General features: G+C 43.4%; 3 protein-coding genes across 7 annotated transcripts; 2 read left to right on the top strand and 1 right to left on the bottom strand.

Annotated features, from left to right (window-relative positions):
• Positions 1 to 21692: 21692 nt before the first annotated feature.
• On the bottom strand, positions 21693 to 40692 carry IAPP (islet amyloid polypeptide). The gene is made up of 6 exons (XM_087722531.1): positions 40448 to 40692; positions 35836 to 35898; positions 35494 to 35634; positions 35022 to 35116; positions 34299 to 34343; positions 21693 to 22517 (listed from the first exon to the last, which is right to left on the bottom strand). The coding sequence occupies exons 4-6, from the start codon at positions 35099 to 35101 to the stop codon at positions 22346 to 22348; spliced, it is 297 nt and encodes a 98-aa protein (XP_087578657.1). The 5' UTR covers positions 35102 to 35116; positions 35494 to 35634; positions 35836 to 35898; positions 40448 to 40692; the 3' UTR covers positions 21693 to 22345.
• Positions 40693 to 47435: 6743 nt separating this feature from the next.
• SLCO1A2 (solute carrier organic anion transporter family member 1A2) lies at positions 47436 to 84301 on the top strand. Its single transcript, XM_087722787.1, has 15 exons — positions 47436 to 47452; positions 56108 to 56221; positions 62274 to 62415; positions 63625 to 63757; positions 68130 to 68239; positions 70471 to 70617; positions 72325 to 72423; positions 74387 to 74620; positions 74806 to 74970; positions 75960 to 76155; positions 77570 to 77735; positions 78647 to 78831; positions 80883 to 80947; positions 81485 to 81602; positions 84017 to 84301. The coding sequence occupies exons 2-15, from the start codon at positions 56171 to 56173 to the stop codon at positions 84261 to 84263; spliced, it is 2058 nt and encodes a 685-aa protein (XP_087578913.1). The 5' UTR covers positions 47436 to 47452; positions 56108 to 56170; the 3' UTR covers positions 84264 to 84301.
• A 20518-nt stretch (positions 84302 to 104819) lies between these two features.
• Positions 104820 to 142121, top strand: LOC148044036 (solute carrier organic anion transporter family member 1C1-like). Of its 5 annotated transcripts, none has more exons than XM_087722791.1 (15): positions 104820 to 104938; positions 108454 to 108578; positions 111385 to 111526; positions 112781 to 112913; positions 116484 to 116605; positions 118991 to 119137; positions 122566 to 122664; positions 125948 to 126190; positions 127580 to 127744; positions 132706 to 132901; positions 134099 to 134264; positions 135209 to 135384; positions 136768 to 136832; positions 138841 to 138958; positions 140877 to 142121. In XM_087722791.1, the coding sequence occupies exons 2-15, from the start codon at positions 108468 to 108470 to the stop codon at positions 141094 to 141096; spliced, it is 2103 nt and encodes a 700-aa protein (XP_087578917.1). In that variant the 5' UTR covers positions 104820 to 104938; positions 108454 to 108467; the 3' UTR covers positions 141097 to 142121. The 5 variants fall into 5 exon arrangements, with proteins under 5 accessions (XP_087578917.1, XP_087578915.1, XP_087578919.1 ...); XM_087722789.1 differs by lacking the exon at positions 104820 to 104938 and adding an exon at positions 106449 to 106644; XM_087722793.1 differs by lacking the exon at positions 104820 to 104938 and adding an exon at positions 106449 to 106644 and having other exon boundaries at positions 122584 to 122664.
• The last annotated feature ends 2058 nt before the right edge of the window (positions 142122 to 144179 follow it).

A 144179-nucleotide genomic window follows, 5' to 3' on the forward strand; every position in this document is an offset into this window, starting at 1 on the left:
CCTGATCTCTCGGGATTTCTTTCCAGGAGCTTCTTAAATTGATCTACCATAATTTTTTTTCTTTATGCATTAAAAACAGAACCCACTGCAGTGCAGCCTTTATAATCCATCCTTCCTTCCTTCCTTCCTTCCTTCCTTCCTTCCTTCCTTCCTTCCTTCCTTCCTTCCTTCCTTCCTTTTTTTCTTTCTTTCTTTCATTCCTTTCTTTCTTTTCCTTCCTTTCTTCCTTTCCCTTTTCTTTCTTTGTTTTCCTTCCCTTCTTTCTTTTTTCTTTCTTCTTTCTTTCTTTCCTTTCTTCCTCTTTTCTTTTCTTTCCTTATCTTTCCTTTTCTTTCTTTCTTTTCCTTTCTTTCTTCCTTCCTTTCCTAACTTCCTTTCTTTCCTTTCTTTTTCTTTCTTTTTCTTTCTTCCTTTCCTTCTTTTCCTTTCCTTTTTTCTTTTACTTCCTTCCTTTCCTCTTTCTTTCTTTCTTTCTTTCTTTCTTTCTTTCTTTCTTTTCCTTTCTTCCTCTTTCCTTCCTTCCTTCCTTTCCTTTCTTTTCTTTTTCTTTTTTCTTTTTTCTTTTTTCTTTTTTCTTTTTTCTTTTTTCTTTTTTCTTTTTTCTTTTTTCTTTTTTCTTTTTTCTTTCTTTCTTTCTTTTCTTTTTCTTTCTTTTTCTTTCTTTTTCTTTCTTTCTTTCTTTCCTTCCTTCCTTCCTTCCTTCCTTCCTTCCTTCCTTCCTTCCTTCCTTCCTTCCTTCCTTCCTTCCTTCCTCCCCCCCTCTGCTTTATCTTCCCTGTGTTTTGTCAGGAATGAAAAGAATTTCTGAGAGTACTTTGCAGTGCTCACAGAACACGTCTTTCAAAACAAAAGGTGCAAATGGATTTAAATCCTTTGAAAAATAGGAATCTGGAGTGTTGATGCTAAAGAACCGGAAATTGGAAATTGCCTAAAATGAAAAGAAATGTGAGAACATAAGCAAGGAAAACACACACACACACACACACACACACCACACGCACACACACACACTCTTAATTATGGCAAGAAAACAGTTTTCAGTCAGAAGACATGAACAGACAGTTTAAAATCAAATATATTTATGTTAGGATCTAAGTAGTTTCTGCAGTTATTACACATTTACAAGAGGGAAAGATGGGACTTTTCTCATGAATTACCTCTGGACTTGCTCAATGGTGTTAATGTCCGATATACAGTGTGGATTTCAGGCAGACGAGCTGTATTCGAGAATTGGTCTGGCAAAGGTTTTGTATGCCCTAGTTCGCAGTACAGTTACCGGAGAAGAAGCTTCGCAAAATTACTCACCTTATTTGGTCTCCTTACATAGGAGTTTTGATTTGAAACATTTATTTGGAACCACAAGGTTTTAGCAAACTGTCACAGGACTTAGTTTTCTAGTCTCCTGGTCATTTTCCTCTTAGAGCACCGTTTCAATTGTCGGATATAAATCAGTTTTTCCCTTCCCACTGTGAATTATTATTATTTTTTACTCTTTCGTGGGAGGCATTTGAAAGCAAGAAGCGTCATTTGTCATGCCACCCTGAGCCAATTTGCACACTTCCCTCTGCAATTCATGATCAAATAACTCCAGGTTTGCCTGGCCCCATTTCTGGGTATTTCTGGAAGCCCAAATTAGTTCTCCAGGCAGAATCTGCAAGAGATGGTCTTGAAAATGTCCTTTGCCAGGTGCTCATTTCTAATTCCTGCGCAGGTGGTATGTAGGCTGCCTGGGACACAGCTTGTCAACAGGTAAGGCCAACTGATAAATGAACCAGGGTAATTTCAGCCGTGAAAGGTGAATCAAGTTTTTTAAAAAAACCACCTGTCATTATAATATTCCACATACAATAGTCTTGGAGTAGTTAGTCTGTGGCAAGATGGGCAGCTAGTACATAAGGTAAGGTAGGATAGGATAAGATAAAATAAGATAAGGTAAGTGTTCTGACCTAGGCTTCCCCATCAGCACAAAGCCGAGTCCTCGTCCCGATAAACCCCTTTTATTTAATTTACAGTGAATTCCTCTCCAGAAAAGTCTTTCCTCTTCCACAGTCTTTCAAGATACACTATATTGCCAAAAGTATTCGCTCACCCATCCAAATAATCAGAATCAGGTGTTCCCATCACTCCCATGGCCACAGGTGTATAAAATCAAGTACCTAGGCATGCTGACTCTTTTTACAAACATTTGTGAAAGAATGGGTCGCTCTTGGGAGCTCAGTGAATTCCAGCATGGAACTGTGATAGGATGCCACCTGTGCAACAAATCCAGTCGTGAAATTTTCTTGCTCCCAAATATTCCACAGTCAACTGTCAGCTGTATTATAAGAACGTGGAAGTGTTTGGGAACGACAGCAACTCAGCCACGAAGTGGTAGGCCACGTAAACTCATCCAACATCAGTGTGTGACCTCACAAATGCGCTTCTGGAAGAATGGTCACAAATCCCCATAAACACACTCCTGAACCTTGTGGACAGCCTTCCCGGAAGAGTTGAAGCTGTTATAGCTGCAAAGGGTGGATCGACGTCATATTGAACCCTATGGATTAGGAATGGGATGTTACTTACAGTAAGTTCATATGCGAGTAAAGGCAGGTGAGCGAATACTTTTGGCAATATTGTAGTTCACAATTACCAACCTTTATCAGTCTTGGAGAGTCGCCAGGACGATATCTTTCAGACGCCACAATACTTGGCAGGAATGCAGGAATAAACTAATTGTCTCCTGCAAACTCCACTCCCCTTTCGCTCCTCTTTTATTTCCTCTGGGAGGGGCCATTCACCGTCCCCCTGTGGCCTTACTCTCTGTCAGGGCATGGGAGGAGAGATGGACTTTCCTATTTTCAAGATTCTGTTAATGTAATCATACAATAAAGCTAGAACTATCCCTTACGGCTGTGCTTCTTACCTTGATCATCTTCTAAGGCTGACCTCAATCTTACAGACAGAAAGAGAGAGAGAGAGTTACTGGCCTAAAGACTCCTAGCTGGCCTTCATGACAAAGGTGAGACTAGAACTTACAATCTCCTAGTGATTGGACCAAAGACATCTAGGTGGCTTCATGCCTAATGCAAGACTAGAAGTCACAGTCTCCAGGTGACCGGCCCAAAGTCACCCCTCAACTTTCATGCCTGAGGCGAGCTAAAGCTCACAGTCCCCTTTTTCTAGGTTGGTGCTCTAACCACTAGACTAGATGAAACTGGCTCCCTTTCTTAAGTCTAGATAGTGAGCAGTGATCTATTAACTTAGCTGCTTCCTTTCCTTGTACCTCCTTCATTAGTGGCCATTCCAACTTCATTAAGAGCCAAGGTGGCGCAGTGGTTAAATGCAGCACTGCAGACTACTGCTAGATCAGCAGGTCAGCGGTTCAAATCTCACCGGCTCAGGGTTGACTCAGCCCTCCATCCTTCCGAGGTGGGTAAAATGAGGACCCAGATTGTTGGGGGCAATATGCTGACTCTCTGTAAATCGCTTAGAGAGGCCTGAAAGGCCTATGAAGCGGTATATAAGTCTACTGCTATTGCTATTGCTATACAGAATACATAGATAGCAGGGACGCATCCTTCAGTTTCTTGCCACTGTGGGCCACTCATGTGTGTGTGTGTGTGTGTGTGTGTGTGTGTGTGTGCCTGCCTGCCTGCCTGCCTGCCCGACTCCCTCCCTCCCTCCCTCCCTCCCTATATACCTACCTACCTACCAGTGGTGGGTTGCTAATCCCGTTCCAACCAGTACGGTTGGAACGGGGGCGTCGCCGTCCTCATGCACGCACGCAGTTCACGCATGTGACTTAGCACTTGCGCGATGCTCCAGCTGCTCGCGGAGAATCACGCAGGCGCTGTATGTGCTATGCTCCTGCGTGGAAGCGCAGAAGCCTTTAAAGACCGGTAAGGAGCGAGGGCGGGCGGGTGAGCCGTTCCCTGAAGTTACTTCTGGGTTCACCGACCAACCTGTCTGTGCGGACCACCGTGGACTGGTTGAAACCCACCCCTGCTACCTACCTACTTACCTATATCTTTATATCATCTATATCTATCATCTATTTCTCTATCATCTACTGTCTATCATTACATCTGTCTGTCTGTCTGTCTGCCTGCCTGCCTGCCTGCCTGCCTACCTATCTCTTTATATCATCTATATCATCTATTTCTATCTTCTACTATCATTAACTCTGTCTGTCTATCTATCTGTCTATCACAGTGGTGGGTTTCTAACTAGTTTACTACTGGTTTGCTCATGCTTGCGTGCACGTAATGCTTCTGCGCATGTGCAGAAGTGTCCGGGCAGGTGGGCAGAGCCTCCCACCGCCACCACTACTGGTTCGGCTGAACCGGGCCAAATCGGGAGCAACCCACCTCTGATCTATCATCTATATCATCTATTTCTCTCTATCCTTTCTCTCTCTCTCTCCCCCTCCCCCTCCCTCCCTTCCTTCCTTCCTTCCTTCCTTCCTTCCTTCCTTCCTTCCTTCCTTCCTTCCTTCCTTCCTTCCTTCCTTCCTTCCTTTCTTTCTTTCTTTCTTTCTTTCTTTCTTTCTTTCCTGTCTGTATCTGACATTCCCAGCAAATGTTTTGGGAAAGAAAATGGAAGTGAACAAATCACTTTGCTAACAGAATACGGCAGTTTGAGCCTTAAAAAAAAAAAGAGATTAAACTTTTTAGTTTGGTTAAGTATTCCATCTCCAAATCCATTTTTTCTTTTTGGCCATAGCCCAAACTCTTCCAGATCAAGTTGTCCTTCCTAGAATAGGAAACTAACGCCAATTAATCTTTTTCGTTTTCTTTATAGCTCAGTATGTTCTCCATTAAAACATCCCATGAATACTAAAGTTCAAAGTCTGATAATTGTAATTGGGTTGTTGTTGGTTTTTTTTTTTAAAGAAATGCCATAGTAGCCTGGTTTCGTATTATTAGATATGAGATGACAATTTTCCCCTGAGCTATGGGTCACAGTGACCACAGTCCATTATCTTCTGTTCTTTTAAATCCGGTGGTGCATTAAAAAAAAACACAACGCGGCATCCAATCCACAAAGTAACGTTAAGCCTTACCAGAAATGTGTGAAGTTTCAACTCATTGAAAAGATCACAAGCTCCATTAAAGTCTCCCAAGCCAAGATCTTGAGAAAAAAGCCTCATTAATGAGTAATGGATTATGATATATGACAAGGGGATGAGGCATGAAAAAAAAAAAAAACCAAATAGTTTAATGGAACATTATAAATCAAAGTGAGATCCCTGCCTTTAAACTCATTTTGGCTTTGCGTTGCTCACTAGCTGCATTGCTCACGAGCTCTCCATACTGTCGAGCATTTCTAAGCATGCTGGATATTGCACAGAGTGCAAAATCCCCATTCCCTCCTCATTCCTGGGGGAAGGTTACTGCAAAATCCCCATTCCCTCCTCATTCCTGGGGGAAGGTTACTGCAAAATCCCTATTCCCTCCTCATTCCTGGGGGAAGGTTACTGCAAAATTCCCATTCCCTCCCCACCCCACTAACCTGCTTTCCAGCTCCCTTCTCCTGTTCAGGGCAACAAAAGAAGATCAGCTGGGAGGCAGCAGGGGCGTGGCCAGCCTATTTGCCGGTTCTCCGAACTACTCAAAAATTTTCACTGCCGGTTCTCCAGAACCTGTCAGAACTGGCTGAATCCCACCTCTGGGGTGTGTGTTTGTGTGTGTTAAAAAGTCCGGAGGGTCACAAATGGCACAGTACAAAGCTACTTTACTTAACTTGGGTTGGAGATACAACCCAGCTTTGAAAAACACTGCTCTAAATCATGGTTTATGGCTGGGCATTGTGTGTGGACCAGATTACTGTGTTCGTGTATTACGTGAGCAAGTCATTTCTTTTTCTTTTCTTTTTTTTGGTACTAGTGTTTGAATTTTTGTAGAAGGATAAAAAACAGTGTTGTAGTGCATGGTGTGGCATTGTGATACACGTAGAAAAGGCCTGAAGCTTGCATAACAATCCTGCCTTCCTCAATCTGAATGTCTGCTGTCCTACAATTAAAGATTAGGGTTAAAAGATTTCATACACAGAAAATCACATTGCAGACCACAGCAGTGGCTATAACAATAAACTGACACAGTTGGAATGGACCTTGGAGGTCTTCTAGTCCAATCCCCTGTTGAAGCAGGAGATCCTATATCATTTCAAACATGTGGCTGTCCAATCTCTTTTCTTCATCCAGTGGTGGAGTCCATGCAATTTGTCCACTCATTAATTTCTTAATTTATTTCCAGGTTGATTCTCTCCTTGATTAGCTTCCATCCGTTGTTTCTTGTTCTGCCATCATGTGCTTTGGAGAATAGGTTGTGACAGCCTCTTAGATGTCCAAATGTGCTTTTTTTTCAAGAGGCAACTGGACTTTCTTGGTTTTTTTTGGAAGATCTTTCACTTTTCATCCAAGAAGCTTCTACAGCTTCTTCAGAGTGCTTTCTGAGCTTGGTTGTTTTCTTGCGTGGCACGCCAAAACCGCGGTAGACTACAGCGCGCCCGACGAAAGCGCGTACGTGACGTCATCAGCAGCGCGACAAATAAAATTAAAAATAAATTAAATTAAAATTAAAATAAAATTAAAGCAAGCCGATTCACATAAAGGTAAGGGTTAGGTTTAGGGTTAGGTTTAGGGTTAGGTTTAGGGTTATGTTAAGCATTAGGGTTAGGTTTAGGGTTAGGTTAAGGGTTAGCGTTAGGTTTAGCGTTAGGTTAAGGGTTAGGTTTAGGGTTAGGTTTAGGGTTAGGTTTAGGGTTAGGTTAAGGGTTAGGCTTAGGGTTAGGTTTAGGGTTAGGTTTGGGGGGATAGGTTTAGATTTACGCATTAATTTTAAGTTTACCGCTCACAGCGTGCTGTTTTCGTCGCGCTGTGATGACGTCACGTACGCGCTTTTGTCGAACGTGCTTTAGTCTACCGCGGTTTTGTGGTGGAACCGTTTTCTTGCAGATGTTTCATTACCCAGCTAGGTAACATCATCAATGCACTGTTCATGTTACCTAGTTGGGTGACTGATGATCAAGCACAGAGAATACCAAGGACCTGACAGAATACACTGTCATAAAACCAATATAAAAATTGCTGTTAATTGCCTCTGGAATATTTTTTTCAGAGTTTCTACTTTAGGGAAATTTTTTGCCAAACTACGAGATCTCCCTTTTATGTATAAAGGTTGCCTCTCCTGCCATTTGCTTGTAAAAGGAGTGTTTATGGAAATTTTCAGGGACATGGTGGCTCAGTGGATAAGACGCTGAGCTTGTCAATCAGAAAGGTCGGCAGTTCAGCGGTTCGAATCCCTAGCACCGTGTAACGGAGGGAGCTCCCGTTACTTGTCCCAACTTCAGCCAACCTTGAAAGTATGTAAAAAATGCAAGTAGATAAATAGGTGGGAAGGGAACAGCGTTCCGTGCGCTTTTAGCATTTAGTCATGCCGGCCACATGACCATGGAGACGTCTTCGGACAGCGCTGGCTCTTTGGCTTTGAAATGTAGATGAGCACCGCCCCCTAGAGTTGGGAATGACTAGCATGTATGTGCGAGGGGAACCTTTACCTTTATGGAAATTCTCAGTCATCTAGGACAAAAAGCACCCCAAAGGTGCTTTTTTCTCGAGGCAACTGGACTTTCTGGTTTTCCTTTGAAGATGCTTTGCTTCTCATCCAAGAAGCTTCTTCAGCTCTGAGCTTCAAAGAAAAAGTACACAAAATTTTGTGCTACAACGTCTTACCTGTCAACAACTATTTCAGCTTCAACCGCAATAACACAGGGGCAAACAATAGATACACACTCCAGGTAAATGGCACCAAACTCGATTGCAGAAAATACGACTTCAGCAACAGAGTGGTCAACGCCTGGAATGCTCTACCTGACTCCGTTGTTGCATCCTCAAACCCTCGAACAGCTTCAACCTTAAACTGTCTACTGTGGATGTCACCCCATTCCTAAGAGGTCCGTACAGGGGGTGTATATAAGTGCACCAGTGTGCCTGTTGTCCCTATCCTACTGTCCCCATTTATTTGTACTCATTTCTAATGTTTATACTTATACCTGCTTATATGTTTCTATGTTATATTCATACTTATACTTCAGTGGTGGGTTTCACATTTTTTTTGAACCTACTCTGTGGGTGTGGCCTCCTTTGTGGGAGTGGCTTTCTGGCCATGTGACCTGGTGGGAGTGGCTTGCCAGCCATGTGTTCCCTCTCTCTCTCTCTCTCTCCCTCCCTCCCTCCCTTCCCCCCCCTCTCTCTCTTTCCTTCCTTTTGTCTCTCTGTCCCTTTTCCCCTTTTTTCTTTCATCTCTCTCACTTTTTCTTTCTTTTTTTCTTTTTTTATTTCTTTCTTTCTTTCTTCCTTTCTCTCTCTCTCTCTCTCTCTCTCTCTCTCTCTCTCTCTCTCTCTCTCTCTCTCTCTCTCTCTGTGTGTGTGTGTGTGTGTGTGTGTGTGTGTGTGTGTCAGTGATGGGTTTCAAAATTTTTTGGAACCTCTTCTGTAGGTGTGGCCTGCTTTCCGGGTCCACTGGTGGAAACTCTTCTAACCGGTTCGGTAGATTTGACGAACTGGTTCTACCGAACTGGTGCGAACTGGTAGGAACCCACCTCTGTTATACTTGTTTTCTCATACATGCTTGATAAACCAAAATAAATAAAATAAATAAAAACCAGAAAGTCCAGTTGCCTCTTGGGAAAAAAAGTATCTTTGGGACTTGTAAAAGGGGGTAACTGAAATAATCCGAGAGGAGACAAACATTTCAGCTCTCCCCATTTTTTTCAGAACCAAGTTTAAATACAAAGTTAGCCAGAGATGACATAAAAGCTTATGGCAGCTCACAGTGCAGATGCTAAAAACTCATCCTGCTCTTCTTGGATATCAAATCATATTGGTCAACCACTTTTGGGAGTAATGACAGGGTGAAGGAAGAAAGTGTCCTTGTGATATATATCCGCACATCCATCTTCCCACCTGAAGAACGTAATTCTGATGATGGCAAAGAAGGCCAGGGTGCATATGAATGCTTGAATCTGACAGAAAACTGATTTCATCCCTTAGTAATCCACAAACATCGCATTTGTTAAAACTATCCAATCTTGCTGCCTTTTAAAGCAAGGAAGCTCCCACGGAAATCAATCTTATTTATGCCCAATATTGACAGAACCTTTATGGGCCTTTTTTAATCCAACTGGAATCACCTTGGGTGACGTTTAGTAGAATCAAACCGGCACAACTTAATTGGGTATTGAAAAATGGAATCCCCCCCCCTCCCTAACTGAACACGGAGCAGAAATTTCAGGGGGTGGAAGAGGAAAGGGGGGGTGCAGAGAAGACTGTCTTTATTAGAAGTTCTGTAATTCCTCCTTTTCTTGCCCAGAGATCTTCTCCTCATCCTAGTGACCTCATATGGCTCTTTCTGCAAACTTCAGCAAGTGGGTTTCTGCTCTGACTGGCCTTTTTATGATTTCTTTTGGGGGGAGGGAGGGAGGAGAGAGAGGGTGGGAGAGCTGAAATTAATTATTATGAGATGCTTACTGTGATCCTTAAAGAGAGTTTTACATTTTTAAAGGGGCCTCTAAGCGCATTAGTCTTTATTATCAGTAGCAAAAGCAACAGCATTTAGATTTATATACCTCCCCATAGTGCTTGACAGGTTCACAATGTAGAAGCATTATTTGCGTGTGGTGTCCTACAAAATGGGTCCTCGTTTTACCAATCTCGGAAGGACAGACGGCTGAGTCAACCTTGGGCCCCATCTGGATCAAACTCCAGTCTGTCGGTAGAGTTTGTCCACTTATACTTCAGTTTAAGCACTAGGCTACTAGGTCTCCTCCATTATTGCCATGTTTCCCCCGAAAATAAGACAGGGTCTTATTTTCTTTTGACCCCATAAAATAAACACTTGGGCTTATTTTGGGTGGAGGTCTTATTACTTTTGAGGTGCAGGAAGTGGTGAGCGTGGTCACCTCATGGATGCTGCTGTGTTGCGATATTTTTGGAGAGGGCTTATTTTTAGGGGAGGGCTTATTTTAGCACATGTGCTCAAAAGCCCGATTGGGGCTTATTATCCAGAGATAATCTCTCGAAGCTCTCCGGTTGCCCTGACTCCCATGCCTCCTCCTCCTCTGATGGAGGGGCTGGTGGCCAATAGGCCACAACAGCTAACAAATTGCAACACATCTCATTCCTGAATCCATATCCCTCAAAGGGGAAGAGGATGACTATTACTGGAATTCTAGAAAAAGAAATTAAACCTCCAAAGAAGTCTGTGCAAGGAAGCTTGTAGTTGGAACCAGTGGTGGGTTTCAAAAATTGTTCGAACCTACTCTGTGGGTGTGGCCTCCTTTGTGGGAGTGGTTTGCCACCCATGTGACTGGATGGGAGTGGCTTGCCGTTCATGTGACCGGATATGAAGATGTCGACGACGCTTGTCAGAACCACCTTAAATTACCTCGCACACAGCACTGGCATGCATAAGAATATGATGTAAACTTGTTTTTTAAAAGGCATCTTTGGTTTGCGTTAAAACAACTTCAACACACGCAATGTTCTGATTGCACCACAAATGCAGTAGTCATCCTTACCTTTCACAGAGGCACTGAGTTTTATAAATATGAGCATGATGGTGTAGAATAATCCTATCCAAGGACCAGTGGTGGGTTTCAAAAAATTTTGGAACCTCTTCTGTAGGTGTGGCCTGCTTTCTGGGTCCACTGGTGGAACCTCTTCTAACCGGTTCGGTAGATTTGACGAACCGGTTCTACCGAATAGGTGCGAACTGGTAGGAACCCACCTCTGGTTGGAACCTAAGTCTTTCACCTGTCCCCACCACTTCCTGCTATACAATATGTCTCCCATCACCCAAAGCAGAGGTGGGTTCCTACCAGTTCGCACCTATTCGGTAGAACCGGTTCGTCAAATCTACCGAACCGGTTAGAAGAGATTCCACCAGTGGACCCGGAAAGCAGGCCATACCTACAGAAGTGGTTCCCAAAAAATTTGAAACCCACCACTGACCCAAAGGCAAGTTTTGGAGGCACACCAAGTTATCCAGAAACGTGAGAATGGAACTCTGGAAGATACGTACCACAAAAGTAGCTTGTTTCTTTTTTTAAACGCCCATTAGCATACAATTAGGCAGCCTCAAAAGGTGGGTTGGGGGGGAAATGAAATTCTTATTTATAATTCAAGAATTTCAGCAGGATACAAGAACGCCACATAGTTCAGTGCTACCCCACAAAGGTGTCACAAACCAGCACCCCTGAGCCGCGTGATTTCAATCTCTGCTATTGTTAGGCAGCCCTTTTGCATTTCAAAAAAAGGGAATAAAAGTTGCGCATCAATTAGCATTTAAAACGATTTATCACACCCTGAGATTTGAGTTCCCCTTTGTTGGCTTTTGAGATCGAGGCAGGAGGTAATGACTTTCGAGACGTAGATTGCTCAGATGTGAGGGGTGCATGAAATAGAATATTTTTTTTTGAGTTTTCTGGCCTCGAAGATCCGGTTTGCCATTCTCTTTGGGCTAAAAGAGATCCGATCAGCTTAGATGGGTATGACGGAGACTACTATTGTCCTGGCAAATCTATACAGATGATCTGAGAGGGCTTTGACTAGAGGCCATAAAGAAATATTTCTCCACCTTGGCAACTTTAAGGTGTATGGACTTCAACTCCCAGAATTTCCCAGTCAGCTATGCTTGAATTCCTCACCCAGCCAGCCATGGGGAATTCTGGGAGTTGAAGTCCATACATCTTAAAGGTGCCACGATTGAGAAAACACTGCCCTAAAATATACTATTCGATAATCTCATTTTACAAGGATTCAGTCTTTCAGAAATTACACTGTCTTTGACCAGAATCCCATCAGAGAACTGAGCAAAACAGAGAGGTTGGCTAAGAATAAAAAAAAAAGCATGAAAAGTTTTTCTGGTGCTTTTATTTTCAAGGCCTTGAAGAGCATCCGGCGACTTCAGCTAGTCCAGAATGCAGCCGCGTGAGTGATTGTGGGTGCACCTCGGTTCACCCACATAACACCTATCCTCCGTGAGCTGCACTGGCTACCTGTTGATCTCCGGGTGCGCTTCAAGGTGCTACTTGTCACTCATAAAGCCCTTCATGGTAGTGGGTCTGCGTACTTGAGAGACCGCCTCCTGCCAATTACCTCCCTGCGACCAATTAGATCACATAGATTAGGCCTCCTCCGAGTTCCATCTGCCAGTCAGTGCCGACTGGCAACTACACGGAGGAGAGCCTTTTCAGTAGTAGCTCCGACCCTTTGGAACGATCTCCCTCACCACCATCCAGACCTTCCGCACAGCCCTTAAGACCTGGCTAGCCCATCAGGCCGGGGGACAAAGATAACTGTCCCCACCCGAATGATGAATGAATGTTGCTTACTATTTTACTTCTATGTATTGTTTGTGTCTAGTGTCTGTATACCCCCCCCCCTCATTTTATGTAAGCCGCCCTGAGTCCCCTCAGGGAAAAGGGCGGCCTATAAGTATTAATAAATACTCAAAATACTCAATACTCAAGGATCCCCCCCCCCCTCCCTGGTTTTCTGTGAGCCGCCCTGAGTCCCCTCAGGGAAAAGGGCGGCCTACAAATAAAATCAATTCTAATCTGAGCGAATGGGGGCAATGGATATTTTTCATTGCATTCTTCACAGGCAATGAGAGAGCACCAGCCTTGATAATCCAATACAGATCACCTTGTGTATATTCCATTCTATCCTTGCTAGTGCAGGGCATCGCGATGGCTCAGCGGTTAAAATGCTGGGCTTGTCGGTTGGAAAGCCGGCAGCCCGGGTTCAACACCTGAGAGCCATGCGATGGAGTGAGTTCCTGTCCTCACCCCAACTTCCACCAAGCAGTTTGAAAGGATGCAAATGCAAGTAGATGAATAGGTACCACTAAGATGGGAAGGTAACAGCACTCTGTGATGTCATGCGAGCCACATAACCATGGAAACGTCTTGGGACACTGGTGGCTCAATGGCCTTGAAATGGAGTCAGAAACAAGTAGTGGAGTACAAACCACCTCCCTCTAGAGTCAGAAACAAATAGTGGAGTAAGGTTTTTTTTTTTTTTAACCTTCCTACCGGTAGTACACCCATTTGTAGTATTAGAAGAAAATGCTGTTTCTTTATGAGCTGAGTCAATACGTTTAATTTACTTTACTTTATTGTCATTGCACCTCATACAATGAAATTAAATGCCATCTTCAGTGTACATTTTACATAAAAATAAAATGAAACAAAACCACACCTCCTTCACAATCTGCACAATTAAACTGAAAACCCCTGATATTGCATTAATATTCTTCAGATACGCTTCAAGGCGCTAGTCGTCACTTATAAAGCCCTTCATGGTATTGGACCTGGGTACTTGAGAGACTGCCTGCTGCCAATTACCTCCAATAGTCCGATTAGATCCCACAGATTAGGCGTCCTCCGAATTCCATCCACCGGCCAATGCCGGCTGGCGACTACCCGGAGGAGAGCCTTCTCTGTGGCTGCTCCGACCCTCTGGAACGAGCTCCCCGTGGAGATTTGAACCCTCACCACCCTCCAGGCCTTCTGCAAAGCCTTTAAAACCTGGCTGTTCCGACAGGCTTGGGGCTAAAGAGCTTTTGCCCCCCCCTCGAATGGTATGGTTGTTGTGTGCTTTTAAATTGTGTATTGTTTTGTTCGTCTTTTTATCCCTTATCTGTATCCCCTTCCCTGACTTGGATTGTGAGCCACCCTGAGTCCCCTTCGGGGAAAAGGGCGGCATATAAGTGCAATAAATTCAATTCAATTCAATTAATATTGCACTATAGAGTAGAATTCAATATAGTTACTGCTCTGGGATAGAAGTCACTTTTCAGCCTATTTGTCTTCGTTTTTATTGTCCTGTACCGTCTTCCAGATGGTAACAGTTCAAAAAAAAAAAAAGGTGGCCGAGAATGAGATGGATCTTTAGGAATGTTTTGAACTTTCTTAAGGCAGAGGGAGCTATAAAACTCTTCCAAAGAGGGGAGAGGGCAACCAATGATCCTCTGGGCAATAACGTTGACCCTCTGGAGCGCTGTCCTATCTGCCACTGTACAATTGGCAAACCATACACAGGTGCAGTAAGTTAAAATATTCTCCATGATGCAGCGGTAGAAGGTCCCCAGCAGTTTTTCATTCAGTTGTTGTTTCCCGAAAAGTCTTGTGGTTTCCCGAAAATAAGACAGGGTCTTAATTTCTTTTGAACCCCCCCCCCCCAAAATAAGCAGTTGGTCTTATTTTCTGGGAGATCTTATTATTTTTGAGGTGCAGGAGGTGGCAAGTGGGGTCAACTCATGGCTGCTGCCGTGTTGCAATATTTTTGGGGAGGGCTTATTTTCAGGGGAGGACTTATTTTAGCACATGCACTCAAAAGCCCGATTGGCTTTATTATCTGGGGAGGTCTTATTTTTGGGGAAATAGAGTATAATCTCTGCTGGGTCCTTTTGACCAGTGCTGCAATGTGAGTGCCCCGGGGAAGGTCCTCTTTTGGGATAATACCCAGAAATTTAAAACTGGCTACTTGCTCCATTCGGTGTCCATTGATAAGCGAGGAATGGATGTCTGATCTATTCCTTCTATAGTCCCCTATAAGTTCCTTGGTCTTATTGGTGTTAAGGGCCAAATTATTGTCTCCACACAGAGAATTTCCTTGAAACGGAGGTAGAATTTATTAAGCAGCAAAAATGAACAACATAACAGTCAGATCGGGCCACATTTTATAAGGAAAGGTTGGAAATATTTATAGGAAAGTTTAGGCTTTGTTAGTAAAGCCTCTCTATGAATTTATCCAAGCTCATTGTCTGTCACAAAGCTGATATTTCAATTCCAGAGATTCTAAGCTGCTTTTCTCTACATCTGTAGTTATTTACTTATTTGATGATGTCCAAGCAAGATTTGGATTCTGTCTTAAGAGCAAAAAAGTTTTTTTAAAAAAATAATAATTTCCTTCGCTCGTCATGCAAAGAACTTTCCTTTCCCCAAATTTTATTATCCCTTTTACCTCTATTGCTTCGCTTTCTGAATTTGGCACCTACTTTCTCATTTTAATTTGAGCCATTTTAAAGGGAAGTCATTTTTGTAGGAGGCCTGTTCACTGCAAAGTGGCCCAAATTCTACCTTTTATGAATACGTCTCAGTTCAGGGGTTATAAATCTGGCTTTGGAATTTTCAGCCACATTAAATGGATCCTCACCTCCGCCCCCGTTCTCATTTCATGAATTTCTAAATTGTGTTCTCCAGTTATTGTACATATCCTGTAGCCTGTCTGCTTTATAGCCAGGAGGAATATAACTGATTACTAAAAAATGATGAATCATAGAATCCCCGGGCTGAATGGATTAACAGAAATAACAGAATAACAGAGTTGGAAGGGATCTTGGAGGTCTTCTAGTCCAACCCCCTGCTCAAGCAGGAAACCCTAGAGCCGAGGTGGTGCAGTGGTTAAATGCAGCACTGCAGGCTACTTCAGCTGACTGCAGTTCTGCAGTTCGGCTGTTCAAATCTCACCGGCTCAGGGTTGACTCAGCCTTCCATCCTTCCGAGGTGGGCAAAATGAGGACCCGGATTGTTGTTGGGGGCAATATGCTGACTCTGTAAACCGCTTAGAGAGGGCTGAAAGCCCTATGAAGCGGTATATAAGTCTAACTGCTATTGCTATTGCTATTACTATCCCATAGCATTCCTGACAAGTGGCTGTCCAGCCTCTTCTTAAAAGTCTCCAGTGATGGAGCTTTTTGCTTACAAAAAGCTCTGTGGCTAATTTCCAACTTAAAAAGCTTCCTTTTTAATTCCCTCCAGTGGAAGGTTGCTCTAAATCCTTTGCCTATACTAAATTGCACTTCAGAGAAAACTGGTTTCATAGGAGGGTAAAGTTAAAGGTAAAGGCCCCCTCGCACATATGTGCTAGTCATTCCCAACTCTAGGGAGTGATACTCATCTCCGTTTCAAAGGCGAAGAGCCAGCGCTGTCCGAAGACATCTCTGTGGTCATGTGGCCGGCATGACTAAACACCGAAGGCACATGGAGTGCTGTTACCTTCCCACCAAAAGTGGCTCCTATTTTTCTACTTGCATTTTCACCTGCTTTCGAACTGCTAGGTTGGCAGAAGCTGGGACAGGTAATGGGAGCTCACTCCATTATGGGGCGATAGGGATTCGGACTGTTGAACTGCCAACTTTTTTGATCAACAAGCTCAGCATCATAGCCACTGAGGCACCGCGTCCCTTCATAAGAGGGTGGGAAACTCTAAATTATAGGTAATCTGTTGTGGCCCAGCAGGAGCCGTTGGAGCTGCCACCAGACTCCGACAGCAAGGGACCTTATGAGTCAGCTCTGGAGGATGTGGAGGACCCTGGACAGGGTTCCGACTCCAAGCAGGGCTCAGAGAGGCTGGTTGGCCACCAGGAGGCACCTGAGCCTTGGACCAGTGGGGAGGAGACAAGGGAAGTGAGCCGGAGTAGTGAGTTGTTCCTGGATGCATGCCATCGAAGAGCTACTAGGCATCAGGAACAATTACGCAATTACAGGAGGTAATTGCACTCAGCTGGTGGTCATTAGGCTCCTCTCCAGACTATAAAAAGGCTATTTGTGCACACGCCCCTCTTTGCAGAAGTCAACACAGAATCGAATGTCGGAGAACTTTGTATGAGCTTGGCAGGCTGGATTGCTGCCAAGCCTTATCTGTGTTTATTGCTGCCCAAGCTTGTCTGTGCTGGGTTGCTGCCAAGGACCTGTTTGTCTGTTAATTAAATGCCATAATTTATCTCTGGCTCGGAGTGTGCTTTGTTGTGGAACGAAGGGTATCAGAAGAGTAATCCATGACGGATAACTACAATTGAGATTGGGACTTTCGTTGCTAAGTGAGGTGGTCTTTCAGTGAGCCGCACCCAATTTTACCCCCCTTTTTGCCATGGTTGTTAAGCAGATCACCACGGTCATTAAGTGAACCTATTTGCATCTCATAATGTGTAGAAAATGTCATTGGTTCTGCAAGATAATGATTTTTGGAAGCTTCCATGTTTGTGAACCCAGAAATTAAAGGCTATCCTTTGTCCTATATCCCATAATGGGTTAATTTTTGGAAACTCCTACTGTAAGACATGTCCATTACTTTAGATGATTAGCAGGAAATTAGTATCAGCATTTATTGAAGCCTGCTGAGTTCTTGATTGCTGATTAGGAGGGCTGTAGCTCCAATTGTTGCATTTAATTTAAAATGGAAAATGAGGATCATCACAATATTGAGTTCATTCAACACAATGTATTGTTCAGCTTCCCTCCCATGTGACACTTCTCTAAGCTGATGCCTTCTTGAAATTTGGACTACAACCTCCATTGTCCTTAGCCATGTGCAGTGTTCTTTTAGCAGAATAGCGGAGTTGGAAGAGACTTTAGAGGTCTTCTAGTCCAACCTTCTGATCGAGCAGGATGTTCTGACTGAGGCTTCCCAAGAGCATGAAGCAAACTCCTTGTCCCGAAAAACAATCCCTTTTATTAATTTACTGTGAATTCTGCTCATTCACATCCAGCAAAGACTTTCAAGGGAGAATTTATAGTCACAGACCTTATCTGGCTTGGAGAGCTGACAGGCCGATATCTGCAGAACTTGGCAAGGAGTCTCGGAGAGTCACAAACCAACTAATTGTTTCCTGCAAACTCCCCTCCTCTTTCACTCCTCTTTTATTTCCTTGGGGAGGGACCATTCATTCTTTGCCTGTGGCCTTACTCCCAAGTCGACCCCTGTTCTTTAGCTGTTCCCTTCATCTGGCAACTCTGCGCACACTCTGAACAGGCTCCAGCTGTTCATCTTCCTCACTGATGTCTGACTCTGAAGGCAGCTGATAACTGGCATACGGCTCTGGCCCCCTCTCTGCCTCCGACACAGAGCCCTCATCAGAGCCTTCCCCAGACTCCAGGACTGGCCCATGTTCCTCCCCAACCTCCTCATCGTCCAAGTTTGCCGTCAGCTTCGCTGGCAGCCGGCGGGCCACAACATCTTAACTTTCTAAGAGTTGAAATTTGCACATCTAGAAATTGCTCGGGTTAGGAAATACAGTCGTAGCTATTTCTGGAGAACATGTTACCTACTATGTGGAGTAGTGGTTGAGATTCTGGACTAGGATCAGGGGGAACCCAGGTTCTAGTCCACCTGAAATCCCAGAGGCAGTGGTGTGTGTGTATCTGTGTGTTAGAGGTGAAAGTGCTGGACTAGGATAGGGAAAACTTAGATTCTCATCCTTTCTCAGCCATAAGGGATTCTGGGGCAGTCATTCTCGTTCAGCCAATAAGCCACTGTGATGTTGTGGTATTACATTAGACTAGGAATAGGGACCAATATTCAAGTCGTCTCAGAGCCACAAACCCTCATTGGGTGGCTCATTGTCTCCTAGCAGACCACCCAACCTACCACCTAAAGTTTGTTATTATGAGAAAACCTGGAAAAATAGCAATAGCAATAGCAGTTAGACTTATATACCGCTTCATAGGGCTTTCAGCCCTCTCTAAGCGGTTTACAGAGTCAGCATATTGCCCCCAACAACAATCCGGGTCCTCATTTTACCCACCTCGGAAGGATGGAAGGCTGAGTCAACCCTGAGCCGGTGAGATTTGAACCGCCGAACTGCAGAACTGCAGTCAGTTGAAGTAGCCTGCAGTGCTGCATTTAACCACTGCGCCACCTCGGCTCTGGCCCCAGAGTGGGGTGGGAATGGAGCAGGGGTGGGATTCTACAGGTTCAAACTGGTTCGGGCGAGCCGGTAGCTCCAAAGATCAGCTGGGAGTGAACCAGGGGTGAAATTCAGCAGGTTCGGACAGGTTCTGGAGAACCAGTAGCGGAAATTTTGAGTAGTTTGGAGAACCGGCAAATGTCACCTCTGGCTGGCCTCGGAGTGGGGTGGGAATGGAGATTTTGCAGTATCCTTCCCCTGCCACGCCCATCAAGCCACATCGACGGAACCGGTAGTAAAAAAAAAATGAATTTCACCCCTGGAATGAACCGGATCTCTCCCATTAGCAAGTGGGCCCACCTGCCTGCCCCTGCTCCTTACCTACCTTTATCTTCCTTTATCTTCCAAGCTAAGTCACGCAGCAGAGTGGATGGGCGCGCCTCAGCTGTTTTGCTTCCCAAGCAGTAATCCGGAAGGTAAGTCTTCTCTAAACTGTGCATGCGCGTGGTTTAAAACGAAGTACGCGCTCAGCGAACCGGTTGTCAAAGCGATAGGATCCCACCCCTGGAAAGGAGTACTATATTCTACCAGCCAAAGAGAATGTTTGTAGCTCAGGGTGGAACTGTGAGGTCCTTGGTATCATTTTAGCTTGTTTGTTTTCTTGCAGACATTTCATTACCAAACTAGGCAGCAGTATCAATGCTAGTGAGTGAGGGGTTTGCTCTCTGTTTAAATGCTACTGATTTGCCCTGTCAGTGTTGTCTGAAGCCAAACAGGGTAGCATAAACAACAAGGAAACCACCAAGAACATCCCCATTACAGGGAAATCCCAAACTGGTACTCAACCCGGACAAGACCGAGTGGCTGTTGTGCTTCCCTCCCAACAATTTGGCTAATGTTCCAACACTTAGGCTGGGGGGTCAAATTTTATACCCCTCAGATAGGGTCCGCAACTTAGGAGTCCTCCTGGACCCACAGCTGACTTTTGACCACCAGCTGTCAGCTGTGACCAGGGGGGCATTTGCCCAGGTTCGCCTGGTCCGCCAGTTGCGGCCCTACCTAGACCGGGAGGCTCTCGCAACAGTCACTCGAGCCCTTGTGATCTCTAGGCTGGAATACTGCAATGGGCTCTACATGGGGTTGCCCTTGAAGTGCATCCGGCGACTACAGTTAGTCCAGAATGCAGCCGCGCGAGTGATAGTGGGCGCACCGCGGTTCGCCCACGTTACACCCGTCCTCCGCGAGCTGCACTGGCTACCTGTCGGTCTCCGGGTGTGCTTCAGGGTACTGATGACCACCTTTAAAGCACTCCATGGTAGTGGATCTGGGTACTTGAGAGACCGCCTTCTGCCGATTACCTCCCTTCGACCAATTAGATCGCACAGACTGGGCCTCCTCCGAATTCCATCTGCCAGTCAATGCCGACTGGCGACTACACGGAGGAGAGCCTTTTCTGTTGCAGCTCCGACCCTGTGGAACGATCTCCCCGTTGAGATCTGTACCCTCACCACCATCCAGACCTTCCGCGCAGCCCTCAAGATCTGGCTCTCCCAGCAGGCCTGGGGATAGGTTCCCAATTCACCCGCCCGAGTGTTGATTGCTGAATGAAAGTTGTGTTTTATTATTTTTCTTTGTTCACATTTTGTTTTGTTTTTTTTGATACTGCACCCCCCTCCCTTGTGATTGTAAGCCGCCCTGAGTCCCCTCAGGGAAAAGGGCGGCCTATAAATCTTAATAAATGACTTAAATGACTTAAATGAAATCCACTTGTATATAAACAGAGACCAAATCCTACTCCTTTCTAGTACTGATGATATTACCTAGTTAGGTAAAGAGATGTCTACAAGAAGACAACGAAGCTCAGAGAGCACCAAAGACTCCACAGAGAATATATACCACAGTATATTCTGTATATCACCTGGTTGAAATGCAAGATGTCGATCTATCCTGGGGTGTTTGGGAGAACATCCAGCTAAGATTCTGTGCACTTTGAAGAACCCCCAAATCCCACCCTGCCCCTCCCAGGAGTCCCCATGCGGCCCGTTTTGGATGCTGGTATGTGCAGGGGAGGCTTGGGGAGGGCAAAAAATGGGCCTACCGCAAGTTCAGGAAGGCGGAAAATGGGCCCATTTCTGGCCTTCAGAGGGTCTTCTGAGCCTAGGGAGGCCATTTTCACCCTCCCAGAGAGTCGAGGAAAGCTTCCAGAGCCTAGGGAGGGCACCCCCCCCCCCCAGTCATGGTGAAGGACGCCTACCCAGCAACAGGGCAGGGAACCCCTTGCTAAAAATTTTGAAGCCCACCCATGGATCTATCAATAAATACCGTATTATTCAGAGTATAAGATGCACCTGTTTCCCCCCCAAAAGAGGGTGGAAATCTGGGTGCGTCTTATACACTGAATACAGCATTTTTGGCCTCCTGAAACCGTGCCCCCTTCACCAAAATGGGCATGCATAGCCTTTAGGGTGCTCCTGGGGACTGGAAGAGGAAAAGACAAGCAAAAAATGGGGCATTTTTTGCTCATTTTTGCCCTCCCCCCAGCTCCCAGGAGCACTCTACAAGCCTCCTAAAGGCTATGCCTGGCCCTTTTAAGCAAAAAACGGGCCATTTTCAACAAAAATGGGCCATTTTTTCTCGGTTTTGCCCCCCTCCAGTCCCCAGGAGCACTTTGCAGGCCTCTCAAACTTTCTGCATGGGCCATTTTTCACAATAAAATGAGGCATGCAGAGGGTTTGAGAGGCCTGCAGGGTGGAAAACTTTTTTTTTTAAAAAAAAAACCTCTTCAAAATCTTGATGCGTCTTGTACTCCGAAAAATATGGTACATCATTATTTATTTATTAGCTGGCATGAGTCAGGCTGACTCCTTCCCCATTAAGATGATATTCCCAAGACATATATCTCTCACACTTTGTCTTTTTAAACATTTTAATTAAAAAGAAAGAAAAAGAAAAAAGAACATACTTGCAGCCCACTCACATGTTCAGATTTCATGTGTTTTTTGTGAGAATTATTAATCTTTTCCCCACACCCCTTTATTTTATTTTTTTTAACAGAGGGATTTTCACAAGGATGTTGACAACAGAGCAGCAGCCCAGGGACCCCCCTTGGCAGATCATTTTCCCAGCAAAGCAGTGTGATAAATCCACGAAAGTCACATCCATCAAAGACACACAGGGGGAAACAAGGCACTGTGAGATATAAGCAGGTAGCCAGTGATCAAAAGCAGTGACCCAGACAACCCAATTTTCAAGCCTCTGGCCGAAACGTCGGCAGGGGTGGGTTCCTACCGGTACGGTATGGTACGGCCGAATAGGTAATAATTCTGGCGGACATGTGACCGTACCGGTTGTATCCTCGGCGGCGCCATCTTGATTTTCTGTTCTGCACATGTGCAGAACAATCTTCATTGCAAAAATGTAATTCTCCCCCCCCCCTTTTAATGTTGTGCACATGCGCAGACTATTTTAAGTGCAAATGCGCATGCGCGCAGAGCAAAAATTTTCGGGCGCCGAACTGGTAGTAATGGCGGCAGGAACCTACCCCTGAATGTCGGCCTTGCTGAAACGAAACGAATGGAAAACCGAGAGGACCGGGACTTTATAGCATGAGACCCAGAGGCAGGAAGAGCAATTCCTAGCGAGAGCCGCCACCGTTGTGCCATCCTGCCTTCTTAAAGCTGTAGGTAGTTGGGAAGGTCTCTGCCTCTCTTCCCGTAAGTGTTGGACCCTACATTGGTAGGCGAGTAGATGGTCCCGATGGTGTGGCTGGACCGGACCAGGAAATCTGCCAAGCGTTGTGTCACACATGTGGCGGTGTTGCACCTCCGCTTGTCCAGGTGGTGGCTGTTGGTCGTTAAAAGCAAATAAGTGGAATAAATAAACCGATAAATAATAAATAAAAGCAAACAGACAGACAGACAGACAGACACACACACACACCAAGATGATCATCTTCCATAGTCATTTTACAACGTACAACAGGTTAGTGTACGCTTTGAATAAATGCTTTGCATTTATTCTTATCAATATCTTGGGATGACTTTTGCAGGTAGCATGTAAACTCCATGGATGAAAGTCACATCACCTTCTAATTCTCCTTGAAGGCATTTAGCATCAGCAATGGCCATAACAGACTGCTTTGCAGTGCTTTCAAGCCCTCTCTAAGAGGTTTACAGAGTCAACACCTTGCCCCCAACAATCTGGGTCCTCATTTTACCAACCTCGTAAGGATGGACGGCTGAGTCAGCCTTGAACCCATCAAGATCGAACTACTCGTAGTCAGCAGAATTAGCTTGCAATGCTACATTCTAACCACCGTTGCGACTGTGGCTCAGTGGCTAAGACACTGAGCTTGTCAATCAGAAAGGTCGGCAGTTCGGCGGTTCGAATCCCTTGCACCACGTAATGGAGTGAGCTCCCGTTACTTGTCACAGTTTCTGCCAACCTCGCAGTTCGAAAGCATGTAAAAATGCAAGTAGAAAAATAGGAACCATCTTTGATGGGAAGGTAACAGCGTTCCGTGCGCCTTTGGCATTTAATCATGCTGGCCACATGACCACGGAGACATCTTTGGACAGCGCTGGTTCCTTGGCTTTGAAACAGAGATGAGCACTGCTCCCTAGAGTCGGGAACAACTAGCATATATGTGCGAGGGGAATCGTTACCTTTTACCTTACCGCCATGAGAGGTCCTTGGTGCTCTCTGAGCTTGGTTTTTTTTTCTTGTAGATGTTTCATTTCCCAAACTAGGTAACATCATCAAGAAACGAATTATTCTCCATTATTGTTACAGCTGTATTTGTAGCTGTTCCATTCCTAAAGCTGGGAAGACAACTGATGGAGAATTGGGACTTTGAAAAAAACCCGGGTGATTTTGTCTGCAACAGACCCTTAGGTCTAATATTCTCCAGCTATGAAGAAACCCTAACACTGAATTTAATAGCCATGGGATGCTTGCAGAATTTGAGAAGGTATTTTTGGAAGGGGTGGGCAGGAGATCAGAATGGAATATTTCGAATGGACATATCTAGTTAGCTATAGAGAGTGAACCTCTTTGTTCTAGGTTTACTTCTAAAATAGTAATTACTATTCAATAGAAAATGAGCAGCCTACTACAAGGCTGAGTTTCTGCATTTCAGAATTGAATAACAGAATAGAATAACAGAATTGGAAGGGAGTTTGGAGGTCTTCTAGTCCATCCCCCTGTTTAGGCAGGAAATCCTACACTACTTCAGACAAATGGTTATCCAACATCTTCTTAAGAACTTCCAGTGTTGGAACTGGAAGTATGGAATCTAGACAATACGCCATTAAAAAGGGAGGGAAGAGGGGGGAAAATAGAAAAGAAAATAATAGTAATTAAATATATATTCAAAAGTAAGATACAAAGGGAGGGGGGAACATAATCAGGATAGATTTGAGAAGGAAAGGGAACAAGAAATGATATCCAGCTATTTTTGGGTTTGCGGAAATACTACCCTAAGAAAATAAAAATTAAGAGCTGGAAGAGACACCTACAATAGAAAAAGAAAGGAAGAGAGGAGGAGAGGAAATGAGAGGAAGAGGAGGGAAGAAAGATAGCGGTAAGGAGAGGAAGATGGAAGGGAGAGAGAGAGAGAAGGAGAGAGGGTAGGAAGATGGAGAGAGAAGTAGGGGAGAGATAAGGGAAGAAGGAACGGAAAGGAGAGGAGGAAGGAAGAAAGTAGAGAGGGGAGGGAGGGAGAGAAGAAAGGGAAAATAAGGTGGTGTCAAAACAGGTGAGGGATGGTAAACAAAGCAACCCAAATTGTATATTATAACCTTTTAAAGGGAATAACAAATGCACAAGAAGGCCGAATGTAAAAAAGAATAATAATTATGTGAATGTATACCTTTAATTGTATATAAGAGAACAAAAAATAATAAAAAAAAACTTCTGGGTAATAAATTACTTCCAGTGTTGGAGCATTCACAACTTCTGGAGTCCTGCAGGTACACCTTTTGAGGTACACAGATCCCAAACTTCCTTCTCGATCTGATTGATAAGAAAACTTCGCCAACGTGTCAAATGTTTTACCCATAAAGCGAATGCGTCTACATTGCGCAAATCTAGTCTGATTTTTTTCCCCTTTCAGGTACAAATTGGCCTGAAACCCAACAGACAAGAGCCAAATTAGCGAGTTCTCCATGCCACCAAAGTATAAGATTGCCTTATTTGTCTGGGAAGGTACTTGATAGACCAATCATCTCTTGGAAATTATCCGTGGGAACAATCTTCAAAAAGATGCTGTAGCCGAAGAGGCAACACAATGGACAAAAGGTGTGGAAAGGCCTCCGGAGTTTGATGGAATCCCATCAAGATGATAGAAGCTCTCGGAAGAACTGGCTGGTTTTCTTTGTGAAGGGGGGAAGAGGTGAGCAAATTATGAAACTCAATTTGTGAAACCAATATCACTGTTGTATCGAAGCTAAATGAAGGCTGCCTACCTTGTTCCAGACCGGGCCAATCTTATTGGTGTTGGTGGGTGATACGTTTTTATTTAAAAATTGGAGACACGTGAACATTCTTGAAATCAAAAGTGAGTTTCATCTTGAGCAGACTTGGTCTGAATTAAACCAAGTATTTTATTGAAGGAGTTTTGACAGCAGGCTAGGGGGAAAGATGTGCGTTTAATATTTAAAAATTAAATTAAATTAAAAAAAAATGAATGTAATATTATAATAACATAATAATTTAAGGTAAACCGCTCCAATCCTGATTGCAGAAAATACGACTTCAGCAACAGAGTGGTCAATGCCTCGAATGCACTACCTGACATTGTGGTTTCTTTCCCAACCCCCCCCAAAACTTTAACCTTAGACTGTCTACTGTTGACCTCACCCCATTCCTTAAGGGGTGTGCATAAGCGCACCAGTGTGCCTACCATCCCTGCCCTAATATTCCCTTGTATTCGTATTCATACATATACTTATATCTGTTATCTAATTCATGCTTGATGAAATAAATCAATAAAATAAATCAATAGTCGTACTTACCGTATTTTTCGGAGTATAAGATGCACCTCCCCCCCGAAAAAGAGAGTGAAAATCTGGGTGCATCTTATACACCGAATACAGCATTTTTGCCCTCCCGAAACCCCTTCCCCTTCACAAAAATGGCCGTGCAGAGGCTTTGGGAGGTCTGTAAAGTGCTCCTGGGGGCTGGGGAGGGCAAAAACGAGTGAAAAATGGGGCATTTTTTGCTCATTTGTGCCCCCCCAGCCCCCCCCCCCGGAGCACTTTGCAGGCCTCTCAAACTCTCTGTATGCCCCGTTTCTCACAAAAAAGAGGCTTGCAGAGGGTTTGGTAGGTCTGCAGAGTGCAAAAGCTTTTTTTAAAATTTACCTCTTCAAAATCATGGTGCGCCTTATACTCCGGTGCGTCTTATACTCCAAAAAATACGGTAATACAGAAAACAAACTCTTATAAACCCCTTGATGCATCTTTCTCCATGTATCAGAAAGAAAGGATTTCCTTTGTAGATTTTATTAAGGCGATCACAGTTTTATTCAGCCTCAAAAAACATGCATCTTTAACCTGAGGAGCGCTGAAAGGGTTGGGATTTTGATTTTCAGGATTCTCAATTAACAGAAGGCTCACAAAACAGAAAAATACAGTTTACACTATTTGATTTGCTGCTTGATCCCCTTTGACTCTCAGCAGAACGAGGGGAGTCGAAAAATTAGCATCCCTGAGTACATATAATCCTTGATTTACAACCATCTGTTTAGTGATCTTTCAAAGTTACAACAGTACTGAAAAAACTGACTTACGACCGTTATTCATACTTTACGGCCATTGCAGCATCCCCGTGGTCACGTGATCAAAATTCAAACACTTGGCAACTGGCATGTATTTATGACGGTGGCAGGGTCCCTGGGCCATGTGATCCCCTTTTGCGACCATCTGACAAACAAAGTCAGTGGGGAAGGCAGGCTCACTTAACAACCGTGTTACTAACTTAACCACTGTAGTGATTCACTTAGCAATGGTGGCAAGAGAGCTTGTACAACGGGGCAAAATTTGCTTAACTGTCTTGCTTAGCAATGGAAATTTGGGGCTCAATTCTGGTCATAAATCAAGGACTAAAGGTAAAGGTTCCCCTTGCACATATGTGCTAGTTGTTCCCGACTCCAGGGGGCGGTGCTCATCTCTGTTTCATAGCCGAAGAGCCAGCGCTGTCTGAAGATGTCTCCAGGGTTATGTGGCCGGCATGACTAAGCGCCAAAGGCTCACGGAACGCTGTTCCATTCCCACCAAAGATGGTCCCTATTTTTCTACTTGCATTTTTACGTGCTTTCGAACTGGTAGAAGCTGTGACACGTAACGGGAGCTCACTCCTTTATGTGGTGCAGGGATTTGAACTGCTGAACTACTGACCTTTCTGATCGACAAGCTCAGCGTCTTAGCCTCTCAGCCACCATGTCCCCTTAAAAAGCAAGGCTTTCGGTACACAAATCATTCTTTTTCATACTCGGCTGCAGTGCTAATTTTTATTCCCTTTCAGAATGTTAAAAAGTTTCCCATTTTAGAAGGTGTTCTGCAAGTTTAAATGGAAGAAGGCACTGGGCTTTGGATAAAGGACGCAGGCAGGCCAAGTTTCTACTACATGGCAATTTAAAAAGTTTCTTAAATATAAACCTTGGTTTGTTCACTACAGATTAGCCACTGTACTGTGGCTTAATGCATGGTGCCAATCAGTGGTGGGTTCCTATCTGTTCAGACCGGTTCGGTCGAATCTGTAGTGGTTTGGCTGCCATCTTATTTTTCAGTTCTGCGCATGCCCAGAACAATTTTAATTACACTGCGCATGTGTGCGAAGCGCACACACAAGCGAACTGGCAGTAGTGCCATCTGGAACCCACCCCTGGTACCAATCCACTAATCCCTAGTGCCTACGGAACTAGACAGCAGTGAGGCAGAGGAACAGCTGGAGCCTGTTCCCCGTGTGCGCATGCGCAGAGCTGCCAGAAGAAAAGAACAACTCAGAAATCGGGGTAGAGTTGGGAGTAGAGCAACAGGTGGATGGTGAATGGCCCCTCCCAGAGGAGATAAAAGAGGAGCGAAAGGGGAGTGGGCTTTTGCAGGAAACAATTCATTCGTTTGGTGGTTAGATTCATTTCAGGAGTGTGAAGATCTGTCCGTGAATCTCAGAGACTCTGTGCCAAGCCTTTCCTTGCGGACCTCATTTGCAAAATATTTACATGGCAGCTTTCCAAGATAGATAAGGTCTATAGTCCTAAATATTCCTTTGAAAGACTGTTTGCCAGGCCTTGCTGAATGGGAATAAGAAGAATTCACATTTGTTTAATAAAAGCCGTTTTCACGACTCTGCCTCGTGCTTTTTGGGGAAGCCTACATCAGAACAGTGTATTCCAGTTGTGTTAGGCGTGTAACGTTTTGAATTCCTGACTAAATTTCATGAGTGCTATAGACCTAATTGGCACAGAAACCCACAAGCGTGTGGAAGGTTGCTATGAACAAACAGATCTGTGTTAAACATGCAAGCAGGTGAATGTACCAAAGAGATTAGATGTGATTTTTCCCCCCCCAAAGCAGCACCTTCAGGATAGAGCCAAAAAGGTAAAATTATACTATCATTAAGTCATTAAGAGGCAACAGTGACTCAATGTTTAGCTTCAGATGAGGTTTTAAAGGCTATTTAGAGCACTTGCTGAGAGCATGGGAAGAATTAGAACAAAAGTCACCTGCTATTGTCTATTTTCCTGTGCTTGGTAAAAATCTATCTACAGATTTCTCAAGCTCTGTTCACACTCTTCCTTGCCCATCTACAGTTGAGGAGAGTTGTCCCAATAAAGGAGCATGGGAATTGCCAGTTGAATCACGACTTTCAATTAAAATAAATAAATAAACAAGAAAATCCAGTTGCCTTTTAGAAAATCGCTTTTGGGACAACCAGGGCCCGGATAATTGAGTATCTCCACAGAAATTTTCGATAAATCACAGTTGTCCTGGGTCATAAAGTTAGAGGACTTCTAATCCAACCTTCTGATCAAGCATGATGTTCTGACCTAGGCTTCCCAAGAGCATGAAGCAAACTCCTGGTCCCGACAAAAAAAACCCCTTTTATTAATTTACTGTGAATTCTGCTCATTCACATCCAGCAAAGTCTTTCAAGGGAGGATTTACAGTCACAGACCTTATCTGGCTTGGAGAGCTGCCAGGCCGATATCTGCAAAACCTGGCAAGGAATCTCGGAGAGTCACGAAACAATTAAGCGAACTAATCGTCTCCTGCAAACTCCACTCCCCTTTCGCTCCTCTTTTATTTCCTCTGGGAGGGGCCATTCATCCTCCGCATGTGGCCTTCCTCCCAAGTCGACCCCTGTTCTTTAGCTGTTCCTTTCGTCTGGCAACTCTGCGCATGTGCACACTGGGAACAGGCTCCAGCTGTTCATCTTCCTCACTGATGTCTGACTCTGAAGGCAGCTGATAACTGGCATACGGCTCTGGCCCCCTCACTGCCTCTGATACAGAGCCCTCATCAGAGCCTTCCCCAGACTCCAGGACTGGCTCATGTTCCTCCCCAACCTCCTCACTGTCCGAATCTGTTGTCAGCTCCACTGGCGGCCACAACAGTGTCCTGAGTATCATACAAGCCATTGGGCTATTAATAGAAAGCATATTCCATAGCGGGGTGACAGAATGATTTAATAAGTTGGGTCACTTACACTACACTAATAGTACATATTGTTGAATTCCAGTTGGCATCGAGGCGATATAAATGTCACTTCTGCATGCCAGAAGTCCACAATGCATGCCTTATTCCTTGTGCATGAAACTGTGACTGGAGGCATGATGTCAAACCTATTACAATTGTCCCAAAGCATTCTCAGGCCTCGTCATTCCTAAGAAGAACACAGCCTTGCTAGAACACTCTTAATTCAGTGTTTCTCAAGCTTGGCAACTTGAAGACGTCTGGACTTCAACTCCCAGAATTCCCCAGCCAGCATTCGCTGGCTGGGGAATTCTGGGAGTTGAAGTCCAGACGTCTTCAAGTTGCCAAGCTTGAGAAACACTGCTCTAATTCATTGGCTTTCTGCTTTCCATGATGACCCGCCATTATGTGTTCCTCAGAAGCTCTCAAGTAAGAGAAGGACGGACATACGTTGTTCCGTCTCTTGTTCTGAAGCCACTAATAATGACCAACGTCCTGTCTTTGATTTGGGGAAAAAAAAATCCATCACAGAATGAATGTTGGATTGGTTGTGCCATCAAGTCCAGGGCGCTGGACACTGCAGGATTCATCGAAATCCTGATTCAGCCTCTGTTTGAAAGGGAAGGAACCACTCTTAACCGTCAAGGCGCTCTTCCTAATATCTAAACTGCTTCTTCATCCTTGGAAGTTTCATCCCATTAGTTCTGGTCTTACCCTGTGGAGCAACTGAGAATGAACGCAAAGTGTTTCTTTACAGTGTGACAGCAGAGGACAGCTGTCAAGTCCCTTTTCAAACTTCTCTTCTGCAAGCTGAACATCTCTAGGTCTTTTAGGAGGACTTGGGTTTCCAGTCCTTTCAGTATCTCGGTAAATCTTCTTTGGACTCCCTCTAGAGTTTATCCATGCCGTCAAAATAAAAACCTAGGGTATTTTTTTACCGAATGCTCCTTCCTCCTGTTATTTTCCCCACAATCACAACCCTGTGAGGTGGGATTGGCTTGAAAGAGAATAACTAACTCAAATTCACCCAGCCAGCTTTCATGCCTAAGGGAGGACTAGAACTCACCGTCTCCTGGTTTCTAGCCTGATGCCTTAACCACTAGATCAAACTGGCTAATAGTATGTGCGTCAGAGGTGGCTTCCTACCGGTTCTCACCGGTTTGGTGGAACCAGTAGTAAAAATGGCAACTAGGTCGCCAAGCCGGTAGGGAAAGCATGCTTATCACGCCCCCGAACCGGTTCCCCGGTCACCACAAGATCTTTTTTTGATATTTTTAATGTTCTGTGCGTGCACAGGCCTATTTAGAGGTAACTGCATGTGCGCAAATCGCACGCATACAGAACTGGCAGTAATGCCAGCAGAAACCCACCCCTGGTGTGTGTGTGTGTGTGTGTGTATGATGTATATAGATATACATATCTATATGTAAATAGATATGAACATATCTATTAGATTTTTACAACCCCCGGTATGCCCAAATATGGGAGGAAGATCACTACTTCCATTCTCTGTCCTTCGGCTCGTCACAAGAGACCATCCAGGCAGAAACCCAATATTTTTATTGTTGCCTTTTTGTTACATTTTTGTTGTATTTGTGCTGATAAATAAATAAAGGGAGACTAGTATAGATCTATTTCAAGCTATTTAGCTCTCATCAGCTAGCCATACCCTTGCTGGGATTTGAACCTGGGCTATATTACATACTAGGCAGACATCTTAGCCATTAGGCCACAGGCTCTTATCCGTTATCAGCGAAGCCAGGGTGAAAGGTATCTATTAGATTTTTACAACATATGAACATATGAACATATGTATACACAGAGAGAGAGAGAAAAAGAGAGATTCTATTCTATTCCATTCCGTTCCGTTCCATTCCATTCCATTCCATTCCATTCCATTCTATTGTACTCTACTCTATTCTACTCTACCCTACTCTACTCTATTCTACTCTACCCTACTCTACTCTATTCCATTCCATATTTTCTATTCTATTCTATTCTATTCTATTCTATTCTATTCTATTCTATTCTATTCTATTCTATTCTATTCTATTCTATTCTATTCTATTCTATTCTATTCTATTCTATTCTATTCTATTCTACTCTACTCTACTCTACTCTACTCTACTCCATTCCACATATTCTATTCTATTCTATTCTATTCTATTCTATTCTATTCTATTCTATTCTATTCTATTCTATTCTATTCTATTCTATTCTATTCTATTCTATTGCTGAGAATTCTGGGAATCAGAGTTTCACCTCTTCAAAAGTCACCCAGTTTAAAGAACTTCCCAGTCATGTTTGCTGCAAAGGTAATAGCTCATTCCAAAAATGCATTAATTTCATTTAACTACTGAGCGGGAGGGATGATCTGTGGAAATTGTCAGTTTCCATTCTCCAGATGTAACAAAATGAAGTAATATCGAAATGTTGATGTATGCTGTGACATCAATCCTGTAAGTGCCACAATTATGTTCTTGCATTCTGATGGCTGGCATTAATACAGAGATGACAACATGTATCCTTATTAAAAAAAATAATCAGCATAAACTATTTTCCTTCTGTTTAAGTATATTTGGAGCCACCCTACCATGAAAATAGAAAGAGAGAGGGGGGGGGAGGGAGGGAGGAAAGAAAGAAGGAAGGGCGAGAGAGAGAGGAAGGAAGGAAGAATGAAAGGAAGGAAGAGAGAGAGAAAGGAAGACAGAAAGAGAAAGGGAAGAAAGGAAGGAAGGAAGGAAGGAAGAAAGAAAGAAAGAAAGAAAGAAAGAAAGAAAGAAGGGGTCTAAATGAAATAAATAATATGAAAAGCTAATAAAACAAGAAGTTGTTTTGCATATACTTTGAATAAGTAGCTAATTTGTACAGTTTAAGTCCACACACAGTATTAAAAACCTAGGAATCTGTTATGGAATTTATCTATCTATATAATATTTCAATCAGGATAGGAAATCAGGAACGTTTCAGATCAAATTCAACTCCCATCACATTTATCTAAGATTTAAGAGATCTATAATAATTAAGCAAAGATAGTCCTGCCTTGGTTTATACTGGCTGATGTTTTTCCCCCATGATCCAGAAAAAAGATTTGCTTAGTTTCGAGAGATTTTTCTGAAATCCAAAGGGGTTCACTATGAATAATCTTCCTTTATATTAGCTTCAACATTTATTTTATGCTACCATCTCCTAATACAGTCAGAACTATTTTATATCCACTATGATTAACTAAACCTAGCTAAAATAATCAAAATGAGTAGAGATCAAGAGTCTTTAAAGGTGATCTCTATTATATACCTATTGATCATTCCAAATGACTTTTTAAACTGAACTACAGGTGAGTAACAAAATGTGACTATTTTGACTTTTCTCAAAAAGGTAGGAATCTCACATGGGAATAAGTGTTGGGTCAAAATTTCCAAGCTTTTTACCACTTTTACTGAGATTAAAACCTCTGGGTGGGGAATGTTTTAGTATAAAGGAAACAAATGCTTTGTTTTAATCTTCTCACAGTAATGGGGGCTTGCTCCCCCCCCAAAAAAGCTGAATCAAAAATCTAAAGCCAGTATGGAGGAACTTTCTGACATTTTACCTGTCTACAAATATAATACCACCTCCCTCCTTTTTTATTATTATATTGAGTCCATCTCTAACAAATTCTCCTTTTTTTATTTGTTTAAAATGGCTGGGGGAAACAGATTCCAATTCAGATGAACGTAAAGGAGAAATGAGACATTGTGTGCCCAGGTTTTTATGGGTTTAAAGACATTCAAGTCTTTTTATTAAATGCAATAGCTTTTTTTATAGAGCAGACAGCAGTGAAGGCAGAAATACTGGTAAGCATTCAATATATAAAGTTAAAGGAAGAAATATTGCGGCCAGTAAAACTTCAAAAAGTATACATTGCCATTCCTTGTAGGATAGAATAATCTTTAAGAGATTGATTGATCTACCTATCTACCTTTCTACCTTTCTACCTTTCTACCTTTCTACCTTTCTACCTTTCTACCTTTCTACCTTTCTACCTTTCTACCTTTCTACCTATCTACCCATCTACCCATCTACCCATCTACCCATCTACCCATCTACCCATCTACCCATCTACCTACCTACCTACCTACCTACCTACCTACCTACCTACCTACCTACCTACCTACCTACCTACCTATCTATCTATCTATCTATCTATCTATCTATCTATCTATCTATCTCTTCCTATCTATCTATCTATCTATCTATCTATCTATCTATCTATCATCTATCTACCTACCTACCTATCTATTTATCCATCCATCCATCCATCCATCCATCCATCCATCCATCCATCCATCCCTACCTACTTACCTACCTCGATCTGTCTGTCTGTCTGTCTGTCTGTCTGTCTGTCTGTCTGTCTGTCTGTATCTATCTATCTATCTATCTATCTATCTATCTATCTATCTATCTATCTATCTTCTATCTATCATCTATTTATCTATCTATCTATCTATCTATCTATCTATCTATCTATCTATCGTCTATCTATCTATTTTTCTAGCTATTTTTCTAGCTATTTTTCTAGCTATCTATTTATCTAGCTAACTATCATGATATTTTAGAACTGTCCATCTCCATCAAGGATTTGGTTAAAGTAGAATCAACTTAAAAGGGTAATTCAATTTGTGGTGCACCTATTTGGTGCTGAAATTTTGCTTTACAGTTTTGCTTTTTTTTAAAAAAAACCTAATAATACATAGAAAAGGGTTAACATCTTAGAAAAAGGGAAGGATTTTGTTACCTGTCTATCTATAGCTGGGAAAGTGGGAAACCTGTCCATTAAAAATATTATGAAACAACTGTGTCAGTCCATGAGTTTGGGGGCACCCCTTCTGTCTAATAAATGTCATTAAAAAGCATGTTCTCATGAGTTGCATCTCACCATCAGAGGGACAATTGTCGGTTGGATGTCCCATAAGATAAAGCCAAAGAAAGTAGCCTTTAAATGAGAATCAACAGGAAATTTCCCATTCTGCATAGAACAGAATAGGATAGGATAGGATAAAAACAGAATAAAATAGAGATAGGAATAGAATGGAATAGAATCAGAATCAGGAATAGAATGGAATGGAATCAGAGTCAGAATCAGAAAGGAATAGAATAGAGTAGAGTAGAGTAGAGTAGAGTAGAGTAGAGTAGAGTAGAGTAGAGTAGAGTAGAATCAGAATCAGAATCAGAATCAGAATCAGAATCAGAATCAGAATCAGAATCAGAATCAGAATCAGAATCAGAATCAGAATCTATTATGGAACCTTGGAGGTCTTCTCCAAGCAGGGGACTCTCTACCATTCTGGACATATGTCTGTCCAGTCTCTTCTTGAAAACCTGCAGTGATAAAGAAGCACCCACAACTTCTGAAGGCAAGTCATTCTAATTGATAACATTGTTCTCACTGTGAGGACATTTCTCCTTATTTCTAGGTTGGATATCTCTCCTTCATAAGCCATAAGATAATCATAAGGTTTATCCACATCTTTATCCCCAAACTAACTGCTTTTGTGGTAAACAATGGTTTATGCAACACTACACAAAAGTGCGGTATCTTAAGGAAAGAGGAAGAGGAAGGAGGAGGAGGAGGAGGAAGAACAGGAAAGGAATAAGCTTTAAAGTTACTGACCTTTCGACTGGCGTTGCTTCCAGGGAGTTTAAAGTAAGAGACAAGATGATGAAAAGAAAAGGTCCCTTAAGACTGCACATTTCTCTTTTGGCTGCCTTTGGGTGAAAGACGGGAGAAAAAAAAGAATTTAAAAAGCCAAGTTAACAAATTACAAACACAAACACATGCACCCCGATATCGATTTTCCAGGATTCTTCTCCTGCTGAATGGCAAATCTAAAAGCTATGATGGGTATTCAGTCAGGTGGCTCACCTGAGCCCCAGTTTTTAACCTTCTCAATTTTCCTATCCGAGTTTTATGAATTTACTCAAAAGAAAATTACAAAACAGGAGGGCATCTCCTCTGTTCTCTGGCTGGAAAGAGTTTGCTTTTGTGCATCGGGTCCAAGTCCCTTTCCTCTCCTGTTTATCTTTGCGTTATCTCTCTCTGAAGAGTCACAAGAAAGACAAAACATTCCCCACCTGAGATTTACCTGGAAAGTCAAGCGAAGGTCCCTGCAACGGCAGAAAAAGACAGGTTGAATCCCACTCTTCTAATCCAATAGTCTTTGTCGCTATTTTTCTGGCTGGCAGACAATGCTGCTCTTATATACCCCCTCGTACTTTGTTCAGCTCTGACATCAAGCAGGAAAGAGAGAGAGAGAGAGAGAGAGAGAGAGAGAGAGAGAGAGAGAGAGAGAGAGAGAGAGAGAGAGAGAGAGAGAATGTGCATGAGAGAGAGAGAGAGATTTTTAGAGAAAGATTCTATCATTAACTTCTGTCCCCATAGAGGGAAATACCCTAGTAAAAAGCCAGAGATGGATGATTTTGCTCACCGCTAAACTTCAGTTGAGTCCATTTTGGGTGCCTTTGTAAAGTGATGCGTTAATCGATTATGCCTGAATAATAACAACAACAAAATGAGTTTGAATAAGATCCTTTTTTTTTTGGTCCTTTTATCATTTTTATTTTAAAATACAAAAAAAAGGAAAAAGGAAATTGAGAGCAGGAAAGGGGACGGGGGAGGGGGGAAGGGGGTGAGAGAGATACAAGGGGGAAGAGAAAAAGAAAGAAAAGGGGGCATTGACTTCTAACTCTTCCCAGGAGAAAAACACAATAAACACACTCCAGCCTCAACTTTTTTGCTTTTACATATTTATATGTAACTAGCCATTTCTGTAACACCAAATCTTTCTAATCAACAAAACCAAGATCATTTTTCTTCTTCACAAGCACAAATTCCAGAATCCAAATAAGAACATATTTTCCTCTCTAAATAAAGTAATCCATTTCAACCATTCCTGCTTTATCTCCCTTGCTATGGAAATGACGTGTATTTCTATTTGCACCTAGTCATCTTTATGAACTGTCACTATTTTTATTTACAAAATTTATTGTATTCTTTCAAAGTCTTTGGCCTAAAAAAAGAAAAAGAAAAAAGTAAGTTTGAATAAGATCTTGACGGAAGAATTCAGTGGGGTTTTTTTTTTTTTTTTTACTACTGATTCTTTGGGTGTGGCTTTGTGGCAGTGGTGGGATTCAAATAATTTAACAACCGGTTCTCTGCCCTAATGATTTCTTCCAACAACCAGTTCACCAAACTGCTCAGAAAGTTAACAACCGGTTCTCCCGAAGTGGTGCGAACTGGATGAATCCCACCACTGCTTTGTGGGCATGGAAGGGGAAGGGGAAGGATACTGTAAAATCCCCATTCCTTCCCCACCCCACTAACCTGCTTTTGAGCTCCATTCTTCTGTTCAGGGCAACAAAAGAAGGTCAATTGGGAGGAAGTGGGGGCGAGGCCAGCCTATTTGCCAGTTCTCTGAAATGATCAGGACTGGCCTCATTCTGTGGCCACCGTCATCACTGCAATAAACGTGTGCGTTTTTCTTTCTCAAATTGCAGACATTTTTAGGGGACACGTAGATATTAAAGGACTTGGAGTGGTGCAGGGACCTAGTGAGGGACCTCACCTCACAGTAAGGGGGCTATGAGTTCGATCCTAGGTAGAGAGGCAGATATTTCTCTCTCTGGGAACATTGAGAATATATCTGCTGAACAAATATCCGCATTGGCGACAAGAAGGGCATCCGGCCATTAAACACTGTCCTAGCTCCATTCAGTCGCGCAGACACCACTCGGCAAGGGATTATGGAGTCGTTAAAACGATGATGATAGATATTAAAGGACCTGACTAATGAGAAGCGTAAAGCAATGAGCCAGAAACAATGTATTCATGCTCATATCATCCACCACCTGCTTATCACTGCGCTATGGATAGGAAAGGAGCACAAATAGAAGGTAGAGAAATAAAGGTTGGGATTTTGCAGAGAACATGGCTGGTGGGTTAGATGCCATGGGCATCTCTTGGATACCATCTGTGAGGTCAGTTAACTCAACCGCATCTCCAATGTCTTTTTAGTCCTTTTCAGAGTGGATTTTACATTAGAACATGATATAAAGTTGTACACTTAGTTCTGCATGATGGGGGGGGGGGAAATTTAGAGCAGTGTTCTTCAATCTTGGCATCTTTTGTTTTTTTTAACAGTCCTGCTAATAAACTAGGGTGGCATTTTCTGGGTAAGAAAGGGCAAAATAAAAAAAAGCAAGCCTGGGGTTAATAGGAGTCGAGAGATGCCTACGAAAGATTGAGATTCAGAGGTGGGTTCCTCCCGGTTCAGCCCAGATTGGGCGGACCGGTAGTAGTGGTAGTGGGAGGCTCCGCCCACCCACCCGGATGCTTCTGCACATGTGCAGAGGCGTTGCGCACACGCACAGCGAAGCCCTCTTGAACCGGTGGTAAAAAAAAATTGGCAACCCACCACTGGAAAGATTTCTGTCAGCAGTAAAGATGAGCAAGAAGAATGAATGAAGAATGAATGAATGAATGAGCAGGTTGCTCACTTGGATGGATTTATGATGGCAGGGAAAACCATGCATACAGTATTTGTTTAGCATCCACATTTCCCCATACTAAGCTACATTTTTTTCAGTTGAACTACAGGAGGATATTCTCTCTCTCTCTCTCTCTCTCTCTCCCTCCCTCCCTCCCTCCCTCCCCCCCTCTCTCTCTCTCTCTCCCTCTCTCTCATCTATCTATCTATCTATCTATCTATCTATCTATCTATCTATCTATCTATCTATCTATCTATCTACAGTATCCATCCATCTATCCATCCATCCATCCATCCATCCATCCATCTATCTACAGTATCTATCTATCTACAGTATCTATCTATCTATCTATCTATCTATCTATCTATCTATCTATCTATCTATCTATCTATCTATCTCTATCTATCTATCTATCTATCTATCTATCTATCTATCTATCTATCTATCTATCTATCTATCTATCTATCTATCTACAGTATCTATCCATCCATCAATCCATCCATCCATCCATCCATCCATCCATCCATCCATCCATCCATCCATCCATCCATCTATCTATCTATCTATCTATCTATCTATCTATCTATCTATCTATCTATCTACAATATCTATCTACAGTATCTATCTATCTATCTATCTATCTATCTATCTATCTATCTATCTATCTATCTATCTATCTATCTATCTATCTATCTATCTATCTATCTATCTATCATCTATCTATCTACAGTATCTATCTATCTATCCATCCATCCATCCATCCATCCATCCATCCATCCATCCATCCATCCATCCATCCATCCATCCATCCATCCATCCATCCATCCATCCATCCATCCATCCAAGTGAATATTTGTCTACTTGGGGGAAGAATTTAGGAGCGGCGAAGGAAGAAATATGCTGGAATTCTCATAACATTCCTACTCCTTTAGACACCTTAGGTCTAACCAGATGCAATTGATGATTTCTGTCCATAGAGGGCACTGTTGCCCCACTTCCAGGAGAATGGGACCCAAAAGGTTAGCGATTGATGAATCATAGATAATTGCATTTTTGAAAACGGGGGGAAAAATGCATTGATGGCTCTGAGCTGTCAATCAACCTTTATTCTTGCACCCTTAAAACACATACAGGGCTCCTCAGAATAAAAAAAAACATAATACATAATATAAATACATTACAGATGCTGACTAATTTCAAATTTAATAAACTAAGATACGTTGTGTTAAAAATGGTTCCACACCTGTTTTGGATGGGTAGCAAGCAAAGCAGGAGAACTGTTTGGATGACAGAAATATTTGGTCTCTTGTGACAGTCAATAAAATAAGTTTTTGTAGTGGGGCGTTGTTGTTGTTGTTGTTGTTGTTGTTGTTGTTGTTGTTAAATTTTCAATTTGATTCACAGTCTGGAACTGGTAACAACTAACAGATCAGCTCCTAACCAAGGACCTAAGACCTACAATGATGACGATTGAAGGAAATTAGCACCCACCCCTCTCCTAGAAGAATGGAATATCCTGGGAAATATTAAAAAGGCAGAACATTATATTCCCCTGGATGAGAAAAGAGAGAAACATGTTTTAAAAGACAAAGTAACTCCCTGCAGCTTCCTTCCCCCACTACCTTTGTCAATGCGTCATTAGGGCCTGGGCCTGATGTGTATTCTACACAACAAAGGTAGGATTAGCCTTCCACCCATCTCACCACATCCCACCTTGGAGGATTGCATCAGCCAGTAGGGCAAACAGGCTTGGGTCTCAGGACAGCCTACGATGTTAGCTATGATCCCCCGACTCTGGGAGTCTGACAACCAATCAGAATACATTTCTTACCCAGGAACAGGAAACCCTTAAGGTGGGTCCCAACAGAGGGCATAAAACCAAGGCACTCCCAGCTTCCCTTCCCTTTTTCACCCAGGAACTTGAAGCAATCTCCATGTTTCCAGTGTCCTCCTTCCCACTTGGAACTGAACCCAGATGGGCATTTCTTCCAACAACGATAATGATTAAAATTTATTTGGCTGCCCAACTCACTCATCCCGATGGTTCCTGATGGCTTACAAATAGAGAATCCCAGTACAAAAACCAATTTCGCAACACATTTACCTCCAGATTCTTAAATTCAGTTTCTGGTTTCGGTAGTTTTATAAGAAATATCAACACTGATGTGAAAATCAATCCTGCAAGTCGAGTTGTATCTGTGGGTCTTTTAAAATTTAACCCATGTTTTGCCCAAAGGAACCCAACCACGTTAAAACATTGTCTGATGTCTCTGAATTCAACCCAATGAAAACAAGTAGCAAGGATGCTGCTGGTTGTTAATTTTAGGTTCCTTGTTTTGGCCGAAATCCTAATTTCCTGCCTCTTTGTGAACCAAGGAAAAAGTTGATCATTCCAGGCAGTCGTCACACAAAAACTGAACCCATTAAATCCAAGTTAACAAAACCTAATTGCACTGTTCATGTATTAGGCTGTCCTCCACTGAATAAACCGTGTTATGGCTTAATGTGACAATCAGCTTTACACAAAATGTTAAGAAAATGGCAACACCCTACCTGTTCTGACCCCCCTTCTCCGCTCGTTCAAAGACGACAGGCAGACAAACTTAAAAGGACATAACTTTATCAGTCCTCGGCTCAGACTGGCTGCGAGCCCAAAATGAACATAAATAAAGTCTCTGGCAAGAAGATAACAGAATGCAAAAACAAAGCTCTTACAGCACCAAGTTTTCAAGAAGCAAAATCCCTTCTCCAAGTGTCTCACAAACTCAAACAGGATTGGAACTGAATTCTCCATAAACGAACGACGAACGTTGACTCCTGCAACCAGGGTGTGGCACCATCCGTCCTTTTATCACCAGAAGACGACACTAACGAGCCCCAGCTGCATTGTTAATCTTGCATCCCGACTCAACACACAGCAAACTTCTGCTGAGTCACAACACCTACCTACCATGTGTTAAGTTAGTTTTGTTTAGTAGACTTTGCCTCCTCCTCCTCCTCCTCCTCCTCCTCCTCCTCCTCCTCCTCCTCCTCCTCCTCCTCCTCCTCCTCCTCCTCCTCCTCCTTCTTCTTCTGTGTCTAGATCAAACTTTAAACTGCCAAAATGAACACATTTTCCTGGCTTTGTCGTTGGCCAAAAACAAGTCATTATGGGTAGAGGTAATCCTCAACTTAACAACAGTTAATTTAGTGATTGTTCAAAGTTGCAATGTGTTGGGGCCCGCCAGTGGCCAGTGGAGCTGGCAGCAGATTCGGACAGTGAGGAGGTTAGGGAGGAATATGGGCCAGTCCTGGAATCTGGGGAAGGCTCTGATGTGGGCTCTGCGTCAGAGGCAGTGAGGGGGCAGAATGTGGAAACCAAAGTACTTATACTTTTTTCTTTAATAGTCAGTTTTGCCATTTCATCCATCAACTTCTGCAGCCATTCTTCCAAGGCAGTTCTTCCTAAGTGAGTTGCACCCCAGATTATGACCATTTTGGGGCACGGTTGTTCAGCCAAACACTGGAGTTAAGTGAGTCGTTTGGCTGTTAAGTAAATCTGGTTTCCCTCGTCGGTTCTGCTTCTCAGAAGCCAACTGGGAAAGTCACGATCACATAGCAATAGCAATAGCAGTTAGACTTATATACCGCTTCATAGGGCTTTCAGCCCTCTCTAAGCAGTTTACAGAGTCAGCATATTGCCCCCAACAACAATCCGGGTCCTTATTTTACCCACCTCGGAAGGATGGAAGGCTGAGTCAACCCTGAGCCGGTGAGATTTGAACAGCCGAACTGCAGAACTGCAGTCAGCTGAAGTAGCCTGCAGTGCTGCACTCTAACCACTGCGCCACCTCGGCTCTATATGACACCACGACAATGGAACCGTCATAAATACATGCCCGTTGCCAGGTTTCTGCATTTCGATCATGTGACCAGGGGGATGCTACGACAGTCATATGTGTGAGAACTGGTCATAAGTCCATTTTTGTAGGGCCATTGCAACTTCAGTCGCTAAATACGAATGGTTGCTAGCCAAGAACTCTCCGTCCTCTCTTTCAACCCAGCCTACCTCACAGGGTGGTTGTTGTGGGGTGACACGGGGAGAACAAGACCTGCTTTGACTCTTGAATGAAGGACAGGACACAGATCAAATCAAAAGAATAAATAAATAGTGAGAGTCCCATTTAAAGGTTGGGGAAGTTCAACACAAATGTTTTTTTCACGCAACACTTTAACAGGATTTAATCAATCATTGGCAGAGGGAGGCCTCATTCCCATAAGAGAGGTGCATTTTCCTAGGATGGGGCAGTGGGAATTAAAATGCAAGATTGCAGATACTTGATAGAACCATAAAAGCTGCATGGCAGTAAATTTTCAACCCCTGGTGAAATAAACACTTCAAAGGCAAAAAGGTTACTATTCCACATTTTTGTAACCATCACCTCAGTAAGTAAACTAATGCAACCACTTTTGCAATGCTTTCTACTTGACTTTTTCTGAATGTTTTGCTTGTTGAATTAATGTTTTTGTTTTACAAAATGAAAAACAAATTAAAAATCATCAAAAAATGCCAACGATAGCGATTTAAAATGTCTTATTTCCCCTGATGCACAACTGGTCAATATAATTTAAAAACTGAGTAACTATGAAATTAAAGGCAGTTATGTAATTTCAGTGTTCCTTCCTTCCTTCCTTCCTTCCTTCCTTCCTTCCTTCCTTCCTTCCTTCCTTCCTTCCTCCCTCCCTCCCACCCACCCACCCACCCATCCTTATTAATTAAATGCCTTAATTAGGCATTTCTTCAAGGTTTTTAAAAAGTTAGTTGCAATAAAGTTGTAATTTGTTTTTCATTTATTTTATTCCCGAGAGCTTTTAAAACCTAGGAGTTAGGGTTAGGATGTTGAGACTCTAGTCTAGAAAAATTACAGAGAAGAGCAACAAAGATGATTAGGGGACTGGAGGCTAAAACATATGAGGAACGGTTGCAGGAACTGGATATGTCTAGTTTAATGAAAAGAAGGACTAGGGGAGACATGATAACAGTGTTCCAATATCTCAGGGGCTGCCACAAAGAAGAGGGAGTCAAACTATTCTCCAAGGCACCTGAGGGTAGAACAAGAAGCAATGGGTGGAAACTAATCCACCCGGTAAGAGCCGAGGTGGCGCAGTGGTTAAATGCAGCACTGCAGGCTACTTCAGCTGACTGCAGTTCTGCAGTTCGGCTGTTCAAATCACACCGGCTCAGGGTTGACTCAGCCTTCCATCCTTCCGAGGTGGGTAAAATGAGGACCCGAATTGTTGTTGGGGGCAATATGCTGACTCTGTAAACCGCTTAGAGAGGGCTGAAAGCCCTATGAAGTGGTATATAAGTCTAACTGCTATTGCTACTGCTAATCAAGGAGAGAAGCAACTTAGAACTGCGGAGAAATTTCCTGACAGAACTATGAATCAGTGGAACAGAAGTTGCCTCCAGAAGTTGTGAATGCCCCAACACTGGAAGTCTTTAAAAAGATGTTGAATAGCCATTTGTCTGAAACTGTATAGGGTTTCCTGCCTAGGCAGGGGGTTAGACTAGAAGACCTCCAAAGTCCCTTCCAACTCTGCTATTGTATTGTATTATTGTATATTTTTTTCCTTTTCTCCTTACATAGAATCATGGGGGATTTTTTGCCTTTACTCTAATAGGCTAGGCATATTTATACAGTTATATATAGGTGTATGCCATGCTTCCCTGAAAATAAGACTGGGTCTTATATTAATTTGTGCTCCAAAAGATGCATTAGGGCTTATTTTTGGTTTAGGTCTTATTTTGGGGAAATACGGTACTAAATGCATACATCTGGTGGACAATCTTAACTGGGGTTTATTGGGGGGGGAGTAGGGCTTATATTATGAGTATCCTGAAAAATCATGCTATGTTTACTTTCTGGTTTAGTTACATAGCTGTTATATAATACTGCAAATTCATAAGCAACATCGTTTCAAAAGTATCGTCAATAAATACTTTTTGAAAGCTAGCTTCAGCATAAGGACTAATAGAAAGCTACATTATTTTAAGCTGACGCTCATATTCTGTCTTCCAACTTCTCCAAAATTCTCTCCTGCTGCAAAAAAAAAAAAGATTTCTGGTTTTCCACTTCAGTGGCCTTGATAATTTCTTTCAAATTTCTAATGACAATGTTTTTGAATTTCATTTATTGGTGGAAGTGCAGCTCCTGCTTCTGTCTGCTTTTCCAACAGACAAGTGGTCATTCTTGGTTTTTTTCCCCTTGAAAACATTTCACTTCTCATCCAAGAAGCTTCTTCAGAACATCCATTCTTCTTAGATGAGAAGTGAAATGTTTTCAAGGGGAAAAAACAACAAGAAAGTCCAGTTGCCTTTTAGAAAAGCACATTTGAGACAACTCCTGATATTCTTTTTCTGTTATAGATCTTTCCTTTACTTTGAAGCCTCTCCAGGCTGCTCAACATTTCCCAAGAAGCTTCATAGCAATAGCTCTTAGACTTATATACCGCTTCACAGTGCTTTACAGCCTTCTCTAAGCAGTTTACAGAGCCAACCTATTGCCCCCAACAATCTGGGTCCTCATTTTACCCACCTCGGAAGGCTGAGTCAACCTTGAGATTTGAACTGCCAAATTGCAGGCAGCCGGCAGTCAGCAAAAGTAGCCTGCAGTACTGCACTTTAACCACTACGCCACCATGGGAAATCTTCATGGGAAGTTTTTTCTCCTAATATTTGGTTTTGGGGTAGGGGAGATGTAGAAAGTTGTACCTTGAAACGCCTCTTCATGAAATAACAGGGCTGTACAAATCTTGAAAGGAGCCTCGCTCCAGTGGGCAATTGTGCCTTCGAATCTGATTTGCACAAGATTTCTAGAACTGAAACAATATCTCTGTGATGCTTGCTTTGAAGCCTTCCTTATAAATCCAACACAGGGGATCCTTGTTTAGCAACTGTCTCGTGCAGTGACTGTTCAGTTACAACAGTGATGAAAAAAGCAACTGCATAATCAGTCCTCACATTTATGACCTTTGCAGGTCTGGAAAGCAGAGGAAAGCTGAAGTAAAATCATAGGCACCGATGTGAATTCACTTAGCGGCCACCTCACTTAATAACCATTTCCCGGTCCTGATTGTAATTGCTAAATGAGAACTAGCTGCAAGTCAGAGAAGGCTTACTGTATTTTGGGGGGTATAAGACGCACCGGAGTATAAGATGCACCAAGATTTTGAAGAGGCAAATTTTTTAAAAAAGTTTTTGCACTCTGCAGACCTCCCACAAATGGCCCATTTTTTGTGAAAATGGGCCTGATTTTGTGAAAAAAAGGGCATGCATAGCCTTTAGGAGGTGTATAGAGTGCTCCTGGGGGCTGGGGGGGCAAAAAACAAGCAAAAAACACACCCAAATTTTCACCCTCTTTTTTTGGGGGGGGGAATTGTCTTGTATTCTGAACAATATGGTATTTGTCATCTATTTATCTATTTATTTCCTACATTTATTCTTTTTACAAAGGGCTCAAGGTGGCGAACATATCCAACACAGCTTTCTCCTATTTTCCCCAGGACAACAACCTTGTGAGGTGGGCTGGTTTAAAGAGAGAGGGACTGGACCAATGTCACCCAGCTGGCTTTCATGCCTAAAGCAGGGCTAGAACTCACAATCTCTTGGTCATCATCCAGTTGGCATTCATGCCTAAGGCGGGATTAGAACTCACAGTCTCCTGGTGATTGGCCCAAACACACCCAATCAGTTTTCATGCCTAAGGCGAAATTAGAACTCACAGTTTCCTGGTGATTGGCCCAAACGCACCCAATCAGTTTTCATGCCAAAAGCGGGACTAAAATTCACAGTCTCCTGATGATTGGCCCAAGATTTCCCAATCAACTTTCATGGCTGAAGCGGGACTTTCTTTCTTCCAAAAGATTCCAAAATATTACTCTTTGGTGTTTCTTGTGTCTTTGGAATCAAGGGGAAGCACTATTTAAACTCCAGAAGGAAGATAAGAGCTGATATTGGCAACTGTTCTGGCCTCTAATGAATCGACTGCTATTTCTTTATTTGTTAGATTAAAAAGATTATATCTAGCAGCAAATAACTCTGGCAAAGAACAAAGTCACCAAAGAGCCAATTCTAAAGACGTGTCACACCCTACTTTTCAAAGTTCTATTATATTTGTAAGTTGCTTACATTTTACTCTAAATGAAATCCTATCCATAATTAGAAATAGAATTAGAATAACAGGGTTGGAAGGGACCTTGGAGGTCTTCTAGTCCAACCCCCTGTTAGGCAGGAAACCACTTCAGACAAATGGTTATCCAAGCTCTTCTTAAAATCTTCCAGTGTCGGAGCATTCACAACTTCTGGAGGCAAGTTGTCCCACTGGTTAATTGTTATCAGTGTCAGGAAATTTCTCTTAAGTTGCTTCTCTCCTTGATTAGTTTCCACCCATTGCTTCTTGTCCTGACCTCAGGTGCTTTGGAGAATAGCTTGACTCCCTCTTCTTTGGGGCAACCCCTGAGATATTGGAACACTGATTAGATTGAAAGGTACATAAAAAGGTAAAGGTTCCCCTCACACATATGTGCTAGTCGTTCCCAACTCTAGGGAGCGGTGCTCATCTCTGTTTCAATACTGAAGAACCAGTGCTGTCCGAAGACATCTCCATTGTCATGTGGCCGAAGGCGCATGGAACGCTGTTACCTTCCCACCAAAGGTGATTCCTATTTTTTCTACTTGCATTTTTACGTGCTTTCGAACTGCTAGATTGGTAGAAGCTGCAGCAAGTAACAGGAGCTCACTCCGTTACGTGGCACTAGGGATTCAAACTGCTGAACTTCTGATTTTTCTGATCGACAAGCTCGGCATCTTAGCCACTGAGCCACTGCGTCCCTATAAAAGGTACATAGATGACCACTAAATATAGAAATAAAGACTGCAATCTTTTATCCGTACACCTAGCTGACCAGAGCCGATCTTGCCATTTTTAGTAGCTTTGGGGTTGGATATGAAACCATCTGTGGAATTCCAGGGTTATAGAGTAGGCTGGGAAGTTGGACGAACATTTCAGAAGGCAGAAAACTGGCAAGCCATTTCCATTTAATTGCCAAGAAAACTATCCACATGCATACATGAAATCACCAGGGACTGATTTCAATTCAATGGAGAACTTTACTTTTAATGTCGCTGGGGATCATCCTAAGAGATAGTATAAAACTGAGACCTGTACCTGAAGAAGCCCCTATGAGCAACACATAGTTTTTCCGGGATCCTTTTTTTTTTTTTTACCCTTAGTAACCAGAAGAGTATCTCTTCAGGGGTTAATGGCAATGTTCTTGCCAGGCGGGAAGGTAATAAAAGACCTGGCTGGATTAAAATTGTTTGGAGATTAGAGATACAGCCCTTTAACGGAGAAGGAGGAGAAGAAGAAAGAGAAGGAGGAGTGGAGGAGAAGGAGAAGAGAAAGGAGGAGAAACTGAAGGAGAAGAAAGCATACAGATTACATACTGCATAATCGACATATCATCTAATTTTGCTCTGACATGGAAACTGATATCAAGACAAATGATAGCACCAAGGTGGGTGATATTCCAGTTCATTGACGAAGTCCGGTTTGTTGTGTGAATGTGGCAAAAGGAAATGCCAACTCAGCTGTGCAGTATGTCCATCTCTTAGATCTGTTCCTTTTCTGGGTTATTCTCTTGGCTCAAGTCAAAGACCTACTGTAGAGCTAAAACAAAGGCTTCAAAGACTTTGACAAACAAATGTATTTTCCAAGGCTGTTCTCTTTGCTCTTATTTTCCTTACTGCTGCAAAGTTTTGGTTCGATACTCCAGTCTTGCTTTTTTCCGCAAGAAATTCCAAAGTGTACAGAATTTGGGAACGAGAGCCTTTGATCTGCCTCGAACAGGATCACCCAGGGTTATGGCTACGATGGAGGTAGGTAGCAATTCAAGAGAGGAAGAAGGAGGCCTTCTTATCATTTTGAGGGGAGTAAATCCATACGGTTACAAATATTAAAAATGAATCTTTCCTTAGGCATTTTAAAGGAGGAAGAGAAATGACGTTTGCCAACCGTAAGGCTTAGAAACTGAAATTTGTTTAATCTTTTTTAAAAAGAAGAAGCAAAAAATTAAGTCCCTTGATCGTAGGGTAACTTGCAAGCAGGAAAATATATGCTGTCAAATCTCAGATCATAGCATATTTGTTTTTTTTTCATGGGCTTTCTTTGAAGGAGTAGGTTAAGTACTTAGAAAAATATGTAGTAGGCAGCTAAGGCTGCCAAAGAGCAGCTTTGATTCGGACTGCCTCAGTTTCATAAACAGAAATTAAGAAGGGGGGGAAAAACTTGCTGCTTTTTATAAATGCACTAGGATCTGGGACGCGGTGGCTCAGTGGCTAAGATGCTGAGCTTGTCGTCCAGAAGGGTCGGCAGTTTGGCGGTTCAAATCCCTAGCATTGCATAACGGAGTGAGCCCCCGTTACTTGTCCCAGCTTCTGCCAACCTAGCAGTTCGAAAGCATGTAAAAATACAAGTAGAAAAATAGGGACCATCTTTGGTGGGAAGGTAATGGGGTTCCGTGCACCTTTGGCATTTATTCATGCCAGCCACATGACCACGGAGACGTCTTCGGACAGCGCTGGCTCTTCGGCTTTGAAACGGAGATGAGCACCGCCCCCTAGAGTTGGGAACTACTAGCACATATGTTACCTTATGATGTGGTTTTCGAATTGCTTAGTGGACAAGCAAGATTTATGTACAAATGAGCATGGGCTCACAGGTAGGTCTGGTGCCCCTTGACTCAAAAGTGGGCTGCCTCCCTTGTTTTTGACATTTCACAGGTACAGAAGGCATATAATGTTTAATCCTGGTTTGAAATGGGAACTGACATCACGATGAATTGATAACAATGATTTGATTTGACCCTGTAGGTCAAATTAGATGACGTCCAATTTGAGAAGCATTCTATCAAAGTTCCCCTATTATGTATTTTTTTGCAAGGGTTGTTTTTATTCAGTGCTGGTGGTAATTACCGTATTTTTCGGAGTATAAGATGCACCAGAGTATAAGACGCACCAAGATATTGAAGAGGTAAATTTAAAAAAAAGGGTTTTGCACTCTGCAGGCCTCCCAAACCCTCTGCACGCCTCATTTTTTGTGGGAAAAAAGTGCTCCTGGGGGGAGGGAGGCAAAAATAAGCAAAAAATGGGTCCTTTTTTTTTTTTTTTTTTTTTTGCAAAGAACAAGTTATGCATAGCCTTTAGGAGGCTTGGAGAGTGCTCCTGGGGACTGGGGGGGGGAGGGGTAAAAATGAGCAAAACCCAGCCCAGTTTTCACTTGTTTTTGCCCTCCCCAGTCCCCAGGAGCACTTTGGAGGACTCTCAAACCTTCTGCACATCCATTTTTGCCAAGGGGGTGGGGTTTCGGGAGGCCAAAATGTTGTATTCAGTGTATAAGACGCACCCAGATTTTCTCCCTCCCTCTGAAAATATGGTAACAGCTTGATTTTTGCTCTCTTTTTTTTTAACACTGCCCTGAAATCTGGTGCTAGGGACAGGGTAGATAAATCCTGTAAATAAATAAAATGCATAGGTTGATTCCCTGATTTGATGTCTGGATTTGTGCATTGGATCGTCTAGCTTCTTTTTTTGTTCCAGAAGTGCTCATGTCAATCTCTCTTCCTTCCTTCCCACCCATCCACCACCACCACCACAGCAGTCCTGGGAGATAGGCTGGGAAAACAGAACAAGCCTAAAGAGAATTATGTGGGCCGGTGGACTTGAACCCAGGTTCAAGCAGTGGAGGAGTGGGAGAAGGAGGGAGACAGAGCGTATAGTGCTGGAAAATTTCATTGAGAAACAGAGATGGGGGATAGATTCATTTGGATAGATTTCCAGGTGCAGCATCTGAGTTTTTCTCCGTAGGAGTAAATGGCTACTGCTTGTATATTATTTTGGTATTTTTTTGGTATTTATTAATACTTATTAGAAAGAAAGAAGACGTTGCTACTCCAAATAGGAACATTTACCTAGGTTTTTGCCAATAAATTTATCCGTTCAGTCCCACGTCTTTCTTTGTCTGATCGCGCTGTTATAACTCAGATCTTGCCCAAATGGGATCAAGTATTTGAATTAAGTTCATACAAGGAGAATTTACAACAACATTTTGCAGTGTAGGATTTATCCAGTGGTGGGATTCAAACATTTTTACTACCGGTTCTGTGGGCGTGGCTTGGTGAGCATAGTGTGACTTGATGGGCGTGGCAGGGGAAGGATACTGCAAAATCCCCATTCTCTCCCGATCAGACTCGGGAGGCAGAGAACAGATGGGGGCAGGGCCAGCCAGAGGTGATATTTACCAGATTTCTGAACTACTCAAAATTTCCACTGCTGGTTCTCCAGAACTGGTCAGAAACTGCTAAATACCACTTCTGTTTCCAAGATATCCCATTTTATTCTGACTTACTGTTTTTGGTTCTTTTGCACTTTAAGAGTTCTCCAGGATACTGTCACCTTAATGCCAGTTTGTCAAACTCAAAGTCCAGGGCCGTATCCAGCCCGCAGGTTGTTTAGATCTAGCCCATGAGGCTGCCCTAGAAACAGTGAAGGACTGGTTTGTGATGCCTCTGCCAGTGAAAACAGAGTTTGGGAGGGCTGTGGGCAGCCCTTCTGAGCTCCGTTTTTGCTGGCAGAGGGTTGCAGGAAGCTGTCACAGCCGAAAACGGAGCTCAGAGTCCTGTTTTCGCTGGCAGAGCACTCAGGGCCACAAGAGGCGCCCACCAACACTAGTGATGTCAAGCTGGCCATGCCCACTCTGGCAACACACACCCTGCCCCCACCCCCGAGGTCAAACTTAACCCTGATGCGGCCATCAATGAAATTGAGTTCGACACCCCTGTCTTAATGTGACAATTGAGTTTAGCCCTCGATTTACAATCATTTGCTTAGTGACCTGTTGTGGCCCAGCAGGAGTCATTGGTGCTGCAAACAGACTCCGATAGCGAGGGGCCCTATGAGTCAGCTCTGGAAGATGTGGAGGACCCTGGACAGGGTTCTGACTCCGAGGAGGGACCAGAGAGGCTGGTTGGCCACCAGGAGACGCCTGAGGCATGGAGCAGCGGTGAAAGCCAAAGGGAGTGTGCCCATGACATCAGGCCTTGGAGCAGTGGGGAGGAAACAAGGGAGTTGGTCCTGGATGCCAGGCAATGGCGGGCAGATAGATGCAGAGAACAACTACGTAGATACAGAAGATAATTGGACCCAGGTGGTTGTAATTAGGCTCCTCTCAAGAAAGTATATAAGGAGAGACTTTGAGAGGAGACTGTTTGCAGGATTCAGCTTCATTACCAATGCTGGAGAAGCTCTCGGGTGTATTTCTTATCTTGGAAGTCTGGATTGCTGCCAAGGTCTTGTCAGTGTGTTGATTTACTGTGAATAAATCATCTAGGAGTAATCTTGTCTTGGAGTGCCTTGGTGTACTGAGGTGGGGGGGGTCAAAATAGTGACCGAACTTACAATGTCACTCAAAAAAAGTGGCTTAAGAACCATCCTCACATTTATGACTATTGCAGTGTCCCCAGAGTCACATGATCAAAATTTGGCCACTTGGCAACCAGCAGGTGTTGACACAGTTATAGTGTCCCAGGGTCATGCAATAGCCATTTGTGGCCTTCCCAGCTGGCTTCAGACAAGTGACGTCAATGCGGGAAGCTGGACTCGCTTATCAAGCGTGCAAGTCACTCACAACAGCCACAGGGAATCTGCTAACAATCATGGCAAAAAGGTTTGCTGAATTGTGCACAACCTACTTAGAAAACTGTGTAGAGACTCTCAGTCATCCAGGTCGGGGTTGTCCCAAAGGTGCTTTTTCAGAAGGCAACTGGATTTTCTTGTTTTTTCTTTGAAGATGTTTCACTTCTCATCCAAAAAGCTGCTTCAGCTCTGACAGGATAGTGGGGAATGGAAGGGTTTATGTTCTGTGTAGACAGCTGGTCATTTGCATCCTTTTAGAAGGTGGTTGAGGCTACTTGGAGGTTTATCTCTGTCCTCAGGGTCACCTGAGTGGTGCTCCTGGTTCCTGTAGTCTGCAATTTTTCTCTCTGTGACTTTCTTTCTCTATTGACTATGTCAATACCTGCTTCAATGACCCTCTACAAAAGATCCAAATGGCCAGCTGTCTGCAAGGAATATAAATTATTTCATTCTCCACTATCCTTGGAGGTTTATCTCTGTCCTCAGGGTCACCTGAGTGGTGCTCCTGGTTCATGTAGTCTGCAATTTTTTTCTCTGTGACTTTCTTTCTCTATTGACTATGTCAATATCTGCTTCAATGACCCTCTACAAAAGATGCAAATGGCCAGCTGTCTGCAAGGAATATAAATCCTTCCATTCTCCACTATCCTGTCGGAGCTGAAGAAGCTTCTTGGATGAGAAGCAAAACATCTTCAAAGAAAAAGCAAGAAAGTCCAGTTGCCTTCTGAAAAAAAGCACCTTTGGGACAGCTAACTTAATAATCACTTTACTTAACACTGGAAGTCTGGGTTTCAATTGCAGTCATAAGTTGAGGTCTACCCAGGAGTGGGTTCCGGCTGCCATTACTAACGTTTTGACGCCTGAAAAATGTTGTGCGCACACACTCATTTCGCTCACATGTACAACATTTGCACTTAAAATGATCTGCGCATACGCACAACATTAAAAAAGGGAAAAATTATATATTTTCAATGAAGATTGTTCTGCACATGTGCAAAACAGAAAATCAAGATGGCGCCACCAAGGATAGAATCGGTATGGTCATGTGTCCGGTCAAGTTACTACTAAGGTCACACTTGGAATACTGCATTCAGTTTTGGTCGCCACAAGTAAAAGAGATGTTGAGACTCTAGAAAGAGTGCAGAGAAGAGCAACAAAGATGATTTGGGGACTGGAGACTAAAACATATGAACGGTTGCAGGAACTGGGTATGTCTAGTTTAATGAAAAGAAGGACTAGGGGAGACATAATAGCAGTCTTCCAATCTCTCAGGGGTTGCCACAAAAAAGAGGGAGTCGAACTATTCTCCAAAGCACCTGAGGGTAGAACAAGAAGCAACGGGTAGAAACTAATCAAGGAGAGAAGCAACTTAGAACTGAAGAGAAATTTCCTGACAGTTAGAACAATTAATCAGTGGAACAGCTTGCCTCCAGAAATTGTGAAAGCCCAAACACTGGAAAAAGAATTAAAATCATTGGAAAGGCTAGAGGTGTATGAAAATGTAAAGTTACCACCAGGTAAACATGCCATTGGTTTTAAATGGATTTTCAAACTTAAAAATAGTGTAGTTGGATAGCCATTTGTCTGAAACCGTATAGGGTTTCCTGCCTAGGCAGGGGGTTGGACTAGAAGACCTCCAAGGTCCCTTCCAACCCTGCTATTGTATTATTCGGCCAAACTGGACCAAATGGGAGGGAATCCACTTCTGGTCTACCTGTTAGCTATTTGAGACCATTCCAATCCCAAACAATTGGAGAGGTTTTTTTCCCCCCTAGGCTGTATTTTTCATTTCACAGCCTACCTTACAAACATGGGATTTCCACATATTTTCCCATCCCCATATTAACCAGGCCTAACCTTACTTAGCTTCCAATAAGGGTCTTTATTGCCACCAGCTGAGTCTCTCTTTCTATAGATACAGGGTAGTCCTTGACTTATAACAGTTTGTTTAGTAACCATTTGAAGTTACAACAGTACTGAAAAAGTGACTTACGATCGTTTCCCACCCTTATGACCATGGCAGCATTCCCATGGTCACGTGATTGAAATTCAGATATTGGTGACTAACTCATATTTATGACGGTTACAGTGTTTTGGAGTCATGTTATCACCTTTTGCGAAGCGCGCATGAAGCGAACCGGTACCAACACCGGTAGGAACCTACTCATGGTCAACATGTTGCCCCAAAATCTGAGTCCTCATTTTACTGACTTTGGAATGATGGAAGGCTGAATCAGCCTTGAGCCAATGAGGATCAAACTCCTGGCAGTGAATTGAATTAGCCTGCAATACTGCTTTCTGACCAGTGGTGCAATTCAATTTTTTTTACTACAGGTTCTGTGGGTGTGGCTTGGTGGGTGTGGTATGACTTGGTGAGCATGGCTTAGTGGGTGGGGCAGGGGAAGGGCACTGCAAAATCTCCATTCCCATCCCACTCTGGGGCCAGCCAGAGGTGGCATTTGCCGATTCTCCGAACCACTCAGAATTTCTGCTACCGGTTCTCCGAACCACTCAGAATTTCTGCTACCGGTTCTCCGAACCACTCAAAATTTCTACAACCCATTCTCCGAACCACTCAAAATTTCTACTGCCGATTCTCCAAACCACTCAAAATTTCCGCTACCGGTTCTCCGAACCACTCAAAATTTCCACTACCGGTTCTCCGAACCACTCAGAATTTCTACAACCCATTCTCCGAACCACTCAGAATTTCTGCTACCGGTTCTCCGAACCACTCAGAATTTCTGCTACCGGTTCTCCGAACCACTCAAAATTTCTACAACCCATTCTCCGAACCACTCAAAATTTCTACTGCAGATTCTCCAAACCACTCAAAATTTCCGCTACCGGTTCTCCGAACCACTCAAAATTTCCACTACCGGTTCTCCGAACCACTCAGAATTTCTGCTACCGGTTCTCCGAACCACTCAGAATTTCTGCTACCGGTTCTCCGAACCACTCAAAATTTCTACAACCCATTCTCCGAACCACGCAGAATTTCTGCTACCGGTTCTCCGAACCACTCAGAATTTCTGCTACTGGTTCTCCGAACCACTCAAAATTTCTACAACCCATTCTCCGAACCACTCAAAATTTCTACTGCCGATTCTCCAAACCACTCAAAATTTCCGCTACCGGTTCTCCGAACCACTCAAAATTTCTACAACCCATTCTCCGAACCACTCAGAATTTCTGCTACCGGTTCTCCGAACCACTCAGAATTTCTGCTACCGGTTCTCCGAACCACTCAAAATTTCTACAACCCATTCTCCGAACCACTCAAAATTTCTACTGCCGATTCTCCAAACCACTCAAAATTTCCACTACCGGTTCTCCGAACCACTCAAAATTTCCGTTACCGGTTCTCCGAACCACTCAAAATTTCCGCTAGTGGATTTCACCCCTGCTTCTGACCACTGCTCCACCATGGAAAAAGTATGCATTCAATTCAATATGCACTGATTTGTATGTCAATACTTTCTGATGCTTTTGCGTTCTATTTTATTTTATGTTATTTTATCTCACTCTTTTAACTTTCATTCTGTTTTTATCTTCCTCTATTTTATCTCCTCTTACTTCACCCTATCTTATTTTATGGTATTATTTATTGCAGCAGACACCTACTGATTTTTGATATGATCAATTGCCTAATCAATAAAGCTATACCGTACTACATCGGAGTAGGGAAAAATGTGGCAGTCCTTAGGGATTGTATCTAAGGATGAAGTTTGGTTTCCAAGGACTATATAGAGTTTGAGTCAGGGCCTAAAATTCAATACATAAAATATGTATCCCTATTTGTATTTAGAATGCTTGTGTCAGGCCTGGAAGCCATCTTTTGCATTGGGCCTTATGGCCTGCCACATTTACTGCTGTGGGAAACTGGGAAGGGGGATTTATATGGAGTATGGGAGATATATAGTCAAAATAACATTCCTTTCTCAGACAGTCAAGGACATCTTGCCCTGCACCTCGAAGGGCGTGACTGGGAGGCATCTCCAGTTGGGACGGTGCCTGATTGGAGCATGTGACGGGCATGTGGGTGCTGGGCAGAGACTTGGGCTTTCTTTTGGGTGGGGAAAACCTGGAGCCTTCCAGATTTGGGTTTTCGCAGATGTGCCAATATGACATCTCTAACAAAGCGAAACTTTGAGGAACTTCAAGCCTGGGAGTCTTCTTTCGTTAGGGGTGTTACTTGGAATACTGACAGCTTGCATTTAAATCAACAGTCCCTCCATAGTTCAAACTTTTCAAAGGGGCTTAAGATCTAGTTCTAACTCCATTCTGATACTTAGACTCAACAGTTTCAGCAGAAACTTCCTGTACAAAACTGGAAATTTAACCTCTGTATCTTAACACTTCCATTTGAAGTCAGTGGTATCTTCAGCCTAACTTCCCCCAAATATCTACACCTCTCTCACTAGTTTTGAAAGTTTGTTTGATTATGTTGTCCATGTTCGTTTCTTTGTCCCTTCTTCAAGGCGGTCAGCAAGACCGAGGCAAACAACCACAAAGAGGACATCCCGGCGGATCCGAAAAGCGACATGAAGGGCTCTAAGAAGTTAGCGTTGACTTGTTCCATGTCCAAACTGAAGGTATCAGCATCCTATTGTTCCCATATCAACATAAAACCTATTTCATATATACGCGTGTAGATAGATTGCTTGGGGAAATCCATTTGGCATCAAATGTTAGTCTACAGCAGGGGTGTCGAACTCGATTTCATTGAGGGGTGCATGAAGGTTGTGTGTGGCCTCGTGTGTGTGTGTAGCCAGGGTGGGCATTGCCAGCTTGACACCACTTGTGTCAGGGGGTGCCTGTGGTGGCCCAAGTGCTCTCCTAGCAAAGGAATCCCGAGCTCCGTTTTTGGCTGCAACTGTCTCCTGCAATCCTCTGCCAGTGAAAACAGAGCCCAGAATGGTCACAGAGGCCCTTCTGAGCTCCATTTTTGCTGGCAAAGGCACCATGGGCCGGTCTTTCTCTGTTTCCTGGCTGGCCCCATGGGCCAGATCTAAGCACCCCATATGTTGGATGCGGTCCACGGGCCTTGAGTTTGACACCAACAGGGCCATCCATTTTCATAACTTTAAACCCCAATAGGAAGGAGTGTGAGAATCTTCCATCATGGAGTGAATTGCATTCACCGAGTGGCTTTACAAACACATTCACTATGATTTAAATAATGCGTGGTTCGGAGTAGTTCACTGCCTTTGGCGATGTGGCCAGCAGGACAAGAGATAATATTGTGAGAATCAAGAAATATAGCCTATTGATCTTATTAGATTCAATAGGTCCTATGCAGGGGTGGATTTCAGGCAGTTCGCGGCGGTCCCCGCGAACCGGTTGGTCAGCAAACCCGGAAGTAAGTAACTTCCGGGAACGCCGAAGGGTCCACCCACCCGCCCGTGTTTCTTACCCGATTTTGACGAGTTCTGTGCTTCCATGCATGTGCAGGACGCATACAGCACCTGCGCAATCCTCCAGGAGCAGCTGAAGCATCGCACAGACGCTAGTACGCATGCGTGCACTGCACGCGTGCACGAGGACGCCGCTGGCCCCGTTCCAACCGAACCAGTTGGAACGGGGCGACAAACCCACCCCTGGTCCTATGGATAACAGAAGGCCCCAGAAGAAAAAGTTATGAACCAATGCTTTCAGCTAGGATGATTTCAAAATTTACCAGAAATATTTGTAATCCTGCTGAACCGTTGCTAACTGTGAAATACATTTTTCTAAAATATGTGCTTGTATGGATTTGTTTAAAACAGGGAGAACAAAACTGTTGGAAATGAGGAATGGAAAGTAATGTACACAGGTGTTCCCGGATAGTGACAGTTAGTGAAGTTATGAATCCTGTATGTGGTTAGAAGAACAACATAAAGGTTTAGAGTTCAAGATCAGCTCGGGACTCTTTGATTTATAGCAGTCCTTGTAGAACTTGCTATATCTCATTGGCCCTCTGCATTAATATGTTCATGCAGTGTATTACTGCTATTATATCTTTTATATCTATTCATTTCTAATGTTCTAAATTATTAGAAACAATAAGCCGCTGATCTTAAAGTAAGAATTATTGTTTGTGTTGCTGCCTTTTTTCCTATTGGAATTTTCTTATGACAATATGTTCAGTATCAATATGGTTTATTAGTTCAGGCATCACACCACAGGTGGGTTCCTACCAGTTCGGACTGGTTCGGTTGAACAGGTAGTGCTTTGGCGGCCTGGGTCACCGGAACCAGCAGTAACCCAGGCCTGCCACACCTCTGAACCGGTTCCCCAGTCGGCATGGCATTTTTTTTTCATTTGTTAATGTTCTGCGCATGCGCATACCTATTTATTGGCAACTACGCACGCATGTGGGATCAAAGCGAGGATGCATGTGCAAAATTGCATGCACACCAAACTGACAGTAATGCTGGCAGCAACCCACCCCTGCATCCTACGTAAGGTAAATATCATAACAGTGGACTCTTACCAGTGATGGGTTGCAGGCGGTACGCCCCAGTACGGAAGCCTGCCAGGAGCACCGAATACCGTTCCAGTATGGTGCTCCGGAGGGCCCACCCGCCTGGCCGTGCTCCTTACCTGTCTTTAAACCCTTCGGCGCTTCTGCGCATGCGCATGGTGCATATAACACCTGCGTGATGCTCCACCAAGCAGCTGCAGTGTCATGGGGGCTCACGAAGGCGTCAGTGGATGGTAAGACGCATGTGTGCGCTGCACCTGTGTGCACGGGTGCTGCACGTGTTCATGTGGAGGACGCTGGGTCCTGTTACAATCGTGGGATCCGGAACCCACCACTAACTCTTACCCTAAGTTTAGGTTTCATACTTTGACCGAATCCAGATGTAAAGTTAGCAATAGCAATAGCAATAGCAATAGCAATAGCAATAGCAATAGCAATAGCAATAGCAATAGCAATAGCAATAGCAATAGCAGTTAGACTTATATACCGCTTCATAGGGCTTTCAGCCCTCTCTAAGCAGTTTACAGAGTCAGCATTTTGCCTCCAACAACAATCCGGGTCCTCATTTTACCCACCTCGGAAGGATGGAAGGCTGAGTCAACCTTGAGCTGGTGAGATTTGAACAGCTGAACTACAGAACTGCAGTCAGCTGAAGTAGCCTGCAGTGCTGCACTCTAACCACTGTGCCACCTCGGCTTTTATTAGTTGGAAGAGAGTGCTTCATACAGTATGTTGGGTCTAATCTGTTGCTTCTCCCAAATTCTTTTACCGCCAGTTGTAATTGTTCCAGCTGGATAAAAAGTGACAGGTCGAAAAAGCCAGTTGACCTCTTGGCTTTATCCATTATATAAGCACAGGGTTTGTGAACTAACAAGTTTTTGCTAGTGCCAATGGACTTTAAACTGGACCTTTACCCTAGAAGCTATGTTAATGTGTACCTGAATTAAGGAGGCAGCTGAGGGATTCTGGGAGTTGAAGTCCACACATCTTAACCTTGGCAAGGTTGAAAAACATTGGCCTAGGCCAGGGGTGTCAAACTCGAGTTGATTGAGGGCCGCCTCAGGGGTTGTGTTTGACCTCAGAGGGGAAGGGTGGGCATGACACGGGTGGGCGTGGCCAGCTAAACATCACTCGTGTCGGGAACACCTGTGATGGCGAAGTGCTAAGGCAGGACTTCCTTCAGACCCTCCCTCCCTCTCTTTATAATGTCCATCCTTCCTTCCTTCCTTCCTTCCTTCCTTCCTTCCTTCCTTCCTTCCTTCCTTCCTTCCTTCCTTCCTTCCTTCCTTCCTTCCCTCCCTCCCTCCCTCCCTCCCTCCCTCCCTCTTCCTTCTCTTTTCTTTTTCCTTCCCCTCTTTCCTTATTTTTCCTTCCTTATTCTCTTCCCATCTTTTTCTTTTTCTTTCCTTTTTCCTTTTCTCCTTTCCTGGCCCTTCTTGCATGCTCAAATGCAAAAGAGGAAACGTTTCTCCTTTTCTTTTGTTTTTAGTGTTTGTTTTGCTAGACGTCTGCCAATGAAAATAGAACGTTTGTGTGTGTGTGTGTGTGTGTGCGCTAATAGAGGGCTGCAGGCGGCCATTTTTGCTGGCAGAGGTGAGTCCTTTGCTGTTTCCAGGGGGCCCTGCGGGCCAGTTCTAAACACCCCACAGGCCTTGAGTTTGACACCCCTGGTCTAGACCAGTGTTTCTCAATCTTGGCAACTTGAAGATGTCCGGACTTCAACTCCCAGAATTCCCCAGCCAGTGAATGCTGGCTGGGGAATTCTGGGAGTTGAAGTCCGGACATCTTCAAGTTGCCAAGGTTGAGAAACACTGGTCTATATCTATGCAGCAAAGAGGAGATTCCACCCCCAGAGTAGATAATTCCACTATTGAAATAGGTTAGTAGTAATTACAGACTGCAGAGTTTTAATCAGTTTTTTTTTCTGGCTCAGGTCTTATCTGAGATTGACTTTAGGAAGCTGTGCGGATAAAAGCTGAGTTGACATGGAATAGAAAAGGCTTTTCAGAAAAAACAAAAACAAAACCAGGCTGTTTTGGAAAATAATAGCACAGCAAAGAAACAGATTTCAGGAATAAACTGTCCTGGATCGTGCTGGGTTTATAGTTTCCTCCCCTACAAATAAACACACACACACTGAGTACTATACATGTCCATTCAGGTTGCCCATCTTACCAAGGCCACTCTGGATAGTGAATATGGTTAAAACATCAATATCTGTCTCTATATAAAACAGCTCTCTCTCTCTCTCTCTCTCTCTCTCTCTCTCTCCCTCCCTCCCTCCCTCCCTCCCTCCCTCCCTCCCTCCCTCTCTCTCTCTCTCTCTCTCTCTCTCTCTCTCTCGGTGTGCGTGTGGGTGTGTTCCAGCATAACTCTGAAATGTCTCGAGCAATTTCAACCAAACTTGGTAGACAGATTACTTACTTTCGGGGAAAAAATACTGTGGGGGTAAAATACCCCTAACACCCCTCAGGGTGTGTGTTCTGTTAAGATACAGCCTGTTGTGCCTTAAAATGATTTCTACTGTACTGCCTTAAAATGGATTCTACTGTGCAGCGCAGTGGAGTTGCCATGGTAATGGCTTCACAGTACTCCACAAGGGGGCTCGCTCTGGTAAGGAGGAAAATCCAACATTAGCGGGAAAACATTATCAGGAAAGAAGAAGAAGAAAAATAATGCCCTAATTTTGCAGATGGTTTCTATAGTCTACAGACAGAACAAATGAGATTAAAGCTAAGCTGTCTTAAATTACCCTGGGATTTTCAAAGCTAACCATTTCAGATTGAATCTGATACCTTTGTGACTCCCTTTGCAATAGGTAGAGCCAGGCCTGTTCTTACAGTTACATAAGGTAGCGGGAATACCCAGGGGTGGGCTTCAAAAATTGCAGCAACGGGTTCGCTGCCCCGTTGCTGGGTGGGCGTGGCCATGGTGGGCATGGCCCAGGGGTGGGTTGCTGCTGGCCTTACTGCCGGTTTGATGGGCATGCAATTTTGTGTTTTACATGCTTGCCTCGCTCACGCATATGCCAGACACATCCTCTGTCCGCATGCACATGTGGGAAGTTATCATCCAGCCCTCTCCCAGAAAAATGAAATATCCTAGGAAATATTGAAAAGGCAGAATATTTCTCTGGATGTGAAAAGAAAGAAACATGTTTTAAAAGACAGAATAGTTGTCTGCAGCTTCCTGCCCATCCCCACTGTTAATGGGCCATTAAGATGGCCAAGCTAGTCCACTTTACATAATAAAGACTTCTCCACTTCAGCTACAGGAAAGCATGATAATATTGGCCCTTTACTCAACTGACCACATGGCATCTGAGAACTCATCCATACCTGGATTCAAAACACAGCCTAGAGAGTTGCCCCTGCATGGCCCCGTGGGAGTCTGACAACCAATCAGAATACATTTCTTACACAGGAACAGGAAACAGAGAGGTGGGACTGAACAGGTTATAAAAAGCCTAGCAAGCCCCTCCCTCAGCCCTTCTTTTCTTCTCCACCAACATTGAAGCATGTGATCACCTTTTCTGTTCAGGGCTCAAGCCATGTGACCCTGTCCAACAATAAACCATCTTTCCAAGCAGCCTCCATGTCTCCAGCGTCTTTTTCCCCACTTGGAGCTGAACCCAGAAGGACATTTCTTTCATCACACATTTGCCCATGCATGCAATAAAAATTGCTCTGCGCATGTGCAGAAGCAAAAAAACAAGATTTTACTTACTGTTGCTGACTTGGAAGGTAAGCAGCTGAGGTTCGAAATGCTCCATTTTCAGTGCTGCGCGAGTGATTTATTTATTTATTTATTTATTACATTTATATGCCGTCCTTTTCCCCGGAGGGGACTCAGGGCAGCTCACAATTCAATCAGGGAAGGAGGTACAGACAGGGGGATAAAAAAGATGAGACATAACAATACAAAATTTAAAAACACACAACAACCATACCATTCGAGAAGGGGGGCAAAAACTCTTTAGCCCCAGGCCTGTCGGAACAGCCAGGTTTTAAGGGCTTTGCGGAAGGCCTGGAGGGTGGTGAGGGTCCGAATCTCCACGGGGAGCGCTCACTAAACCAGTTGTTAAACCGGCAGCATCCCAACACTGGTCTCAACTCCATACTTTACGTGCCTGTGAATTTGATGTGATTAATTCCCTGTTGATTTTCCTCATTTCCTTCTAGGTATTTTTAATATTATTATATTTTGCCTATCTGACCAAGACGATGAGTGGGGCATACATCAACAGCATGCTGACTCAGATCGAAAGACGTTTCAACATCCCTGCCTATCTGGTTGGAGTTCTCAATGGAGCCTTCGAAATGGGTAGGCAAATCAATGAGCTTGTCGAATGGTTTGCAATAAATAATGCCAGGGAATTGGGCAGCAACTGTCCAAATGAAGTCAGAGATGCTGACAGAAACCTGTAGTTGTCAGGCCTGCAGCCATCTTTTCTTTTGGATCTTTGGCCTGCCGCATTTTCTATTATTCTGCTATGCATTTTCTATTGTGGGAAAATGGGAGGGGGGGATTGTATGGAGTTAGATGCAATGTAGCCATAGCAACATTCTTTCTAGAAAGCCAAGGTCATCCTTTGTCTCTGCACCTTTGCACCTGACCGGAACTGGATGGGTGGAACTGCCAACATGGCAGTGGGAGATTGGACCATGGGATGGACTGGTGGGGGGTGGGGGCAAGATCTTGAACTTTCAACTGGGTGGTGAAAACCGGGAAGCTTTCAGATTCGGGTTTTCCCAGATGTGCCAACATGGCTCTCTTAATAAATTGGAACTTTGAGGAATACTTTGCCTTGGACTCTGATTTACTTTTGGATGCTATTTGGAATCCTGACAGTAGTTTTACATAAATAAATATATTTATCAATTATATTAACATCAGACAAGATAGTCAGCAACATAGAGCATCACAAAGTATATCAAACAATATCCAGAGTGCACAGAAGAAAGAGGTGAGGAAAAAGGAAACGTTACACCCGAAGAGCCGAGATGGCGCAGTGGTTAGGGTGCAGTACTGCAGCCACTTCAGCTGACTGCTAGTTCTGCAGTTCGGCAGTTCAAATCTCACCGGTTCAGGGTTGACCTACACCACCTCAGACAATAGTTATCCAACATCTTAAAAACTTCCAGTGTTGGAGCATTCACAACTTCTGGAGGGAAGTTGTTCCACCGATTAATTTTTCTCATTGACAGGAAATTTCTCTTCAGTTCTAAGTTGCTTTTCTCCTTGATTAGTTTCCATCCGTTGCTTCTTGTCCTGCCCTCAGGTGCTTTGGAGAATAGTTTGACTCCCTCTTCTTTGTGGCAGCCCCTGAGATTTTGGAACACTGCTATCATGTCTCCCCTAGTCCTTCTTTTCATTAAACTAGACATACCCAGTTCCTGCAAGCGTTCTTTATAGGTTTTAGCCTCCAGTCCCCTAATCATCTTTGTTGCTCTTCTCTGTAATTTTTCTAGACTAGAGTCTCAACATCTTTTTTATGAATCTATTTGTACCTAACCTAGTTTATTTCTTCAGGTGACCTGCTGGTGATCGTCTTTGTGAGTTACTTGGGATCAAAACTTCACAGGCCACGCATGATTGGGCTTGGATGTGCAGCCATGGGTTTGGGATGTGTTTTGATAGCATTGCCTCATTTTCTAATGGGGAGGTAAGTTCCTAATCTTATTTAATTCTCACAGGGGTAAGTCCTCGACTTACAGCCACAGTTAGAATCAGAATGCAGATTGCTGACCAAGTTGGTGTTAAGAGACCTGGCACTGATTTTATGAGCTTTTTCTGCCATGGTTGCTAAGTGAATCCCTGTAGTTGTTAAGCGAATCACATGGTCATTCAGTAAACCCAGCTTGCCCCGTTGACCTGGTTGGGAAGGTCACATGACCCTGGGATGCTGCAAATATGTTGTAAATACAATGTGACAATGACAAAAATGTATGCGGTGTTGTCACAACATCAAATGTAGCTTCCATACTTGCATATTATTATATTGAGTTATTTAGCCGAGGTGGCGCAGTGGTTAGAGTGCAGTACTGCAGGCCACTTCAGCTGACTGCTATCTGCAGTTCGGCGGTTCAAATCTCACCGGCTCAAGGTTGACTCAGCCTTCCATCCTTCCGAGGTGGGTGAAATGAGGACCCAGACTGTGGGGGCGATATGCTGACTCTGTAAACCGCTTAGAGAGGGCTGAAAGCCCTATGAAGCGGTATATAAGTCTAACTGCTATTGCTATTGCTATTTAGCTATATTTTACAGTAGTTGTCAGCTGTGTGGATTGTGTCATGTCATTGAAATGCATTGTTTCTCGTTTCTTCCTCCTTCTCCCGCATCCCCATCTCCATTTGTTCCCCCAAAGGCATCCAGTGCAAGTCATGATGATATAACCAGGGGTGGGATTCAGCCGGTTCATACCAGTTCAGACGAACTGGATGTTAATTTTCCATCCAGTTCTCCGAACCGGTTGTTGCAAGGATCGACTGACCCCACCTACCCGTCCCCTCCCCTTCCCTTCCAGGAGTCTCCACGCAGCCCGTTTTGGATGCGAGGTAAGTGCAGGGCCCATGCGGATGCTCTGGGAGAGCGAGAAACTGGCCAGAAATTCAAAAACAGGCCTGTTTCTGCCTCCGGAGGGTCTCCGGAGCCCATGGAAGGCTGTTTTTGCCTTCCTGGAGGTGTGGGAAAAGCCTTTGGAGCCTGGGGAGGGCAAAAATGCTCTCCACCATCGTGCAGGAGGCAGAGTAGGCCACGCCCACCATGGCCACACCCACCCAGCAATCGGGCAGAGAACCGGTTGCTAACACTTTTTGATCCCACCCCTGGATATAACTCATCCTAATATCACTATGTGCAAAAGATGCAAAATGATATATATTAATAGAATTTATTGTTATTTTCAAAACAAACACGACACATAAAATCTTCCTTCTTTATATACTGTAGAAAGTGTATCAGTTAGTTACAAAAGGTTTTTGTGCATCTCCTCCGCAGTCATCAAGCATAATTCATATTAACTCAAGTATTTTAACTCAAATATTTACACATGTTACCCTTATACCTCCATCTTTATTTGACTATAATTATTTAAATGTCCTTCATCATAAAATATACCAAGATTTAATACATAACCATATACTGGCATTTCATTTAATATTTCTAAAATTCTCCAATAACACTGAATCCTTATGTCCTATTCTAGCTAAACATCCATAATATTTAATAACAAACTTTTCTAATCCTCCTTTCCAAATCGCTGTTGCCAATTTTCATCTAGTTTCCTTATATTATACTCATACATATATATATATATATAGGTTGTCATCATTATCCCTCCTTTATTTGACTATATCCTGTATCATAATATTTCCCCCCTAATAATAAAAACTTAACAGTATCTAACTTAATTCTTTTTTATTAACTTTTGTATATAATCCAAAAGGATTTCTTATCTTCCTTTCATGGGTACCACTCAATATTCATATCCAATTATTACTTATCATAACACTACACATCGTATACATTATTATCATTATCAATTATTTCTTTAATTATATCTATTATCACTAAATTTCACTAAGTTTAACTAGTTTTAAGTTATATTCTTCTATCTATCAACCTGCATCTTTCCAATAACAAAACAATCTTATATCTCTGCCATAGTATTTTAACTCAGATATTTATACATGTTACCCTTATACCTCCATCTTTATTTGACTATAATTGTTTAAACATCCTTCATCATAAAATATACCAAGATTTAATACATAACCATATACTGGCATTTCATTTAATATTTCTAAAATCCTCCAATAACACTGAATCCTTATGTCCTATTCTAGCCAAACATCCATAATATTTAGTAACAAACTTTTCTAATCTTCCTTTCCAAAACGCTGTTGGCAATTTTCATCTAGTTTCCTTATATTATACTCATACATATATATATAGGTTGTCATCATTATCCCTCCTTTATTTGACTATATCCTGTATTATAATATTTTCCCCCTAATAATCAAAACTTAACTGTATCTAACTTAATTCTTTTTTATTAACCTTTGTATATAATCCAAAAGGATTTCTAATCTTCCTTTCATGGGTACCATTCAATATTCATATCCAATTATTAGTTATCATAACACTACACATTGTATACATTATTATCATTATCAATTATTTCTTTAACTATATATATTATCACTAAATTTCACTAAGTTTAACTAGTTTTAAGTTATATTCTTCCATCTATCAATCTGTATCTTTCCAATAACAAAACAATCTCATATCTTCTGCCATTTGTGGTACCAATCCTATAGTCATCTTCTTGATCAGCTTTGTATGGACTTCTCTTAGCATCTCCTTGCTTATAAGATCTCTCATATAATATTGATGCCCTCTTTCTGTTTCCTTATTCAGTTTGTCTTTGATTGTCAGCAGTGTTATCAAAACATTTGCTAGTGGAATTTCTTTCTTTAAGTCGATAGGTTCTTTAATTTTATCTTCTTCTATATCTTGACCTTTGAAATAGATTTCCTCTCCATTTAATTCCTCTTTCTGTATTCTATTCTTTCCATTTTCAGGAACAAACCAATTACCATAGATATCAGCAGGTTTAATCTCTTTATATTCATTTTCCACTTCAGTGTTTTGAGTTTCAATCACCCCATTTTGCATTTGATGAATATTTTCATTTTTTTTCATCATATTTTCTTGTTATGTGCTCTAGGTATTCCATTTTTTCTCTACTGTATTTGATAATTTCTGTAGTACTGAAAATATATTTTGCAAAGTCAAGACCTCTATTTTTCCTTGGGATTGTGTAATTCTGACAAACACAGCTACTCTAGCTTGAAAGATCAACAAAATTAAAGCATAGATTCACAAAGAACGCTGTTCTCACTTCTCTCTGGTCAAAAACATACTTCAAAGGGACACTCTGTGCACTCTTATCAGTCTGTAGCCAAACAGTAAATCCTTGTGGCGCCAAGTCAAAGCAATCCATGAAAGAAAGAAAAAAAAATGTTCCGTTTTGAATACACAAAACTCCAATCAACAATACCTCCCAGCCTCCGGAGCAGAGACACTATTAAAAAGTTTCTTTTTGTATCTTTTTTGTATATCAAATTAAAAAAAAGGTCCAATCCTTAATTGAATTAGAAAAATACCCACAGCAATAAAAGAGGAAAAATTTAGTCGGTAAATTACAGAGTGCCACAAAGAGAAGGTAGAAGAAAATGTAATCCATCCGTTTCAAAAGGTTTGCATAGATTCAATCCATGTAAATAACATTTAAAAAGTAAGATAACCACTGTTCAAAACCATTCCAAATTCAATTCCGTCGCTTGATTCTTCTATTCTTTAATTTAAATTGGTTTTTGAGTTTTTATAGGCAGTCTCTTTTTTAAAACAATGAAAATTCCTCACCAGCTGGAAACACTTTCTCTTTCCGTATCCTTCTGTTTTGGAACCGCCCCAACTTTGTCAGCCTTGGCTGGATTTTTTGTCACCGTCTTGAAGAACTTCTCTTGCTGCTTTCGAGGATTTTGCGATATCCCCGAGATCAGCAAGACGTATTCTTCCTGTTCACCATCTCTTCGGGAGGGTTTAGGTCTGTTTGGACCACTCAGTGGCAAAAGTGTTGGCTGTGGTCTCAGAACATTGAGACCACACAACCATCTCATCGCGACATTGGCTCCTCCCTTAGTTGCTAACATTTTTTTGATCCCACCCCTGGATATAACTCATCCTAATATCACTATGTGCAAAAGATGCAAAATGATGTATTTTGAGTACTTCGTATTTGTTCTCTGTGGTCATCTGTGCTCCATTGAAAAAGGTCAGTCTTTCGCAGCACCACCGTTAAATCAATCTTCATGGATTTTGAGTGTGATTCTGTTGAATACATGAATGAATAGATGATACCCTGAATTTCTCTACTAAAGCTTGCCCATGGACTCCCCTATCCACACAGAAAGAATGAACACACTGCAGTGCTATTTTTTTTAATATACACAATTTATTTTGATTCACAGGTACCAGTATGAAAGCAGTGCTTCCTCTTCTGATAATGTTTCTTCAAGTATGGCAGTTTGCCTTGCAAATCAAAGTGACATGTTCCAATCTTCCCTTTTACCTTCAAAAGGTAAAGTTCCCCTTTTGGTCCATTTAACTTCCTCTACATTACTTTTCTGTCTCGGTGGTAGAAGGAGATCAGAGCAACTAAAGCATAAACAAGCCTGTTTCACTGATAATTACAGATTAACAGAGTTGGAAGGGACCTTGTAGGTCATCTAGTTCAGCCCCACACCCAAGCAGGAGACCCTACCCCACTTCTGATGGATGGCAGTCCAATCTCTTCTTGAAAGCTTCCAGTGATGAAGCTCCCACAACTTCTGAAGGCAACTTCTGTTCCATTGGTTGATTGTTCTCACTGTCAGAAAGTTCCTCCTTATTTCCAAGTTGAATCTCTCCTTGTTCACTTTCCATCCATTATTCCTTACCTGGCCTTCGGGTGCTTTGGAAAATAGCTTGACTCCTTCCTCTCTGTGGCAGTCTCTCAAATATCGGAAGACTGCTACAATGTCTCCCCTGCAGTGGTGGGATTCAAAATTATTTACTACCGGTTCTGTGGGCGTGGCTTGGTGGGCATGGCATGGCTTGGTAGGCCCTAACCCTAACCCCAACCCTAACCATTCTTCATATGTTTTAGCCTCCAGTGCCCTAATCGTCTTGGTTGCTCTTCTCTGCACTTTTTCTAGAGTCTCAACATCTTTTTTATAATATTTTATATAGTGTTTAGATACTGTTTTATACTGTATAGTATTAATCAACACTGTCCAGTTGAGTTTGATGGTTGTTAACATTAGGTTTCCTGGATCTTCTGTGACATCATAGCAAGTCAACCAATAGCTGTTGGAGAAGTAAAGACGAAGCCCAGAGGTGGAGTCAAGAGAGGGCTCAGCCTAAAATCATTATGTGTCCACAAATTCTCCAAGTCCAGCCCCTCTTGAACTCCATTAACTCTAGTGCAATTTGAGTGCTAGTGGACTAGATTCTTGTGTGTAAGCTTGATCAATAAATCTTCTTAACTGGAACTTAACTCTTTCTTTGTGTCTGAACAATAGCAGGTAGAATGGTCATTCATGCCATCATAGCAAGAAAGCCAATAGTAGCCAGATGACAGGTAGTCCTCAACTTACAACTGCAATGGAGCCCAAAATTCTGTTACTAAGTGAGTTAAGTGAATTTTGCCCCGCTTTATGATCTTTCTTGCCACCATTACACAGTGAATCGCTGCAGTTGTCAAGTTTTTAAACATGTTTTTAAGGAGTCTGGGTCCCCCATTGATTCTGCTTGTCAGAAGGTCACAAAAAGGGGTCGCATGATGCCGGGATACAGCAACCGTCATAAAGATGCATCAGTTGCCAAGCCACTCAATTTGGATTGTGGGGATGCCACAACAATCATGTGTGAAAAAACGATCTTAAGTTGCTTTTTTCATTGCTGTTGTAGTTTCGAACAGCCGCTAAACAAACTGTTGTAAGAGTTGTGGCCTGCCAGCAGCCAGCAGAGCTGGGAGCAGATTCGGACAGTGAGGAGGTTGGGGAGGAAGATCGGCCAGTCCTGGAGTCCTGAGTCCCTCCGGGAATAGGGCGGCATACAAGTCTAATAAATGGAAATGGAAATGGAAATGGAATGGAGTCTGGGGAAGGCTCTGATGAGGGCTCTGTGTCGGAGGCAGAGAGGAGGCCACAGACGTAGGCCAGTTATCAGCTTCCTTCAGAGTCAGACATCAGTGAGGCAGACGAACAGCTGGAGCCTGTTCCCAGTGTGCACATGTGCAGAGTTGCCAGATGAAGAGAACAGCTAAGGAACAGGGATCGACTTGGGAGTAAGACCACAGGTGGATGATGAATAGCCCATCCCAGATGAAATAAAAGAGGAGTGAAAGGGGAGTGGAGTTTGCAGGAGACAATTAGTTGGCTTAATTGGTTCATGACTCTCCAAGACTCCTTGCCAAGTTTTGCAGATATCGGCCTGGCAGCTCTCCAAGCCAGATAAGGTCTGTGACTGTAAATCCTCCCTCGAAAGACTTTGCTGGATGTGAATGAGCAGAATTCACAGTTGATTAATAAAAGGGTTTTTTTGTCGGGACCAGGAGTTTGCTTCATGCTCTCAGGAAGCCTTGGTCAAAACAGTAAGTTGAGGACTATCTGTGTACAAACAAACAAGGAAAGTACAATATACTGTGTAAACAACTGTGCATCTATGTCCTTATTGATCAATGAAAAGCATCAACAGTCTTGCTTCTATGAACATCCCCCTCGCACAGTTTTCGGTTTATTGTTTCTGCTTCTTTCTTGCCCTTTTTAGAATGTGAGGAACAAGAAGGATCTTTGATGTGGGTCTCTGTGCTGATAGGAAACATCATACGAGGAATAGGCGAAGCTCCCATCGCACCTTTAGGCATCTCCTATGTAGAAGATTTTGCAAGAGCAGAGAATTCTCCATTCTACATAGGTAAGCCTGCAAATGTCCACATATCTGAGGTGGCGCAGTGGTTAAATGCAGCACTGCAGGCTACTGCTAGATCAGCAGTTCAGCGGTTCAAATCCCACCGGCTCAGGGTTGACTCAGCCTTCCATCCTTCCGAGGTGGGTAAAATGAGGACCCAGATTGTTGGGGGCAATATGCTGACTCTCTGTAAACCGCTTAGAGAGGGCTGAAAGCCCTATGAAGCGGTATATAAGTCTAGTGCTATTGCTATTGCTATATCATATTTTTAACCCCCCCCCCTTTTTAAAAAGACTTTTATAACCAAGGAGGAAGAAATTTGTAGTACTTAATCACAACTTCCAGCACTCTCAGCCATCAAAGGATGCTGGGATTTTTTTACTTTAGCTACATCTGATGTAGTACATTTCCAGTGCAAACCACAGTGCTCAGAAGGAAATACAATTTATTTATACAGGTAGTCCTTGAGTTATGAAGGCAGTTGGAACTGGAATTTCTAGTGTTAAGTGATGCAATCAAAAAGCGTGCTGTCTTACCGACAACAAACCCCCATTGTTGTTGTTAAACAGTAATTGTGGGTCATTAAGCAGGACCTCATGTGATTCTGAATTTGACTTCCTGCCACTTCCAATAAGCAAAGTCAGTGGGGAAGCTGGAAGGAAATCGTAAGTCACAGTCATGGCAACACTGTTGTGGCCCGTTGGCCCCAGCTCCTCCAGCAGCTGAATCAGAGGAGCTGGCATGGGAGTCAGGGTCAGCATCAAGGAAACCTGAGAGCTCCAAGGGGGAAGAGGGAATGGAGCTGGCAGAGAGAGAGAGAGAGAGAGAGAGAGAGAGAGAGAGAGAGAGAGAGAGAGAGAGAGAGAGAGAGAGAGAGAGAGAGAGAGAGAGAGAGAGAGAGACACAGACAGACAGACAGAGACAGAGAGAGACACAGAGAGAGAGACAGAGACAGAGACAGAGACAGAGAGACAGAGACAGAGACAGAGACAGAGACAGAGACAGAGACAGAGAGAGGTGGAGTCTGGGCCATCCGTCAGTCCTCAGATGGAGAGTCAACACCCTTAGGTCTAGTGGTGGCTGATGAGGAAGAGGAGGAACAGCTGGGTCCAGTGTCTGACACGCGAATGCGCAGAAATAGAGGAGAGGAGAGCAATGGAAATCCATGGGCTGGTCCTTGGGAAGGAAGAGCCACTGCTGCTAACCAAGCCCCACCCTAGCTCTGGGGATAAAAGGCAGGGGGCAGAGATGAGTAGATGTGGCAGACAATTATTTATCTTCCAGCCTGATGGACATCATTGAGAGAGAAACTTTTTGCCAGGGCTGCTGGTGCTCCTAATAGATGAATCTTTGAGTTCAGTTCAGAGGATTTGTTGTGTTTGGGGAACTGTGTCAGAACAGACACTTTCCTAAGCGGTTTACAGAGTCAGCCTATTGTCCCCCCAACAATCTGGGTCCTCATTTTACCCACCTCAGAAAGATGGAAGACTGAATTAACCTTGAGCCTGGTGGGATTTGAACTGCCAAATTGCAAGCAGCCAGCAGTCAGCAGAAGTGGCCTGCAGTGCACCAGTGCTCTAACCACTACACCACCGAGATACTTTGTTAGAACGCAGAAAAGTGTGTTTTGACAGTGCAGTGCCAGCTAGGCTGCTTATGTACATGTCTGCAATGGACTATTTTAACATGTTCGAATCCTTTCCACTCCTTTAGGCTGTCTGCAAATAGCAACTGTCGTGGGGCCTTTACTTGGTTTAATGATTGGCTCCTATTGTGCACAATTGTACGTGGATATTGGATTCATAAACCTGGGTAAGGCAATTGATCAGCAAAATCTGTAAGCATTAATCCCTAGCATCACTCTGACATATGGCAAAGCTACGTAATTATTATATACCATGTTTCCCCCAAAGTAAGACAGGGTCTTATTTTCTTTTGACTCCCAAAATAAGTGCTTGGCCTTATTTTTGGGGATGTCTTATTATTTTTGAGGTGTAGTAGGTGGTGAGCGTGATCACCTTGTGGCTGCTGCTGTGTTGCAATATTTTCAGGGAGGGCTTATTTTCGGGGAGGGCTTTTTTAGTGCATGTGCTCAAAAAGCCCAATTGGGCTTATTATCCGGGGAGGTCTTATTTTGGGGGAAACAGGGTATTGTGTCTGTCTGCCTGTCCATCTGCCTGTCCATCCATCCATCCACTCTTCTATCCATCTGTCTGTCCATTTGTCCTGTCCTGTCTGTCTGTCTGTCTGTCTCTCTTTTTCTCTCTTTCTCTCTCAGTTAAAGTACAGAACCATTGCAGGAGGGAATCAGTATTAGTCTAGGGCAGGGGTTTGCAACAACCTGCAGCTCTTGAGCCGCATGTGGCTCTTTCATCCCTCTACTGCGGCTCCCTGTCTCTGGTTAGTAAAAAGAAAAAGGAGGCCATGCTAGGAGGAGACTCTATGGTGGGGGAACCAGACTTCTGGTTGTCTCCAAAATTGAACGGGGGGGCTTCCGCTTAGGACCTTTGAGTTAGGCTCTTTGAGTATTTAAGATCGCCGACCTCTGGTCTAGGGCAGCAACAACCAGTAGCATTTTTTCTGACCAAATTTTATTAAACGGCATAAATTCCTGCGAGCTGCAATCTATTGAATCTGATCCCATGTTAAAGGTTAACCAAGATAAGTATAGAACCAAACCCAGAACAGGGAAACTCAGAACCAAGTTTCTCATTCTTAGCAACTTCCAGAAGTACGGACTTCAACTCCCAGAACTCCCCAACCAGTTTGGCCTCTGCTGAGAATTCTGGAAGCTGAAGTTCACATAAGTGGAAGTTTCCCAGCCTGGTGCTAGCTTTCTATTATTCCCACCTTGCCCCACAATGCATCAGGGAAAGAATGGAGCCTTTCCTCTAACACATTTGCAGAGAAACGGTGCTCACAAAAATGGCTTAAAAGCCAGAAAGAAAACTGAGTACCATATTTTTCTGAGTATAAGATGCACCTCCCCCCCTAAAAGAGAGTGAATATTCAGTTGCATGTAGCCAAAAATCCAAGGCAGGGAGGAGACGATGGCCTTTGGCAATCTCTGCAGCCTGGAACAGCTGATTGGGGGTATTCTGGGAGGCCAATCCACCCGCCAATCAGCTGCTCAAGCTGAATAAGGCTGCAATAATGTGCTGAAGCTGACTTGGCTGTTTGCTATTTGTTGCAAGGAGGTGTCAGAGTTTGCAACGGCAATCACATTCGGAAAGCACACACAAGAAACTGATTCAGCAGGATTCAATAACTTCTCTTTATATATAACATAACACATAAAATAAATATACAATAACAAAAGCAAATGGTAGTTCAGCAGAGGAGAGAAACTTTACTTTCAGTTTTAGTTTCAGATATCAGCACAGCATGCAGCTTTAGTACAGAACAAGCCATGCCCTGGCTCCTTGCTGTCTCCTTCCTTGTTGCTCACACGGCAAATACTGTTTGTTTCCAAACAGCCCTCAACTCTCTCACACACTGACAGGATGCTAGCCAGATGAATACCATGGATGTTGATAGGAAGAGACAGATTTTTTTTCTTATTTTCCTCCCCCAAAACTAAGGTGCATCTTATACTCCGGAATGTCTTATACTCCAAAAAATATGGTAAATATTTAAAAAGTGGGAGTTCTGTGCTGAAGATAAAAATTAATAAAGAAGGAAGACTTTGGTAACAACTCTCCCCATTGTCTCTACCTTCCCTCTCTCTATAACCCCTAAGCCTAACTAATGCCTCTTAAACTTCTTTTCTCACCAGAGGAGGTGGTGATAAACCTCACGGATGCCCGTTGGGTCGGTGCTTGGTGGCTGGGAACTCTAATATGTGCCTTTGCAAATTTCCTTGTTGCAATTGCTTTATGCTTCTTGCCCAAGACTTTGATAAAAGAAGGGGAAGAAGACAACACTGATGTGACAGCCAAGAGAAACAAATCCCTCCTACAAGCAGAAAACAAGAGCCAGGCAAAAATAAAACTACGTGAACTTTACAAGGGTGAGCAAAACAAACAAAACAAAAAACAAACCCCCAAAACACGTTATCCTCAAAATCCCAGTCAATAACAAATACATAACAGTGGACCTATATGCATAAGGGAGAGAAAGTGTAGGAAGCAAAACTTCCATTGGAACCAAAGACTGCCAAGAAGCTGAGATCCTTTTTTTTGGTTTGGTTTCCAGATTTTGTTCCTTACCTGAAGAGTCTATTTCACAACCGGGTTTACATGCTTTTCCATTGTATTACCATATTTCAATTCAGCGCTTGGATTGGGATGATTACTTTTATGCCCAAATACTTGGAACAGCAGTATGGAATCTCGGCATCGGACGCCATTTTCTACATAGGTAAGCTGAATAGAAGTGTTGGGTGTGTGGAAATACCATCCCCGAGAAAACATGAATTGGGATCCGAAAGAGACACCTATAACAATAGAAAAAGAAAGGAAGGGAAGAAGGAAGGAAAGGAGGGGAGGAAGGAAGTAGAGAATGGAGGGACGAAGGAAAGGAAAGGAGTGGAGGGTTAGAAGAGAGAGGAAGAGAAGGAGAGAAAGTAGGAGAGGAAGAAGAAGTGTGGAGGAGAGGTAAGGGAAGAAGAAAGAGGTAAGGGAAGGTGGGTAGAAGGGAGAGAAAAAGAAGAGGAGGGAGGAAGAGAAAGAAAGAGAAGGAGAGAAGGTAGGAAGGAGAAGAAAAAGGGTAGGAGTAGGGAAGAGGTAAGGGAGGGAAGAAGGTAACAGAGACGAGGAAGGAAGGAAGTAGAGAAGGAAGAGAGGGAGAAAAGAAAAGAAAGAGAAAACGAGGTGGTGTCTTAGCAGGTGCGAAGGATGGTAAACAAAGCATTTTAAACTATACCTTATAACCTTTCAAATGGAATAATAATAATATAAGAATGGCAAAGAAAAAGAATAATTATGTGAATGTATATCTATAATCTGTATGTAAGAGAATAAATGACAGTAAAAATATAAAGCATAATATAGGTAAATAATATTTGGTCATAAGTAGCTAAGTTTAAATAAAGAAAGAAATGTACATAAAAATGGATAACGAATAAGGAGATTATGAATGAAAGATAGAAATGTATAGTAGGAAAAACACTAACTGCAAAGAAACCGATTCGGAACTGCGGTATGATATACGATGGAACTTATTGTTCCTATGTTGTTTTTAAGTTATGTGTTTGTTTTTGTTGATGTGCTTATGTGTTTAAAATAATAAAAAAAGTGTGTGAGAATGCGAGTGTGAACATGGGAGGCAACAAAACCAGTGAGAAGATCTTGAGGGAATCAAAAACCTGGTTTCCCCACCACCACCACCCCCGCTATCTCTTATTCTAGGTGTATACAATTTACCAATCATATGTGCTGGATACTTTTTTGGAGGCCTGATGATGAAGAAGTTCAAGATCAACATGTATCAAGCGGCCCACGTAGGGTTTTGGAGTTCCTTGATCGAATATCTCATCTATTTCTCTGCTTTTGCGATGTTCTGCAAGAACAGTTCTGTGGCTGGTTTAAGCGTCTCTTATAAAGGGTGCGTATCTGATCCGGCCTTTATTCCAAGTTGCTTCACCCGAGCCGATAGTGTTGAGATTTGGAGTCACCAGTCAGCAGCAATTTGTTTCATTCGTGAAATTGAAAAGGAGCAAACCGTGTCTCCTTCAAGCACTTGACTACCTTGTTTTCCCCAAAATAAGACCTCCTGGATAATAAGCCCAATCAGGCCTTTGAGTGCATGCACTAAAATAAGCAGATATAAAATAATAGATATCTCCAAACTTTCTCCAGTATTTGAAGACTTCTGTTTGTCTAGTACAGACTTAGAAAAAGAGCTTCTTTTTTCTTATAAGTTTGTTTGTTTATGCTTTGTTTAAGCTGCTCTGTTTCTTGAAGAAAGCCATTGCAAATTGCATCCGAGCCAATTCATCAAATTGGTCTGATTCAGAACAAAATGGACTGATTTGATGTTCTAATTCAAGCAATCAACACAGATTGTTGAATGTGAACCATTCGGCTGAATTTCCCTATTCAAGCCGAAAGATAGTCTTCCACAAAGTGGAAGTGGAACCTTCCAATCTGTGAAGGATTTGCTTAATTTCATATTATACAATACAACAGCAGAGTTGGAAGGGACCTTGGAGGTCTTCTAGTGCAACCCCCTGCCTAGGCAGGAAACCCTATACCTTTCCAGACAAATGATTATCCAACATCTTCTTGAAGACTTCCAGTGTTGGGGTATTCACAACTTCTGGAGGCAAACTGTTCCACTGATTAATTGTTCTAACTGTCAGGAAATTTCTCCTCAGTTCTAAGTTGCTTCTCTCCTTGATTAGTTTCCACCCATTGCTTCTTATTCTGCCCTCAGGTGCCTTGGAGAATAGTTTGACTCCCTCTTCTTTGTGGCAACCCCTGAGATATTGGAACACTGCTATCATGTCTCCCCTAGTCCTTCTTTTCATTCAACTAGACATACCCAGTTCCTGCAACCGTTCTTCATATGTTTTCATCTCCAGTCCCCTAATCATCTTTGTTGCTCTTCTCTGCCCTCTTTCTAGAGTCTCCACATCTTTTTTACATCGTGGCAACCAAAACTGGATGCAGTATTCCAAGTGTGGCCTTACCAAGGCATTATAAAGTGGCATTAACACTTCACCTGATCTTGATTCTATCCCTCTGTTTATGCAGCCTAGAACTATGTTGGCTTTTTTGGCAGCTGCTGCACATGGCTGGCTCATATTTAAATGGTTGTCCACTAGGACTCCAAGATCCCTTTCACAGTTACTACTGTTGAGCAAGGTACCATATATACTGTACCTGTGCATTTTATAATTCCTTAAATCTTCATCAAACGTATTTGATGTCATGAAGCCACCAAGCGTGTCATTTCCAAGAGGCTCTTTCTCTTTTACTGCATGTGTGTTCTGCTCAACTTTGTGTATGTTTTTCAGGATAGAAGAGGTGTCCTACACAGATGCATACTTGTATGCTGACTGTAACCGCCACTGCAATTGCTCTACAAAGACTTGGGACCCTGTTTGTGGGGAGAACGGAATGACTTATGTTTCATCATGCCTTGCTGGGTGTGGCGTGTCCAACGGAACCGGGAAGAACACGGTAAGGCAGGGGTGTCAAACTTGATTCCATTGATGGCTGCATCAGGGTTATGTTTGACCTTGGGGGGGGAAACGGGGTTGGCGTGGCCAGGCTGGGCGTGGCCAGCTTGCCATCAGTCGTGTCGTGGGTGCCTGCGATGGCCTGAGTGCTCTGCCAGCTAAAACGGGCTCCTAAGATCCCTTTTGGCTGTGGCAGCCTCCTGCAACCCTATGCCAGTAAAAACAGAGCTTGGGATTGCTGCCCGTGGCCACCATAAGCTCCGTTTATGACTGCAATGGCCCCCTGCAACTCTCTGCCAGCGAAAATGGAGGTCAGGAAGGGTGCACACCAGTGGTGGGATTCAGCCGGTTCGCACCACTTTGGGAGAACTGGCTGTTAACTTTCTGTGCAAGTTTGGTGAACTGGTTGTTGGAAGAAATCATTAGGGCAGAGAACCGGTTGTTAAATTATTTGAATCTCACCACTGGTGCATACATCCCTCCCGAGCTCCATTTTTGCTGGCAGAGGCACTGCAGGCCAGCTGAATAGAATAACACTTGTGTTGAAGAAGCAGCACCAGCCACCGGCTCATATTTATGACGGTTGCAGTGTCCCAAGGTCATGGGATCACTTTTTGGGACCTTCTTATGAGCAAAGTCAATGAGGAAGACAGATCCACTTAACAGCTGTGTGTCTGATGTTAACAGCTGTGGTGATTCACTTAACAACGGTGGCAAGAAAGGTGGTAAAAGGGGGCAAAACTCACTTAACAACTGTCTTGCTCAGCCATAGGAACATTGGGCTCTGCCCTGCCAGTGATGGGAGAGTGTTGGTACTTGAGACTATAATGCCACCAACAGTCTCCACTGGAGATTAAGAGCAGATACAACTCACAATACAACCTTAAATTCTTTCTGTTGATATTTTGACAGGTACTTACAAACTGTTCCTGCATTTCAGCACCAGGGTTTCTATGGGGAAATGGTTCGGCACTGCCAGGACAGTGCAAAAGAGAGAAGACCTGTGATACAATGCTGCATTATTTCTTAATTTTATCCTTAATCTGCTGTTTGATTTATTCGTTTGGAGCCATGCCAGGTTACATGGTTCTTATAAGGTAAGAAAAGGGGAAGGGCAAACCCCGTTTAAAGACCTGGTCTCTGTTGCTGGAACGAAGGAGACATTTTCTGGGAGTGAGAACGATGCATCCGTAGAACAACTTGCCTCCAGATGTTGTGGGTGTTCCAACATTGGAGATTTCTAAAAAGAGATTAGGCAGATGAGTCTGGAAGGTGTAGGGCAGGGGTGTGTCCAAACTTGGGAACTTTTAAGACTTGTGGACTTCAACTCCCAGAATGGCTGGGGAATTCTGGGAGTTGAAGTCCACAAGTCTTAAAGTTCCCAAGTTTGGACACCCCTGGTATAGAGTCTCCTGCTTGAGCAGGGGGTTGGACTAGAAGACCTCCAACTCAGCTATTCTTTATTTTGTATGCTACATTCTGTGTGCTGTATTCTGTTTTTTATGCCGTATTCTGTTCTGTGTTTGGGTTAGAAAATGAATCCAGGGGTGAAATGCTACAGGTTCGGACCACTTCGCCCGAACCTGTAGTAAAAAAAAATGCTACCGGTTCGGGCGAACTGGTATTTCCAGGGTGCGCTTCAGGGTGCTGTTGACCACCTTTAAAGCCCTTCATGGTAGTGGATCTGAGTACTTGAGAGACCGCCTTCTGCCGATTACTTCCCTCCGACCAATAAGATCGCACAGACTGGGCCTCCTCCGAATTCCATCCGCCAGTCAATGTCGACTGGCGACTACACGGAGGAGAGCCTTTTCTGTTGCAGCTCTGACCCTGTGGAACGATCTCCCCGTCGAGATACGCACCCTCACCACCGTCCAGGCCTTCCGCGCAGCCCTCAAGACCTGGCTCTCCCAACAGGCCTGGGGATGAGTCTCTAATTTGCCCCACCCGAGTGTTGAATGTTGAATGCATGTTGTGTTTTTACTACTTTATTTTGTTTACATATTGTTTATTTTGTATTGCACCCCCTCCCTAATGTTTGTAAGCCGCCCTGGGTCCCCTCAGGGAAAAGGGCGGCCTATAAATCTTAATAAAATACTCTAAAAAATACTCTAAAATTTCCGACAATCAGCTGTGACACACAATTTATATTAGCTAGAATCGTTGGATTTCCTGCTTTCTAGCTAATCTAAATCATCTGGTACAGCAGATTCCCACACCCCCCCGCTGTTCTACTTACCTTTGGAGGCGTGCTCAGTAACAGGCTCATCCCATTGTGACGCTCTGCGCATGCGTAGAGGTGGTCTGTGCACTCACATTTGCGAACCAGTAGCAAAGGTAAATTGATTTCCCCCGCTGAATGAATCTAACCTTTTAGCCCATGGATGAAAGGTGCAGATTAGAGCATATTTTGGCGGGTCAGTGAAAGAATTTGCCCACTTAGGAGAAATATGGTTTGTGCAAACAATGGAGATTTGGTATGTTCCTGGTTTTTCAGTGGATTTTTCTGCCCAGCAGTAGCAAAATAGGGAGCAGCAAAAAAAATTATGCATGCTCAAGGATGTGTTGTTCATTCTTCCAATCTCTATTGCGGCTTATCAACGAAAAGTAGACGTGAATGGTGCAGGCAACTCTGTTTTTATCAACAAACATATGAGCTGTGGTGGCGCAGTGTTGCAGGCTAACTCTGCCCACAGAGCGAGGAGTTCGATCCTGACCAGCTCAAGGTTGACTGAAGAGCCAAGGTGGCGCAGTGGTTAAATGCAGCACTGCAGGCTACTGCTAGATCAGCAGTTCAGCGGTTCAAATCTCACCGGCTCAGGGTTGACTCAGCCTTCCATCCTTCCGAGGTGGGTAAAATGAGGACCCAGATTGTTGGGGGCAATATGCTGACTCTCTGTAAACCGCTTAGAGAGGGCTGAAAGCCCTATGAAGCGGTATATAAGTCTACTGCTATTGCTATTCCTATTGACTCAGCCTTCCATCCTTCTGAGGTCAGTAAAATGAAGACCCAGATTGTTGTGGGAAATATGCTGACTCTGTAAACTGCTTAGAGAAAGCTCTAAAGCATTACAAAGCATTATATAAGTCTAAGTGCTTTTGCTATTGATATTCCGATTCATTTCTCAAAACTGCTCTTGTTCTCCAGATCCCTAAAACCTGAGGAGAAATCATTTGGTGTTGGTCTCCACTCCCTGACAGAAAGACTTTTCGGTAAGAGAGAGCCACGATGGCGCAGGGGTTAGAGTGCAGTCCTGAAGGCTACTTCTGCTGACTGCCGGCTGCCTGCAATTTGGCAGTTCAAATCTCACCAGGCTCAAGGTTGACTCAGCCTTCCGTCCTTCCGAGGCGGGTGAAATGAGGACCCAGATTGTTGGGGGCCATAGGATGACTCTGTAAACCACCTAGAGAGGGCTGTAAAGCATTGTGAAGTGGTATACAAATCTAAGTGCTAAGTGCTAACTGCTAAGCTGCACTTCAGAGAGGGAATAGGTAAGAGGAAATCATAACCTCTGGGACTAACTTGTGAAGCAGTCCTACAAAAATAGCCTGCGGGAAAACTATAACTCACAATCTCCTGGTTTTTAGCCCGATGCTTTAACTACTACAGTTGTCTGGTTCTTGATGCTAATAGCTCCCATCTAAAAGGAAAACAGTGTGCAAGAAAGCAGTTTTATATCACAAATAGCAAAACACTTTGGTAACTGAAAAAGACTTTTCTTGTTCTTTATGTCATATTATCCCATGTAGCTGGAATCCCATCACCAATTTATTTTGGAGCTATGATTGACAGCACATGTTTGAAATGGGGAACAAAGCCATGTGGTGGAATAGGGGCATGTCGGATGTATGACACTGACACATACAGGTATGGCTATTGGATTATTGTCACTGTTGTTTCATATAATCAGTGGTAGGATTCAGCCAGTTCGCACCTATTCGGGAGAACCGGTTGTTAACTTTCTAAGTAGTTCAGAGAACTGATTGTTGGAAGAAATCTCCTTTTGTTTTTTCCCACTTTACAGGGCTAATCCTGTAAGGAAGGCAGGAAGGAAACATTCAGGTGTTCTTTCTAGCCTAATCTTTATTGACCTGCTTGCAGAAACTGCCTCTCTGGTTAACCCTTATTACATTGTAACAGCTAAGGCGAAGCGCCCATCAAGGTCAGCGATGTTGAGTTGGCCACGCCCACGCGGTCACATGACCACTGAGTCCCGCCTACCCAGATGGTCATTGGGGCAGAGAACCGGTTGTCAAATTATTTGAATCCCACCAATGCATATAATCCACTCCTGCATCTAAGCTTTCCTTTCTTTATTGAATAGGCTCTAGTCCAGTGTCTCTCAACCTTGGCGACTTTAAGTCCTGTGGACTTCAACTCCTTGGCTGGGGGATTCTGGGAGTTGAAGTCCACAGGACTTAAAGTCGCCAAGGTTGAGAAACACTGCTCTAGTCTAATTGAATCATTCTGTCAAATCCCTCCACATAGGCTTGCTACTGTGTTTCCTGAAAATAATACAGGGTCTTATTTTCTTTTGATTCCCGAAATAAACGCTTGGCCTTATTTTCATGGAGGTTTTATTATTTTTGAGGTGCAGGAGGTGGCGAGCATGGTCACCTCATGGCTGCTGCTATGTTGCTATATTTTTTGGGGAGGGCTTATTTTTTGGGAGGACTTATTTTTGGGAGAGGGCTTATTTTAGCACATGCACTCAAAACACCGATTGGGCTTATTATCCGTGGAGGTCTTATCTTCGGGGAAACAGGATACCTAGAAAGCAAGATTCTTGCAGATTCACACTGTAGTATGTAAGGGATATTTACACTGTAGAATCTTGGAAATAGGCCCTTTGTACTTTGTTCCTCATTTATGTAAATTTAATAAAACAAACAAATATATTAGTGAAGGCTTTAAGGTGAGGGTTCCTTACTATCTTTGATCTTCTTTCAGATGGAAGATTAATTAACAAGATGCTCGTTGCTCCTTTGATGTGACAAAAAATGTGTATTCATTCTTGTTCTACAATATTTTAGAAGCATCCCTTTTCCTCCCCAGATTCAGGGAATTCCTTTTAATTCTTAATGTGCTATCAAAGCAGTTACTCAAGATCTGCTCTAAGTTATTATTCAGCATGCAGTCCACACTACTATTCTGGGATGTTTTTCCAAATATTGTTATCAAGCAAATTATTCCTATTGTAAGCATATCATATCATATCAAAAGGAAATTATTGATTTCCTTTTTTCTGTATAACGCCCTCTCAATGAATATCTCCTTTCAGTTCTCTAACCTGTGAGGATAATTTTGAATTTTATTTCTGTCTTCTTGGGTAGTTATTCTATGTAGTTTTATACCATCTGAATACTAAGATCAGGTGATGTGTTATTACCACTTTATAATGCCTTGGTAAGGCCACAGTTGGAATACTGCATTCAGTTTTGGTCACCAAGATGTAAAAAAGATGTGGAGACTCTAGAAAGAGTGCAGAGAAGAGAAACAAAGATGATGAGGGGATTGGAGGCTAAAACATATGAAGAACTATTGCAGGAACTGGGTATGTCTAGTTTAATAAAAAGAAGGATTAGGGGAGACATGATGGCAGTGTTCCGATATCTCAGGAGTTGCCACAAAGAAGAGGGAGTCAAACTATTCTCCAAGGCACCTGAGGCTCACTTGCTCCCCGCCCATCCGCCCGCTCACTCACTACAGTACCCCGCCCATGCGAGCGGCAGCGGATGGGCGGGGGAGCGAGCGAGAAGGCGCCAAAATTAAAGCGGGATATTTTGAGAATGCCCCGGGATGCGGAAAAAATTATGAAAAGGCGTGGCTGTCCCACCAAATGCGGGATGTCTGGTCACCCAACTTATAGAGTACTCCTGGGGGCTGGAGGAGGGGCAAAATTGAGCAAAAGATAGCCCGTTTTTCACTCATTTCTGCCTTCCACAGCCCCCAGGAGGTTTCTGAAAGCCGCCTACAGCCTCTGCACGGCCATTTTGATGAAGGGGGCGGGGTTTTGGGAGGCAAAAAAATGCTGTATTCAGTGTATAAGATGCATCCAGTTTTTCAGCCTCTTTTTTGAGGGAAAAGGGTGCGTCTTATACTCCGAAAAAACGGTAATTAAAAAAAGAGAAAATTCTGAAGTAAAAAAAAAGAGTGGCAGCAGCAAATGAAAACTGAAAACCTTTAAATGAAGTGGAATCTGTTGTCTGTGAAATAGTCTTTTTCTTGATTTAGTGACTGAAAGTTGCCTTGTATTAATGTGGTTCAAATTGTCTTCCTAGGTGGTTATACCTTGGATTGCCATCAGCTCTCCGTGGCGTATCCTTCATCCCATGTGTCTTTATACTCCTCATTTTAAGGAAAGACATGAAGGCTCAGACAAAGCAGGACTTAGAGTTGGAAGCAAAAGAAGAAGAAGAAGAAGAAAGCAAAGAAACTGAGCAGAAGGATATGGCGGCCTTTCAGAAATGTACAGGCCCCCGGCAAGAGACAGTAGAAACAACAGCGAATGAAAATACAGACCTCTGAAAAGACTGATGAGGAAATAAACCTGTATCCCAAAGCAATGAGGGCTAGGCCGTCTTAATGCCTTTGTGTTTCTCATAGCAATATTTGAGGAAAACACACATTTAGTACTCCAGACAATAGCAGACACTTAAAATAGGTACATTTCTACAGTTAAGGTTGTAAGAAATATATTAACTTCTAATACCAGGTTCTGATCTGCTGGTGTTCTCTGTGTATGTGTGCAATTCTACAGTAATAATAATTATTATCTGGTTAATCTTTGGTGAGATTCACAGCCTTTGGGGCTGGTTGGTAGCTCAACAGCTCGAGTCCTAACCAAGGACCTAGGAACTGTGAAGGTAACGTCGGAGGATACAAGCTGTTCCAAGTAGGGTGGGTTTTTTTGTAGAGTCAGAATGTTCAAGTCTGATAAATTTAGAATTTCCAAATAGCGAGGTAGCCCTTTAGGTATTGCTCCAAGGGCTCCAATTACAATCGGGACAACACACGATTTCTTTTTCCACAGTCGCTCAACTTCAATTTGCAAATCCCGGTACTTTGTGATTTTTTCCTTGCTGTTTATCTTCAATTTGCACATAAATTATTATTATTAGTATTAGTATTATTAGTATTATTATGTTAATCTTTGGTGAGCCTTTGGGGCTGGTCAGTAGCTCAACAGCTCGAGTCCTAACCAAAGACCTAGGAACTGTTAAGGTAACGTCGGAGGATATAAGCTATTCGAAGTAGGGTTGTTGTTGTTGTTGTTATTGTTATTATCATAGTCAGCCAGATGTTCAGTCTGGGTTTGGCATTTTTGTCTACCTATTGAGTCCTTACCAATGACTCGGGATAGGCAAATCTGGATGTTTGATGGTGTTACAGATATCATCGTAGGATGGAAGCAGTTCCAAGTAAAGCCACCTTCTGCAATTGACTGATGGCAAATTTGTCAATTCCTATGGTATTCATGGTGGTGCTCTAGTTGTTTTAGGACTGCGCCCAAGGCGTCCATTACTATTGGTACTACCCTTGCTTGCCTTTGCCATAGTTGTTCTATTTCTATTTGTAAGTCTTAGTATTTTGTTATCTTCTCCAGTTCTTTCTCTCCTATTCTGCTGTCTCCAGGCACTTCCACATCCACTATCCAGAATTTTTTGTCTTTGTTATCAACAATTGTTAAGTCTGGAGTGTTATGTGGCAGGTGCCTGTCTGTCTGGATTCTGAAGTCCCAGAGCAATTTAACTTCTTCATTTTCTATGACTTTTTCTGTTTTATGGTCGCACCAGTTCTTCCTTTCAGGCAAATGATATTTCTTGCAGATCTTCCAATGCACCATTGTTGCTACTTTGTCATGCCGCTGCTTGTAGTCAGTTTTGGGCTTGGAAAGCCTCGTGCATTAAACTGGAAGCCAAAGCAGGGCTCAGGGGCGCTGCACAAGGCTCCAAAATGCAATATGTGCACCCCCCCACGTGCGCCCCACCCTCCACGTATGCACGGCAGGGACCCAAAGATCAACTGCCAGGGGGAGGTCCGTGCGCATGTGTGGTGAAGCTGGGTTGGGGCAATGGCTGGCGTGCCTGCAGAGAGGGCTCTGCCCACCAACTGTGGTTCGCCATCACGGACTCAAGGGGTTGCCGCAAAGATCTGCTTCAGCTTGAACCTTTAAGTAAGAACGATCCTTCTCCTTTAGTTTTACTAGAAGTCAAGTGAATTATAGTAATGCATAGCCAGAACTGAAGATCGGGCACCAAAATTCCCAAGTCCAATTTTTCCCTCCCTGAGTTGCCTCCCATCATTGGGCCAATCACAAGTCCAATCAAATTCAAGCAAGATGTTTTCAGAATGATCACTGCAGGCTGTATGCAGCTGCTTCCTGTTCCCAGAGATATATAGTGTTATATCTATATATCTATATATCTATATATCTATATATCTATATATCTATATATCTATATATCTATATATCTATATATCTATATATCTATATATCTATATATCTATATATCTATATATCTATATATCTATATCTCTATCTCTATCTAGATATAGATATAGATATAGATATAGATATAGATATAGATATAGATATAGATATAGATATAGATATAGATATAGATATAGATATAGATATAGATATAGATATAGATATATAGAGATAGAGATAGAGATAGAGATAGAGATAGAGATAGAGATAGAGAGATAGAGATAGAGATAGAGATAGAGATAGAGATAGAGATAGATATAGATATAGATATAGATATAGATATAGATATAGATATAGATATAGATATAGATATAGATATAGATATAGATATAGATATAGATATAGATATAGATATAGATATAGATATAGATATAGATATAGATATAGATATAGATATAGATATATAGAGATAGATATAGATATAGATATAGATATAGATATAGATATAGATATAGATATAGATATAGATATAGATATAGATATAGATATAGATATAGATATAGATATAGATATATAGAGATAGATATAGAGATAGAGATAGAGATAGAGATAGAGATAGAGATAGAGATAGAGATATATAGATATATAGATATATAGATGTAGATGTAGATGTAGATGTAGATGTAGATGTAGATATAGATATAGATATAGATATAGATATAGATATAGAGATAGAGATAGAGATAGAGATAGAGATAGAGATAGAGATAGAGATAGAGATAGAGATAGAGATAGAGATAGATATAGATATAGATATAGATATAGATATAGATATAGATATATAGAGATAGAGATAGAGATAGAGATAGAGATAGAGATATATAGATATATAGATATATAGATGTAGATGTAGATGTAGATGTAGATGTAGATGTAGATGTAGATATAGATATAGATATAGATATAGATATAGATATAGATATAGATATAGATATAGATATAGATAATGAAATTTCATTTTACTGGATGCATCCACCCTCCAATCCAACCCTCACTCCCCACAGTTCATGGCAGTTGATAATGAATGATTGCAAAGCACAAGCATGAGATGGCAGCTGATGGGGTGAGGTGTCAATCTATTTTGCCAAGGTGGCGCAGTGGTTAAATGCAGCACTGCAGGCTACTGCTAGATCAGCAGGTCAGCGGTTCAAATCTCACCGGCTCAGGGTTGACTCAGCCTTCCATCCTTCCGAGGTGGGTAAAATGAGGACCCAGATTGTTGGGGGCAATATGCTGACTCTCTGTAAACCGCTTAGAGAGGCCTGAAAGGCCTATGAAGCGGTATATAAGTCTACTGCTATTGCTATTGCTATTTTCCAAAGCACTAGAAGGCAGGACAAGAAGCAATTGGTGGAAACTAATCAAGGAAAGAAGCAACACAGAACTAAGGAGAAATTTCCTGACAATTAGAACAATTAATCAATGGAACAACTTCCCTCCAGAAGTTGTGAATGCTCCAACACTGGAAGTTTTTAAGAAGATGTTGGATAACCATTTGTCTGAAGTGGTTTAGGGTTTCCTGCCTAATCAGGGGGTTGGGCTAGAAGACCTCCAAGGTCTCTTCCAAATCTCTGTTATTCTGGTGCAGCAACTAGAACCTAGTTCATAACCTGGATACGTTTCTTATGGCTTTATTGTACAACTAATTTAATACCCTGTGGGATAAGTTCCATTGACGTAGTCGATTAATACTTAAGGGCAGAGAACAAGGTCTTATTTTTAAATGATAATTTGCCTTATTTTTATACTCCACGTGGGCAAAGCCTACCATGCTGGGAAGAGAACATTCTAGCCAGCTGCAGGACATTTCATTCTTCTTCTGAAACACAAGATCTGATACTGGAATGGCAATTTAATCCTCTGAACTTACATGAACCGAAACTCAGTTCTTTGCTAGAAGAACTAGCTAGAAAACTGTGTTTTCCCCAAAATAAGACAGGGTCTTATTTTGTTTTTGACCCCCTAAATAAGCACTTGGCCTTATTTTCAGGGAGGTTAGGGTTAGGGTGAGGGCCAGTGTGGTCACCCCATGGCTGCTGCTGTGCTGCAATATTTTCAAGGAGGGCTTATTTTTTGGGGGAGGGCTTATTTTAGCACATGCGCTCAAAAGCCCGACTGGGCTTATTATCTGGGGAGGTCTTATTAAACAGGCTGTTTAAATCTCCCATCGCCCCTGGGTTTTGCCAAAGATGATTCCACAGGAACAAGAGTTCCGGGTTTTCATTCTCTCATTAATAGTAATGCAATCCATTTGCTCCTAAGCAAGAATTTAAAAACCCCTCAGCATTTCTCTTTTGTTACTTGCTTTGTGCCAAGGTACCCTGGGAAACTGTGAAGGATACACGGTGATACACAGCGCGGAGAAAGGACTCTTTGTTATTTCAACACGGTCTGATCTCTCCTCCTCCCCGCCACCCTCTGCTCCATTTCCCCCCCCCCCAAAGGTTGCCAAGAATTTTGCAGCTCTTGCATAACTCTTAACGAAGCTAGGAAATGCTTCAGAGTATCTTAAGGCACCGAATGCTTGTTTAACAGTTGGAAACAATTGGCTTACTGTAGAGAATGCGGACATCTGGTGACCTCCTGCAGCCTAGATGTTCTCTTGGCTTTCCCAAAATGCCAGCTTCCATCTTTCTCAGCGTATATGTTTCTCCTTGCCGTGTGCAATGTGCCGTTTTGCCGTGTCTGCATGTTCCTCCTGCAGTTTGCAAATTTCTCTGTGCGTAAGAGAGTTGTTGCTTTGCAGTGTCATCCTAATTCCTTCACATACGACAGGGGTGTCAAACTCGATTTCATTGAGGGCCGCGTCAGTGGAGTGTCTGACCTCCAGGAGTCGGGGTGGGTGTGGCCAGCTTGACGGCACTCGTGTTGGGGGCGCCTATGGAGGCCTGAGTGTTCTGTCAGCAGAAACAGGCTCCTGAGCCCCATTTTCGGCTACCACGGCCTCCTGCAACCCTCTGCCAGAGAAAATGGAGTTCAGGAGGGCCGCATGAGGGCCACATGCGGCCCTTCTGAGCTCCATTTTCACTGGGAGAGGGTTGCAGGAGGCCATGGTAGCCAAAAACGTAGCTTTGGAGCTTGTTTTCGCTGGCAGAAGCATTGTGGGTCGGTCCTTCGCTGTTTCCAGGATGGCCCTGTAGCCCAGATCTAAGCACCTCATGGGCTGGATCCGGCCCGCAGGCCTTGAGTTTGACACCTCTGACATATGACATGAAGTTTTCTTCAACTTGGGTTAAGGCAAGCACAACTGCACAGTCCCTACATTAGGGAGGTATATCTCTAGGTTTGGGAAACCCTTGTGATTGATGGACATAGTAGTAGTAATAATAGTTTTTTAAAAGGTTATTGTTATCAATCATGAGGGTGCATGATGCAGGGGTGGGTTCCGGCAGTCACTACTGCTGGTTCGCTTGTGGGCACTTCGCATGAATGTGCAATACAATAACAATTGTTCTGCGCATCTGCAGAAGCAAAAAACAAGATGGCGGCACCTTTGGTGCCGCCTGGGGAACCAGTTAGGGGCGTGGCAGGCCTGGGTCGCTGCCGGTTCCAGCGACCCAGGCCGCCAAACCACTACCAGTTCAACTGAACCGGTCCGTACTGGTAGGAACCCACCACAGGTGTGATGCAGAGGTGGGTTCCTACCAGTTCGCACCTATTCGGTAGAACCGGTTCGTCAAATCTACCAAACCGGTTAGAAGAGGTTCCACCAGTGGACCCGGAAAGCAGGCCACACCTACAGAAGAGGTTCCAAAAATTTTTGAAACCCACCACTGATGTGATGGCTCAGTGGTTAAAGACGCTAAGCCTGGGTTTGAAATCAGAGTGTCACATATGACAAAATGAGCTGCCATTACTTGCCCCAGCTCCTGCCCACCTAGCAGTTCGAAAGCATGAAAATGCGAGTAAATAAATAGGTACCACTTTGGTGAGAAGGTAACTATGTTCCGGACACCTCATTGGGTGGACATACTGGTCACATGACAACGGAAGTGTCTTCACTCACTGCTGGCTTTCTTGGCTAAGAAATGGAGATGAATACCACACCCTTGAGACTCTGACATGACTGGAATGGGAAAAACCGTTACCTTTTATTAATCATGATTAATTGTTAGCTTAAGCCCAGAAACTCATGTAACCCTGACAAACTTCAGAAGAACAAACACTTTTATTTTTTTTCCAGTTGATTGGGATGAGAAAATGGACCGGCTGAAAAGGAAGAAATGTGAAGGGAAGAAAAATCCCATTGTTTTGAATAGATAAATAAAAACTCTCTGGAAACGGAACTGAAAATTGTCTTTAGCCTTCAGTGGGGAAAGTCATGATTTTAAACAAGTTGGGATTTTCACACGTGCTTCCACGCTCCTCAAAATCCTTCGCTCGAAAACGGTGGAAGAAAAACTTGGGAGGGACTGAAATCCTGAACCCCTTTCACATTTCTTAAATTCCATCGTTTCCCACTTGTTTCCAAATTGGTAGACACTCATTTAGACGATGCAAAGGAAAAGCCACACACACACTCAACAGGGCTAACAATCAAAGGAGTGTTGCTTCGTTAATGTGGCTCCCAAACGTTTAAGTCCTCCCCCCACCCCAGTTTTGGGATGAAGACCAATTGAAAAGGAGAAAGTATGAATACACTTTTTTTTTGGAATAAGTGGGAGGATAGCCCAGTTTTTTCAGACAGGTGGTTGATCAAAGAAAATAAGGGGGATGGAATCTCTTTAAAGTGGACTGTAGGAAGTTAGCAGCCACCCCTCTCCTAGAAAAAATGAAAATATTTTAAGAAATATTTAAAGGGCGGAATATTTCTCCTAAATGGGAGGCAGAAACTCAGCCCCTCCCGTCCACTTTTGTCAATGGCTTGACTACTGCAATGCGCTCTACATGGGGCTGCCCCTGAAGAGTGTTCGGAGACTACAGTTGGTCCAGAATGCAGCCGCGCGAGCGATATCGGGTGTACCTAGATACACCCATGTTACACCTATCCTCCACGAGCTGCACTGGCTTCCTATCGGTCTCCGAACGCGCTTCAAGGTGCTGGTTATCACCTTTAAAGCCCTACATGGCCTTGGACCCGGATATCTGCGAGACCGCCTCCTGCCACATACCTCCCAACGGCCGATAAGATCTCACAGGCTGGGCCTTCTCCGGGTGCCGTCGACCGGACAATGCTGGCTGGCGACCCCTCGGGGGAGGGCCTTCACTGTAGTTGCTTCGGCCCTGTGGAACGATCTACCCATAGAGATCCGGACCCTTCCCACTCTCTCGGCCTTCCGAAAAGCCACTAAAACCTGGCTGTTCTGGCAGGCCTGGGGCTGTTGACCCCATGAACGAGGTCCAGCCCCACTTAGATTGAGTGTATGGTGCATTGCTTTTAATTCTGCTTTTCTCTTTCCCTATATTTTAACTTTCATTTTTATTCTTGTATTTGTAAGCCGCCCGGAGTCCTACGGGATTGGGCGGCATATAAATTTATTAAATTACAATTACAATTATTAAGGCCTGGGCCAATCTATTCTACATAACAAAGACCTACCTCCTTCAGGCAGAGCCATAATAGGATTCCCAAAGGCCTTTCATTACGTCATCACCCATTCTGACAACCAATCAGAATACAGGCTCAAATTCAAAGCCCAACCGAGGGCATAAATCTCTCTCTTTCTCTCTCACCCATGTGTTGCTTTTTTTGCCCTGCACCTCAAACCATGTGGTCCTGTCCGCAGTTCAAACCATCTTTCCGAGCAGCTTCCATGAATCCAGTGTCTTTCTCCCAGTGACGTGCAGTCAGGGGAGGCAGGGGAGGCACAGCCTCACCACTGTCAATCATGAAAAGGAAAAAAAATGTAAACGGGAAAAGGCGAGTGCTGAGGTTAGGCTAGCTAGCTGCTGCCACACCGGGAATGACTGCCTGTTTAAAAAAGCCTCTAAAAAAGCGCCCTCTACTGTGAGGCAGGAGAACTGCATGCCTCATCTAGTCTGACTTTTTAGGCGCTCGAGCAGAGTTAAGCGAGGGTTAAAAGCCTAAAAAATCCCGAGGTAGTTGAGGCACGCAGTTTTCCTGCCTCATAGTAGAGGGCGCGTTTTTTTAGAGGCTTCAACTCTGTCATTCTGTTTAAAGCTGCAGCATCGCGCTCACTCTTCCTCCTCTCTTTCTCCGTTTCGGATCCCCCCCCACCCCAACCCACGCTCCTTCTTTTCCTTCAAATTTCCTTTTTTTCTTTTTTCCTTTAATAAATGCAATGCTCAGGCATCCTCTCCTCTCCCGCGACACCCCACTGACTAAAGCACTTTCTTTTGCCCGCCTGAGCTCTGCCGCGGGCGAAAGAAGGTGCTTTAGTCAGTGGGGCGTCGGGGGAGAGGACTGCCTCACCAGCCATAAACCTCGCCGCACGTCACTGCTTCCTCCCCACTTGGAACTGAACCCAGATGGACATTTCCGTGACCCATCAAAACCGCGGTCCACTAAAGCGCGCCCGATTAAAGCGCGTACCTGACGTCATCAGCAGCACGACAAATACGACCGCAGGAAAAAAAGGGCGCTTTAAAAAGCGCTTTTACAGCAAGCCGATTCACATAAAGGTAAGGGTTAGGTTTAGGGTTAGGGTAAGGGTTAGGTTAAGGGTTAGGGTTAGGTTTAGGGTTACGTTAAGCGTTAGGGTTAGGGTTAGGGTTAGGTTAAGGGTTAGTGTTAGGTTTAGCATTAGGTTAAGGGTTAGGTATAGGTTTAGGTTTAGGGTTAGGTTAAGGGTTAGGCTTAGGCTTAGGGTTAGGTTTAGGGTTAGGTTTGGGGGGGTTAGGGTAAGTTTTCGCGTTATTTTTAAGTTTCCCGCTCACAGCGTGCTCTTTTCGTCGCGCTGTGATGATGTCACGTACGCGCTTTCGTCGAGCGCGCTTTAGTCTACCGCGGTTTTGTGGTGGAACCGACATTTCTTCCAACAGTACTTCTGAAATCTTATGAAGAAAACCTGTCCCGGCAGTTGACAGGAGTCAACATTGACTTGAAGGCACAAGCAATAATATGCATTTTAATTTGTGGCTTTCTTAAAGCAGTGGGCTCTTTGTGTTCAGGCTCATGCAGAAGCCTGCCAAAAGTCAAGCCGCTTTAATAAGCAGCAACAAGGAACCTGTCCTTGTCTCCATCTGCAGACCCAAACACTTTTCAGAGCATGCAATACACCGTGGCACGACAAAACCGCGCTCCACTAAAGCGCGCCCGATTAAACCGCGTCGCTGACATCATCAGCAGCGCGACAACAGCGACCACGGAGAAAAAAGGGCGCTTTAAATAGCGCTTTGAAAGCAAGCCGATTCAAGTTAAGGTTAGGGTTAGGGTTAGGGTTAGGGTTAGGGTTAGGGTTAGGTTTAGGTTTAGGTTTAGGGTTAGGGTTAGGGTTAGGTTTAGCGTTAGGTTAAGGGTTAGGTTTAGGGTTAGGTTTAGGGTTAGGTTAAGAGTTAGGTTTAGGGTTAGGTTTAGGGTTAGGTTTAGGATTAGGTTTAGGGGGGGTTAGGTTTAGGGGTAAATTTTAGCTTTAGCGTTCACAGCGTGCTTTTTTCATCGCGCTGTGATGACGTCAGCTACGCGGTTTCGGCGAGCGCGCTTTAGTCAAACGCGGTTTTGTGGTGGAACCGCAATACACAAGTTGAAAAAAATCTCCTTTCTTCCTTTCTGGTCCAAATCTCTTAATCTTCAGATACATATGTCCTAAGTCTGAGAGAAATGTAATCTTCCTGTTTTTTGCCCATAACATGCAGGATTCGATTCATTTATTTATTTAAAAGATTTTTGTAACCTGTCCTTTTTTTAAAAAAAAAGGCATACATTCCCATCATTCTCACGATCTCTGCATCGCCTCCCCAGCCAGGTAGAATACATAAATAGAGCAAATGGATTAAGATAAATCTAATCTGTTTACCTGTTTTGCTTTTTGCAGAAGTTTTGAGCCTTCCTTTGTCCCTCAAATAATCTCAGTAGATTAAATCACTAGATCGTTTGAAAAAGAAAATGGGATTTATTTTGGTTAAAGTGTGAGTTCCACTGTAAAAAAAAACCACCTGTGTTGTATCACCTATGGGGGGGGGGAGTGCTTTTTCCAAAAGTATGCCCATAAGGAGGGAGAAGGGTAATCTATGAAATAAAAACAACTTCTATTCCCTTTAAGCTTTCTTTCTTTCCTTTTTTTGCCCTCTAGTGGCTATTTATGGAGATGCTGGAATTCAAATGCTCCGTCTGCCCCAGAGCTGCGTTTCTCCTTAGTTGAGAAAGAGTTGAGGTCCACCCATTTTCAAGTTGCCAAGGTTGAGAAACACTAGGCCAGAGAGTTTCATATTGGCTACAGGCACGTAAAATATTTAGATGGGTTAGCATCTTTGGCTAGCAACTTTAAGACAAGCACAGGCAAAGCTGGGGAGTGGTCAGGGGTGGGATTCAGCCAGTTCAGACAGGTTTGGGTGAACTGGATGTTAATTTTACATCTGGTTCGCCGAACTGGCAGTTCCAAGAACTGGCTGGCCCCACCCACCCTCCTCCACCCCTCCCAGGAGTTTCCTCGTGGCCCCTTTTGGATGCCATGTAAGTCCAGGGCCTGCACAGAGGCTCTGGGAGAGCAAAGAATCTGCCTCCCAGAACTTCTGGAAGTCTGGAAATGGGCCCACTCATTTCGTGACCCTTCAAAGTTGTAACAGCATTGAAAAAAAGTGACTTATGACCATTTTCCCCACTTTTATGACCTCTGCAGTGTTCTTGTGGTCATGTGACCAAAATTGAGATGCTTGGCAACTGATTTTCATATTTATGAGGATTGCAGTGTCCCCGGGGGTCAGTAGTGGGATTCAGCCAGTTCGCACCTATCCAGGAGAACCGGTTCTTAACTTTCTAAGAGGTTCAGAGAACCGGTTGTTGGAAGAAAACTTCTTTTGGTTTTTTCCTGCTTTACAGGGCTAATCCTGTAAGGAAGGCAGGAAGGAAACATTCTGGTGTTGTTTCTAGCCTAATCTTTATTGCCCTGCTTACAGAAACTGCCTCTCCGGTTAACCCTTATCACATTGTAACAGCTAAGGCGAAGCGCCCATCGACCTGAGTAATGTTGAGTTGGCCATGCCCACACGGTCACATGACCACTAAGCCCCGCCTATCCAGCTGGTCATTAGGACAGAGAACCGGTTGTTAAGTCATTTGAATCCCACCACTGCCGGGGGTCATGTGATCACTTTTTGACACCTGCTGACAAGCAAACTCAGTGGGGAAGCCAGATGTCCCTTAACAAGCCAGGCTACTAATTTATCAACGGCAGTGACTCACTTAACAATGATGGCAAGAAAGATTGTAATGTGGGCAAAATTAACTTCATCCTTTTGCTTAGCCACAGAAATTTAGGGCATAATTATGGTCGTAATTTCAGGACTCTTGGTAAGGAGTGGAGGACTAAATTCATGTTTAAAGGCACTCAGCCGCCCAAAACACCGAGACCAAAATTTGCAGCACGGTTTTGGCGTTCATCTGAAGTCTCCGACTCCTGTAATCTCTATCGGTAGCTGCCAATCAGCTGCTATGATACTTGTTGTATTGTGCAATGGAGTTAAATAGGTAGATCCCCAATAAAGTCAAGAAAAGCATTCCTGAAGCTACTTAAATTTAACTGAAGGAGGTATCAAAGGTACAGCGTACAGTGTTTCTTGCCAACAGAATCTTAAAACATACCGTATTTTTTGGAGTATAAGACACACCAAAAGTTTTGAAGAGGCAAATTGTAAAAATCAGTTTTTGCACTCTGCAAACCTCCCAAAAATGTCCCATTTTTGCAAAAATAGGCCCGTTTTTTGTCAATAAAAGGGCATGCATAGCCTTTAGGAGGCTTATAGAGTGCTCCTGGGGGCTGGGGAAGGGTAAAATTGAGCAAAAAACAGCCCATTTTTTGCTCATTTCTCCCCTCCCCAGCCCCCAGGAGCTCTCTGCAAGGCTCCTAAAGGCTCTGCACGGCCATTTTGGTGAAGGGGGCGGGGTTTGGGAGGCCAAAAATGCTGTATTCAGTGTATAAGACGCGCCCAGATTTTCACCCTCTTTTTTGAGGGAAAAAGGTGCGTCTTATACTTTGAAAAATACGGTACTTTAGGTTCAAATGAGTTGTTGGCCAGAGACCAATTCTGCGGGTGAAAAGGAATGAAGAGGTTTTCCAATAAGTTGGGTTCTGTGAATAAGTACTCTTCTGAAGAGCACAAACGGTGTTTAATCATTGCTCCATTCCAAAAATTTCAGTGCAATAATTTAACAGAGGCCAAATAAGTTTGAACAGGATACTTTTCACCCCGGGTGAATGGGGGAAATGAAACAATGAAGTTCACAATGCCCTTTTTGGAGACAGCCCACACCGTTTTTTTTTTGTCAACTTGCAAACAGACCACAATTGTTATGATGTGATCATTATGATTTGTGGCCCAGGCTTGCTTGGAGGCTACAGATGAGCAGAATGTGCCCTTCAAGGTCTCTTGGAGATGGTGCAGTTGCAGTGAAAGCCCGATACCAACAATGCTGGCTTTAAATTCTTTACATGACTAGTTGTATCCTTTTCCTTAGTAAAACGTTCGATCTTTCGATCCTCCTGGAAAAAGCCGGTTGCCAGAAAGAGAGAATGCCAACCCAAGAAAGAAAGATACAATAATAAGGATTTAGTTAAACATCAAATTTCCATCCTGTTTTGCTTAGTTGCGATTTGCAACAAAAGAGATTAAAGAAGGAGAAGGAGAAGGAGAAGGAGAAGGAGAAGAAGAAGAAGAAGAAGAAGAAGAAGAGGAGGAGGAGGAGGAGGAGGAGGAGAAAGGAGGAGGAGGAGGAGAAAGAAGGAGGAGGAGGAGGAAGAAGAAGAAGAAGAAGAGGAGGCGGAGAAAGAAGAAGAAACAGTGGAGGAGGAGAAAGAAGAGGAGGAGGAGGAAGAAGAAGAGGAGGAGGAAGAGGAGGAGGAGGAAAAAGAAGAAGATAATGAAATATCACTCCGCCCACCTGCCCAGATGTCATCATGTCCCATTTTTGACGCTCTGTGCATGCGCCGAATGCACATGTGCTCACATTTGCAAACCGGTAGTGAAGGTAAGTTGATTTCACCCCTGGGTAGTGCCAATAGTAATAGGTGCCTTGGGCGCAGTCCGAAAACAACCGGAACACCACTTGAACATCACAGGCATTGACAAATTTGCCATCAGTCAATTCCAGAAGGCGGCTTTACTTGGAACTGCTTCCATCCTGCGACGATATCTGTAACACCATCAAACATCCAGATTTGCCTATCCCAGGTCCTTGGTAAGGACTCGATAGGGAGACAAAAATGTCAAACCCAGACTGAACAACTGGCTGACTGTGCACGATGATCAACAACAACAACAACAACAACAATGAAAATGAGACAGTGAAGATCCTGTGGGACTTTCGAATACAGACAGATCGTCATTTGGAACACAACATGCCAGATATCACAGTTGTAGAGGGCTGAAGCGTACAGTTTATTGATATCACTGTACCAGGAGATGCCAGTCGGATAAAAAGAACTGGAAAAAAAAATCACGAAATATCGCTACCTGGTCATTGAAACCACACGGTTATGGCTGAAACATGTAACAGTGATACCCATTGTCATCGGGGCACTTGGTACCATGTCCAAGAATTGTACAAAACACCTCAAGAAATTGCAGCTTCCTGCAATAACACCAGCGGAACTCCAAAAAAGTGCGCTACTCAGAACATCGTATATTTTAAGAAGGTACCTTGGTTGATACCTAGGACGCTGGCAGCAACCCGTATCAACCATTAGCGCCAGTCAATGATATTTGTGACACATTTTTAAATGTTTTCTTGACTGAGTTTCATGTTTAATGAATAACAGAGACAACAGCAACAACAACAACAACGTCTGGCTATTTCAGGCCATTGGGAAGGACTGGCTAAAAATGCCAAATCCAGTCTGAACATATAGCTGATTATGGGACCAACCATAATAATAATGACGATACAAATAAAAACAATTTAAAACGTGTTCCTATCTTTCAAATGTTGGATGCTAAAAGGAAATTCCTACAGCTGGGAATGCCCGTGGGAAGAGATTAACTGGGCCCGCAATGGAGAAGATGGCTTGTCAGATAACCAAATTCCAGAGTATGAGCTTCTATTGAAACTGGCGTAGTAGCAAAGTCAATTTTTTCGGTAATGGAGTAACAGGTGCGTGCCAGATATTACAACATCTAGATCAAGGACAATGATAACTGTATATCTTCTAGAGCAGAGGTAGCCAACCTTTTTATACCTACTGCCCACTTTTGTATCTCTGTTAGTAGTAAAATTTTCTAACCGCCCACCGGTTCCACAGTCATGGTGATTTATAAAGTAGGGAAGTAACTTTACTTTATAAAATTTATAAAGCAGAGTTACAGCAAACCCCTACCGCCCACCATGAAAGCTGGAACGCCCACTTGTGGGCGGTAGGGACCAGGTTGTGGTTGGGAGGATTTGTGTAGCACAACATGGCATCCATATATAATCCATATATAAAAGATGCTTTCTTTAAATTTCCCAGTCTAGACTATTAACGTGGGATTTCCTCTTGGTCTCCCATCCCAGTACTAACAAAGTTCAGCCTTGAGTAGCAACTAGGGACTGAGCAACACCAAACTTGAAACAGCTACTCAGGTTTGAACTTAGTTAGTACTGGGATGAGAGACCAAGAGGAAACCCCAGATTCATAGACGAGATTGGGAAATTTAAAGAAAGCATCTTTTATATATGGATTATATGTGGATGCCACAGTTGTGCTACAAAAATCCTCCCAACCACAATATGGTTGCTGTGTCTCTTTGCTGCCATCTAATGGTTGTTTGTACTATAGCTTAGTAAGAGAAAGCTCAGTTATTGTTTAGTTGAAGCTGTGAATATGATTGATGAGTAAACTCTTTAGCGTTAACCATTACACCTTCAATAAGAACCTAATGCTACCTGCTCACAGACCATTTTAGATGGCAGCATCCTGGGATTATCCAGGTTAATCAGTAAGCTTTCTCTTGCGGTGAGGATTTAAAGAAGCTGAGATGAGAAACTGATTTCTGACCCACAGTATGAAATATTTAAAGTGACTGTGCTATATTCGCATCTGAAAGCATTTTAGCTGTTCAGACAGTGGAGGGAAACACCCAAGGCATTTAAAAAATACAACTAGGCCCTGAGTTATGATCACAACTGAGTCCAAAATTTATGTTGCTAAGTCAGACAGTTGTTAAATTAGTTTTGCCCCATTTCAAAACCCTTTCTTGCCACCGTTGTAATTAAGGATACTAGCTATGTTAAAATCAACACCAATTCAAAGTAAGGGAGATGTGGCAACACATTGGCAACAGTGCCCCAGCTCACAACTCAAAGGCTAGCTATGGTCCTTAGCTTGCCCACTCCAGGTTGAGTATTGCTTGTACTGGATGATTAAAATAGCATCTTTTCATGCTGACCACTGTATGTCATGGAAGAGTAGGGTAGGGTGCAGGGGTGGGTTTCAACCGGTTCGCGGCGGTCCCCGCGAACCGGTTGGTCGGCGAACCCGGAAGTAAGTAACTTCTGAGAACGGCGAAGGGCCCACCCGCCCGCCCGCGCTCCTTACCCGGTTTTGACGAGTTCTGCGCTTCCACGCATGCGCAGGACGCATACAGCACCTGCGCGATCCTCCAGGAGCAGCTGGAGCATCGCACAGACGCTAGTACGCATGCGTGCACTGCATACGTGCACGAGGACGCCGCCAGCCCAGTTCCAACCGAACCGGTTGGAACGGGGCGAGAAACCCACACCTGGTAGGGTGGGATGAGACGGGATGGAATGGGAAGGAAGGAAGGAAGGAAGGAAGGAAGGAAGGAAGGATACAAAATGCAAATGAACTTTTTTGCAGCCTTAGACAGCAGATCAATCATGGTGAATCTTGAGAATTATATGTAATTCCCGGCCTACATGTATATCTTCCCAGTCTGAACACTGCAAAAACCTAGTAGGATAGGGCTTAAGACAAGGATGAGTTCCAGATTCTTTTACTGCTGGTTCACTTAGGGACGTACTGTGGCCGCACGCTTGATGCGTGCTACACACACATGCACAGTAGTGAAAAAATTGCAAGATGGCAGTGCCTACGGCCCCACTGATAGAACCAGTTCGGGGTGTGGGCAGTCGAGTTGCTACCTACTCGTCCGAACCAGTCTGAATTGCAATAGCAATAACAATAGCAGTTAGACTTATATACCGCTTCATAGGGCTTTCAGCCCTCTCTAAGCAGTTTACAGAGTCAGCATATTGCCCCCAACAACAATCCGGGTCCTCATTTTACCCACCTCGGAAGGATGGAAGGCTGAGTCAACTTTGAGCCGGTGAGATTTGAACAGCCGAACTGCAGAACTGCAGTCAGCTGAGGTAGCCTGCAGTGCTGCATTTAACCACTGCGCCACCTCGGCTCTTATCTGAACTGGTAGGAACCCACCCCTGGCTTAAGGCATTAGGAATGTGGGGTCATCAATGGAATTCCATGTACTTGGAAGCCAAGTACAGCAGTGGTGGGATTCAAATAATTTAACAACCAGTTCTCTGCCCTAATGACTGGCTGGGTAGGCATGGCTGCTTGGTCATGTGACTGGGTGGGCATGGCCAACCTGATGTCACTCATCACACCCAGCCCCACCTCCTGGCCACTCACCCCAAAGGCCTCAACAAGGTACAACTTCCCTCTCTATTTATTTACTACTACTACTGAACATCCAAAATGGCTGAAAACGGCCTGAAAAAACAGGCAGAGGTGGGGCCAGCCAGTGGTGGGATTAGCTGGTTTGCCGAACTGGGCAGAATTTTAACAACCAGTTTTATAAGAGCCGAGGTGGCGCAGTGGGTAGAGTGCAGTACTGCAGGCTACTTCACCTGACTGTTATCTGCAGTTCGGCGGTTCAAATCTCACCAGGCTCAAGGTTGACTCAGCCTTCCATCCTTCCGAGGTGGGTAAAATGAGCACCCAGACTGTTGGGGGCAAGAGGCTGACTCTGTAAACCGCTTAGAGAGGGCTGAAAGCCCTATGAAGCGGTATATAAGTCTAACTGCTATTGCGTGAACCAGTCCGAACCGGCTGAATCTCACCCCTGGTTGTAAGTATGAAAAATGCTCATGAGTTACTTTTTCACTGCTGTTGCGCAATGAATGGCTGTAAATCGAGGACCACCTGTACTGAAGAACGAAGTTTGCAAAGGCAGCAGGTGTTTCTGGCATTACATTCAACCAGCCAACTTGATCTCTCTTTTCTTCTCAAGCAGCAAAACTGGAATTTAGAATCAGGATCCAGAAGGTTTTCCCTCCCAAGGAAAGAATGACTTTTGTAGTCCTGGAACCAAACTGTTCTTTGCCGTTTCCAAATGCCAGTTGAGACAAATTATTTCACACCCTCTGAATAGAGCTTTCCTTGCACTAGGGGTTATCTGAAGTATTACTATTGTCTTGAAAAGTTTATGTTCCGTGGAGACAAATACGAAAAGGACAGACCTTCTATAACTGGAATGTAGCTATTGAGATTGTTTTCTTTCTGTGTAGTGTTGGCTGTGGTGTGTTTCCCGAGGGCACTCAAAAACAGGCCCTTCAAAGTAGGTTTTAGACCAGGTAAGTACCTTGCTTTCTCGAATATAAGACCTCCCCGGATATATCAGCCCAGTCGAGCTTTTGAGCGCATGCGCTAAAATAAGCCCTCCCCTAAAATATTTAACCGCATGCGCAGCTGGTCCCCGCAATTTCTTGGGTGGGGGGAAGGGAAGGAACATGCCCCATGTGCCCCACATGTACCTGCCATCCACATGGAATGGCCTTGCAGAGGCCGCAGGAGCAAACCCTAGCTACTGCGCCCCTTCTCTTAGTGGCGGCCGCAAAAAAAGCAGTAGGCCCAATGACACTAGGGCTGGCAAGAATGTTCCAGAAACAGAACTTCCAGCCCTCTTTGGATCAACTGATCCGTGGGTCGTGGGCCGAGGTTAAGGGGCCTCCTGCACCTCAAAAATAATAAGACCTCCCCGAAAATAAGACCAAGCGCTTATTTCGTGGGTCAAAAGAAAATAAGACCCTGTCTTATTTTCGGGAAAACATGGTATACAATCGGAAGAATATTTGTTAGGCAACTTTAAGCCCCTCTAATTTTTCTTAGATTTGCTTTTTTTCAATCTAAGAAGAGGAAATTCACGAGGTACACAATTCTCTTCCCAGAGTGGCCCAATCCAGCAGGCTATTCTAGAAGATTCTGAAGACCGAAGGCCACAAAGATCTCGGAAGGTGCTGAAATAAAACCAGGATGTCCTACATTCTGAAATAGTTTTTGAAAGCCAACTTCGTTAGCCAATTTCTGCAATCTTTTTGGATCCACCGATGTTCAGCAATTTAGAGCACGGGTGTCAAACTCGATCGTGTCGCGGGCCGGATCATGGCGTATCGTGATGTTTTTTGCCTTTGGGGAGCCAGGGTGTGTGTGGCCTGCGTGGTCCGTAACCGGCCTGTGGGCCGCCAGTTTGACAGGCCTGATTTAGAGGAAAATTACACAACTAATTTATCTAAGATGCTAGGATAACCTGTAGGAGCAAACAATAGTTTCTCAGAAGAAATACTATCATCTTGTAGTGATGTCATTTAGACCACCAATCAGGGAGCTACCAAGGGAAAGGTTTCCCCTGTCCAGTCATGTCCACTTCTAGGGGGCAGTGCTCATCTCCATTTCTTAGCCAAGGGATCCAGCTTTATCCAAAAACATTTCTGTGGTCATGTGGCTGACATGACTATATGTCAAGATGCATGGAACACTGTTATCTTCCCATCTGATGTAGTACCTATTTATTTACTTGAATTTGCCTGTTTTCCATCTGCTAGGTGGGCAGCAGCTGAGGCAGGAACAGGAGCTCAACCTGTCACGTGGCACCTGTGTCTCAAACCTAGGCTATCAGCTTTCCAGCTGATAAGCTCAGCGCCTTTAACCACTGAGAAATTATGCCCCTACAGAGTACTATAGTCTAAAACAATTGGTGAGGTCCCTGCATCACCCATTTTCACTATCCATGGCCTCCTGCAATACTCTGCCGGCTGAAAACAGGCCACTTGGAGGAGCCCCGAATGGTCCATTTTCTGCCTCCCTGGCCTCCAGCAGCAAAGGACCAGTAGATGGCTTGAGCCTTCAAACCATCAGCTGAGTTTTCAAACTTTCAGTATCTTTTTGGTGTCACTTTCAATGGTGATCAGTGTTGGTACGCTGCCGGTTTAACAACCGTTTCAGTGAGCGCGTCTGCACCCAAAGTTTTTGCGCGCAGTGCTGAAAATGGAGGACTTAGAAGCTCAGCAATGGTAAGTTGAACAGAGAGGGGGGGGATCAGCTGTGCCGCACAATTGAGAAGGGCTAGAAAGCAGGAAATAAAGGACAGGATAGGGTGGATGGGTGGGGCCCACTGATCAGCGGATCTACCGGTTCGCCCGAACCAGTCCGAACCGCTGAATACCACCTCTGATGGTGATCTTTCAGTGGTGGTAGTCACTATATGGTGCCATGTAGCAGATATTTTCAATCCAGACCAATTTCTCTGAACCATGACATCTTCAACTCCATGAATTCTGGAAGGTCTGGTTGTTGAAGTTCACACCTCTGAAAGTTGAGGTCCAGAAACACGTTCTTCCCTAAATTGCAATTCTTTCACACCACTGGGGTGCAAAAGAACAGCAGGTGGAAGAAGCGAATTTTTTGTTCTTCTAAAGAAGTGAACTATTTACGAGCAAAGACCTGAATGGAACCGCAGGCAAAATGCCCATTTATTCACAATGCAAGCCATCGCAGTTCACCTTATAAATCGTCCCTTTTTGGTTTACTCTCTGGAAAGGATGGAAATAAGTGGGGAGGAAAAATAAACACCAGCAAGGGAAAAGTTATGCAATGCCCCGCATTAATTCTCCACCTTCCAAAGGAGGCTGATCTCTGAACACGCACATGATTTGGCTGCTTGCCTCAGGGGATTGAAGAGTTCAAACCTGCCAGACCGAACAGTAAGTTTCTCTCTTTTTTTTGTTGGGATCTTCTCACCATCTCTGCCCTACCTTCCTTAGTTGCGTGGGAGGGTACGTGGTGGGAATCCCTTAACCCTTGGAAGATCTTGTGCTAGAACTCCCCCTGCCCTACCCCAAATAATTCTAGAACTAAAGAAGAGGTGTTGAATGAATTGGGAAACGAGGGCATGTGATGTGATCTTTTGGCATTGCTAAAGAAAAACAAATTAGTTTTAGTTTAGTTTAGTTTAAGGTTTATTTATATGCCGCCCTTTTCCCTGGGGGGACTCAGGGCGGCTCACAATCCAAAGGAAGGGGGAAAAAACAGACTTTTACATATAAGACAATACATGATTAAAACACAACAAATCTGCTTTTTAGTATGGTTGTAAAGTTTCTTAGCTTTATTCATTGTGTGTGTGTGTGTGTGTGTGTGTGTGTGGCAACTGCAACATTAGTTAATAATAAATAGGTGGGATGTTTGGATTAGTGTTGAACCACCGAAATCAAGGGATTTTGAATCTAAATGAAAATGTACTGAGTCTAATGGTTAGGTTTAAGTAGCTGTTACAATTCGTAACCTGCCTTTCTCTGCGTAACTGAAACTGGCCTGCGTTTCATAACGGGAACAGAGTAGGACCTCCTGCCCCATTCCAGGTGAGGTGGCTTCTTCTTAAGGCTGGTTGGATGGTTGGTCCTTACATACGTGAGAAAATCTTGCTTCCCAGATCAAGTTGCCGACTCCTCATATCAACATGTTTTCAGGGGGGGGTGAATTCCACCTGGAGCTATATCTGTAACTCTAGGCGAAATTGGAGATACCCCCCCCCCAAAAGGGAGGGTGACTTCTTGGTTGCAATTGTGATTCTTCTTGGGAAAGAGTGCCTGTTGGCAACAACGCCCTGTATGGGCAGATTTAAGATGTTCTTTTTTTTATAAAAAATAAATCCTGAGGTTTAACAATGCATAAAGAAGTATATATCCGCTGGCTATGGAAACTGCATACTCCTACTCATAATCTACGGTGGACCTTCTATAACTCCTGTGTGGATTTATCTCGTCTTGTGAAAGTGAGCATTCTGGAAAATGACTGAAACTTGCTAAGTAGGGCATGGTTCATATTTGCCATCCTGGCACAATGGGCTGGGAAGCCATGTTAAAAATGCAATTGGAGATCTCATAGAATTTAGGGATTAACGTAGGTTTGGGGGTGCTCCTTCCTGCCCCGCTGTGGCAAAAGCCCAGGACTCGGGGTTTGACATGTAGTGCTTATTTTGGGACCCAAAAGAAAATAAGACCTGGTCTTATTTTGGGGAAGACCTTATTTTGAGCCGAGGTGGCACAGTGGTTAGGGTGCAGTATTGCAGGCCACTTTAGCTGACTGTGATGTGCAGTTCAGCGGTTCAAATCTCACCGGCTCAAGGTCGACTCAGCCCTCCATCCTTCCGAGCTGGGTGAAATGAGGACCCGGACTGTGGGGGCAAGTTGCTGACTCAATTTGCTAAAAAAAAATGTAAACCGCTTAGAGAGGGCTGAAAGCCCTATGAAGCGGTATATAAGTCTAATAAAAAAACCCCATAAACAAACAAACATAAAAGGGACATTACTTGTCCAACAGTCTGTTGCTTCTTTTTTCATTTTTACAAAAGCAGCAAAGTCCTTCAGACAACCACAGATGTTATCTAGAGACCAGTGGTGGGATTCAAATAATTTACCAACTAGTTCTCTGCCCTAATGACCAGCTGGGTAGGCGGGGCTCAGTTGTCATGTGATTGTGTGGGCGTGGCCAAGTCAATGTCACTCAGGTTGATGGGCATTTCGCCTTAGTTGTTACAGTGGTAATAAGTGTTAACCGAAGAGGCAGTTTCTGTAAGCAGGGCAATAAAGATGAGGCTAGAAACAACACCAGAATGTTTCCTTCCTGCCTTCCTTACAGGATTAGCCCTGTAAAGTGGGGAAAAAACAAAAGATTTCTTCCAACAACCGGTTCTCCGAACTGCTTAGAAAGTTACCAACTAGTTCTCCCGGATAGGTGTGAACTGGCTGAATCCCACCACTGCTAGAGACCCTTGCCCTCCTCAAGATCTTCAGAGCACAGGATTCCTGTGTTGTACAGTTGCTCACTCCTAAAGTCCTCCTGTGGGACTTTATTTTTTTTTGGCAGGTTGAGAAGTTCGAGCCACCGAGAAATCACTGAACCATAGAGATAGAAAGGACCTTAAGAATCACCAAGTTCAACCCTCAAAGCTTCTGAGTGACGGGCACATGAAATCCACAACAGAACTTAACCTTCTGACATTTCCAACCACAGAGCTCAGAAAGACCGTCAAGATAAATCTGAAGGAGTTTCCCAAGAATTAAGGGTAAGGAAATAAGTCGCTCTCAAGGTGAAGAGAATTTTTGAAAAATAGAGGAGGTCATCTTTAGCCCAGCATTAATTCATCTCCAGTGAAAGGGAAACCTCCACCCTTCTTTGTAGTCATCTGCTCCATCTTCACCCACATCTAACCAAAGCGGCTTCCCTCCTGTGTGTTCTGATGGGAGCAGAAACAGAACGAAATGTAACTCCCAAAACCTGGGAGGAGCCCGAAACCTGACTAAAATGTTCTGCCTTTATCTATGGAGGTCAGACGAGGGATCGTCAGTCAAAGATAAAGCACAAAGTATAGGCTGTGTTTAACAACCAAGGTTGGCCCAAACACATTCCACCCCGTTTGCATAGTGTTTGATGTTAGCTCTGTTACAACACTCGTTAATCTGATGTGGTAATTGGCTCAGGGCCCCAAGATGGAAGGTTGGACCTTTTCATATCCACGAGGAATTTAGAGAAGAGATAAACACTGGGATTGTCTGGAGAGAGAGAGAGGGAGGGAGGGAGAGAGAAAGAGAGAGAGAGACTTATAAAATTAATCCTGGATTAGCTAACACAGGGACTTGATGAAAAGGAGGATCTATCTGGGATTGGGGTTACTTTTCACTTTGGGAATCCTATGCTGAGATCTGTTCATGGACAGCTTCCTTTGCTCACTTTTATGAAAAAGTAAGTCCTACTGAACTTTGGCTCTTTGTGGGTTATAAAAAAGGGGGAGCATGAAAATATTTTTAACGATGGCACTATGAAAGTATGGGATTAGGAACAGGGATTCTTGTAGCCCACTCTGCGATTCCCTTTTATGTCAGAACTGAAGTCAGCATTTCAGATAGCTTTTCTTTTCTTGGGGTGATAGTGTGTTGGATTGTACTATCAAGCTGCATTTTGAAGTTTCCTTCAGATTAAATTTGGCTCCATGTGACTTAAGAAACATGTTCATGGAATCCTTTCAGCAGCAGCATAGAAATGGTCTGTCACTGTCTTTTCCAGGATAGATTCCCGCCCCCCCCAAAAAAGCTTCCTGGTGCCGCCTTTATCTCTGTGGTTTCTTAGTGGTCTCTCATTAGGATCGACTCTACTTCAATGTTGGGATTCAGCCGGTTCGTACCACTTCGGGAGAACCGGTTGTTAACTTTCTGAGCAGTTTGGTGAATTGGCTGTTGGAAGAAATCATTAGGGCAGAGAACCGATTATTAAATTATTTGAATCCCACCACTGCTGTACATGGAATTCCGTTGATGATCCCACATTCCTAATGCCTTAAGCCAGGGGTGGGTTCCTACCAATTCAGACTGGTTTGGACGAGTAGGTGGTAACTCAACTGCCCACACCCCAAACTGGTTCTATTGGTGGGGCCGTAGGCACTGCCATCTTGCAATTTTTTTCACTACTGTGCATGCGTGTGTAGTACGCATCAAGCATGCACCCAAAGTATGTCCCTAAATGAACCAGCAGTAAAAGAATCTGGAACCCATCCCTGCCTTAAGCCCTATCCTACTAGGTTTTTGCAGTGTTCAGACTGGGAAAATATACATGTAGGCTGGAAGTTACACACGCAGAAGGCACACATGTGAGCAAAGTGCATACATGGAAGACCGAGCGCATGCACAGAAGGTGCATGTGCATGTGAAATGAGCGTGCACACGTGTGGTGAACAAGTGATAAAAATAGGTGAAACCCACTGCTGGGGTTAGGCCTGTAGGACGGAAATTCCCAATCAGAATAACAGAGAGTCGGAAGGATCCAATGTAGACATTTCGATTATCTTTTGACAGCCAAACAGAAAAGTCTGTGTTCTCAGTTTAGATCAACACCATGGATGGAAAAACACCCTCGCAGCTAACAAAAGAAAATCAATTTGTCCCGGAGAAAACCTTTGGATCACATCCTACGAAGATGACATCTCTCCCTATTTCTAAATTAAAGGTAATAGCTTTCCTCCTCCCGCCCTCCAATTTTCGCTTCAATGATTCTCTGAGCTGCATCCCACAAAGGCTATTCTTCTTTCTATTCTGAAATTAAATAGCTTCCCATTTTCTCTCCAATAAATCCTCAGGTTACATCCAGTGAAGGCTGCACTCCCTTTCTGTTTCAAAGCTAAAAGCAATTGCTCAGCCACTTTCTTTGGAGGGTTGGAAAATATTCGTACAATTCATGCTTAAAAAAGAACAGAGTAGGAAAAAGTCCTAAATCTGTTAGTGCCTTTCCCAACTAACTAACTCGTATGACAAGTTCCAATGGTCAAGCTCTCCTCCTATATTCTTATCATTGAATTTTCTCATTTAACAGCCTTTTTTGCAGCATCCATGCAACACCACTGTGATTTATAACATACTTGGCATTGGCATTTACAAAAAAATAACAGCCATTGTGGACCCTGGATTCACAATGACTGTGATCTTTGCTTTAGGAGCACCGCATTTGCTTTACGGCTGCTATGTTCACTTAATGACTGCCACAAAAAAAGAGTTGTAAGATCAGGCACAGTCCCCTGATGTCCTGCTCAATGGCCATCATGACTGATAATCATAATTATGAGGTCAGTTGTGGTCGTACATCAGGAGTGGGTTCCTGCCAGTTCTAACCTCTTCTATAGAAGAGGTTCCACAAATCTACGGCGCCGTTTAGAACCGGATCCAGCTCCCTCCCCCCGCCCATCCGGACATCATCCAGATGAAGAGTGAGAGGAGGAATTCTGGGAGTTGAAGTCCACAAGTCTTAAAGCTATCGAGTTTGAACACCCCTGGGGTTTTCTTCCTAAAGGGTTGGGGTGCAAGCGTCTTGTAACTTGACAGCTTTAAGACTTGCACACTTCAATGCCAGAATTCCTGAGTCAACATGACTGGAGGAGGAATTCTGGGAGTTGAAGTCCACAAGTCTTAAAACTGTCAAGTTTGAACACCTCTGGGTTTTTTTTTCTAAAGGGTTAGGGGTGCAAGGGTCTTGTAACTTGACAGCTTTAAGACTTGCACACTTCAATGCCAGAATTCCTGAGTCAACATGACTGGAGGAGGAATTCTGGGAGTTGAAGTCCACAAGTCTTAAAGCTGTCAAGTTTGAACACCTCTGGGGTTTTTTTTCTAAAGGGTTAGGGGTGCAAGGGTCTTGTAACTTGACAGCTTTAAGACTTGCACACTTCAATGCCAGAATTCCTGAGTCAACATGACTGGAGGAGGAATTCTGGGAGTTGAAGTCCACAAGTCTTAAAGCTGTCAAGTTTGAACACCCCTGGGTTTTTTTTTTCTAGAGGGTTAGGGGTGCAAGGGTCTTGTAACTTGACAGCTTTAAGACTTGCGTGCTTCAAATGCCAGAGTTTCTGAGCCAACATTTTGGTTGCTAAGCAAGAGCGCCGTTAAGTGAGTTTCACCACATTTTACAAGTTGGCCACTCCCACTCACATGGCCGGCAAGCCACTCCCACAAAGCAGGCCACACCTACAGAAGAGATTCTAAAAAATGTTGAAACCCACCACTGTCGTATGTTGAGGACTATCTATAATATCAGTCCAAGCTTTGTGATCCTTCTAGGGAAAGCTCTTTGTAGTTTCCCACTTGTGGGAGGATTGGGGGATGCCGAGGTGGCGCAGTAGTTAGGGTGCAGTACTGCAGGCCACTTCAGCTGACTATTATCTGCAGTTCAGCGGTTCTAATCTCACCGGCTCAAGGTTGACTCAGCCTTCCTTCCATCCTTCCGAGGTGGGTGAAATGAGGACCCAGACTGTGGGGACAATATGCTGACTCTGTAAACCACTTAGAGAGGGCCCTTAAAGCCCTATGAAGCGGTATGTAAGTCTACTGCTATTGCTATATTGCTATTGCTATTGCTATTGCTATTGCTATTGCTATTGCTATTGCTATTGCTATTGCTATTGCTATGCAAGGCCCTTCTTGGAGGCAGCAGTAGGTTTTTGGAACAGCCTCCTGGTGGAAATTAGGTTGTGTCTACCTAACTACATTTTGCAAACAACGTAAAGCTCTTTTGTGCTCTTTTGCCTTGGAAGAGTGCGTGTTGTTTATTTTATTGTTTTATTTTTCAATGTTTAATTTTTACCACGGGCATTTCACTTACCTGTGGGCCAGCGGTGGGTTTCACATTTTGTGACCACCGGTTCGTGGGCGCACATGTCCCTTCCATGCAGGTGCCCAGCCTTCCACGCATGCGCCCGGCCTCAAAAACATGCCTAAATAGGAAGGCAAAGAGCCCACTCACAATTTCCGCTACCGGTTCAGGCGAAATGGTCCAAACTGGTTCAATACCACCTCTACTGTGGGTCTTTGGAGAGTAAAAATTAACAGTAATTAGTAAAAATGCTCTATAACAGGGGTGTCAAACTTCAGGCCTGGGGGCTGGATCTGGGTGCTTAGATCTGGCCCGCAGGGCCACCTGGAAACAGCAAAGATCTGGCCTGCGGAGCCTCTGCTAGCAAAAACGGAGCTCCGTTGTCTCTGGCAGAGGGTTGCAGGAAGCCGTTACAGCCAAAAACGGGCTGTTTTCACTGGCAGAGCACTCAGGTCCCCACAGGTACCCCCTACATAAGTGAGGTTGAGGGTGCCCCCCACCCTGGATATGTCCACCCTGTCCCCCCCTCCAAACACAACCCTGATGTGGCCCTCAATAAAATTGAGTTTGACGCCCCTACTCTCTATAACGTTAGAATGATGAGATGCCTCTAGCAACTTCTTAGCAACGGCTCCTTTGCCAGCTGACTATTTTATCTCTGTTTCCATCTTAGATATTTCTTGGAGCGCTGGCATTTTCTTTTTTTGCCAAAGCTTTTTCAGGAAGCTACATGAAGAGCATGACGATTCAAATCGAGCGGAGATTCGAAATCTCATCGTCTGTGGTTGGCTTGATTGACGGAAGCTTTGAGATAGGTAGGTTGACTCGTTCTGGGGTGCAGAGGTTACAGCTTCACCATAGAACAGGGGTGTGTCAAACACAAGGACCCTGACGTGGTCGGATCCGACCAGGGGTGGGATTCAGCCAGTTCAGCCCATGGCACGACAAAACCATGCTCGACTAAAGTGCGCCCAATTAAACCGCGTCGCTGATGTCATCAACAGGGCGACAACAGCGAGCGCGGAGAAAGAAGGGTGCTTTAAATAGCGCTTTGAAAGCAAGCCGATTCAACTTAAGGTAAGGGTTAGGTTTAGGGTTAGCTTTAGGGTTAGGTTTAGGGCTAGGTTAAGGGTTAGGGTTAGGTTTAGGGTTAGGTTAAGGGTTAGGGTTAGGTTTAGGTTTAGGTTTAGGTTAAGGGTTAGGGTTAGGGTTAGGTTTAGGGTTAGGTTAAGGGTTAGGGTTAGGTTTAGGGTTAGGTTAAGGGTTAGGGTTAGGTTTAGGGTTAGGTTAAGGGTTAGGGTTAGGTTTAGGGTTAGGTTAAGGGTTAGGGTTAGGTTTAGGGTTAGATTAAGGGTTAGGTTTAGGGTTAGATTTATGATTAGGTTTAGGGGGGTTAGGTTTAGGTTTAGGGGTTAATTTTAGGTTTAGCATTTACAGCGTGCTTCTGTCTCTGCGCTATTGTCGCCCTGTGATGACGTCAGCTATGCGGTTTCGTCGAGCGCGCTTTAGTCGAACACGGTTTTGTGGTGGAACCGTTCAGCCGGGTTCAGGAGAACTGGTAGCTCCGATGATCAGCTGGGCCCACACACCTGCCCCTGTGCTTTACTTACCTATATCCTCTCAGGTGATTCATGCAGCAGAGTGGATTGCCCTGCCTCAGCTGTGTTAATCCCCAGAAGTAAAACTGCACACGTGTCAGATGCGGGTGCATGCAAAGCATGCAATCACCGAACCAGTCATTAAACTAGCAGGATCCCACCACTGGATCTGGCCCGCGGGACCATCCTGGAAAATGTAAGGGGCCAGCCTGTGTTGCTTCGGGCCTGTCTACCCAATGCGAAGAGGAAACATGCCAGCAGTTTGGGGACTGGCATAAAGCTGGCCATACCCACGCAGTCAACCACGCTCACCCACTCAATCATGCCTACCCAGTCATCCACACCTGCCCGTCCCCCCGAGGTCAACCATAGCCCTGATACGGCTCTCAATGACATTGAGTTTGACACCCCTGTCGTAGTCGTGCCTCCTTTTCCCCGAATTGGCTGTTCATGTCTCTTCTTCTGATTCAGGAAACTTATTGGTAATGGTTCTGGTGAGTTACCTTGGACCACGAGTTCACCGCCCAAAAGTGATTGCAACAGGTTGTCTGATTATGACTTTGGGATCCTTTCTATCGGTGATACCACACTTCATCATGGGACGGTAAGTGAGCTTTGTTTGACCTGACTTTCTCCCTTGAAAGCTACAGCTGCATCACCTGAGTTACTCTGAGGAGCAGTTGGCGTTTGTTGTTGATGATTCTTTCCCTTTTAGGTGAATTGTGGTGTGACTTGTTGTATGGATCCAGCCTGTTGGATTACTTTCTAATTAAAAGACAGCCTGTGCTTTGCTTTCTTTGTTTCGTAGAATACCTCGCTTTCTTCTTCTGCAAAATTCAATAAACCATAAACTAAACAGGGCAGGATCTGGACAAAATGGTACTAAACCTAATGTACTAAACCACTAATCAAGGACTAACCGGGGTTAGAACCAATCAGGTTTCTAGGTCTTTAATAAATCTTTAATGGACCTATTATATTGTGAATACAGTGATAACATGAGAGGGACCAGGGAACAGATAAAATCAGTACCAAACTTAAATGGTTGATATGAATTTACCCATACTTTAAAAAAAAAATGATTTTCTATTTCTTAGTGCTTAATAAACCTTCTGTTGTCTGGGTATTTAATTTGCTTAACAATACAAATTTACATTCTTAATCTCCACCCTTTCCCCCCCAACCATTGGTAAAATAGATTCCATGTTTGATAATATTCTACATCTTCTTTCTGTCTAATTTTCAATGTCAATTTATCCATTTCTGAACAATCTAGTACCTTCCTATCACTTCATCTCACGGTATATCTTCATTTTTCCACTATTGTGCGAATATAATCCTCACTGCTGTTAAGACATGTAATAACAAGTACCGTACATACTTTTCTCATCAATTTTCTCTGATATTATATATAATAAAAAGAATTCAGCTTTAAAATCTACATGTTTCCCTATCATCTTTTCTAGCCACCTGTGTATCCATTTTTTTTTGTTCTTTCGGGCAAGCCCACCACATATGACAAAATGTGCCCATTTCCTGGCCACATTTCCAACATATGAATTTATCCATACTGAGGCTTCCTTAGAAGATGAATGGATATGGCACATCTCATAGCTTCTATTGTTCTTCAGTGGTCTAGTGGTTAAGGCACTAGGCTAGAAAGTGGGAGACCATGTGTTCAAATCCCCCCTTCACCAAGAAAACCAGCTGGATGACTTTGAGCAAGTCCCTCCCTCCCTCTCTCTCAGCCCAATCCACCTCACAGGGTTGTTGTTGTGGGGAAAAGTAGAAAGAGAAAGGTATGTTGGATACGCTCACACACCGCCTTGAGTTATTTGTAAAAATAATAAATGCAGGATATAAATAAATAAGTAAATAAATAAAAATGCTTATTCACTCCTTTCAGATAAGCTATGTTCTGCACAGCATAGAAAAGGATTAAGAAACCATAAGAAAGCATAGTAAATCAAGGATAGGAACTATGAGCTTTTAAGTTCATTAAGTAATATTCAAGTTACACCAACATCATTCACTACTCAGTATTTCTCCTTGTCTTTCTATCCTTGGAAAACATCATTTCTTTCCCTAGCTATACAGGCATACACCACTTCATGGAGTACCTATGATTCTTTAAACTTCTCACCTCTGCCTTTCTGATGACCTCATCAACATCCCTAGGCATGAAGTTCTTGTTCTGCTCCTTTCCTTAAACCATTCACTCTTCTTTCATATCTTTGTTTATTTCTGTCTCATATGAGAAGTTCCCAGGAGCCCATGTGGAAGAAAATAAAAACTGATTTGAGGTGGTCTCAACTCAAACTTGAGGCCAGTGGCCTACACCATGGCCACCTTTGGATGGATGGATGGATGGATGATTGGATGGATGGATAATTGGATGATTGGATGGATAGATGATTGGATAGATGGATGGATGGATGATTGGGATGGATGATTGGATAGATGGATGATTGGATGGATGGATGGATGGATGGATGATTGGATGGATAGATGATTGGATAAATGGATGGATGATTGGATGGATGGATAGATGATTGGATAGATGGATGGATGATTGGGATGGATGATTGGATAGATGGATGATTGGATGGATGGATGATTGGATGGATAGATGATTGGATAGATGGATGGATGATTGGATGGATAGATGATTGGATAGATGTATGTATGGATGATTGGGATGGATGATTAGATAGATGGATGATTGGATGGGTAGATGATTGGATATATGGATGGATGGATGATTGGGATGGATGATTAGATAGATGGATGCTTAAGTGGGTGATGGATGGATGGATAGATTGCTTCATTTTATGTAATCCACTGGATCATAAAGAATGGTGCCCATGAAAGGGAGGTCAGCATCAGCAAGATAGTGGGTGGTGTGCTGTAGTGCAAGCCCAGCTTCCTTTGAAGATACGTACACTGTCAGTCTATATGCAAATGGGTCGGAGGATTCTCTTGTGATGCCCAGTCTGCCATTTTGACAATTTTAACTCCCCTCCCCCAATCTCCATGGATGCTGCTGATCATGAAAAGCAAATGAACTGGGTTTCTACAAGAGTGCGACACATGCATTCATAGACCCATATCTACCGTAAGTTTGAAAGTGACCTAGCAACCATTAGATCTTTCAGTGTATGTCCAACTGTTGCGTGAATATAAGTAGACAGTGTGCTAAGAGGCCAGAATGTTGGATCAGGAGCAGAGTATCTATTTTAAACCTTCTTTCACATACACACCCAAACCACAGAATTTAATTCATTTGATATTGTTCCTCCTTACAAGGTTCTTGAGAAAATAACATAGGAGGAAGTTCCACATAGCACGTAGAGCAAAACCTAGGGGAACATCAAAAACAAAATACTTTTTCTATCACAGATCTGTTTGGACATGTTCCATGAGCACAATAATTATGCTTGGTTTTCCTGGGTTTTGTACATGCAGTCAGCCCAAACCACATATCCACCCAACCATCAACCAGATGCATAGATCGTCTTTCTCAAATAACAATGGAAGGAAAAGTTTAACATTCTATTGTGGCCTGCCAGCGGCCAGCAGAACTGGCAGCAGATTCAGATAGTGAGGAGGTTGGGGAGGAACAGGGTCCAGTCCTGGAATCTGGGGAAGGCTCTGATGAGGGCTCTGTGTCGGAGGCAGAGAGGGGGCCAGAGCCGTATGCCAGTTATCAGCTGCCTTCAGAGTCAAACATCAATGAGGCAGATGAACAGCTGGAGCCTGTTCCCAGTGTGCGCATGCGCAGAGTTGCCAGACGAAGGGAACAGCTAAAGAACAGGGGTCGACTTGGGAGTAAGGCCACAGGTGGACGGTGAATGGCTCCTCCCAGAGGAAATAAAAGAGGAGCAAAAAGGGGAGTGGAGTTTGCAGGAGACAATTAGTTTGTTTAATTGGTTCGTGACTTTCCAAGACTCCTTGCTAAGTTCTGCAGAGATCACCCTGTCAGCTCTCCAAGCCAGATAAGGTCTGTGACTGTAAATCCTCCCTCGAAAGACTTTGCTGGATGTGAATGAGCAGAATTCACAGTAACTTAATAAAAAGGGGTTTTTTGTCAGGACAAGGAAGAGTTGCTTGGTGGTTTGTGGAAGCTGAGGTCAGAACCCTTTCCAATCCCATAATCCCGGCTTTTGTTTTGCAGTTACAATTACAAAACTATTGCGGTTTCCTCGACCAATTCATCTACAAGTGTTTCAGCTTGTTCATCAGTTTCTCCCCATCATTACACGCTTGCCGAAACATCCCACAACGCAACTATGGCTGGTAAGTAAAAAAAATTCCAGTGGCCATGGACCTTTATAGGGGAAGGCGGAGCCTTGTTTTTATCTAGGAGGGGCGGGGATTGATGCCCCCTTTATGACCAGTGGACTTCAATTCCCAGAATGCCTGAAAATGGCTGGCTCAGGAATTCTGGGAGTTGAAGTCCACAAGTCATAAAGGGGCCATCAATCCCCACCTCTGAAAAGAGTAAGCACTCAGGTGTTAAGTATCCACACGGAAGTCTGGAAAAATTACCTCATTCTTTAGATTCGTCATACTGAAAATCTACTCTTTAGAAGGTTCACCTATTGTCCTTGTTTACCTAGCAATCCACAATATGATTTTCCAGTTTGATTGGAATTTTTTTTGCCCTTACAAATCAAAGTAAACTTCCTTGTTTAGAGTGGGCTCATGAAAAACTCAAGACGTCAAATAAACACTCCTAGGTTTAAGGACGTATTCTGGGAAAGCCTTGGAAGCCATATTGGACTTGATAGGTTTCTTGAAATGAAACAAGCAGATGAGGTTAATTATTTGTCCCTTGATTGATTGATTTGATTTAATTAATTTATAGGCCGCCCAATCCCGAAGGAGAGAAATTAGTGCCAGTCTTCTAGGCTAAAATAGATGAAGCTAAAACATGAAGAACGGTTGCAGGAACTGGGTATGTCTACTTTAATGAAAAGAAGGAACAGGGGAGACACGATAGCAGTCTTCCAATATCTCAGGGGTTGCCACAAAGAAGAGGGAGTCAAGCTATTCTCCAAAGCACCTGAGAGCAGAACAATTACAGAGAAGAGCAACAAAGATGATTAGGGGACTGGAGGCTAAAACCTATGAGGAACGGTTGCAGGAACTGGGTATGTCCAGTTTAATGAAAAGAAGGACTACGGGAGACATGATAGCAGTCTTCCAATATCTCAGGGGCTGCCACAAAGAAGAGGGGGTCAAACTATTCTCCAAAGCACCTGAGAGCAGAACAATTACAGAGAAGAGCAACAAAGATGATTAGGGGACTGGAGGCTAAAACCTATGAGGAACGGTTGCAGGAACTGGGTATGTCCAGTTTAATGAAAAGAAGGACTACGGGAGACATGATAGCAGTCTTCCAATCTCTCAGGGGTTGCCACAAAGAAGAGGGAGTCAAACTATTCTCCAAAGCACCTGAGAGCAGAACAAGAATCAATGGGTGGAAACTAATCAAGGGGAGAACTAACTGAGAAATAAGGAAACATTTCCTGACGGAACAATTAATCAATGGAATCACTTGTCTCCAGAGGTTGTGGGTGCTCCAACACTGGAGGTTTTGAAGAAGAGATTGAACAACTATTTGTCTGAAATGGCACAAGGTTTCCTGCTTGAGCAGGGGGTTGGACTAGAAGACCTCCAACGTCCCTTCCAATTTTCTTATAGTGTTATTCTCCCTCAAATTTACTTGTGGCCATTATTGGGTGGGGGGAGAGGAGATGACACTTACTGAGGACTTTTGAGGAAGTGTCTTTCCTGCCATCCATCAAAACTATCTCAGGTCTAAGAGCTCGCTTTTACAATTGTTATTACATTTCCTTGAACAATTCACCCACCTCACAAGAGCTAGAAGCTTATCTTAGAGTAGACATTGGCTTGCAAGGCTTGGAATTGGTGAAGCTGAACGCCTACTACAGGTAGTCCTTGACTTAAAACCATTCATTTAGTGACTGTTGAAAGTTGCAACAGCACTGAAAAAAAGTGGATTACCACCTATTCTCACACTTATGACCATCGTGGCATCCTCACAGTCAAAATTCATGCGCTCGGCAATCGGCATGTCTTTACAATGGTGGCAGGGTCCCAGGGTCATGTGATTAGCATTTGCAAACTTCACAGCTAGTTTCTAACAGGCAAAGTCAACGGGGGAGGTTGGACGAGCTGTGGTGGCGCAGTGGTTAGAGTGCAGTACTGCAGGCTACTTCTGCTGTCTGCCGGCTGCCTGCAATTTGGCAGTTGGAGTCTCACCAGCCTCAAGGTTGACTCAGCCTTCCATCCTTTCATGGTTGGTCAAATGAGAAGCTAGCTTGTTGGGGACAATATGCTGACTTTATAAACTGCTTAGAGAGGGCTGTAAAAGCACTGTGAAGCAATATATAAGTAAGTGCTATTGCTATTCACTTAACGACCACGTGATTCATTTAGCAACTGCAGTGGTTAACAACTGTGGTTAAGAAAAGGTTGTAAAATCGGACGCCACTCACTTAACAACTGCCTCGCTTAGCAGTAGAAATTCTGGTCCCAATTGTCTTTTGTAAGTTAAGGATTAACTTGTACTTTGGAAAGAAAATTGTAATGCTCAGGTAGTATTGTGATCAGGTTGCGTACCTCACAACTTCTTGGGACCTCTTCTGTTTTCAGGATGTGAAAAAATGGCTAGTTCCTACTTGTGGATCTTCGTACTTGCTGGGAACCTTCTACGTGGAATTGGGGAAGCGCCAATCATGCCTCTGGGAATGTCTTACATTGATGATTTTGCCACAGAAGAAAACTCGGCCTTTTACATAGGTGAGATAAAGACAATCACTCTTTCCCTCCTGAATTTGAGTATTACAACAGAGGTGGGACCAAAGCTGTAGCTATCCCAGACCTCAGACTTCAACTCCCAGACTTCAACTCTGTCCGATGATTGCAATGACTGGGAATTCTATGTTCTGGCTTCACAAAATCACGAAGCAGACTCCTTGTCCTGACAAAAAACCCTTTTTATTAAGCTAATGTGAATTCCTCTCATTCACATCCAACAAAGTCCCAGCAAACAGTCCTTCAAGAGTGAATTTACAACCACAGACCTTATCAGGCTTGGAGAGCTGCCAGGCCGATATCTTCACAACGCTGTACAAAAAAATACTCGGCAAGGAGTCTCTGAGAGTCACGAACAAATCTTCACACTAATTAATTGAACTAATTTCCCCCTGCAAACTCCCCTCTCCTTTTGCTCCTCTTTATTCCCTATGGGAGGGGCCATTCACCATCCACCTGTGCCCTTACTCCCGAGTTGACCCTTGTTCCTTAACTGTTTCCTTCTCCTGGCAGCTCTATGCATGCACACATCGGGAACAGGCTCCAGCTGTTCTTCTGCCCCACTGATCTCCGACTCTAAAGGCAGCTGATAACTGCCAGATGGCCCTGGCCCCATCTCTGCCTCTGACACAGAGTCCTCATCAGAGCCTTCCCCAGACTCCAGGACTGGCCCATGTTCCTCCCCAACCTCCTCACTATCTGAGTCTGCCACCAGCTCCACTGACCACTGGCCAACATCCCAGGAGATGCCATTCCAGCCTAACCTGAAGGCACCTAGGAGCTCAATTCTTGCCTTTAGTAGGTTCAAACTATTTCATTGCAAGGATTCTTAAGTAAGTCCACATTAAAAACCATTCATAGAAATTCAACAGATGGTCAGTAAATTAGTTCTGAAACATTAACCCCATTTTTCTTGCTGGCACAGAAAATGAGAGAAGGAATTATGCCAGCTTTTGGAGAGCAAGAACAGAGGGTATTTTTGGAAGAAAATTAGGAGAAACTATCAGTAATTTAATAGTAGTTGTGTAGTTGCGACCTAATTCTACGTTGTGGTAGGGTTACTGTTGTGGCCCAGCAATTGGAGCTGCCACCAGACTCCGACAGCAAGGGGCCCTATGAGTCGGCTCTGGAGGATGTGGAGGACCCTGGACAGGGTTCCAACTCCGAGCAGGGCACAGAGAGGCTGGTTGGCCACCAGGAGGCACCTGAGCCTTGGACCAGTGGGGAGGAGACAAGGGAGTGTGAGACTGAGGTCGGCAGTGAGTTGTTCCTGGATGCCCGGCACCGAAGAGCTAATAGGCATCAGGAACAGTTGCGCAAGTACAGGAGGTAATTGCACTCAGCTGTGGTCATTAGGCTCCTCTCCAGACTATAAAAGGACTGCTTGTGCACACACCCCTCTTGCAGAAGTCAACGCAGGAACTAATGTCAGAGAACATTATTGTGAGCTTGGCAGGCTGGATTGCTGCCAAGCTTTATCTGTGCTGGATTGCTGCCCAAACCTGTCTGTGCCGGTTTGCTGCCAAGGATCTTTCTGTCTGTTAATTAAATGCCATAATTTATCTTTGGCTGTGTGTGTTGGTTTGGGATGAGAGGGGTCAGAACAGGTTACATTAATAAAACTTTGAAAGTCTGAAAGTGCATATCTTACACCATATCTTTTAAAAGCCTGATACATTCAGGAGGATCCTTTCTGAGTGCCTTTCTCTACCCCTTATACAGTTGTATGTCCCATCCCGCCAATCTTTCCCTATATCCCACGGTCATCCCACATACAATTACCCTCATCCACATTTTTCAAAATGCAGATAATGTCAGGCGTGAAATGCTAAGTCCTCACACAGAAGTTCCAGATCACTGATTTATTGTTAAAGCCTATGCGCTGGAATTTTCTCAAACTAATGTTAAGCATCTGGTCAAAACTAGATAAGTGTCAGTGGTGTCCAAGAGGAGTTGGACTTAGTTCACTCATGGCTATGTAACAATTCTAAACTGATGCCTCTTTTGACTCCTCCCTTGGCTCCGTCAGTCCTTCTCTTACAGATAGAATCATGTATCCTCCTAATCTTACAGGTTACAATACAACTGAACTGGCATTACCTTATCTGTCACAGTGCTTTGGAAGGTCGCTTACTGTTGATTATCCAAGTATTCTTTCTGCTGGTCCCAATCTTGTGGTTTGGGCTTCCTTGGAAACAGATAGTGGAAATCAATTAAGGTCTAATTTTAGTAAGTTATTCTTCAGCATTGAAGAGTAGTATCTGTTCTGGAAGCATACCCTTTGCTTAAAGTGGGTTCTCTTCAGTCACCCTTCAGTTTGCGTTTCTGTCCAGTGTTAATCTCTTTTCAGGGTGTTTCAGCTCTCATGGACTTTGTCAAAATACTGAGAAGTCACTGCAATGTCCCAGGGACCCTGAAAAAAAATTAAGGGAAGGGAGAGGGGAAAGACTATTATTTACTAGGAGATTGTCTTGCTGAATCTCAAAGGAATTTGCCCAGATCTCTCACCTACCAAACAGTTGAAATTCATCTATCTGTGTTGTTGTTAGTTGAAAAGTCGTGTCCGACCCATTGCGACTCCATGGACAATGTTCCTCCAGGCCTTCCTGTCCTCTATCATCCTCTGGAGTCCATTTAAGCTCACGCCTACTGATTCGGTGACTCCATCCAGCCACCTCATTCTCTGTTGTCCCCTTCTTCTTTTGCCCTCAATTGTTCCCAGCATGAGACTCTTCTCCAATGAGTCCTTCCTTCTCATCAGGTGGCCAAAGTATTTGAGTTTCATCTTCAGGATCTGGCTTTCTAATGAGCAGTCAGGGTTGATCTCCTCTAGGACTGACAGGTTGGATCACCTTGCAATGCAAGGGACTCACAGGAGTCTTCTCCAGCACCAGAGTTCAAAGGCTTCAGTTCTTTGGCGCTCAGCCTTTCTTATGGTCCAACCTTCACAGCCATACATTGCAACTGGAAAAACCATAGCTTGACTATACTTTTGCTGGTAGGGTGATGTCTCTGCTTTTTAGTAGGCCATCTAGATTTGCCATAGTTTTCCTCCCCAGGTGGAAAAGTTATTACAGGTAATAACACCTGCCTATTTCTTTTAGCAATAATATGGAAATAATTTGTAATTGCCATTGCTATTGCCACCCCTGGATGGATGGATGGATGGATGGAGGGAGGGAGGGAGGGAGGGAGGGAGGGAAGGAAAGATGATAGATGTTCCAATTCAAGCCTACAGTTTTGGGATTTTCTGGTAGTCTTAATCTAAGTACTAACCAAGTATCATCTTGCTTAGCTTTGTTAACAGTCAAAGTTAGTTTGATGCTGCCACCTGCTGTAGACCCCATTCCTCATCTGTGTTGAAGTCTTGTTCTGAAGGTGTTCCTGCACTTAGGTTAACTCATCTTTTGCAGGAACTGTACGATCTGCAGGGATGTTTGGACCATCTCTTGGCTTTCTGCTTGGAGCGTTCTGTGCCAGTTTGTGGGTTGACATTGGAGCAGTAAACCCAGGTAAGAAGCAGGAGGGGGTACACAGGTAAATCCACCAGTGGCTGGCCAGGTTAAGTGGTCTTAATGTGCTGAAAACTATAACTTCATATTAGCTTGACATTTAGCTTTAGTGCACTTTATTTCAAACTTCCTCATAAGTATTACAAATATTACTGGAACATGTTGCAAGCTACTGCACAAGGATGGCACAAGGAAGTAATGTGGGTGTAAGATACTGAGAATAGCAAAATTACAGAATAATGTGGGGCATCGCCTCAGCCTTTTTCTTTCCTTGTTTTTAAGACTTTTAGGATTCAGTTCTGCATTGTATTTTTCACTTCTGCATTGTATTTTTCCAAAATGTACTTCCCTGTCCTAAGCAGGGGGCTTGGACAATCAATATGAATACGCCTATTGTAACGCCTTCTGATTTACGAAGTTTGATTAAAGGTATAAAATCACTGCCCAGGGCGTAGCCCAGGCAGTTCAGATTTTGGTGTGTGAACACGCTGAACTCGATGCATCAATAAACCTGTTTCTCTCACCTTCGTGGTCTCGAGTCCTGGTCTTTCGTAAGTAGATTGCTAACCAATACCTCAATCTGCTGCAACAGTATCGCCTATGCTATGCTGGCTGGGGGATTCTGGGAGTTGAAGTTCACAGGACTTAAAGTCACCAAGGTTGAGAAACACTGTGGTAGACTTTAGCTAGCCAGACATCAAAACTTTGATTGAATGAAGTCCTGTTTAGCAAACTTCAAGATGCATCGGACAACATTATTGTCCCGACATTACTCCAAAGAAACTCTGGTCCATTATTTTCGGAAATAGCCTGGAAAAGGCTAGTAAACATGCATTGATTTTACATTAATTTTATAAGATGGGGAAAATTAGTCCTTTGTGCCAATTTGATTTCATTACACAAATGATAACAATTAATGCAAATGACATGCTTTGGGATTTAAGAGACATTTGGGGATAATTTACACCCTCTCCCCATTTGCCCATGAGTCTGTTAAACGGAGGTTTTTAAATTTTCCATTTTGTGACTAGATAAGTATAGGAAGGAGAGAATGATGTAAGAAAAGGGTCACCAATGAATATTTGGACCACATTGTAGAGATCCTTTCCTAATGACTTGATTACAACCAGCTAGACTAGGCTTAAAACAAGCTTGCTTGCCATTTAATATGTCATGGAAACCCAGCTATTGCTTTAGCATTGAGTGTGAACGAAAGTATTACATGAAGCCATCCTATAATTGTGTCTGCTACAAGTGACTAGTCCACAGAAATAGAATGGAATGAAATGGAATGGAATGGAGGGGAGGGGAGGGGAGGGAGGGGAGAATAGAACAGAACAGAACAGAACAGAGTAGAATAGAATAGAATAGAATAGAATAGAATAGAATACAATACAATACAATACAATACAATACAATAGAATTCTTTATTGGCCAAGTGCGATTGGACACACAAGGAATTTGTCTTTGGTGCAGATCAGTGATGGGTTTCAAAATTTTTTGGAACCTCTTCTGTAGGTGTGGCCTGCTTTCCGGGTCCACTGGTGGAACCTCTTCTAACCGGTTCAGTAGATTTGACGAACAGGTTCTACCGAATAGGTGCAAACAGGTAGGAACCCACCTCTAGTGCAGATGCTCTGAGTGTACATAAAGACAAATAAAATAGAATATATCCATCAAGAATAAAAAGATACAACACTTAGTGATAGTCAAGGTTACTAATAAGCTAACAAATTGTACTAGGAAACAAATAAAAACAATATAAATGGAAAGATATAAGCAACACGGTTATAGTCATAAGTGGGGAGAGATAGATACTAGGAAGAAAGAGAATAATAATAATAATAATACAGTCTTAGTAAATTATTGACATCATTGTGGGAATTAGCTGTTTAGCAGAGTGATGGCATGTGGGAGAAAACTGTCCTTGTGTCTAGTTGTTCTGGTGTGCAGTGCCCTATAGCATCGTTTTGGGGGTAGAAGTTGAAACAATTTATGTCCAGGATGTGAGGGGTCTGTAGATATTTTCACATTCGTCTTTTTTTTTTTACTCATGCAGTGTATAGGTCCTCAATGGAAGGCAGGTTGGTAGCCATTGTTTTTTCTGCAGTTCTAATTAAAACGAATTAGAGATGGTGACTTTTAGTCTCACCCACAAAGCCAGTTGGATGACCTTGAGCCAGCCACTCTGTCCCAGCTCTAAGAAGGCCACAATACCAAACCACTTCTGAAAAACCTTGCCAAGGAAACCACAAGGCCATCTGTAAGAGTCAGACACAATTGAGTGGGAGCAAAAAGCAACAACCTATTTAACCTACTTAATCTAGCAGAGGTGGGTTCCTACCAGTTCACACCTATTCGGTAGAACCGGTTCGTCAAATCTACCGAACCGGTTAGAAGAGGTTCCGCCAGTGGACACAGAAAGCAGGCCAGACCTACAGAAGAGGTTCCAAAATTTTTTGAAACCCACCACTGTAATCTGGTTATTGGAAGAATCCACTTTCTGGGCCTGCCTAATCGGTTGAATGCTACACTATGCAAGAGGCCAGATTATACACATATAAAACAACATAACCTTTGCTTATGATAATGGAGCACCTTAAAATTTAGAGGAGCTGATAAGGTGCTGTTCAAATGGAACTGAACTGCGTGTTGTTAAACCAAGTTAAGATTAAACATGCCATGAACATTAAGTCCTGATCAATCCACGGGATATACTTAATAGAAGTTTTTTACATCATGGTCGCCATGATGTAAAAAAGATGTGGAGACTCTAGAAAGAGTGCAGAGAAGAGCAACAAAGATGATTAGGAGACTGGAGGCCAAAACAGATGAAGAACGGTTGCAGGAACTGGGTATGTCTAGTTTAATGAAAAGAAGGACTAGGGGAGACATGATAGCAGTCTTCCAATATCTCAGGGGCTGCCACAAAGAAGAGGGAGTCAAGCTATTCTCCAAGACACCTGAAGGCATGTCAAGAAACAACGGGTGGAAACTAATCAAGGAGAGAAGCAACCTAGAACTAAGGAGAAATTTCCTGACAATCAGAACAATTAATCAGTGGAACAGCATGCCTCCAGAAGTTGTGAATGCTTCAACACTGGAAGTCTTTAAGAAGATGTTGGATATCCATTTGTCTGAAGTGGTGTAGAGTTTCCTGCCTGAGCATGGGGTTGGACTAGAAGACCTCCAAGGTCCCTTCCAACTCTGTTATTCTAAATTCTAAAATGTAAAAGATTTCATATGCAACTTTGTCTCCCCCCCCCTCTTTTTTTTCTCCTAGATACACTGACCATCAATTCCAAAGACACACGTTGGGTCGGTGCCTGGTGGCTTGGGATGTTAGTCTGTGGTGCCACTAGTTTTATGTCATCTCTCCCTTTCTGGTTCCTGCCTTACTCTTTGCCACAACAAGAAGAAAAAGCTGTTAAGAAGTCAACGGGGGTTTATGTGATCACTCAAGTCAGCCAGAACAAAATGGAAGCTCCCAGACACACACAGCTAAAGGTTTCGGAAGTGGCAAAAGGTGGGTTTAATGACCTCTCCACGAGGAGCTCATTCTGAGCTTTGCAACTAAACCTGTGTTCTCCAATCTTTAAATCAATTGCCAGAGTCACTTCTTAGAGTGAGATGGACGGCATATCAGTTTAATAAATAAATGCAAATGAAAAGGGCTATGGTTTCCAAAAAGACCTTTTGGGAAACATGCTCAGTTTTAAAACATAATTTTATTGAAAAAATTACAATTAAAAGGGAAAAACTAATAGAAACAAATGGGAAGAGGAAAGAGGAGGGCCTTCTCTGTTACCGCTCAGGCCCTATGGAACGAGCTATCCCCAGAGATCCGGCCCCTACCCACTCTCATGGCCTTCCGTAAAGCTATTAAAACCTGGCTTTTCCGGCAGGCCTGGGGCTGTTGACCTCTGGATTGAGGTCCAGCCCCGCTTAGACTGGCTGCATGTTGTGCTTCTTTTAATTTGTTGTGTCTTATTTGTTTTAATCCTTTTTAATATTTCTTATTTCTGTAAGCCGCCCGGAGTCCTCCGGGATTGGGCAGCCTATAAATTCAATAAATGGAATGGAATGGAATGGAAAAAAGAAAGAGCAGGAAAGAAAGAAATAGAAAAGTAAAAAGAGGACCCTGATTATTGGGGGCAATGTGCTGACTCTGTAAACTTCTTAGAGAGTGCTGTAAAGCACTGTGAAGCGGTATATAAGTATATAAGTCTAACTGCTATTGTTTTTGCTAACTCACTTTGATCCGGGTACCGATTTTACTGGGGCTATAATGTTCAATTGGAACACGGTGGCTCAGTGGTTTTGATGCTAAGCTTGTCGATCAGAAAAGTTGGCAGTTCGGTGGTTCGAATCTCTAGCGCCACGTAACAGAGTGAGCTCCCGTTACTTGTCCCAGCTTCTGCCAACCTAGCAGTTCGAAAGCATGTAAAAACGCAAGTAGAAAAAATAGGAACCACCTTTGGTGGGAAGGTAAAAGCGTTCCGTGCGCCTTCGGCGTTTAGACATGACGGCCACATGATCACGGAGACGTCTTCGGACAGCGCTGGCTCTTCGGCTTTGAAATGGAGATGAGCACCGCCCCCTAGAGTCAGGAACAACTAGCACATATATGTGAGGGGAACCTTTACCTTATCTTTATAATGTTTAATTAGTCCTGTCGGATTTGATCATGTCAATAAATCTTAACTATTGTGATGATTTTATTCCAATCGTGTTAATTAACAACTTATTAAATGACTTGATACTATAATCCATGATTTTTCCGCCTTGTGAAATCATACTTTTTCATTACAAATTTGAACAGGAATCAAAAATAGTTTCAGGGCTAAATAGACCTGATATTGAATTTGCTTATCCTTTTATCTTATTTACGGTATTTCTTCTTTTGCTATTCCAGATTTCTTTCCTACTTTGAAAAAGCTGTTTGGAAACTCCATCTTCCTGATCTATTTGTTCCTTACAATCCTCCAATACAATTCTCTGGTTGGTGTAATAACCTTTGAATCAAAGTTTATGGAGCAGCAGTTCAACATCTCTGTTTCAAGAGCCATTTTTCTTATTGGTAGGTGAAACTCCTTTTTCTTTATTATCCATATATCTTCATCCTCCTATTTTCCTCACAACAACTCCTCTTTGAGATAGGTGTTGGGCTGAGAGACAGAGTGATTGGCCCAAAGATACCCAGCTGCAGTGGTGAAATCCCATTTTTTTACTAACGGTTCTGTGGGCGTGGCTTGGTGGGCGTGGCAGGCGAAGGATACTGCAAAATCTCCATTCCCTCCCCACTCTGGGGCCAGCCAGAGGTGGCATTTGCCGGTTCTCCGAACTACTCAAAATTTTCACTACCGATTCTCCGAACTACTCAAAATTTTCACTACAGGTTCTCCAAACTACTCAAAATTTCCACTACTGGTTCTCAAGAACCTGTCAGAACCTGCTGGATTTCACCCTTTGCCCAGCTGGCTTCATGGGTAAGGCAGGACTAGACTAGAATTCACAGTCTCCTAGTGATTAGCCCAAAGTCACCCAGCTGACTGATGCCTAAGATGGAACTACAACTCACCATCATGTAGTAATTGGCCCAAAGCCACCCATCTGGCGTTCATTCCTAAGATGGGACTGGAGCTCACAGTCTCCTGGTGATTGGCCCAAAGTCACACAGCTGGCTTCCATGCCTAAGATGGGACTAGAATTCACAGTCTCTCGGTTTCTAATTTGGTGCCTTAACCACTACACAAAACTAATAGACACTCCATGAGATTGAGCAAGCACACAAGATATATTGGGTATAATTTTCCTGCAAGAGTGAACTCTGCGTGGATAGAGAGGAGTGTTGGGTATCAGAGAGAAAGAAGAAGAGTAGGATAGAAGAGAGGGCCAAAGAATATAGCAGGAAATGAGGATGCAGGTGTGTTAGAAGAAAAAAACAGCGGCCATTCTCAATTTTGGTTCTGACCAGACTCATCAAATTTGGTTCTGACTTCACCCACAACTGGCATTTTCTGTGACACTGTCAAAATGAGGCAGGTAACTACCGTATTTTTCAGAGTATAAGAAGCATCTTTTTCCCTCAAAAAAGAGTGTGAAAATCTGGGTGCGTCTTATACACTGAATACAGCATTTTTTGCCTCCCCAAACCCCGCCCCCTTCACCAAAATGGCCGTGCAGATCATATGGAGCCTTGAAGAGAGCTCCTGGGGGCTGGGGGAGAGATGAACAAAAAATGGGGCGTTTGTTGCTCAATTTTAACCCCCCCCCAGCCCCCAGGAGCACTCTATAACAGTGGTCCCCAACCTTTTTATCACCGCGGACCAGTCAGCCTTTGATAATTTTGCCGTGGCCCGCTGAGCGCGCGCAGGGGTGGGGGGGTGTTGTTCGCGACGACACATTGATTGTCGTGGGGGAAATAGGGGGTGGGAGTATTAGGTATCTTCACTACCATATATAAAAGGAGATACTATCTTAAATAACAAAGTGGGCCCCCACCTCCAAAATATACTAAAAGAAAAAAGATTCCATGTGCTCAACTAATTTTTTTTTAAATCATCACTATATTATGGACTACAGACATATATATATATATACATACATACATACATACATACATACATACATACATACATACATACATGCATATATACATACCGTACGTATGCACATACGTATATATATAATGTCCAAATAACAGGAAAAGCGCTTCAAGGACCAAAGTATATTCCTTTTTTGCAGCCTTAAGAGAACTCTCGTTTTTTGAGGCTCAGAACCAGGCATTCTCGTGGGCTGCAAAAAGGAAACGCGACCCGGGAGCGCAGCCTCCAAGAGTCCATATCGCCAATAACTACGCGTGGGGGGAAAGGAAATGTGTTTTGTGAGGAAGAGAAAGTGCGTGCTTCACCGATGCCCGTTGGCGAAATTTTGGAAGAGAGGCAAGAGACTTCAGGCACCGAGCCCCCACCCCTGGCTGTGGCAACTGGAGCGGGCGGGAGGCAGGGAAGGGGTGGGCAAGACCGCCGCTTTTCCACTGCCCCCCATCTCCCCTCAAAAGACCCCCCCCGCCCTCGGCTGCCCGACGTTCTCTCTCTCTCTCTCTCTCTCTACCTCTCCCGCCGTTCCTTCTCACAAGCCAAGGCCGGGCGGGGAAGCCGCCAGGGCCTCCAAGGGCTCCGCTTCCAGCGCATGGTCCGCCCCCTCCTCGCCTCGCTTCCAGGCGAGCCGACTGAGGCGAGAAAGGAGAAAGAGGCGGAGGCGTTCACTGAGGGGACGGCTGACTCGGGGAGGGGGCGGAGGTGGTGTAGTAGCGGGGGATTCTTCCTCCTCGCCTCACTTGCTCCTGTGCTTCCGCGCAGCTCCCCCCCTCCGGCGACGGCGCTGCATGAGTGAAGAGTCGGCCGTTGCATGGCCCCCGGCCGCTGCGCGGCCTGGTGCCAGGTACTCCACGGCCCGGCACCGGTCCGCGGACCGGGGGTTGGGGACCACTGCTCTATAAGCCTCCTAAAGACTATGCATGCCCTTTTATTGACAAAAAACAGGCCCATTTTTGCAAAAAGCGGGACATTTTTGGGAGGTTTGCAGAGTGCAAAAACGTTTTTTTACAATTTGCCTCTTCAAAACCTTGGTTCGTCTTATACTCCCAAAAATATGGTATGTTTTAAGACTGTTGGCAAGAAACACTGTACCTTTGATACCTACTTCAGTTAAGTTTAAGTAGCTTCAGGAATGCCTTTCTTGACTTTATTGGGGATCTACCTATTTAACTCCATTGCACAATACAACAAGTATCATAGCAGCTGATTGGCAGCTACCAATAGAGATTACAGGAGTTGGAGACTTCGGATACACGCCAAAACCGTGCTGGTTCTGGCCAGACTCATCAAATTTGGTTCTGACCTCACCCACAACTGGCATTTTCTGTGACCCTGTCAAAATGAGGCAGATAATTACCGTATTTTTCAGAGTATAAGACGCATCTTTTTCCCTCAAAAAAGATGGTGAAAATCTGGGTGCGTCTTATACACTGCATACAGCATTTTTTGCCTCCCGAAACGCTGCTCCTTCACCAAATGGCTGTGCATAGCCTTTAGGAGGCTTCCAGTGTCCTCCTGGGAGCTGCAGAGGGCAGAAATGAGCGAAAAACAGCCTGGTTTTTGCTTGTTTTTGCCCCCCCCTCACGAGCCCCCCAAGGAGCACTCTGCAAGCCTCCTAAAGGCTATGCATGCCCCTTTTTTGACAAAAAACAGGCCCGTTTTCACGAAAAACGGGCTCTGCAAAGGGCAAAAACTTTTTAAAAAAATTTGCCTCTTCAAAATCTTGGTGCGTCTTATACTCCGGTGCATCTTATACTCTGAAAAATATGGTATTACAGGTACTTTTTGGCTTACAACAACAACTGAGTCCAAACTTTCTAAGCAAGACAGTTGTTAAAGGGAGCTTTGCCTCATTTTATGACCTTTCTTGCCACAGTTCTTAAGTAAATCACTGGAGTTGTTAACTTAGTTACCCCGCTGTTAAGTGGCTTTGGCTTCTCCACTGACTTTGCTCATCAGAAGGGGATCATGTGCAACTGCCGGTTTGCTCAGGGGCGCGCTTCACGTGCCCGTACGCTTGATGTGCTCTATGAGCACATGTGCAGAAGTAAAAAAATTGCTTCTGTGCACGCGCAGAAGCAAGAACCAAGATGGTGGCGCCTATGCTGCCGCCGATAGAACCAGTTCTGGGAGGGGGGGTGTCGGGCTGAGTTATACCTACTCAGCTGAACTGGTCTGAAACAGTAGGAACCCACCTCTGATCATGTGACCCCAGGACATTGCAACCATAATAAATATGAGTCAGTTGTTCAGTTCACATGTGGCAAGGGCCGTTGGTGTCAAACATGGCCCTGAGTCCCTTTTTCCAGTGCTGTTGTGGCTTTGAATGCTCACTGAACCAACGGTTTCAAGCGGAGGACTACCTGCACTCCTGGCAATAGCTTATGGTCAGGGCTGGATTTAGATGAAAAGAGGCCCTAGGCTATTCCACTTATGAGGCCCTTTCACCTCCCATTTTTAAGTTTGTAAATTACATGAGAGACAATAAAATACATCATTACTGTGATATATATCAATATATATCAATATATATAGCTGGCCTCCCGACGGAGGGCGGCTCTGCTCTGCGGCAAAGGCAGCGAGGCCAGCCGCCTCCCCTGCTGCGCTCAGCTGCCTGGCTCGGCCCCCTCGCCCGCACCTGCCTGGCCGCTGATGGGCTCCGCGTCGACGGGGCGGCTACTGGGAGCGGCCGTGCCTCTCGCCCGACCGCCGGTGCCGGGAACGTGGGCGGGCTCCCCAACTGCTGCGGCGCTGCAACGATCTTAACCATAACATTTTTATGTTTGTTTATTAGTCATATGCGTAGAATTTCTCATTTTCGGTTCAGTGTTTTAGTGTTCCCTGTTTTTAGAACAGTGTAATTTTAATTTTGCTAACAATTTGAATGTAGGCCCCTCTTGATCTTTTTTTTTTTATACATAATATTTTTTATTTCCATTTCATTCTATACAATCACATGTTTACTGTGCATGACCGGAGTATGTAACATTGAGTAATAAACACAGCCTTCACTTATATAGAAAATGCCCCCTACAATACAAACCCAATATACCACCTTGGCCCACCATACACCCTCTTTCAACCCCCTCCAACTTTCATTCTTCCTTCTTACATACCCCTCTACTACCTACTTCCCCTCCCCCTCTATCACTCCCTCTCTTCATCCATTCCCTCCCTTCCTTCTCCTCCTCCTCTCTCTCACCCTCTCCACCCTCCTCCTTCTTTCGCTCAACTCCTCCCTTCTGTTTACTTCTATTACCTTCCAATATATTAGGCTTCGGCTGAATATATTGGCCCCTCTTGATCTTGAGGCCCTAGGCTGAAGCCTAGTTATCCTTCTATAGGAAAATCCAGCCCTACTTATGGTAGCTGTTATTCTGAAGAAGGACAGGTGAGTGATGATGCGTGAGATGATGCCGTTGCCCCCTCTCCTTCGCAGGTGTGATCGTCTTACCTATCACCATTGTGGGGATGTTCCTGGGAGGTTTTATCATCAAGAGGTTCAAACTGCAAATCGCCGCCATGGCAAAGTTTGCCTGTATCACTTTCGTGACAGGCTTCCTGTTAAACCTCTTCTACTTTGCTGCCAGTTGCCAAGTGCTTCAAGTGGCTGGTTTGACCGTCAACTACTCCGGGTTTGTCACCTGCTTCATATTTTTTGGGGGGTGGGTGATGGGAAGGAGAGGCACTTAGCGCATGTTTTTGAGCCGCGGCGGTGCAGTGGTTAGAATGCAGTCCTGCAGGCTGACTGCCGGCTGACTGCAATTTGGCAGTTCGAATCTGACCAGGCTCAAGGTTGACTCAGCCTTCCATCCTTCCGAGGTGGTAATTTAACAACCAGTTTATAGTTTATAGTTTATAGTTTATAGTTTATTTATTTGTATGCCACCCTTTTCCCTGAGGGGACTCAGGGTGGCTCACAAGTTAGGGGAAGGGGAGGACAAAACAAGTTATGAACATAAAACAATACATTGTTAAAAGAAAACACAACTATCATACCATTCGGGTGGGGTTAGGGTCTTTAGCCCCAGGCCTGCTGAGACAGCCAGATTTTAAGGGCAGTGCGGAAGGTCTGGAGTTTGCCTGGACCGGTGCAAAGCGGCTCAGCCACACCACTGAGCTAGTCCTTGACTTGTAACCGACCATTCAGAGTTACAGCCGAATCAAAAAGGGGCCTTATGACCAGCATTTGAAGATCTGACAGTTGTCCCCCTCCGGTCACATGACCGCAGTTCAGCATTTCTGGGTTTTGGGGAAAAAACTGCGTCTATAACAAGCCATGGTTTCACTTAATGCCTGCGGTGTTTGCTTAACTACCATAAAATGGTAGTAAAATCTGATCGATCATGTGACCAATTCATTTTACAACCATTATGACTTATGATCATAATGGGCAGCTTTCACTGTGTGGTTGAAATCAAGGACTATCCATAAGCTGAGGGCAGAGTGGGAAGGGGAACCAATGAGAGAATTTGGAAAGAAATCCTCAATCACCCTGAGAATAAGGTAGAAAGCTTACACCTCTTTCCCTTGGATGATTTTCCCATAAGAAGGTACAAATTAGATTAAAGCACAGTTTTAGGGTGTGAGTGGTGGGGGGGGACGACAATCATCATTCCAACAGATTCAGAAGTGTCCTTTCTGGAATAATTCAGTCTTATTGGTCTCTTTGGAGATCCCTCTTTCTTGCAACAAGAGTTGTTTTCTAACTTTGTTATCCTTCTGCAACCTCTCATTCTTACCTCTTATGCATGGATGGCATTGTTTTGGCTGTGAATAAGGTCTATCTTTCCCTCTTTGGATTGCTAACGGCACCATCACTATTCCTGTAGCATCGAAGAAGTGTCCTTCTACAAAGAGAAGCCGTTATCTGTTTGTAACTCTAACTGTGGCTGTGAAGCGAGCCACTGGGACCCAGTTTGTGGAGACAATGGTATCACCTACATGAACCCATGTTTAGCTGGCTGCAAAACGTCCGTGGGAAGTGGAAAGGATTTGGTAAATGCAGAGATGTTATATTATATGCCTACAATGGAAAAGAAATTAGTTTCATTATCTATCATCTATCTATCTATCTATCTATCTATCTATCTATCTATCTATCTATCTATCTATCTAATCTATCTATCATACATCCATTATCTATCTATCTATCTATCTATCTATCTATCTATCTATCTATCTATCATCTATCATCTATCTATCTATCTATCTATCTATCTATCTATCTATCTATCTATCTATCTATCTATCTATCTATCTATCTCTCATACATCCATTATCTGCCTGTCTATCATCTATCTATCATCCATCCATCTATCTATCTATCTATCTATCTATCTATCTATCTATCTATCTATCTATCTATCTATCTATCTATCTATCTATCATCTATCATCTATCATCCATCCATTATCTATCTATCTATCTATCTATCTATCTATCTATCTATCTATCTATCTATCTATCTATCTATCATCCAATATCTATCTATCTATCTATCTATCTATCTATCTATCTATCTATCTATCTATCTATCTATCTATCTATCTATCTATCTATCATCCATATCCAACTCTGTTTTTCTATTATTCTGATGCAGGACCTAATTCATAAAGCAGATACATTTATTGTGGCTTTCCTGTACAAGTGATGCCCTGTGGTGCAAGTTTCATTGATGTAGTTGATGGATGCTTAGGGGCAGAGAACAAGCTCTTGTTTTTAAATGATAATTTACCTTATTTTTATACTCCACGTGGGGAAAGCAAGGGTTGCACTAGAAGACCTCTAAGGTCTCTTTTAATTCAGTTATTCTGTTACTTTGGAGATGATTAACCTTCCTAGAAACCATTAATTACATTGCTTGCATAGAATCACTCAGGTAGAGATTTGGAAATGTAGACCATTCTAGGCCTTTACTTTATTTTTCTTTTATCTTGCAGGTATTTAAAAACTGCAGTTGTCTAGGAGTTACAGGAGCTGGTAATTTTTCAGCAGTGCTGGGCCAATGTCCAAGGGATAACTGTACAAAAGAATTCCCTTACTTTTTAGCGTTGTTGTCCATAATTGCATTTATCTTCTCTTTGGGAGCAACGCCAACGTATATGCTTATGTTTAGGTGAAGACTTCTTTCATTCTTTCCTCCGTCCTTTTTTAAAGCTCCGGAGGGGCAAACCGGTATAAAAAATTAATACTGTAAAAATACCATAAAATCATACCCTTCCATTTGTTGCTTGTTTTGCCGCTCCATGTGAGTGTCAAAAGGCAGTTCTCAGATTTCAAACACATTACTGTATTTTATTTCCTTTTATTTATTCTGCCAGCTTCAATACAGGTAGTCCTCAGCGTATGGCCTGGTGGTGCAGGGGTTAGAGTGTAGTACCACAGGCTACTTCAGCTGACTGCTAGCTGCAGTTCAGCAGTTCAAATCTCACCAGCTCAAGGTTGACTCAGCCTTCCATCTTTCCAAGGTGGGTAAAATGAGGACCCAGATTGTTGGCGGCCATAGGCTGACTCTGTAAATCGCTTAGAGAGGGTTGTAAAGCACTGTGAAGCGGTATATAAGTCTAAGTGCTATTGCTATTGTCTAACAATCATTCTAAGTTACGAGAGACAGACTTTTGGCTACCATGAGCCATGGTGGCATAGTGGTCAGAATGCAGTATTGCAGGTTAATTCTGCCAACTGCAGGGAGTTTGATCGTCACCAGGCTCAAGGTTGACTTATCCTTCCAAGGTCTGTAAAATGAGGACTTGGATTGTTGGGGGCCATAAGCTGACTCTGTAAACCACTTAGAGAGGGCTGTAAAGCACTGTAGAGCAGTATATAAGTCAAAGTGATAATGCTAGTGCAACCTGGATTCAAAATCAAAAGTTGTAATTTCACGTCACCAGGATTTGCCCACACTTATTTATTTAATTTTTAATCCAAAGGCTTGAGGGTGAATAGCAACACCCTAAAATAAAATTTAAAAACTCCACAAAATGATACAAAGATTAAAATGACTTTAACAAATAGGATAAGAAGAAAACATTTTATTTATGTTTGCATTTAAGGATATTTAATTTATGCTGATGGATTTTTTTTTTCAATGGGTGAGCTTTAAGCCTGTGCTTAAATTGAGTCAGGACTGAGATGGTATTTGATTACACACATTCCAGTTGGTTTTAATTCTGAACCATACCAGGAAATTATGCCAACTAGTTTGTTTTCGGTTTTCATTTCTTTCTTTATTATTATTATTATTTTTATTAAGATTTTTTTCCTCACCAAAACACAAATCTAAAGCAAAAAATAAAAAAATAAAAAAGAGAAAGAGAATAAAAAAGAAAAAAGGAAAAACACCAGAAAAACAATGATAGAAAAAGAAAGATTTTTTTTAAAAAAAAATATCCAACCAATATTTACAATCTTATTTTCCGCCTTCCTTCTAGAATTTATTTATTTCAATGTTCCTTGTCTAAACTCACATTTGAACTTCTCCCCCTCATCTTTTTTCCAGATCGGTTTCACCGGATTTGAAATCTTTTGCTGTGGGCATTGAAGCTTTATTTGGAAGAGTCCTTGGTAAACAGATTCCAGATTTCATTCTAGTTTTTAAACAAATAATCTTACCTATTATCCATGAGATGCTCAACATTTTGGAGAGAAACTGAGTCATGTGGTATCCTAAGAGTAACATAAGCTGATCATCTGGATAATGTCAATTTCTGGACACCTCTTTTAAAGCTGTTGTTGATGAAGGAATAGGCACCCCACTCTTTTAATCTTCTCTTGTGCTCATGGTTGCTTAAGTCTTGCTCAGTTTAAGCAAGACCTCTGGACCACTTTGGCAATTTCTTGAAAAGGCCAGACTTGAAAAGACAGGGCTTCTTCAGTCTAGACTGCAAGCTGCCATTGGACAATTTCTTTGCTGCGGTCACTTCACTTACTTAACCTCTCTGGGCTGACAGAATTCTAGGAGTAATAATTCAAGATGGCAGCTTACTTTCCACTTCCTCTTCTTAACCTCTCTTGATTGACAGAACCCCAATTGAAATCTATAGGGAAGCGGTGGTCAAATAATTCAAGATGGCAACCTGCTGTCACTCCAGCTTCCTAACCTCTCTTGATTGATAGTATCCAAATTGAAATCCATAGGGAAGAAATCCATAGGGAAGCGGTGGTCAAATAATTCAAGATGGCAACCTGCTGTCACTCCATCTTCTTAACCTCTCTTGATTGATAGTATCCCAATTGAAATCCACAGGGAAGAAATCCATAGGGAAGCGGTGGTCAAATAATTCAAGATGGCAACCTGCTGTCACTCCATCTTCTTAACCTCTCTTGATTGATAGTATCCCAATTGAAATCCATAGGGAAGAAATCCATAGGGAAGCGGTGGTCAAATAATTCAAGATGGCAGCCTACTGTCACTTCATCTTAACCTCTCTTGATTGACAGAATCCCAAGAGAATTCATAGGGAAGCAGTGGTCAAATAATTCCAGATCGTAGCCTACTGTCACTCCATCTTCTTAACCTCTCTTGAGTGACAGAGTCCCAATTGAAATCCATAGGGAAGTGATGGTGAAATAATTCAAGATGGCAGACACACCTGCACAGATAGTCCCCACCTGCTCCTTTTTTCCATCAGACATATAAAAAAGAGGAGGGAGTCGTAACCATTTATCAATTTCATTATTTCACCGTTGTCCTCCATGTGATGTTTCGTGAGGGAAACCCCTGCTGCACTCTTTTAAAATAAATGCTAATCTGGTAATCAACCAAATAAACAAGATGGCGGTCCTAATTGATCTTCAAATTGATCAGGGTTTGCATCTCAGCATTCCACCAGTAAAGTTATTAAAAAAGAAGAAAATGTATAGGGCACCAAATGAGCATCTACAGGTCCTCAATTTACAACCCTTTAGAGACCGTTCAAAGTTATGACAGACCTTCCCATAGGTACTTATGACCCGGCCAACCAACATTTACATCCATTTTTAGTGTCCCATAGTCTCGCGGCATCATTTTACAATGTTTTTTGTAGAAAATTGGCATTTACTTCTGTCTTTCAGCAAAAATTAGCCCATAATGGGTTTGCATTACAACTGTGGTGATCCCCCCCCAAAAAATAGATCATTAAAAATGGTCATGCAGTAACTTATTGTATGGCTGTCATGACTTAATACCATAATTGGCAGACTCCATTCTGGTTTAGATTGGAGACTATCTGTATTATGAACCAACTGAACCAGAGAGTTTATTACCTGGCTCAGGTGATTTATACAGAAGAACATCATCTTGAAAGGATCAAAATGTCTCTGTAGACATCATTTGCAGTGACCGGGGGACAGAAGTTAGAACAGGATGTCCATTCCACATTATTTATACATACAGCCAATAGTCTCTGCAGAGTCTGGAAATACGACTCCAACCAAGATCCTTAGCACTTCCTACTCCTTGTAGGTTTTTTTAAAGGAGTTTAACATAAGCCATTAAGTTCTCACTGCACATACTCGGTCACTGAGTTTTTGTTCCTCTCAAACCTTGCAGAATAAGCCTGTCTTACGTGTGTCTCTTTTGTCCTTTCAGGAGGGCTTCCTGCACCAATTTACTTTGGAGCTTTGATTGACCAGACCTGCTTGAAATGGGGTGTGAAAACCTGTGGGGGATCTGGGGCTTGCAGGGTATATGACACCAAAGCATTCAGGTAAACATCAAAGGAGGAAAAGAGTCTACAGTCTAAAATGGGCTTAATTGTGGATTTCTGTTGTGTTGGGGGTGGATGAGTAAATCTCTGCACTATTCTCACACTTTAAATAAGGATGCGAGTCCTCTCAGGGAATACACGTTACATGTTGACAGGTCTTTTATTTGTATTAATCTAGCTTTCGGTGAGATGGAGGGAGGGGAAGGAGGGAGGAAGGAAGGGAAGCAAAGAGAGTGTTGGATGGATGGGAAAAAAGGAAGAAAGGAAGCAAAGAGAGAATGGATGGATGGATGGATGGATGGATGGGAGGGAGAGAGAGAGGGAGGAAGGGAGGAAGGGAGGAAGGAAGGAAAACAAAGAGAGTGTTGGATGGATGGGAAAAAAGGAAGAAAGGAAGCAAAGAGAGGATGGATGAATGGATGGATGGATGGGAGGGAGAGAGGGAGGAATGGAGGAAGGAAGAAGGAAGGAAGGAAGGAAGGAAGGAAGGAAGGAAGGAAGGAAGGAAGGAAGGGAAGCAAAGAGAGTGTTGGATGGATGGGGAAAAAGAAAGACTGGAAGCAAAGAGAGAATGGATGGCTGGATGGATGGATGGCTGGATGGATGGATGGATGGGAGGGAGAGAGTGAGAGATGAATGGCCTCCTGCCATTCACCTCCCAACGACCAAAAAGATCGCACAAGTTGGGCCTCCTCCGGGTGCCTTCGACCAGACAATGCCGGCTGGCGGCTCCCCGAGGGAGGGCCTTCTCTGTAGCTGCACCGGCCTTGTGGAACGAGCTACCCGCAGAGATCCAGACCCTTACCACTCTCCCGGCCTTCCATAAAGCAACCAAGACCTGGCTGTTCCGGCAGGCCTGGGGCTGTTGATTAATTTCCAGCCCCACTTGATTGAATGGATGGTAGATTAATTTTAATAATTGTATTTTTAAAATTTTTATATGTTTTTACTTTTGTTGCGAGCCACCCAGAGTCCCAAGGGAGTGGGCGGCATACAAATCTTATTAAAGTTGAAAGTTGAAAAGGAGGAAGGGAGGAAGGAAGGAAGAAGGAAGGAAGGAAGGAAAGCAAAGAGAGTGTTGGATGGATGGGAAAAAAGGAAGACAGGAAGCAAAGAGAGAATGGATGGATGGATGGATGGATGGGAGGGAGGGAGGGAGAGAGGGAGGGAGGGAGGAGGGCGGGAGGAAGGAAGGAAGGAAGGAAGAAGGAAGGAAAGGACAAAAGCAAGAACATTGATAGAAAGAAATGCACAGGAAAGAAAAAGAATATGAGACAGTGGTGGGTTCCGGACCTGGCAACACCCACATGGATGTTCCACGCGTGGTGTGCACATGCGTTGTAGCTGCAAACGATGCTTCTGCAACCTCTGTGACACTCCAGAGTGTTTGGCGGAGTATTGCGCAAGTGCTGTATGCGCCATGCGCGGAAGCACCAGAAGCTTTAAAACACGGTAAGGAGCGTGGGCGGCACCCTCCAGAGCACCATACTGGAGCGGTATCCGGTGGTCCGGGCAGGCTCTTGTACGTCCGTACCGGGGCGTACCGCCTGCAACCCACCACTGATATGAGAGCACAATTCAGTAATGAATTGAGACTGTAGTATAGCTCCATAATTTTACTCTAGGTTCACACAACACACTAAACCCAAACTAGTCAGAGTGCACTATGGAACTTAGCTACTGTTAACACTCTGATATGGACCTATTTAATTGTGGTTTATGAAATAAACCATTATTGGGCAAAACATGACTGCCTGATATGTGAATGTGTAGAGTCTGAATCTCCTGATTTCTCTTGAAAGGCTAAGGTCATTATTGATCTCCAAAGATGAAGATGCTAGACCTTTACATCTGGGAAACATTTCTGCTCTGTTCCAACTCAGCTTGTTCTCCCTCTGTTTTTTATCCCCTTTCCTAGAAATGTCTACCTTGGGGTCATTACTGCACTAAGATTTGGAAGCTTCTTTCTTTATATCATCCTTTGCAGTTTAATCATAAGACGTTGCAGGCAAGGCAATCAAATGACGAAGGGCATCAAAACTGGTGAAGTACCTGATGTTAAGTTGCCCAATATTAGTCCAAAGACAGAAGTGTCCGCTCACAAGGAGGTGCAAGTCACTGGAGACACTCTTTTTTGAAAATTGTCTTGGATGCTCATGCTGACATGGCTACCAATTATGGACTTATCATGAGCACGGTGGCTCTCCTAACCATACTATTCCTTGGCCAAGCCAAAGCTCTGCCAATCATTGGGGATAGACATTGACATTAGCATCAAGTGTCACTTCAGAAAGAAGAATCTGGAACTCAGCCTAAGTTCAAGAAGGCCTTAGATCCCGAGGAAGATATCTGAGGAGACCCCATTAATGATCCAACTGAGATTGTGAAATGACTCCTGGGTGAAACATGGTGGACATGGGAATTCATAAACCACAGGGCTTGTTAAAATTGGGCAGTGCCATGTCAAGTCTGGAACAAGGATGTAGAAGTTGGAAAAGGAAGATGTGGTTTTGGGAACACAAAATGTGAACTCTGTGTTGCATCACAATGAAACCATGGAGGAGATAATTTTGTTGACTTAAACAACTTCTCCTCGTCCTTCTTCAGTGCTAAATTTCCAAGGAATGTTTCCCTTCTGGAAAATGTTCTTCCTTTCTGATCTGGGATCTCAACACCAAGGGTGTCCAACCTTGGCAACTTTAAGACCTGTGGACTTCAACTCCCAGAATTCCCCATGCTCACTGAGGAATTCTGGGAGTTGAAGTCCACAGGTTTTGAAGTTGCCAGGATTGGACACCCATGCTCTACCCAAAGTTTACACAAGTAAAGTTTATTGGCTAATTTAGTTCCTCGAAACAATCACTGTGCAAATTGCTGGCTATTGCAGTGTGGAAATGGCCAGTGTATATGATTCACAAGTTGTGAAAGTGCCACAACAGCAGATATCACATGTTTTTCTTTCAAGAGATAATGACTGTCACATCCAGCAGATAACCTTGGTTTCCTAAGTTAACTCAATATTCTATGTTTGTTTGTTTGTTTGACTGAACTATAAGCTAAATTTTCGAGTTTGATTCTTATAACAGCATAAGCCATAAACTAACCAAAGATATTTTGGACCAGAGCACTGTGAAAACACACAATTGAAAAGACCTATTCTGATGTTTTTGGTTTCTATCACTTCATTGTTTAGCCTTTTAATGAGTTTACAGCTGTTTTCACCTTTTTTCACTTAGTAACTTAAGAGAGACTTCAGCTGCGTTTACACAACACACTGATCCGTAGATTACAAAGGAGTTTAATTTCAATTTGTCCTACAGAAATGATTGTGTAAATTATAAACTAACCTCCCCTTGTTAATTTATAATTTGGTTTCCACAAAATAGTTTTCACACAATAGCTTGTGGTTTTCACACAGTAGTTTATGGTTCATAAGGAGCCCAGGTGGCGCAGTGGTTAGAGTGCAGTACTGCAGGCCACTTCAGCTGACTGCTAGCTGAAGTTCGGCGGTTCAAATCTCACCGGCTCAAGGTTGACTCAGCCTTCCATCCTTCCGAGGTGGGTAAAATGAGGACCCGGATTATTGGGGGCAATATGCTGACTCTGTAAACCGCTTAGAGAGGGCTGAAAGCCCTATGAAGCGGTATATAAGTCTAACTGCTATTGCTATTGCTACATGAACCTGGCAGAGGTGGGTTTCTGCTGGTTTGCTCCAGATTGGGCAAACTGGTAGTGGTGGCAGCAAAAGGCTCCACCCATGCGCCCAGATGCTTTTGTGCATGTGCAGAAGCATTGCGCACACATGAGCGAACCAGTAATAAAATAAATTGAAACCCACCACGGGAACCTGGCTATAGAGAGAAGAAAGATTTGGGGAAACTGTTTGTACCGGAGTGGGGGTGAAAATTGAGATTCCAAAATGGCGGCGACTTCAACATCCTTTGCTAATGAATCTGTTGCAAAAAATTAACAAAGACGTTCTCAGAGAGTAATTTTAGACAGCTGATTTTCTGGTTTGACTCTCCCCCCAGCCCTGACATTTTCAGCAGCGATAATGTTGTCTCATTAGAGTGATGAGAAATCATACCTTTATATATATGACACCATTTAATTGTGCATTGTGGGAACAGCTCTGCCTTCCATCAAGAAATACTTTAATTTCCTGGGTACATTTACTGCAACCTGCTAAAAGCCCTCAAAATAGAGTAGCCTTCAAATAAAGGAAGGGTCAGCTTTCAAGTATTTTTTATTTCTTCCTTGTTAATTGGGGAGGGTGGGGTGACGCAATAGGAAGTGCCTCTTCTTCTTTTTTAGGACAAAAATGGAAGGAATGCCCCATGAACAGGTGAAATCATTGTGTAGCTTTAAAAGAAAGCAGATTTATACGTATAAGATCATGGTTAGAGATGAGTTTCAAGTATTAGTTTATCACATCTTTTTTTTTTTTACATTACTAATTACTAAACCTACTGGGGCATTTATTCAGCAGTTTTATAATAGGGATGGGAGATCTGTGATCTTCCAGAAATGCTGCTGGAGTACAACTCTCATCAGTGCCCGGAGAAGCAGTTCAGGGGCGTGGCAGGCCTGAGTTGCTGCTGGGTCCAACAGGCCAGGCCACCAAACCACTACCGATTCGACTGAACTGTTCTGAACCGGTATGAACCCACCACTGAACTTAAGGGTTTTCCTTCCTTCCTTCCTTCCTTGCTTCCCGTCCTTCCTCTTTCTTTCTTTCTTTCTTTCTTTCCTTCTTTCTTTCTCTTTCTTTCTTTTTCTTTCTCTTTCTTCCTTCCTCCCTTCCTCCCCTTCTTTCTTTTTCCCTTTCTTTCTTTCTTTCCTTCTTTTTCTTTCTTTCTTCCTTCCTCCCTTCTTCCCCTTCTTTCTTTCTTTCTTTCTTTCTTTCTTTCTTTCTTTCTTTCTTTCTTTCTTTCTTTCTTTCTTTCTTTCTTTCCTTTTCCTCCTCTTTCTTTCTTTCTTTTTCTTTTTCTTTCTTCCTTCCTCCCTTCCTCCCTTCTTCTCCTTCTTTCTTTTTTCCCTTTCTTTCTTCCCTTCCTTCCTTCCTTCCTTCCTCTCCTCTTTCTTTCTTTCTTTCTTTCTTTCTTTCTTTTTCTTTCTCTTCCTTCCTTCTTCCCTTCTTCCTCTTTTCCCTTTCTTTCTTTCTTTCTTTCTTTCCTTCTTTCCCCTCCTCTTTCTTTCTTTCTTTCTTTCTCTCTTTCTT

The sequence above is a fragment of the Thamnophis sirtalis genome, unplaced genomic scaffold (genome assembly GCF_051295495.1).
Source record: "Thamnophis sirtalis isolate CommonGarterSnake01/CBP01778 unplaced genomic scaffold, rThaSir2_p1.2 scaffold_9, whole genome shotgun sequence".
Taxonomy (NCBI): Eukaryota; Metazoa; Chordata; class Lepidosauria; order Squamata; family Natricidae; genus Thamnophis; species Thamnophis sirtalis.

Bases quoted from the DNA above. Each gene is read 5' to 3' on its own strand.
- LOC148044036 (XM_087722791.1), top strand. From the start codon at position 108,468: ATGGATGGAAAAACACCCTCGCAGCTAACAAAAGAAAATCAATTTGTC. The intron at 108,579-111,384 runs GTAATAGCTTTC...TTTCCATCTTAG, and splicing joins TCCCTATTTCTAAATTAAAG to ATATTTCTTGGAGCGCTGGC. The intron at 132,902-134,098 runs GTTTGTCACCTG...CTATTCCTGTAG, and splicing joins TTGACCGTCAACTACTCCGG to CATCGAAGAAGTGTCCTTCT.
- SLCO1A2 (XM_087722787.1), top strand. From the start codon at position 56,171: ATGAAGGGCTCTAAGAAGTTAGCGTTGACTTGTTCCATGTCCAAACTG. The intron at 62,416-63,624 runs GTAGGCAAATCA...TTATTTCTTCAG, and splicing joins CAATGGAGCCTTCGAAATGG to GTGACCTGCTGGTGATCGTC. The intron at 74,971-75,959 runs GTAAGCTGAATA...CTCTTATTCTAG, and splicing joins GGACGCCATTTTCTACATAG to GTGTATACAATTTACCAATC.
- IAPP (XM_087722531.1), bottom strand. From the start codon at position 35,101: ATGTGCAGTCTTAAGGGACCTTTTCTTTTCATCATCTTGTCTCTTACT. The intron at 34,344-35,021 runs GTCAGTAACTTT...TCTCATTTAAAG, and splicing joins GAAGCAACGCCAGTCGAAAG to GCTACTTTCTTTGGCTTTAT. The intron at 22,518-34,298 runs GTCCCTCTGATG...AACGACCAACAG, and splicing joins GGGACATCCAACCGACAATT to CCACCACCTGGACAAGCGGA.